The sequence below is a fragment of the Bos taurus genome, chromosome 2 (assembly GCF_002263795.3).
Source record: "Bos taurus isolate L1 Dominette 01449 registration number 42190680 breed Hereford chromosome 2, ARS-UCD2.0, whole genome shotgun sequence".
Classification (NCBI taxonomy): domain Eukaryota; kingdom Metazoa; phylum Chordata; class Mammalia; order Artiodactyla; family Bovidae; genus Bos; species Bos taurus.
In genome coordinates, this window is record NC_037329.1 from 104,615,844 (window position 1) to 104,758,404 (window position 142,561).

The following is a 142,561-nucleotide window of genomic DNA, read 5'->3' on the forward strand; positions in this document are numbered from 1 at the left end:
AAATGACGGAAAATGCCAAGTGTTGGTAAGGATGGGGAGAAAGTGCAACCCTCATAAAACTGATGATAGGAGGTTAGAGTCATACATTTATTTGGCATGACTTTCTGGTTAGATCTCCTAGAGCTGAGCATCGGTACACTTCATGATTCAGAAATTCCACATCCAGGAAGGGAGGCCACAGAAATGTGTGCCTAGCAGGAGAAGGGATGAACAGCTACATGCAAGATTATGGACAAATCTCATGAGTGTAGGGCTGAGCAAGGGAAGTCAGAGACAAAAAGGCTACACGTTGTATGTTTTCATTTATATGAAATGTAAAAATGGGCAAAACTCACCCATGCTAGCAGAGGTCAGGATGATGGTTCCCCTTGGTGCGGCCATAGCCACTAGAAGGCCGCAGGCAGGGGTCTTCTGTCGATGCTCGTCCTCTGGTTATATGGGATTCCTCAAACATTCCTCAAGTTTATGATACGTGTACTGTTTTGCATGTATGTTATGTTTCAATAAAATGTTTTTAAAAATATTCCTCTCCTTCCGATGACTTAATGGAGAAAAATTTCAGCTTGGGTCAGGCTTGCCTTTACTACTGCTCTTTAGACTCGGCTCATCTTTTGTTAACCAGAGGAGTATGCCAGCCTCAGAGGCTGCAGTAAGCAAGAGGTATGCAACTTGAACTGAGTAACATTGTTTTGTTGTCATTGTGTTTATTTTTATGGTTGCTATCTATATATGGCCATCCATCAATACTGCTTTTCCATTTATGGTAGTGATATAAAGTTGCATTAAAAAAAGCTTTAAGTAAAAAAGGAAAAAAAAGGGGGATTGACTTTCATTAAGAAAATATTATGTAAATAATAGTACAGGTGGTACTTAGTTACGGTAAACCTTGTGAGGGTGGGGTTTGTGAAGCACTTTTCAAATGGAAAAAGGCAGGGATTAGGGGGAGGGGAGTAAACCAGTTGCAGCCTGTCCCTATCTCTCAGGGAGTCCTTACTGCCTCATCCTTAGCAGAGACAGGCTCTCAGGACCGGCCTAAGGACATCACAGAGGAACTCATGAGAAATGAAAAGGTAGATATGCTCCATGGGGCTAGGAGCTGAGTACCTGGGTTCACTCAGGATTTATCCATTCTGTGTGTACCAGGCGCCGTTCTAGGCCCTGGGACTGCAGTGATGAACAAAATGGAGGAGTCCCAGGCCAGCTAGTAACCTGCGTGGGGTCTTGGTCAAGCCCTTGCTCCTCTTCTTGAGACTTCAGTCCACTGAAGATGTTCTGTGATTGAAGCCTCAGCAGAAGCTGGTCTTTCTGGAGTAGGACTGTGGACTTCAGGGTGGTTAGGAAAGGACTTCAAAAAGATGGGGCTGCTGGTAGCGAGTGAATGTGCATACACAGGGAGGAGGATTACTCTTAATCAGGGAACAAAGAGAACTGGTGGAGGATCTTCAGACTCATCAGAAAGAAAACTTTCATTGAGCACTTGGCATGTGTCAATTAGCCTTACTTTGCCTGCTCATCTCCATGGTTCTTGGCTAAGAGATCAAGAACTTCAAAGGAGATGGAAGAAGACTGTGTCTCAAAAGATAAGTGAGGAGCTGAACGAATGAATGAATGCCTCTCCTATCCTCTCAACAGTGTCATGATTGAGCCTTACCTTTCATCTCTAGCTACTGGTCACTGCAATGGCAACTGATTATCAGGGCCCTGAGAGGAGTATTTCCAGAGACCATACTTTTCATTCATTCAGTACATTTATTGAGTGCCTACAAAGTGCGAGGCACTATATTTTAGACCTGTTTCCTGTCCAATCTGGCAGCTACTTGCCACATATGGCTAGAAAGTGTTGAATTTTGGCTAGTTCAAATAGAAATGTGCTATAAGCATAAAATTGGCACTTCCCAGGTGGCTTAGTGGTAATGAATCTGCCTGCAGTGTAAGAGATGTGGATTCGATCCCTCACCGAGAAGATCTCCTGGAGAAGGGAATGGCAATCCACTCCAGTATTCTTGCCTGGGAAATCCCATGGACAGGGGAGTCTGGCAGGCTACAGTCCTTGTAGCTGTAGCCCAAGTCTACAGTCTGGGGTTGCCAAGAGTCGGACACAACTGAGCACACACAGACACATAAACATAAGATACACCTCAGAGTTTGAGAATTTAGTATGAAAAAAGGAGTGTTAAATCTCTAATAACTTTTAATATAGACTACACCTTGAAATGATATTTTAAAGAAACTAAATAAAGTATATACTAAAATGGGTTTCATCTATTTCTTTTTACTATATTTTAACATGACTACTAGAAAATTGAAAATTGCACATGTGGTTCACGTTTGTGGTTTGCAATAGATTTTTATCGGAGAGCATCAAGCCAGAGTGTATCTACTCTGAAGATGCTCAGACTCTAACGGATGAGACCAATAGAAACAAATGTTACAAGGTTGGCACAGGACGCTAGGGCACAGCAAAGAGTGACCAGCAGCTTCCCATGCCTGTCTCTTCTTAGTTCCATCAGATCTGCACTAGATACAGCTCTGTGATTTCCAGAAGTCCAGCTCTGTCTATTTCACTCCTCTGCCCAAACACGGATGCTGCACCTCCCTGCCCATTATATGAAGCCAAACCTCCACCCAAGTCTGGATTTCCTGCCAGTCCTCCCCCTGCCTCCAAGCCTTCCTTTCTTCATCCTTGCTTTCCTATTTTCAGGTCCTTGCTATAGCTGGTCCCTCTGCTCAGGATGCCCTTGCTATGCCTGTATGTCCCCTGGTAGAATTCCAAGCTTCAATTTAAATTCTGATCCACCCCTGCAATCCCCATCACCTTGCCATTTAAATATTTCTCCTCCTCAAAGCCTCTGACAACCAGTTATTTGTTCATCTCACCAAACTCACCCCCATAACATTGTTGGTTCCTTAAGATCAGGCACTTGCCTTCCTGGGGCATGGAGCTAACTTTCAAGGCCAGGTGGCCACGTGGAAGGGTGGCATGGAGGTATTGAGAAATTAGACCCAGGCTGGAGGCAGTTCAGTGGTCCTAATCCCTACCAAGAGAATCTGACAAGAATCTTTGTTAGGGTTACAAGAGATATGTGATAATTAAAGTGGGGTCCAGTCTGGAATTTCTGAGTTGGGGACAGCTTGGATGGATGAATCAGTAAATCAAGCTGAACGATGAAGGGAGGTCATTCTTGTCCACCTGCATTTATTGGAGTGAGCTCTAAATGACCTTACTGCAGGGCATTCTCCCATACCTGGAAAACTGATCTGACCTAAGACCCCTGAAGCAGGGTGTTCTGTCCTGCAGCAAATGCCTTCAGAGCTGGAGTGGGTGTGGTGAGGCAGGTCCCCAAGGGATTCTTTGTCGAGGGAGGGGGTGTGGAGCTGAGTAAGCCCGAAAGAGGGGAGATTTCTTAGTGTCCAGAAATTGCATTTCAGGTACTTACACGTTACCAGATGCCTGCAGGGTTGGGGAATTGCAATGGTCCCTAAGAGGGGCAGTTCGGGGGGTAGGCTGATCTACAGGACGTGAACAGCCTCCTGACTCCGAAGTCACTGTCCCAAGCAGCACGTCAGCAGTGAGGGAAACCCCGAGGATGGAGGGAACAGCTGGGAGTAGACCGAAATCTACTTGAAGGTCATGCCTGACGTCCTCTGCATTCCCTCCAGCAGTGAGCCCAGCGCCGGCCGCATGGGAAGCGCACAAAGTCCTTCCGAATTGAACCGAAAACAGGAGACAAAAGCACCCACTCCTGCCCACTCCCGCGTCGATCTTAACCCAAACCCCCAAGTTATTCTCATTTTCCTGGCGTCAGGGAGCCCGGGGTGGCAGTGGGTGAAGGGAAGGAGGCCAGAGGGTGTAGGGGACCCACGTTACATGCGAGGAGGTGGGGATGGGCGAGTGGGCGTGCGCGCACGCAGAGGCCCGCGCGCGGGAGTGTCGGGGGGAAGGGGGTGGTCTCCAAAAGGGGGAGGGGAGAAGGCAAGGGGGCGGGGAGAAGCAGGGCCCTTTAGGACCCGGCTGCGGCGGCGGGGGTGGAGAAAGAAGCGGAGGAGGCGGCTCCCGCGCTCGCAGGGCCGTGCCACCTGCCCGCTCGCTCGCCGCCGTCGCGCTCACCGCCGCCAACATGCAGCCGAGACTGGGCGGCCCCGCGCTGCTGCTGCTGCCGCCGCTGCTGCTGCTGCTGCTGCTGGGCGCGGGCGGCGGCGACTGCGGGGCGCGCGCCGAGGTGCTGTTCCGCTGCCCGCCCTGCACGCCCGAGAGCCTGGCCGCCTGCAAGCCCCCGCCCGGCGCCGCGGCCGGGCCGGCCGGCGACGCCCGCGTGCCCTGCGAGCTGGTCCGCGAGCCGGGCTGCGGCTGCTGCTCCGTGTGCGCCCGGCTGGAGGGAGAGCGGTGCGGCGTGTACACCCCGCGCTGCGGTCAGGGGCTGCGCTGCTATCCCAACCCGGGCTCCGAGCTGCCCCTGAGGGCGCTGGTCCACGGCGAGGGCACTTGCGAAAAGCACGGCGATGCTGAGTACAGCGCCAGCCCCGAGCAGGTTGCAGGTAACGCGGGGCTGGGATAACTAGTTGGGAGAAACTTAGTGGGCGGGGGGAAGCCCGGCTAGCGGCCCTTCTGCAGGGAAGGAGTGTGCGGCGGGACCTCAGAGACCGTTTTAACGGAGGAAGAGCAGAGTCCTGGGCCGGCTCTGGGTTGGGGTGGAGGCGGTGGTTGTTGGGAGGGGGGAAAACCCGAAAGTCAGGTCCCGGGAGAGGAACTGGAGTTGGAGAGGGCGGAAGATCCCCGGCTACTAATTTGCTGGGGAATAATACGGAGAGAGAAGGCATCCCTGTTACCATAGGCTTCCCTGGTGGAAGGTACCCGACTTCTGTTTTGGAGGGGAGATTTGCTGGGGAGGAGGGTGCTGGTCAGATCGGTGGGAGTAGGAGCTTAAGGCTTATCTGGGGCACCACTTGAGCTGGTGGTCGCCGGCCGAAGGTTCCCGGAGAGGTCCTGGTGAAGGACGCTGCCCGGGGTGGGGGTGGGGGGTGCGGGGCGGAGGCTGGCGGGTACCGGTGACACCAGGGACCACTGGTGAGAAGGGGGCGCTAGGAGAAGGCAGCGGCGCATTGAGGTCCCTTCCTTCTGGGATTGTGAGGTGAGAAGAAAAGACTTGTGCATACTTTTTGTAGGGTGGGCTGCCTAGGAGTTAAAAAAAAGGAACGCTGCTATTTTACAGAGAGGACGAAGAAGGCGCTCGCTTTTGTGTTGGGTGGAATGATGAAAGAGGAGCATTTGGGAGGCGAGGAGACCCCAACCGTTGAGTCACTGTAACTCAAGCCAGGTCGCCGGTTGCATGCAGTCTGCGGCGCGGGCAGCCTTGCCGCTCATTTTAGCATCTGGGCCCCCGGGCGTCCGGGCGGGAGGATGCCCCAGCCCGGACGCAACTACCCTTACCGGAGCGAGGTGTCGCCCCCCGCCGTCGCATCCTAATTGACGGAGCTCTTCCTGTCCCATAGAACGGGGGCTCCGAAATTCTTTGTAAGGAGCTCTAAGCCCCTCCCCCCAAAAAGTTTTTTTTTTTTGGACACAACCAGACTATAAATATCTCACGTGTTTTTTTTTTTTTTGTTGTTGTTGTTGCGTGTTTTTTTTTTTTTTAAATTACAAAAGCCTCCTGCTTCAGTGGTCTGGAGGAAGCTGTAATTATTTTCTTTCCTCTTGGAGACAGTGGTGAAATGTGTTCACTGCCTGCTGCCGTTGTTTAAAAAGCAAGCGAGTCTGACCAAGTTTCTCAAACTTAAGAGATATTTACAAAAAGAAGGAAGGAAAAAAAGAAAAGTGACAAATTCTTGCTCCCTTCTTAGCTTCTGTGGTCTTGACCCCCTCCCCCCTGCACACCTCCCACCCCCGTTCCTTCTGCCTGCTATTGTTTTTTGCTTGTTCTTGAGAATACAAGTAGGGGTCAGAGTTGAAATCTTTTTTCGGTCGCATTTTGACCTTGAGTGCACAGCAAGTTAGGGCTTCCTCCAGCGGAACCCCTCAGTCCCTTTCTTCTGGCTGGGGCTTGCCTCCCTCCCCAGCCTGCCTGGAGGTTAACCCTTCCCTCCAGCTTCTCTTAGAAAGCGCTGATGCCAGGGAAAAGACTCTGCAAAGTCCTTTCACCGCGGGCGCCCATCCCCCCAGCCTTGCGTCCGCGGCCCTCCTCCATCGCCCGCTAGCACCCCGTGGTCCACCGGGAGGTACTGTGGTTTTCTGAACTGAACTCTGACAAACTAAACATCTCCCCCAGCAGGGTGAACTTTTGTTCAAAAGGCCTCCAAGTTCATAGAATCCTTTGGATTTTGACTGTTGTAACCAAGTGCGGTAGTACACGTCCTTCTGAAACGTTTTAGTATTTTTTTTTCGTTCTTCGTTCTGCTTACTTTCTGCCTGAAAAACCAACTCTCTTGCCTCCCAACCCCGGAGGCAGGTTAGGGTTCTTCGGAAGGGACCAGATGCGGGGAATTCTCCCATGCACTCCTCCCTGCAGTCGTCAGGGGAACTCGGGGACAATGGAGTGAGTTCACGGGAAGAATGTCACAGGATTTTCTGCCTGGTTATGGGACTCCTTTCCGCCAGCTAGCCCCAGCTGCCTCCTCTGCCTGCTCCCAATGGCCAGACAGCCGCCTTCCGCATTTTTCTCTTGTGCTGCACGTTGGGAAGAGGGGACACCAGGGTTGGGGGGCGGGGAATGTGGGGTGGAAGCTGAGTGGGTGCCCTGGAAAGAAGTGCCAAGAGCAGGGTGTCTGCAGTGTGAGGAGGGCTGGGGGGAAGGGGACACTGCTGGGCGAAGCCTGGGCTTGCAAGGGTGGGGGTGGGGGCTGGGGAGCCGGGGGTGCAGGGAAGAGAGAAGGGCGAGTTTGGAGGCTCCTGTGCAGGAGAGGGTTCTGGGCTGGAGCAGGGATTGGGATGCTGAGTGAAGAATGCGGAGGTCCGAGTTGGGTGGGGTGGCCCAGATAAGACCTTAGCACTGAACGCCACTGCCTCCACTCCATCACCCGTCTCTTCTCCCCCACTCTGAAGAATAACGCCCCCCTCCCCATCCCAGCCTGCCTTCCTCTGTGAGCAGGTTGCTTTTTGAGAATTTTAAACACACCCTTCTTATTTCGAGGCAGCAAACCCCAGCAGTTCCGGCTTTGCTGTTAGCTCTTTTGTCTTTGTTCCCAGGACTCAGGGGCTGTGCTGCTGGCTTCCTGGGGATGGCTGGGATGCTGGGGGTGGGGCTGGGCACATCAGCGGGTGCTGAGCTTGCATCCCATGGGCTGGGACCAATTGGTTTCAAAGAAACCCAGAAGTCACACGGAGGCGAGGCTGGGGGCTGGCGGGGGGGTGGGGGTTGGAGTAGGTGGGCCTGGAAGAAAAATAGCAGGGGGACCGTGAGACCTGCCTGAAGTCTGGACCTGAGAAATGTGTGGGTGTGTTCGGTAGCGGAGTGTGCAGAAGTGCCTAGAAATGTTAGGGAAAGAAAAGGAAGCAGGCCTGGGCCGGTTCGGGCCCTTTCAGAATTCAGGGCCTCGGCCGGGCCGGACTGGCTCCCTCCAGCATCTCCCCAGCCTCCTTCCCCGCCGCGTACAATGCCGGGGATTATGCGGAGGGGCGGAGCCGCCCAAGTGGCCGTCTGGCCCGCTGCACTTATAAAGGTGCTATAGAAATGTGCAGTCATTCAAAGTCCCAGGGCAGGCGGGCCGGCGGGCCGGCGGGCCGGCGGGCCGGCGGGCGGGCGGGCCAGGGGAGGCTTTGCATCTGCAGTTGCTGGGGCAGCATAAAGGGGGGCAGAGGCGAGGGCTGATTTACAGTGGTTCAGTGCAGCTTCAAAGAAGGGGGAGAAAAGCAACGGGACTTCTGGCTCAGAGCACTGCTTTGCATCTTGTCTTGCATAAATTTGCATACTGAGTTCAAACTTGTAAAATAGTCTCGAATGAGTGGGACCCACTGTCACGGATTGCTAGCATCACTACCTTCCGGCCCCCCACCCCCACCCCCTTCTGGACAGAACACCCAGAACTAGCTCTGCTAAGCCACTCTGCCTGAGTATGTTGGAAGGGGAGATGGGGGACTAGAGGGCTGCTGCTCCTGGGTTCTTCTGGAGAGACGGGAGACTTATAGTTCCTGGACTACAGGATCAAGCTGGGTGTGGCTCTGGGCTCTATGGCCTTGGAGGCAGGGCTCCTCCAGAGGATGTGACTCTCCAGGTTCTGAACCAGCCTGGCAGAGGCAGGCCGCGTTGGAATCTTTGCCTGCAGGCTCCCTGCTCACCTTCCACTCCTGCCTAGAGTTCACTGAGCTTCTTCCCTTTGTGTAGAAATAATGACCCATGGTTGGATGGCATCACTGACTCAGTGGACGTGAGTTTGAGCAAATTCTGGGAGATGGCGAAGGACAGGGAAGCCTGGCGTGCTGTGGTCCATGGGGTTGCAGAGAGTTGGGTATGACCGAGTGACTAAACAACAGTGACCCCATCTATTCCTTTGATGAGGTATTCGAGTGAGCTTTGAGGGAAAAAAAAGTCCTATATAACAGTGTCAAAGAAACTTAGAGAAACAAACCAGAGGTAAGGAGCCTCTGAATTAGGATAGGTGGTGAAGTCCAGGGGGAAAGAAGAACTTGTCTGTTGCGGACATGAGTGTCTTTCTATGCAGTGATTCTTGACCTGATTGGATCATTGAGTTTCCTGGCAGGCAGAGGGAAAAGGGAGGCTTAGATTTTCTCACTGTTTGCTTACCTTAGCACTCAGCTTTCAAATAAGCTTTTCATGCACATAGTTTCTTTGGGGGAAATTATTCCTATAGAAATGCCTGCAGGGTAGCTGTTACTCAGCTAGAGTCATCAGCTGTCAGACACTGAGGGTGACTGAGAGCGTCTCTGTTCTCTAGCCCATTGATCAGGTTAGCTTCTAGTTTCTCAGATTAGCTATTCACTGCCATGGAAAATGGAACACAATTGCTAGTTTTGATATGAGCAAGTTCCAAAAATTCTTGGTTTAATGAAATGCAGGATTGCGGGGTGGGGGGTGGGCAGGAGGGGAGGGCAGGGCAGGAAGTGCTAAAGGGAATGAGGGAGAAGCAGAAGATGAACAGGCTTGGGCCCACGTTTGGTTTTGTCCTTGGTCCTCCTCACATACTACAAAACTACCGGGAAAAAAAAAAGTTTGGTTATCACAAGGAGACTGCATATCCAGGGACCGCATTTAGTTTTAGTCTTTCTCTGCTTTCTCCAGCCTGTGAACTGGTCTCTTCTCCCGTGCTTCTCCTCCTGTGGCTCTAGAACACCTTGCTGGATGCTAAGCAGGAGAACATAGCTTGAAAAAAAATGACGTGGGAAATAGATTGGCTCAGCCATCCTCAGAGATCCAGAAGTAGATGGAGACCACATAGATAATTGGGGATTGGCATGTTTGAACCAAACCCGATTCTTAAATGAGAAGGGTGGTTAGCTGGCCGTGCAGGAACTGGGCTTGGTGGGGGGTAGAGGGGGGAAACCTTATCCTCCCAGGGGGTTCCTGCTCAGGCTCTTCTTCTGCCACAGCCAAGACATAGATCAGTGAGGTAATACTTCTAATGCCCCAGGTGGTCTGGTTGGCAGGTGTTCAGAGCCCCTCTGCTTCTCCTTGCAACCTCTGGCCAGCTCGCTGACATGGCAGGCAGCCTCCCATCTGCCCCCGTCCTGGTCGCAACCAACTTCTTTGCCTGCTTCATCTCCTGTCTTAACAGCAACCCTGTGAGAGAGGCCTTTTACCTCCATGTCACAGGTGTGGACTCTGGGGCTCAGTGGAGGGGCCACCTTAGCAGGTTAAGTAGTGAGGTGAGAAGCTAACCTGGGTCCCTTTCTTCTGAACCCCTCTGCCTCCATGGCCAAGCAGGGGAGTGGGGGCCTCTGGCAGCAAAAGCCTGTGACCCCATCAGAAGGTTTGTTCCTGGACACCTGCCACATGCAGGCGATGCTTGGGCCACTGTGAGAGGCACAACTCCTGGAGCTTGGGGATTTCAGAAGTGGAAGTGGCCAGCGTGCAGCAGCCAGGAGGCACAGAAGGGCCCCCGCACAGGCCTCTGGAGAGGAGCTGGTGGGCAGGGAATGATGGTGGAAGCAGCCTGGCCTTGGCTGGCGGATTGACCTGCGTTCTGATGCAAGCCTGTCTCTGAGAACCTGAGTGATGTGAGTCTTGTCCTTTGATGAAATGAGGATGATTTTATTTCTCAAATGGGGTGTGTGTGAGGTCAGCTATGATAATACAGAATGCCCGGCACATAGTAGGTTCTTTTAGCTGCCTTAATCTTGGTAAGCAACGTCTCCTCTCTGATGCTTAGTCAGCCAGCCTTTAAAACAAAGGCCAAACTGGCTGTGTCAGGCAGGCCACTTGTCTCTGCAGGTTGTACCTGGTGTTGTGGGGCCTCATCCTGGCATGAAACGGCTTTGGTTCAAACCCCTGTTTTCTACCACATACTTGCCACCCAAGGCAAGAGATATATTTTCTCTGAGCCTCCGTTTCCTTATCTGTAAAGGAAGAATTGATAGCATCAACTGCATAGGGTCATGTCTGGACATGTGTATGTGAGTGTGTAAAGATAAATAATACATATAAAGCCTAAGCACTTGGGTGCAGTTTCTTTTTGGGATGATTCACTTGATTTCCACCTCTCTGTCTATACATTGGAAGCATCTGCATCGGATCCCTTTTGCAGACTGTAGTGGGGCTGTTTGGAGAAAAGGTAATGAAACTGTGCTTTCGATGTGGCATGAACCCAGTTGACAGTAAACAGATGACTGAGGTCCAAGACTTACATGTTTCATGGATGAGTTAGTGAAAATCGCTCAGTCGTCTCCAACTGTTTCCAGCCCCATGAACTATACAGTCCATGGAATTCTCCAGGCCAGAACACTGGAGTGGGTAGCCTTTCCCTTCTCCAGGGGATCTTCCCAAGCCAGGGATTGAACCCAGGTCTCCTGCATTGCAGGTGGATTCTTTACCAACTGAGCTATCATGGACGCCCATGGATGAGAGGCGTGCTCGTTAGGGCTTGTGCACTAAGGTCTGGGATTGACCCTTCTTCCTCTGGCAGCTTCTTGTGGTTGTTTGGTTGCTCAGTTGTGTCCGACTTTCTGAGACTCCATGGACTACAGCACGCCAGGCTTCCCTGTCCTTCACCATCTCCCTGATTTTGCTCAGACTCATGTCTCTTGAGTGGGTGATGCCATCCAACCATCTCATTCTCCGTTGTTCCCTTCTCCTCCTGCCTTCATTCTTGTCCAGCATCAGGGTCTTTTCTAATGAGACTGTAGCGCCCAGAATGTGGATGGAGTGGCTGTGGAGGCAGAGGGGGCCCCAGAGTTTGACCCTGGACACTTGGTGCTGCTCAGAAATGGGATGGGTACAGTCGGACATTATTAGGAACTTAGCTCAGTTCCCAGAAGCAGAGTCCTGCCTTCATCTGCCAGCCAAACTCTAGGACCCAGCCCTCCAGTTGCTGGCGTTCAGAGGACTGGGGAGTCCTTGAGGCTACGTTCGGGGCTGGGCAGCACTGTCCTCCATGGATGGCTGGCCTCCACAGGACACCTTCCAGGACTTAGCTTCAGCAGACGAGGATCAGAACGGCGTGTGCTAACATGCTAACATAGGGTGTGTGCAGGATGAGCCGTTGTGTTGTCCATGCAGCCAGTGAAGACCCCATGACGCCATTTCCCTGCTCCAGGAACGTGGGTTTTCAGGTCCATCCTGTCTGAGCCTCGGGTGCCAGAACGTTGAACATGATCCTGGCAAAGAAACTGGACGTTCTGTCCAAAAAAGTGATGTTTCCTTACTCCGCTGTCTCCAGCATTGACCTCATTCCTGAGTGGAGTGGGGACTGAAGGGTTCTCAGTAGATGTGGGGGCATGTTTTCTGGGCGCTGGGGTTCTTCCTAATGTCCGATTCCACCCGTGGTCCTGGAAAACCCTCTGAATGGCCTGAGTGGCTAGTGACATGACACAGTGACTCAGTGTCAAGCCTCTGATGGAGCTTAGACCCCAGGAAGCAGAGAAGGCTTCCCGGGGAATCTGGGGTGGAGGCTCTTCTTAGACACCTTGGTGTTGGTGGTGGGGGAGGGGAGGAGAGGATAAGCTCTCCTTACAGATGGGGTGGTAGGTCTAGGGAAGTGAAATGTGTTGGCTTTTAGATTCCAGAGTAACTGCCCCCTCTGTCACCCTCATCCCCACTGTGAATAGAGTGGATGGGCCATAGGAAATTTTTTTCCCCCTACTGGAAAATGGACCATCTCTGTCTGCCCCTCCCCACACTTGGCTCCTGAGCCCTCCCTCCCCTCCCCTCCTGGGCCACTCCTGTTCCTTAACAAAGCCAGGGAAGATCTGGGCTGGCTCAGCTCCTGGGTGTCAGTCAGGACGCAGAGGGAGACCTTGCTCAGAAAGCCGGCTCCCCCGGAAAGAAATACAGAGTCGACTGTAGTCAAGAATTGTTTCCTTCCCCCCGCACCCCCCCCTTTTTTTTTTTTGCAGAGTGGAGGGGAGCATTTGGCAGCCCTTGGGGCCCCTTCTGGCTGCCAGCCCCATGTCTCTTCCTGGCTGTTGGGAGGCAGGGCAGGAGTGAAGGTTGGGGAGAAAGCGGGGCAGGGGCTGGCAGGCCTCCAGCTGCCAGGCTGGGGAATTGGCCCACAGGCTTTGCTTAAGTTGGCCCCAAGCAGAGCCTGGGGAGGCTTCTAATTAGTGAATGGGGTATAGGTGTGTCAGCCTGCGTTCATTCAAGGAACTGAGCTCTGGGAGCGAGGAAGCCCTTCGAGGAGGGGTACTGCGCCCAGGAAGGCCTTTGTAAGTTGGGGAGAGAGGGGGGCGGGGAGCGGGGGAAGGCTCAGGGGTTACCTCCTGATAGGGGTTGGGGAGATCGGTGCTTTCTAGCGGGAGTGAGCCAAGTTGTAGGACTGCAGGGAACGAAGGGTCTACCTCACAGGGTAAATGGCAAAATAATCATAATTAAATTGCTTTTTTTCCCCAGACTTTGTTCACTGCCACTAAATGCCAGTAGGATTCCCCCCGCACTCCCCCCAGCACCCGCAACTTTTTAGCCTCAGGATTCTCCCCACTTGACGGGTGAAGAATTCAAGGCTGCATTCAGGTTCCAAAGCCAAGGCAAGTACAGACCAGGATGGAGTCTGGGGCTCCAGCTTCTCATTCCAGAGCTCCATCCCATCAGACTCACACATGCAGAGAAGCAGTGAATTATATACTGCTGCTCGGAAAAGCTCCTTTTCCCTGGGAGGTAGTAATTAAGGCATAACTTCTCAAAAATCTTCTTTATGCAACTCCCCAGGGAGTTTCTTTTAGGTCTATTGTCTTGGCTTCTGGATAGAGGTGCCAAGATGCCTGTAGATGGAGAACGTACTTTCTAAAGTGCCTGAGGCCATGATAAACTGAAAATGGCAATTCCCCTGGGCCCTGCCCTTGCATTTGCCTGATAACACTGGGTGGTTTCTATTGGAACAATGGCAAGGTGTGTCAGGCGAGATAAAGGAAGGTGGGAAGGGATATGTGTATGTATGTTAGTTGGTTGCCATTCCCTTCTCTAGGGGATCTTCTTGACCAAGGGATCAAACCCGGCTCTCCTGCATTTTAGGCAGATTTGTTACCATCTGAGCCAAGTGTTCTTTAGGACGGATTGGCTTACTGGATCCTAAATGCTTTTGAGGTCGGGTAGGGGGCCACTTGGATCCTAAATGCTTTTGAGGTCGGGTAGGGGGCCACTTGGAGAAGGCAATGGCATCCCACTCCAGTACTCTTGCCTGGAAAATCCCATGGACGGAAGAGCCTGGTGGGCTGCAGTCCATGGGGTCGCTAAGAATCAGACACGACTGAGCAACTTCACTTTCACTTTTCACTTTCATGCATTGGAGAAGGAAGTGGCAACCCACTCCAGTGTTCTTGCCTGGAGAATCCCAGGGACAGGGGAGCCTGGTGGGCTGCCGTCTACGGGGTCGCACAGAGAACACGACTGAAGTGACTTAGCAGCAGCAGCAGCAGCAGCAGGGGGCCACTTATGACTGATGGCTTCCTTCTCTGGGAAGACAAGAGAGGGTCTTGTGGAGGTGGGAAGGGACAAAATGATGGGGAACAGAAGAAAGGAAGCCCTGAGGTTACACGGTCTCTGTCAAGAGTCTTCCAAGATGCCAATAAGCAAGTGCCATTCTGGTTGGTTAAGTGCTGTGGAGGGAAACCACCTGGGCTTTGGTTTCGGCTCTGCTGTTGCTATGTGACTTTGTGCCATTGGCCCCACATCCTGTGGCTTCTTAAAGTGTGAGAGGAGACAAATTATCAATCTCATGTGATTGCTTGATGATAAAGTTCTGTACACAAACCACTTAGCACAGGATTGGAAACTCAGAAGCACTTGAGAATCTCAGGGAAGTGTTTCTGCTTCTGAAAGGAGGGAAGGGCACAAACTTTAAAAGAATGACATAACCCGAGGGCATGATGTAAACTGACTATAATCAAGTAAGGCCAAGATGGTGGATGAGTTGGCTTCTATTAGCCCTTGAGCCTCAGCATATCTTAATATCTCAGCGTGCTAAACGACACACCCAGCAGTGCCATGGTGGTTCTGAGGCCAGTCATCAAAGGCCAGAAAGAGGGCAGTGGCCCAATTCCTGGAAAATCCCCACCCCTTCCCCAAAACAGTTGGAATAATCCTCCCACTCATTGAAAGAAAGTGAAAGTTGCTCAGTCTGACCTTTTGTGACCCCACGGACTGTAGCCTGCCAGGCTCCTCTGTCCGTGGAATTCTCCAGGTAAGAATGTTGAAGTAGCCATTCCTTCTCCAGGGGATCTTCCCAAGCCAGGGATCGAACCCAGGTCTCCCCCATTGCAGGGGGATTCTTTACCGTCTGAGCCACCAGGGAAGCCCAGCCCCTGAAATTACCAGGCCATAAAAACTAAGCATGCCATATTTCAAGGCCACTCTTGCCTTCTGAGATGGACCACGCTCTGTCTGTGGAGTGCGTTTCTCTCTAAATAAATCTGCTTCTTACCTATCACTTTGTCTCTCACTGAATTCTTTCTGTGATGAGACATCAAGAACCTGAGCTTCATTAAGTCCTGAGACCAGGTGTGTGATCTCAAGTTAAAAGACCGTGGGTTCAAGTCCTGGCCTGTGGGTTCAGGTCTCAATCTGAGTTGCACAGTCAACTTCCACAGGGTGTGGCTTACCTGGACCGCCGCCCTTTGCTTTGGAAAGTCCAGAATGGAGTCAGTCGTGGACGATGTTCCAGAGGGCAGTCGAAGCCTTTGATGCCATTGTTACGCCTTGTGTTTCTACCAGGGCATCTTCATTCCCCAGAAGGGAGGGTTCTTACCTGAGGCCCTGCTAGTTATCTCTGGTTCCTTTGTTGCCTCTAAACCAAGAGAGCGTAACCAAGGAAGACAACTGATGTGCTGCAGGATTATATCAGACAAGATTAGTGAACTTTTAGTTGAAGGAAAAGAAAGCATGGTGACCTATTTAAAGACACTTATTTATATTCAAGACACTTCTTGTGCTGGTTTGAGAGTGTGGCCGGCAATCCTGGACATCTCTGCAGGTTTTTAGTTTCTTTCTGCATCCTGTGGGTTCAGTTTGTCAGGCCTGGGGTATCTGGGAGTGACCCAGGGATGGAGAAGAGGTGGCAGAAGGGGAGGGTGGGAGGAGAGAAGTGGGCGGAAGCCAGTGTTTATGGCTCTCTGGGATGGGGTCCATGTGGTGGCATCAGAGCTGAGTGTAGGGACAGCTGTTTGAATGTGGGTCCCAGTTGAGGGAAGTGGCTTCTCTCTCCAGCTCATGCTTCACTTTGCTCACTGCCTTTCTCTTCTCGCTGCTCTGGGGCTTAGATGGTGAGGGAGAGACCAGAAAGATGAGAAGAAGAGTAATATAACAGGATGCTCTAGGCCAGAGTGGTGGGATGTTTTTCAGACAGTCCGTTTTCCTAATGTTTAAACACTGATTAAACACATGTACAAGCTATGAGACTGACTCTGCAGATACAGTCACACCACCTATGTAGTGCATGCTTTCTGAAATGTTTTATGTTGGAGTATAGCTGATTAACAATATCGTGTTAGTTTCAGGTGGACCGCAAAGTGATTCAGTTTATATGTATGTGCGTGGGCGCTCAGTCGCTTCAGTCATGTTTGACTCTTTGCTACCCTATGGACTGCATCCCGCCAGGCTCCTCCAGGCAAGATTACTGGAGTGGGCTGCCATTCCCTCCAGGGGATCTTCCCAACCCAGAGACTGAACCCATGTGTCCTTTGTCTCCTGCATTGCAGACAGATTCTTTACCGCTGAACCACCAGGGAAGCCCCGCTTATACATATATATGTATCTGTTGTTTTTCAAGTTCTTTTCCCATTTAGGTTACTATAGAGTATGGTGGGCTACAGTCCATGGGGTCGCAAGAGTCGGACACGACTTAGCGACTAAAACCACCACCACCACCACCACCAGAGTATTGAGAAGAGTTCCCTGTGCTATACGGTAGGTGCTTGTTGATTATGTATTTTTAAATATAGCAGTGTGTACACGTCAGTTCCAGACTCCCAATCTATCCCTCCCCAACAACACATGCTTTTTGATCCTAAAGGGGAGCAAGACAGGCATTTGAAAAAGTTGATTATTGTCCAAGAAGAAATCAAGTCAGTAGAGACGTATTTAAATCTCATGCAAGTGGCTCTTTTAGCCTTTTGATCAAGGCTCTTGGGAAGATCTTTCGTGAAATAATGCGGCTCTTTTCTGGTGGATGAAATCTCAGAAGGAAGGGTATCTCCAGTCTTACGAAAGAAAGGACAACCTTTTTCTTCCAAAAAATTGAGCACACAATATGTCTTCCTTCCTGCCCTCTTTTCGTGATAAGTACTTTTTTTAAAAAACAAAAAAAAAGCTCTATGGAAGCTAGGTCCAAGTTTTTGTCTTCAAGAAGCTCCCTCCTTCGGGGGAGGCAGGAAAAGCATGGACCCGTGGCTTTGTGCCAGTGCACTCGGGCTCCAGGGCTGTGCAGGAAGCTGAGTCCAATTACAAGGGTGCTTGGCCCGGGAATGCGCGTCCTCCACTCAGTCAAGTTTCTGCATTACACTTGGAGGGCATTGTCCTTCCTCCTGAATGATGATGTGTAACTTCATTACAGATGTGTCATTTTTTTCTGCCTGCAGTTTGTCCCTCGTTTTCGTTCTTCCCGTGAAACTCTTGGGTGGCTTCTAAGCTGGATCTCTCCCGTTTCAGGTTAAGGCTGCTACCTCTCTGCTTCTTAAGAAGCCAAAACAGTCATCTCCCTTCACTGGGCGTGAGTGGCCCTTGAGTGGCGATACCTGCATCTTCCCCTCCTTGACCCTGTGGCCCTCTTGTGCTCTCTTCAAGCCTTTCCTGATTCATTTCCCGGTTCTTCATGCTGCAGAGACCTTGCCAGGAGCCCGTGGTGCCCTGCTGGCACCAGGTAGCTCTCGTTACACTGCCCTCTGAGAGTGTAGGTGAAGTTGGCCACGTCACTGGTGCCGTCCTCTTTCAGCCATTGGGGTTCACGGAGCACCTTGTAATTACTAGATGCCCCTGCTTGACAAGGAGGGGTGAGGAGTGGCTGGAGTGAGTTTATCTTTAAAAATGCAGAGAGGTACTAAGAATGACATAATAATGCCAGTCTACCACCCATAGCTGGGAATGGATGATGTTTGTTGTCACATTTACTCCAAGTCTTTTTTTTTTTAAAGCGTCCCCTCTCCACCAGCCACCCCCGTCCCCTGTCCCTGCTCGCTAGACAACCACTTAGCGTTATTCACTGCTTCTCTTTCTTAACTAAACAGATCTGCTAATTGGATGACCAACATTTCAGAGTTGTTCTCTGAGAATAAATGGGAAAATGTACATAAAAGGTTTCTTTCGGCAACTTTCCCCCCCATCCACTTTAGATTTTTGAGATCTACCCATGTTGATAGACACTGGTCAGAGCTATTCTTTTTGACTGCTCTAATTATTTCATTGTATTATTTTATTGATTTATCTATCCATTCATCTGTTGAAAGGCTTTTGGATACAGTTGCTAAATAGGTTTCACAAGTACAGTGATGCTGTAATGAAAGTTTTTGTGCACAAGTCAGAGAGAAGCAGTTACTGGGTCAGGCACATTCTTCTCTTTCCTATTAGCCTCTGGTTCAGGTTTGCACCAAAGCACATTCTCTGCTTACTTGGGCCTTCAGCAGGTGGATCCCCTGGCCAGGTTCTCAGATGACTTGTGTTGAACCAGAAGAGAAATGCTTGGGACCCCCGGCAAAAAGGGAAAGCTGGTGGGGCTGCTGACAATCTTTATATCAATTTCTCTGGCTCTTCAAGGACAGCCTGGCTTGCAGAGCCCCAAAGGACCGTGTTGAATTTCAGCATGTTTTTGTTTTCTCAAACTGTCTGCCTCCACCCTGACCCTCCCCAGGCCTTGGCAATTCCAGGAATGACCCTGGTGTTTATGAAGCAGCCCTTTGGAGATCGCAGAGGCAGAGAGGCCCTGTGCTGTGTTTCTGCTCACTCAGGTTGGCAGGGAGGGGGTGAGATGAGAGCTGCTCTAGGAACCTCCAAGGTGCCTGGCCAAGGATGGCCCCTCTGTGTGCATCCAAGCATAGACACGTGTCTGTTTACGAACCCGCCTGTCCGCAGGTGCAAAGAGCGTATGAATCTTTGTCTTGGCAAGGTGTACACGTGAAGCCATATCTCTTGAGCAGAAGCCTTTTCTCCCACCACCAAGAAATTCTTTGGGAAACCGAGGCAGGAATGGGGCCCTGAACTAGAAGGGGGTTGTTAAAAGTATAGTCTCTGACGCCCACCCAGGTCTTGCTGTCTCCAAAGCTTTGGGGCTGGAGCGGTGGTGTTTAGTCGCCATGTCTGACTCTTTTGTGACTCCATGGGCTGTAGCCTGCCAAGCTCCTCTGTCCATGGGATTTTCCAGACAATAATACTGGAGTGGGCTGCCATTTCTTTCCCTAGGGAATCTTCCTGACCCAGGGATTGGACCTGTGTCTCCTGTATTGGCAGGCAGGTTCTTTACCACTGAGCCACCAGGGGAGCCCTGGGGCTGGAGTGTAGGACTCTGTTTCTCCACAAGCTCTTCAGATGCTATCTGATGAACAGCTATGATTAGGAAACGTTTGCCTGGTCTCACTCCCTGAATTTACAGCTGAGCACACGGGGGCCTGCACATCTGAGACACCCAGCTGGCATCACCCAGAACCCCAGGCCTGGAGGTAATCTCAAGATCAGAACCTGGGGACTTTAACTTCCCAGCCAGCACTGCCCTTCCCACCATACTGGAACCGGTTGGCCAAAGCTTTGAGCCCAAGAGCCCTTGTTCCAAAGGAAATCCTACAAGGGCTCAGAATGGCTTGGCAGGTGGTTGTCCTCTGCCTTCCTGTTGGCCACTGTCGCTGTCTCCAGTAGTGGTTCCTTCCCAGCATGAGGATGGGACTGGGTGCCCACTGGCCATCCCCCTCCACAGACTTCACCCAGCTCTACAGCCCTTAGCTGGGTGGTGGGCCCTGGTAGCTGTGGGGGTGCAGGGCCACGGTCCTCAGGTGAGAAAGGTCAGTACCTGCACCTGTATGATGTGACCACCTGGGTCGAATTCAGCACGGTTCTCTGGGGCTCTGTGAGCCAAGCTGTCCCTGAAGAGCCAGAGAAATTGATATCAAGATGGTCAGCAGCCCTACTAGCTTTCCCTCCTTTCTGTGAGTCTAGAACGTCAGAAGAGGCTGCTTACTTGCAGCCATTTCCTTACGTAGAGGGTGGTCAGAAACCTCTTTTGTTTGAAACTTGCTTTGCTTGCAAACCATGCAGAGGCGCTGCTGGTCTGGTGGCAGCTGAGAGAGGTCAGATTGCTTAGCGGTCGTCCTTGCAGGGAGCAGGGGCTCAGAGTCGGGGAAAGAACGGGAAGGGAGTTTGCAATGAATCTGGGTATGAGCAGGGGGTAGATGGCCTGATCCAGGAGAGTCATTAACTGAGCTGGAATGTTGCCACTGCTGACATCCACGCATGCGTGCACTACTCAGGATTCCCATGTGAGAGGTCTCAGTTGCCAGCTGCCCGTGACCATCTAAAAAAAAGTAGAGGATGACATGTGATGTCTCTCACCCAGAGAGACTAGGGACCTCAGGTTTAACTTTAGCTGAAGAATAACAAATAGGCCCCCTTTGTACCCTGTGTATATGTGTTAGTTGCTCAGTCGTGTCTGACTCTTTTGTGACCCCATGAACTGTAGGCTCCTCTGTCCATGGGATTCTCCAGGCAAGAATACTAGAGTGGGTTAGCATGCCCTTCTCCAGGGGATCTTTCCCACCCAGGGATTGAACCCAGGTCTTCTGCATTGGCAATAGATTCTTTACCCTCTGAGCCACCAGGGAAGCCCCTTTCTACCCCACCCATTTCTAACTTCTGCCCCTACCTTCCCCACCTCCCAGCATGGCCTGAATTACCCACCCCAGCCTCTGGGCGGCTTGTGTTACTGAACACAGTGGCTACAGGCTAGGCGCGTCTGGTGAGCACAGTCAGCCATACAAACGGAGGGACTGGCTTCAGATTCTCTCCAACAAAAGTGGAAAGCTTGTTGGCAAGTTTACCTGGGAGTCCAGCCTCACCTGTGCGTGCATGGTGGGCATGAGACTCTTGTTTTTCCTCCCTCCCTTTCTGCCTTCTTTCTTCCCCTTATCCTCCCATCCTTCCTTCCCTTAGTTTCTGTAAGCAGAGTTAAAGTAATTTCGGCAAATCCACCCTTGCCCAAGGACTTCATCAGATGGCAGAGAGCTTCGATGTTTGCAATATAATATATATATAATCAACAGAATCGTTTCAGAAGAAATATCTGAATAGATGGTTTTGCACAACTCTCTTTTCACAAGTCCCCACCCCAGCCCCACCCCCACCCCCAACTCCATGCATTTGGCCATTCTGCAGATCAGATATCACCCACCATTCCCCTCTGCCTGACAAATGCACCTTTCATTTTACTCATTCCAGAACTAGATGATTCGTGTGTTTCTTCCAAGGCCTGGTTGCCCACATTGGGAGTCTACAAATGCTGTAGACTATTTAAGTAGCAGCCTTCACTTTTGTTGTTGTTAAGTTGCTAAATTATATCTGACTCTGTGACCCCATGGACTGCAGCACACCAGGCCCCTCTGTGCTCCACCACCTCCCAGAGTCTGCTCAAATTCACATCCATTGAGCTGGTGATGCCGTCTAACCATCTCATACTCTGCCACCCTGTTCTTTTGCCTTCAGTCTTTCCCAGCATCAGAGACTTTTCCAGTGAGTCGACTCTTCACATCAAGTGGCCAAAGTATTGGAGCTTCAGCTTCAGCCTTCACTTAAGTACAGTGATTCTTCTTCTTTTTTTTTTTCAGCTTTGAGAAATTAGAGCTCAGAAAGGTTAAAGGGTTTGGCCCAAATCACAGGTGACCTGTCAGTGGCAAAGCCAGGATTGGAATTCAGGGCTCTTGACTCCTAACCATTCGAGTTTGTGAATGAATTGTCCATGGCTATGGATATTAATGGAGAAGTTATCTGAGAGGGAGGAGAAAGATGGTAGTTAGTATTTATGTTTTTGCCCAACATATATGTCAAGGTTAAGTGCATTTTGGGGGAAATCAACAAAGAGCCATGTGACTTCTGTATGCAGCCGGGATGGAACTAAGGAAGGAGCCAGCATTCCCCTAGCCTGTTACTTGCAGTGTATTCTTGAAGGGCCTGGGGATGCTAGTACCTGTTGAAGGAAGTGAGTTCACTGAGAGAATGAGTGATGGATTTAGGGTTGGGTTAGATCATCTCTATGGTGCCCTCAGCCCTTAGATTTCCGAATAATTATGAGACAGAAGGTTGGAAAATGGCTAGGATTTCTTTAGAATAAAAAAGGAGATGTATTGACCTATGATGAAGATGTGTGATGGTTTTTGGAAAAGATCTTCTTTTCTCATCAGCCGTGCATAAGCAGGAAAGGGTAGGGGGTTGCTGTTAGAGTCTTAAGGCTTGTTTTCCTCAGAGTGTGCTAAGATTTATTCTAAATCAGAAATTGTTGTTGTTCAGTCTCGAAGTCATGTCTGACTCTTGAGATCGCATGGACTGCAGCATGCTAGGCTTGCCTGTCCTTCACTATTTTCTGCAGTTTGCTCAAACTCAAGTCCATTGAGTTGATGATGACATCCAACCATCTTGTCCTGTATTGCCCCCTTCCTCTCCTGCTCTCAATCTTCCCGGCATCAAGGTCTTTTCCAGTGAGTTGGTTCTTCACATCAGGTGGCCAAAGTATTGGAGCTTTAGCTTCAACATCAGTCCTTCCAATGAATATTCAGGGTTGATTTCCTTTAAGATTGATTGATTTAATCTCCTTGCTGTCCAAGGGACTCTCAGGAGTCTTCTCCAATGCCACAGTTCAAAAGCATCAATTCTTCAGCACCCAGCCTCCTTTTTGGTCCGACTCTCACATCTATTCATGACTACTGGGAAAACCATAGCTTTGACTATACAGACATGGTGTCTCTGCTTTTTAATACGCTGTCTGGGTTTGTCATAGCTTTTCTTCCAAGAAGCAAGTTTCTTTTAATTTCATGGCTGCAGTCACTGTCCACAGTGATTTTGGAGCCCAAGAAAATCAAACCTGCCAGCTGTCAAATGGAGCAGAGGTCAGAGCATTGCAGTACGAGAAAGTAACATTTCATGAGAGGAAGGGTCTGTTGGACACAAAGGTCTTCGTTGAATAAGGTTGTCAGTGCTACAATCAAACAAGAAGACACTGAGGGGGAAAGGGCTATGCCCAAAATTAAGTTTTAGTATTTATGGATAGAAGTAGGCAGCTGGAATGTCACCCTCCTCGGGTAGGTTTAGGAAGGCTGGATCACAGAGCAGTGTGGAGACCCCAGGCCAGTTATGGAACACTTGTAACAATAGCAGAGAGGTTGTGTGTGCTCCTGGAGACCCAGGTACTGGTCCTTTGGGCCTCTAGTTTGCTGTCTGTAAAATGGGACACCTCATCCATTTCTTCTCTTCCTTCTGCCTTTCTCACTCAGCTTTCCTCCAGGTGTGTAAGGGGTGAAGTTGGGACAGTGTCCCTGCTGTGTGACCAGCCTTCTCCCTGCCCTACAAGTCTCCCACAGGTGCGCTCTACTCTCCCATCATCATCCCCACTTCCCCACTTGGAAAAGCTTGACCTTCTGTGTATCATTAGGAAACTGCCTGCTATAGCATTGACCCATTTCCTGGGTCACTAGGCAGAGAACAGTTACTGCTTGCTAATCCTTAGGCAGTATCTCGTCAGGGGTCTTGGAGTTCCCTGTCAGTCATCCTGAAGCCTTCAGGCTTTTCCAGTTCAGTGATTCGGGTTGCTAAGAACCATTTCTTAGAGTGACCTTTGCACTACAGCCCATGGAGCTGCATACATAAGTGTTGCTTAATAAATATTATTCTGAACCAAACTCTCCTAGGCAGAAAGAAAAAAAATTCCAACTTGGTATTTTTGTTCCTGAGGGCAAATTCCATCTCTAGCTGGAGTTCTTCTGTGGAATGTTTTCCTGCGGACTGCCCTGTCACCTATAAGAGAACAGATGGGCAGAGCTTGGTAACATGTGCTGATGTCCTTGTCCCGCAGAGGGAGGGGTGCCGTGTGGGTTCGTCCCGAGGGAGGGCCAGCCCTGTGTGCTCGGCACTGTGTATGCATGCCGCCCTTGGGATCCTGCCTGCCGCCCATGGGAGGTGGATCCTGTTTGTGCCCATTTTACAGATGAGCAGTGAAGGCACAGTGAGTTTAGGTAACTTGTCCAGGGCTGCACAGCTCGGTGGTGAAGCTGGGATTCAGCCAAGCGATTAGGCTTTGTAGGCTGAGTGCTTGAACCTCTTTGGCTGGTAATAGGAGCAGTCAAGGAATCAAGGCTCTTCTCAGCCTACCGGCCTTTCTCATCTCCATCCCAGGAAACGATTGCATTTCCCTGGCTCTGGGCTTCCACTTCAAGGTGGTGGGGGCGTCAGCACCTGCGTCAGCGAACCAGGCCCGTGGATTTCCTCATCTTATTAGCGCTTTCATCGGCAATGATGAAATCAATAAAGGAGTGGGTTCCAGGAACATACCCTGGAGCCCAGGCGGCCTCCGTGAGGGTAGGCAAACTGACCTTCAGCTCAGAGCGGTCAGGGACATCTCGGGACAGGAAACCGCCTCTGTCCTCCTGGGATAAGGCTGCTCCCTGGAGCCCTGTCTTCTGGGACCCAGTGTAGGGCGATTTTATATGACTTGGGGGCCCTAGACATGTGTGCCTCCATGGGCCCCTTCCCCCACAAAAAATGGCTTAAAATCATATTTTTATAACTGCACACGTATCAGTGTTATATGAGGATGTTTGCTGTGACTTAAAAGTTTATTATTTTTTCTTCTGATTTTAAAAAGAAATGAAAACATTTCCTGGGGCTCTGGGTAGTGTGCCCACCGTGGTCCGTGATGAGCAGGCCAGCCCTGCCAGGAGCCGGAGGCCCTGAATAAGCATTCTCCTCTGTACGCTTTGCCTCCGCCCAGTGTTTCCAGAGCTTTCCGAGGGCCTGGTTCTGAGCATCAGCTGTGGGCTCAGCTCTAGGCACAGTGGTACGAGTGCCCAGGAGAGTTGGGAAAGAGGGGTCAGCAGGCTGCCAGTTCTCTGAGGTCCCCACCACCATCGCCAAGAAGGCGGGCTCGGAGACCAGAGGCATGCCTGGGGATGGAGCCGTGGTGGAGGGGGTCTTAGCTGAGGCGGGGAGGCGGGTACAGCCTTTGTGAGGGGCTGGGGGTCTTGAGCACTGAGCCATGGAGAGCATCAGGCCTCTGGAGAAAGCCTAACTCCTGAACAGTGGTTTTCACCTGGGGGCATTTTCGCCTCCCGGGGCCATTGGGTAATGTTCAAAGGCATTTTTTGATGATTACAACTTGGGGCGGGTGCTGCTGGCATTTGGTGAGTGGAAGTCCGGGATGATGCTGGGCGCCTCAGGCAGGACAGCTCCCAACAAAGAATCTTGTGGTGCCAAGACTAGTAGTGCTGAGGTTAGGAGACCCCAGCCTCAAGAATGTTCCGGACATTGGTTCCTGTGAGTGGGCCCTTTCCAAAAGTCCTCGAGAGGACTAAACACGCAGGCTGACCTGCCCTCTTCCAACCCAAGGTGGTGTGATTACAGCCACAGTGGAGACAGGCTGTATTCATCTAAGCCTTGGGGTGGCTTCCCATGAAAAGAGAGGAGCCAAGTGAGCTTCTGAGCGTCACAGCTTCAGACAGCGGAGCGGATGGGTCCATAAATGGTGGGAGATTCCCAGAGCCCTTGTCTAGTTCCCTGGTCAGCAGAATGCATGGTCTGGAGTGCTGGAAGTAGTGTTGAGGTCTACAGAAATTCTGCCACGGTGGGGCAGGAAGCTGGCTGGGCAGGGCATGGTGAGGTCGGGGTCGTGCCCAGGGTGAACTGGGGCTAGGCGAGGGCAATCCGCAGGTTCCTGTATTGTCTTTCCCATGGGGTCCTGCCGGGTTCCTGGTGGAAGCAGGCTTTTGTAACCATCTTGCTCTTTTCCTCCTGTGTTCCCTGGGCCGTGCCAGCAGGGATGGGGGCAGAGAGCCTGAAATTGCCCCACGGGTCCAGGGTCAAAGAAGCCTGTAGAAACGGAAATGGCAGAACTGGCGGTGAGGCTGGGGTTGAGTCCTCTTCTCCACTTGTGCCAACATCTGCCACACGCATCAGGGTTAACGTGAAGGAGATGGAGGGTTACCTGGATCAGACCATCTTGTTTATTTGCCGGGTTTATCTCAGACTCTCTCAAGCCTTCCCTGCAGGCTGCTGCCCTCCACCTCTGATATCTGAGGAGGGAGAGGGGGATCTTATCTTCTTTGTGGTTGACCTCAGCTGCCTGAACACTCCAGAGGAAAGCTGTAGCCAGCCCCCCATTCAGGGGAGCGTGGCCAGTAGCTGAGCTGGGGAACCAGGAGCGCCTTCTCTTAGGGCCTCTGGGTTTCTGCTGTTAGGGCCTGAAGGACAGAAAGCGGAGGTGGGCAGGGTAAGGAGCGTCTGGGGCAGGTTGATGGAGACCACGGTGGATCCCGATTCCCACCTGACTTGGTGTCAGATGCTTCAGACCCGCGTTCCCCTGCGGGAGGTGCTGGGGTTTCTGGAATAGGGAGTCACCTGCATTTGGCTATTTATGATAGAATCTGGGCTACTCAGAGCCTCTGGGGAAATAGCCATTCTGGAGAAACATTTTCTGGGTTTCAGAAGGCTTACTCATTTAAAGACTTCAATTTTTATTTTCCTAAAGTGTAACAATTTTGGATAGAAAAAAATTTTTTTTTTTTTAAATACTGAATACTTGATATGCTTACCCCTTCCCTTATTGCATGCCCCAAGGTCATGGCAACCTGCTCCAGTATTCTTGCCTGGAGAATTCCACGGATAGAGGAGTCTGGCAGGCTATGGTCCATGGGGTCACAGAGAATCAGACTCGACTGAGCAACTAACACACACACAAGGTCATATTATCAACATGAGTCTTATTTTGGGCCACACAATGTGGAAGTTTTCAGGGGTCATCAATGGCTGTGGAGTTGTTTGTGGGGCACTGAACATCCCCAGAGTTCTTCTGTCTGTTTTTTTTTAACTGTCTTCTATCCTCTCTGCCATTTGGTACTTCTTGCGCTGACAACATGCCTGCCTTCTTATTCCTTTTAATTTTGTTGATTTTATTTGTGGTGGCCTTGGAAACCAGACATGCAGAAACCAGGCTTACTGGAGCAGTGCTCCTGTGAACCATCAGGGTTCTTCATGCATTGATTTTCCCTGTCTTGTTGGGAAAGCATCACAGCTTTACAATGCTCGGACGTGGTGACTGCTGTTCTGAGGCTTGTGAAACTTATCTTCCTCTGCTTCCTGTCTCTGGGTCAAGTTCCACAGGGCCAGCGTAGCGGATCACTGAGGCAGATGTCATCAGCATCCCATCATCACTATTACCATTTTCGTCATCAAAGTAATCACCACCAACAGGGGTAGTTTCTGCGCCCGCCCGTATCTCAACAGCTTTCCCTTTAACATACACTCAACTGTTCTGTGAAGTAGGAACTATTATTATCCAACAATTTGCAGTTGAGGAAACAGAGGCACAGAGCGAGTATATATGTAGGAGAAATACAGGCTGGTATAAAAAATGGTAGAGCTGGGATTTAGCCTGAGTCTGCCCTGCTAACCAGTGCTCGCCAGTCTGGAAATAATGTACCAGGTTCTAAAGGGATCCTCTCTGGTTAGTGAGATCTGACACACAGGCAGCAGGTCTGGTGTGAAGGGAAAGGATGGGAGCCAACCTTTGTTGAACTCCTCTGTTTGCGGGGACCCTGCTGGTGCCTGGTCCCCTGGAGGATGTAGGTACTGGCTCCCCAAGGCACGGAGGAGGGTCCCACCCCTTAGCTCATGAGGGAGTGAACACCAAAGCTCAGAACAACCCAGAGAGGTTATCACGGGCCCTCCTTTTACAGGTAAGGGTCAGCTTCTTTCCTCCATACAGCACTACCTGGGACAGCGAGCCTCAGCCCGCCACGCTGTGCCTGAGTTCTGAAGGGACTACTGAGTCCTGAGCGCCTTGCTTGAAATTCTTGTGTGGAAGGATTTATCGTAAGACATTTGGGTTTGTTATCCAGACTGTAGGTTTTTGGAGGTGCGCTAAAGGGGAAGAGAAAATGTGCAAGGTTTGTTTGGAGACAGCCCTGAGTGTTCCCTGGGGCTGCAGGCGGCTGCAGGCTGTCTGAGGCCCTGAGGCCCCTGCTGTGTCTGTTAGGGGCTGTGTGCAACCTGGCCTGCCTAGAGCTCTCCGGGCATGGTCTCCCTGGTCAGGACCCTTCCAGACCATTCACTGTTCCCTGGCTGCACACACCTAAGCCTGTGTGAGATGGCGGGGGTGTGGGGCATGCCACATGAGCTGTGCACACAGTAGGAGCTGTTCCCTGTGGCTGACTGGCTGGGGGTCTAAGAAAGTTCAAAAACTTAATGGGTGGACCTCGGAGAGTCATCTGGATATGAGGCTACACGCCCTGCAATAAGATAAAACTACAGCGTGGTCCTTGTTCCCGTTCTGGGAGCTCTCGATGCCATGGGTTAAAGTGGTAGTCGCTCAGTTGTGTCCGACCCTTTGTGACCCCATGGACTATAGCCTGCCAAGCTCCTCTGTCCATGGGATTCTCCAGGCAAGAATACTGCCATTCCCTTCTCCAGGGGATCTTCCCCACCCAGGGATCAAATCCCGGGTCCCCTGCATTGCGGGCAGATTCTTTACCATCTGAGCCACCAGGGAAGCCCTGTTGTGGGGCGGCGGGGCAGCATGCACAGACAGACCAGGAAACAAGTCAGGGACCCTGGGTCGCGCTGTAGGAGTGGAGTGTCCACGCGGGCAGCACAAGAGGGGGCAGGCGAGCTGATGAAGAATGACGGTGGAGGCAGTGTTGGACACTGAGTTCTGGTGGCGACCTGACTCTCCACCTCACTAACCACCATACACCACACAGCCCAGTGCTCTCTGTGGCTTGAATTTCAAAAACTCATCCAATGTGCGCCTTTTCAGACCATACATGATGAAGACTTAAAACAGGGGAGGTTAGTGGTGGGTGAATCTGAGAGGTGTTTCTAGGGAAGAGTTGATGGCCTTAATCCCGTTCCCTGGTGAGGGCCTTGCCCACTCGATCCCCCAACCCTGCCTGGCCTCCTGGGATACGGACAGAGCAGAGTAGGTGGCCCAGGCTCCTTTCTGGAGTCAGAGTTTGTGTTCGCATCCTGGATTGTGATCTTGGTCAAGAAGCTGACCTCCGTGAGCCTCAGCTTCTCCGTCTGTAGAAGCTGGGGGATGTTGGTACTCCTAGTGGCTGTGAAACTGAAATTGATCGCCCACGTATCTTGCTTAGCGCTGTTACTGAGACGTTGGTCATCCCCTTTCTTGTCATTGTCAGGGTCAGCCAATCCCTGGAGAGCTCACATCTGGGGAAGCTAGACCTGCAGCTCTCCATCTCTTCCTCTGTCCCTGCAGACAACGGCGAGGAGCACTCTGAGGGAGGCCTGGTCGAGAACCACGTGGACGGGAACGTGAACTTGATGGGAGGTGGAGGTGGTGCCGGTCGGAAGCCCCTCAAGTCCGGCATGAAGGAGCTGGCCGTGTTCCGGGAGAAGGTCACGGAGCAGCACCGGCAGATGGGCAAGGGTGGCAAACATCACCTCGGCCTGGAGGAGCCCAAGAAGCTGCGGCCGCCACCTGCCAGGGTCAGAGAGGGTCGGGTCTGGCTGGAGGGGTGGGAGGACGGTCAAAGCGAGGGTCCCGGCAGGAGGGGTCCGGAGCACTGCCGTGAGATCCATGTCCTGTGTGCCTGCGGGCAGAGTTCTTTCTGATTCCGCTGCTAACATTCAGTGTTTTTTCAGGCACGTCAGTGTGTTTTTGAGGGCCTCAGCATCTTTGGCTGTGAGATGGGCTGGACATATGGGTTCTTGAAGTCCCTCGCTTCTAAAGCCTCCACATTTCTGCTCGGCTTCATTGCTGTTGTTTAGTTGCTAAGATGTGTCTGACTCTTTTGTGACCCCGTGGACTGTAGCCCGTCACGCTGCTCTGTCCATGGGATTCTCCAGGCAAGAATACTGGAGTGGGTTTCCATTTCCTGCTCCAGGGGATCTTCCCTGATCAGGAAGTGACCTGCATCTCCTGCACTGGCAGGCAGATTCTTTACTGCTGAGCTACTGCGGAAGCACTGCTTGGCTTTGAGATATAGCACCCCCCCCCCAAAAAAAAAGGCTACAGTCCATGGAATCGAACAAGTCAGACACAGCTTAGCAACTACGTCCCCACCACTACCACTTGAACTTGCCCACTCTTGTTGCAATACGCTACCCTCACTGAGCCACCCCTCTTCTCTTTCCAGCTCAGCTCTGCTGTCTTGGCCCTTGGATGGGTTTATGGAAGGGAATGATGGTTGGGCCACTGGATGGCGTAGAGATACTTGAATTCACTGTTTGCAAGTAGATCCCATTTTGACCCCTGAAAGGAGGGAGGAGAGGAGGGAAGACTCACCTGCAGGCTGACTTTCTCTTGGAGGGGGGCGGGGCCTGGTGGTAAGGCAGTGAGCTTGCTGGGCTGGGTGTCGGAAGTTCCTGGTTCCGCCAGCTTGCTGTGTGGTCTTGGGAAAGTGGTGTTCTGCACACGGGCTTCTTTCTGAAGCTGTGCCGGGGTTGGCGTTGCGTGAACCCGTTCTCACTCTGAGTGTCCTCTCTGTGTGCCTGTGCCTGCAGACCCCCTGCCAGCAGGAATTGGACCAGGTCCTGGAGCGGATCTCCACCATGCGCCTTCCGGATGAGCGGGGTCCCCTGGAGCACCTCTACTCCCTACACATCCCCAACTGTGACAAGCATGGCCTGTACAACCTCAAACAGGTGAGTGAGGGTGTCCCTGGCCTGGGTGTGCCTTGTTCTTGCCTCCCATACCGCCAGTAAGCCCCTGAGGTCTCAGCGCTGAGCCCAAGACCAGTCTTCTGCGAGGAGGAGGGCAGGGATGCCAGCCGAGGAGGGTGGGGATGCCAGCTGCCAGGCCAGGGAGGGTGGGGCGGGGCTTGTTGGCTTCAGTCCCTTCCGAGGCTGACTTCAATTCCCCGGCTACCTGCCAGCAGTGGTTAGTATGAGAGGGAGCCTCTTGGAGAAGAGATAGGGCCTCATAACAGCACCTCTTGACTTTACTGAGCATTAGAATCACCTGCCGGTGATTCTGGGGACCCGGCCGCAAGAGATTGCCGTTCAGAAGGTTGAGTGGGGTCCGAGAGTTTGCGTGTCTAACCAGCTCTCAGGGATGCTGATGGTCCCTGGACCCCACTTCCAGAATCACTTGACTTAAACTGTTTAAAACCAGGTAGCCTCTCTGGTTTCCCAGTATCTCAAAGAATGGAGAAACACCACTTGAAATATTACTAAAATAGGTAATAGAAGAGGGCTTCCATTAGTGGCTCAGCAGTAAAGAATCTCTGCCAGTGCAGGACACTCGGGTTTGATTCCTGGGTTGGGAAAATCCCCAGGGAAGGAAATGGTAACCCACACCGGTATTCTTGCCTGGGAAATCCCATGGACAGAGGAGCCTGATGGTCTGGAGTCCTATGGGGTCAAAAGGGTCAGACATGACTTAGCAACTAAACAGTTAACAACAACATGAATACATTAGAGAAAATTAAGAAAGTTTAAGTTTTTAAAAGAAAAGAACCCTTTTTCCTCCCCCTTCCACTCTGTTCATATGCCTTTTAATGACCTATGTGTATATCTGTATTTACCTAACCACATAGAGTTTATAGTGGTGATTGTTACCAGTTGTTTAATCTTGGTGGGTTGTCCTTTAACCTGCCCCACTGCTCACTTCCTCAGGCTCATCCCTTGTGTAGGGAGAAAAGGTCCGTGCGCATTTCACGTAAGGCAGGATTGAGAGAGTGTGGGCTCCACCAGCCATTCTCTTTTCCAGTGGAGGATCTGAGCCCAGGTGCACAACGGGTTTCTCTAGGGAGCTTTAAACAATACGAATGCCTGGGCCCCACCCCCAGACATCCATATTTTGTGAGACTGGGGTGCTTTCTGGGCACTGGCTTTTCAAAGGCTCCCCTGGTGATCCTAGTGGGTATTGGAGCTGACTTAAAAGCTGGGTATGTGGGAACTTGCCTGGTGGTTCAGTGGCTAAGACTGCACTCCCAGTGCAGGGGGCCCAGGTTCAATCCCTGATGGGGGAACTAGATCCCACATGCTGCAACCAAGACCTGGCACAACCAAATAAAAAAATTAAAAGGAAAGGTGGGTGTGTGGAGCCAGAAGATGGGGTATGGGGCTCTCCTGACACCCCAGGGGATCTCACTTCCCCATCTTCTTAGCCCAGGCATCTTTGTCCCTTGAAATATCAGTCTGCCATTAAAAGCACACCTGCCCTTTAAATGTAAGCCAGCTACTTTGTTTGGAGTGCCAAAGAAGCAATAGCAATCTTTTCTTCCAAACCTTATGGATAAACGGGATTTTCAAGACGAATTGGCTCATGGGAAAGAGCAGGCACCCTGGGAGGGCAATGCCCGGGTTGGTATACCATCTGTGGCTCTCACCAGGGAAATGCCCGGGTTGGTGTACCAGCGGTGACTCTCCCTAGCTCTGTGACACAAGCCAAGTCTGTGCTTCCTTCTGATCATCTATAAAGTGGTAAAACATTGGTACTTAATTCTCAAGCTGATTGTGGAGGTAAATGAGTGTATGTTAGATAGGAACTGTAAGCAAGCAGCATAGAGATTGCTTACACCACGCCCAGCACCTTTTACCATTATGTGCATTCCCGACCTCCCGTTACAAGTGTACATCCAACTATCCCGTACACTGGGTCGGCAGCTGGATGGGACCTCCCCACGTGTGGGGGCCAAGCCTTTCTATTGAAGCCACCCCCAGCAGCCTTGCTAATAACCAGAGCGCAGTTCCTGGGCCAGCATCACGCGTCACACTGGAGCGTAAATGACCGTGTGGAATTGGCAGGCACACCCAGACCGCAGAACAGGAGCCTGCATTTCAGTGAGACCCCCTCATTTTTATCGAGGTGTTCTCTATGTCCTCCTCTCTCCTCAGTGCAAGATGTCTCTGAACGGGCAGCGTGGGGAGTGCTGGTGTGTGAACCCCAACACCGGGAAGCTGATCCAGGGAGCCCCCACCATCCGGGGAGACCCCGAGTGTCATCTCTTCTACAACGAGCAGCAGGGGGCTCGAGGGGTGCACACCCAGCGGATGCAGTAAACCATAGCCAGCCGGTGCCTGGCACCCCCCACCTCCACCCCTCTTCGGAGCGGGCAGAGCATGGAGAGCGCATGCGTGGTGGGTGGCGGGGCGGAGCTTCCAGGAGTTCTGACATGTGTATTTATATTTGGAAAGAGACCGGCACCGAGCTCGGCACACACCCCCCCACCCCCTTCCCCACCTTCCCCCTCCCCAGCCGGAGATGCCTGCACCCTCCCTGCTCGAGGCCCTGCTGGGCAGGAAGGGGATGGTTGCAGTGGCGGAGCTGGGGTAAATGTTTGGGAGAGGGAAAAAAAGAAATTTTTATTTTTGAACCCCTGTGTCTCTTTTGCTTAAGATTAAAGGAAGGAAAAATAAAGCTTGTGTGTCTTTTGCCTGAGTCTTTGCTGCCCCACCCCCCACCCCCCTCACCCCCCAACCTCCTCCAACCCCCATGCCCAAAAGAGGTTCTGAGGCTTACCAGCCTCCTTCCCTCCAGTTTTGCCCCGACTGTGTGGGGAAGCCAGGCAGGCCAGCCTCGGGTTCATAACAGAAATGAGATGGATGGGGCGGGAGGAAGTCAGGAATCCAGGTGGAGCCCCCCAGCACAGCCCTAGGAGTCTGGCCAACCTCCCCTGCCCCTGGGTGGGCTCTGGGGGAGGAGGGGTGGACCCCAGTGTCTCTTCTTCCATCTCACATTGAGATGACATTGCAGAGGAAGAAAGGGATCCTGGAAATTGGAATTGGGGTCCTCTGGCCCCCCCAATTAAGGAGAGCTCTCTTACCCCGCAGGAGACATGTAATCACCCCCAAGGGAAGTGAGTGGGGCTGTTGTGACTTGGAGTCTCAGACCTGCTTGCTGAGGGGCCCAAGGAGCTGTCTGGCTCCAGAACAGCACCTCTTGGCTAAAGCTGAGGGACCAGGGAAAGGGCACAGACACAGGCCCTATTTCTGAAGCAGAATTCTGTCCACTTGGTTCTGTTGGCATCTCCAGCCCCGGCCAATTCCAGGGGGCTCCCCACTTGGCCGGCTTCCCTAGTGGCTCAGTGGTAAAGACTCTGCCTGCCAATGCAGGAGATGCAGGTTTGATCCCTGGGTTGGGAAGAGCTCCTGGAAAAGGAAATGGCAACCCACTCCAGTGCTCTTGCCTTGGAGAATCCCATGGACAGAGGAGCCTGGCAGGCTACAGTCCATGGGATCTCAAAGAGTTGGGCACAACTTAGTGGCTAAACAACAGCTCCACTCTGCAGGAGGCCACGGGGAAGTGGTGCTCCTGCTTTCAGGCCCACTGTTCACACGGCCTTACTTTCCACAGCGCCCCTTCTGTGACATCGCACCCCTTCCCGTGTGGAGGAGGGGACCAGAGACAGCCATGCCTGAGCCACCACCCTCCTGATCAGCCACCTGGCAACTCAGGAAGGAGGCAGAAGGACACCTGGGGCCAGGCCTGGGAGTGAGATGAACTTCACTTAGAGAAGAGAAAAAAGCACGCCCCCCAGAGCAGGCAGATCCCCAGCCAGAGCCTCTGGGCTGTACCGGCGAGGGTCTGGCTGCCCCGGAAGTACATTAAAGCTGTTAGTCCTCAGGAATCCACAAATAAGGTGCTATTGTTAGCTTCACAGGTAAGGAAAAAGGCACTCAGAGATGCCTAACCTGCACTGCCTGGGACCGGGTCCCCTGACTCCTAGGTGGGTTTGCCGCTCAGCCCTGAGTTATACTGCCCTCTGTGGGCAGAAGCAAGGAGGTTCTCCTGGAGAGTCTAGAGGGCTTTGGGCACTGGTTGGATCTGTGCCCTGTGGGTCACCAGCCCCTTCACGAGGGGTGCTCCCCCATCCTTCTCCAATCACCTCAGCTGTCGTCGGCAGCCAGTGGCTGCTGCCCTGGGTGGGGCAGCAGTTTTCAACTTAACTAATTTGAATTGACTGAGGCACTAAAAAATTTCTCATCCTGGGGCTGTGCCCTGCCATCAAAAATTCTGACCTAATTGGTCTAGAGTGGACCACAGGCAAGGTGTTTTAATTAATGTAATTAAATTAATTAAAGTTCTAGTGCTTTCTACCCAAAACTGAGAAACCTGGGTTTGAATTCTGTCCCACCACTTATTATTCGTTTGCCCAGAGCTACATTACTCACCTCTGAGCCTCAGTTTTCCTCACCTGTCTAATGGGGATGATTTTAGCCTCAACAGAGTTGATACCTAATGTCACCCAATTGATAACAGCGTGGTATCGATATGAGACAACAGATGCGGTTGTGCTCCAGAAGCTATGAGTGTACCATATGACGGGTTAGGATGGGGCCATTGCTGGGGTCAGTGCTCACGCCAGCCCCCACCATAGCTCACGTGCCCCAGGGTTGCTAACTCGCGTGGATCCTTTCTGTAATGTTTTTGCAGAGTTCTCCTGAGGATACCACAGTCTTTTTGCCCATTTTCATATCACTTGCCCACAGCCTCCTTGTACTCTTAAACTCTCTGAAGAGGTGGATTTTTACGGGTGCGTGAGCACCCTTCTGCTATGGCTCTTGCTACAGGAAACGCATTGACTGATGTATAGTGTGACCTAGAAACCTTTTCAGAGGCAAAGCTTAATTGCACCCACGTGGGAAGATGGTTGACCGGGCAGCGATCTCTGAAGATCAGAGATGTCAAGCTGATCGCTCACCTTCTGGGACTAACTGCCTCTTCCAATTTTAAAGACGGGAAGTTGATGAACACCGGGGCTATACTGCCACTGTGTGGCAATATAGGGAACTGCATCTGAGTTTACATGGTCTGCAAGAGTCATTTGCTTAAGGGTTGGTCCCAGGAGTCCAGGTTGAGTCAGCTGGGGGATGCTTGTTAAACTTGCGATCAATGGCATCTATTCTGGACTGCCTGTTCTTGTGCCCTCTGAATTTGGAGAATCACTGCTGTAGTGACTTCATCTATCTGTCAGCTGTGTCTGGAATACTAGCTCCATGTGATGGGGTAGTTGAGAGCATGAGTTTAGAGATAAGGCAGTCTTGGAATTTGGGCTGTACCTACTTAAAGCGTATGTGAACTTTTTTTTTTTTTTTTTTTGCTGTGCGACGTAACTTGTGGGATCTAATTTCCTGAGCAGGGATTGAAGGTAGGCCTTTGGCAGTAAAAGTGCAGTCCTGACCACTGGACTGCCAGGGAATTCCTTGACTTAGGTGACTTTGGACACATTTCTAACTTCTGAACCTCATTTGTTTCATCTTTAAATATTGAGATAATTTCTCTCAAAGAATTGCTTTGAGAATATAAAGTCATTTTTGTCATATAATAAATGCTGCCTACATGCAGTTGTAGGCTTCCCTGGTAGCTCAGATGGTAAAGAATCTGCCTGCAATGTAGGAGACGCAGGTTCAATCCCTGGATCAGGAAAACCCCCTAGAGGAGGGAATGGTAACCCACTCCAGTATTCTTGCCTGGAGAATCCCATGGACAGACCATGGGGTTGCAAAGAGTTGGACACAACTGAGCAACTAACACACACACACATGCAGTTGTACTGCATCCTGGCTCACTGTTAGGGTTTTACAATATAAAGAAGGAAAAGATTATGGTCCCTGACCTGAAGGGGCTGACATTCTAGTGGAGGGAACCAGCCACCAACAGAAGAGTGCCCGGTGAAATTAAGAGGGGCATCTGTGTCTTGGGAGATGCGAAAACACAGGCGTAAGGAGGAAGTAGGCATCTGGAGAAAGGAGTGGTGTGTGTATGTGAGTGTGTGCATGTGTGTGTGGCGGGGTTCACACAGAGGGACCAGCATGAGCTACCCAGTGGCCGTGGAGACCTGCCTGAGGCCAAGGCTGCCTGTGGAATGGGAGGTTTAAGGGGAGGAGGGCCCACCAGGAAGGACCTGGGTATCTTGCTAAAGGCTTTTGGACTGAAAGCGCTCAAGAGTCAAGGAATTTAGGCAGAGGATAATGTGACTGGTTGTCATTCAGTTGGTAAATCGTGTCGGACTCTGTGACCCCATGGACTGCAGCACACCAGGCTTCCCTGTCCTTCACTATCTCCCAGAATTTGCTCAAATTCATGTCCATTGAGTTGATGATACCATCCAGCCATCTCATCCTCTGTCATCCCTTTCTCCTCCTGCCCTCAATCTTTCCCAGCATCAGGGTCTTTTCTAGTGAGTACTCTCTGCATCAGGTGGCCAAAGTATTGGAGCTTCAGCATCAGTCTTTTTAGTGAATACTCAAGGTTGATTTCCATTAGGATTGACTGATTTGATCTCCTTGCAGTCAAAGGGACTCTTGAGAGTCTTCTCCAACACCACAGTTCAAAAGCATCAATTCTTTGGTGCTCAGCTTTCTTTATGGTCCAACTTTCACAACCATACATGACTGCTGGAATAACCATAGCTTTGACTAGACAGATCTTGGTCAGCAAAGTGTTGTCTCTCCTTTTTAATATCCTGTGTAGGTTTGTCATGATCTGTGCGTTAGAAAGTGAGCTCTGACTGCAATGTCCAGCATGGAGGACACGAGTGGGGTTGGGAGGTCCCAGCAGGAAGGAACTGCAATGACCCAGGTGAGAAGAGAGCATGGTCTGAAGCGGGCAGGGGAGGTGATGAGAGCAGTCAGACTGGAGAGCTGTCAAGGAGGTGGCTTATTCCTGGGATTTGGGAACTTATCAGGTGTCAGAGGTTAAGGAGAGTCAGGCTGAGGCAGCTGGGTGGATGGTGATTCCATTCTCTGAGAGCAAAGAGAGATGGAAGGAGGAGAAGAAAGGAGATGAAGAGCGAACAGTTCAAGAGGGGGGATGACGAGTCCAAATTGTGTTTGTGGTTTTGAACTTTGTGCTTCTAAGGTATAAAATCAGATGGGCAAAGTACATGAGCTTATGGTACGAGATCAGTTTGGGACACTTCGAACTTGAGTTGTCTGGGGGACTTTGGGTGGAGAAAATATCCTTGACCCTCCCGTCATTCTCATCCTGGTATCTGGTTCATGAGCAAGTCCCATTGGCCTGTCCGTCCCCTTCTCTGCCTCTTCTCTGTCGCCAGTACAGCAGGAGAGGGGATGGCTGATGGAGGGGATGGGTAGGGAGAGAAAAGGAAGGGGACCGTCCCTTGGAAACAGAGGCAGAGTGATGTCAAGGGTGGAACGTGACGGTGGTTTAGTGGCTGACTCCATTTGGGTTGGGAAGGGGAGGTAGGATGTACTCAAAGGTGGGTCTTGGTTCTCTTTGGTAGCCAGATGACAATGTGAGGCAGAGCCTGAAGGTGTGTAGTAGATGGGAGGGGGAGGTGGGGGACTCCTCAGGCAGGCTTTGGAGCTTGGTGACCCCTTGGTGGTGTCAGCCCCCATGACGCTGGGGCTTTCTCTAGCAGGGCTCAGTGGGGCTGTGCAGGAGTGACAAGGGGAGGTTTCCCAGGGCCGAGGGGCTGCAGGGCAGGCAACACCAGACAAGTAGATGCTAACAGTGGAGCCCCGTGGGCTCCAGGCTCCTGGGGGAAGGAAGCTGAGCCAGGGAAGTGTTGATGAATCGAGAAACAGAATGCGGGAGGCCAAAGGCTCTCGTTCTCCACTGAGTAAAACGTTGACACTGCAGCCCTCTCACCACATTTCTCTCACTGAAAGAGCTAGCTGGGCTTGGAATGGGAAAGTAGCATCTTCAGATTTTCCGTGTGGAACCCCTGAGAGAACCCAGGCTCAGAGAGTGGCTGCAGTGGATGGAGGACCTTGGAGTTGAGGACATTTCTAATAGAGTGTGGACTAGAGTGTGGCTTCTCTGATGGCTCAGACGGTAAAGAAACCACCTGCAATGCAAGAGACCCAGGTTTGATCCTTGGGTTGGGAAGATCCCCTGAAGAAGGGAATGGAAACCCACTCCAGTAGCTTCTTTCATGGACAAAGGAGCCTGGCAGGCGACAGTCCATGGGGTCTCAAAGAGTTGGACACGATGGAGGGCTACCACTTTCAACAGAGTGGTCTCCGATCAGCCCCCACACCTAAGGGTGAATGTGGGAGAGGGCAGACCCCAGGCCCCTGCCGGGTCCGGATCACACGGCCCCCAGATGAATGAATGGTCAGCAAGGCGCTGTGGGTCTCAGTGATGAACTGTGCAAGGAGGAGCAGGCTGAAGGGCAGAGCAGCTTGGAGCCAGATCTCCTAATGACGTGGGGAGGTGAACAGGGTGTTGGTTGGTGAGGGTTGTAGGGGTAGGGGGCATGGAGGAGTGGGTCCGGGGATGGGACAAGCCTTGAAGGGGGAACAAAGGGGCCAAAAATCCTAGCTCACTGCCCCCCACCCCAAGGCAGTATGTGGGTGAGCAGCTGCCAATGGAGGGGGCAGGAGACAGTCCCGGGGCTGGTGGTGCCCTGTGGCTGGACTTGGGCCAGCATGGCCTTCCTGCACGCTGCTCTTTCTGCACTCCCCCCTCATCAGCACCCCTGCAGAGGAAAGTGGGACTTCCCAGCACCGCTGTCCCACCCGCCAACTCTCCCGTCACTGCTGGGTGCTGGCTGAACAGCTGTATGCCTGCAAGGTTGTGCACGGGCTTGAGCCGTCTCAGGGGAGAAAGCTTCAGCTATGCTTCAGGAGCCCGTGTGCCCAGCGACAGGCCAGCCCCTCACCAGGCAGGGACACTACCAGTGACTCTGCTTAGCATGTGACTCGGACGGGGCAGGGTAAGGTCTGGGCTGGGCTGAGTGGAGATGCCCCCAGCCTCATTCCCCCGCTGTGCCCACAGACAGAGACCCTTGTTGGGGGCAGTCAGGGGAGTACAGAAAGGGCGGTGCCTACTGTGGACTCGCAGATGAAGAAGGGACATGGAGATGGGGAGAAGAGTCTGAGAGGAGAAGGGGCCAGAGGAAGGAAGGGCGGACGGTAGGAAGTGTGCACTCTGTGTCGATGGAGGGTTAGCCATTTCATAACATTCCTCTTCACTGGGTGGAAATGGCGGCTGGGAGCTGGGCAGAAGCAGGAGGTAGGATTCACCTCGACCAGAGGTTCCCAGGAGTTAAGATCTTGCGAGGACCATTCTAGCAATGCCTTCCTTAAAGTCCTACCTGAGAAGAGACCCATCCCTTGCTTAAGAGTCAATTAAGATCACTTTTCTTTAGGGACTTCCCTGGCGGTCCAGTGGTTAAAAATCTGTCTTTCGATGCAGGGGTCTGGGGTTTGATCCCTGGTCCGGAAACTAAGATCCCATATGCCAGAGGCAACTAAACCCGTGTGCCGCCACTAAAGAAACCTTGAGAAAGCCTTTGCGATGTAGCAAACACCCAGCGAAGCCAATAAATAAATAATAAGATGACTTTCTTTAGCAGCAGGAGCTAAGCTTAAGTGGTAATAATGGTAATAGCCCGAGTGGTACCAGCAGCTGACCCCGCAGGACCACTGGCCCTCTTAATGCCGTGTGTACTCACTGCAAAGGTTTTGAAGAGCTAGAGAAGGGGGCACCGGAGTGCCAGGTGGGAGGGAGGGCCGGGGGCGCCTCTGGAGGGTGCAGGCCTGCATCCTGCCTCCACTGGTCCCTTCTTTTTCTCCTTGTCCTCTCTCCCTTCGCCTACCTTCCCTGGGCCCGAGGAGGAAGCTGAGGCAGGCTAACTGAATGCATAACTTTATTAAATAAATGCTTTGTCACGATAAAAGACAAAGATCGAGGAGTAACATAAATTATAAGTTGAATAAATAGTATACAGCAATCTTCACTTCTTTTAATAAAACGTGAGATCCTCAGGGGTTTTTCGTTTTGTTTTATTTCCTTAGGTACAAAACACTAAACAGGAGGTGAGCTCGTCCACATTCAGCGATTGTTTTCCCCCCGCTTTTTCGGATTTTTTTTCTTTCCACAAACAAGTTTCGTTTGCTGGTTAATTTTTTTTTCATCCTTTTCACCAGTAAAGATTATGAGCATTTATTTAAAAACAGGAAAGTCAAAAACAAAAAAAGAGGAGAGAATAGCACTATGGTATGTATGTATGTCAAACTATAAAGAACTACAGTAATATGTGCTGTGATTATTGCTGTCTAAAAACAAACAAACAAACCGGTAGGCAACTCGGAATCTGAAGGAATCTTGTCTGACAACTGTCTATCCGTGTGGGCTACTGTGTGATTGGTGGTGGTTGTGGACGGTCCGGGACTAGGGCTGGTGGCCGGGGACCAGAGAGGTGGGGTGAATGGGTGCACAGCGGTTGCCCCCCACCTCCCCTTTCCTCCACCCAAAAAAGTTAGAGAGGAGGCCAGAGTCTGTGGAAATGGCTAAACTATATACTCCATTAGGGAACCAAGAAAGGATGCTTAAAAAAAGACACCAAAAACCTACAAGAAAAAAAAAGTAGAGAAAAGTGCAAAATAAGTCTTGCACTTTAGTGGTTTTAAAAACAAAGACAGTACAACGCCCATACAACCACCTCTCAAAATACAGCCTCCTCAATCTAGGAAGCCAACTGTGTCTTCTCCAAGACTGGGCGTTGCTTCTCCTTGGCCCACTCCTCTCTGCAATTCCCATCTGAGCTGGAGCCCTTGTAGGGGCTGAGTGGATGGAGGTGGGGCACTGCCCCACATGGAGGGGGGGCTTGGTGGCCGCATGGTAGCCCTGTGGCTGCTGATGAACTGGGCAGTGGGAGAGTGGTGGTCCAGGCCCGCTTCCCCAGGGGAGGTTGGCCCCACTGGGTTACCATGGAGACCACAGAGGTGGTGATGGGAAAATGGTGAGGAGACAGGAGGTGGGACCACGCAGGGCCTCCGTCATTCTCCGAGTTGGGGCTGAATGTCTCCAGGCCTGTCTCTCCAGGCCTGGCTGTCTGAGAAACTTCCAAGTCTCTTCTGTCCCAGACCGCCTGCTTTCCCCGGGTTGAGGTGGGGCAGGGGCTCAGTCCTGGCTGGGACCCCCTCAGTCACCTGGCCGCAGTGGTGGAGACGGTCTCCTCTGCTAGAGTGAGGCCTGAGTCAAAAGGAGATGGGAAGAGACCTCCTGTTGGCACTGTAGGCCAATGTTTAGATTTGAGGCCACAGAAAACCTGGAGCCTGAGGCCTCTGGGTGAGCAGACAGTGGCCAACAGGGAGCCGGGGGTCAAGAAGGTCCCTGCTTGGAACTTCACAGCTGGCAGCTTGCCACACCTGCCTGCTCACCATCTTGCCCAGAGAGGCCTCACTTTCCTCCATGATTCCCTCCCCCTGGACTCCCACCCTGGGCTCTGCCTGAAGGTCCAGCATCCTGTACGGAGTGGCCAGAGGATCAGAGTCTCCCCGCCCCCTCTGCAAGCAGTAGAGAGAGACTCACAGATTTGGGGTTGTCAGTGTGAGCTCTGGAGATCTGAAGACAGGGGTTGCGTTAAAGCAGGCCCTAACCCCCCACCTTGTGGCTGACTGCAAAGAGCCCATGGAAGGAGCTGAGGCCCCTTCAAAGTCCAGTAAACAGCGGGAGGAAAAGACAGCCCCCTCTCAGGAACCAGGAACTGGGTCCAGGCCTTGGGGGGAGGTGGTGGGGTGGGGTCTGCAAATTCCTGGCTCAGTCTTTTCTTAGGGGGAATGGCACCCCAGTATCCACATGGCAATCCCAGTTTAGGCGACTGCTGAAGATCCAGAGAAAGGATGGGCGGAGAGAAGAGTGAAGTGGGAAAGGCTGACGATACTGGCCTAAGACGTTGAAGTGTGGGTCGCGGGTTTGGGGACAGTGGCACAGGGAGGGGCCACGTGGACACACAGCACGTCAAGGAAGTCCTCACTGCCATCCCCATCAGGCCCCTGTCCAGTGGAGATCGATGCCTCTCCCATTCCAGCCGACTGTCCACTCTGGGGGAGCAGGGGACACTCCCCTACCGAATCCCAGGGCTGCAGGCTTGCCACCAGCTAAAACGTTTCTGCTCCTTAGCTGCCCCTCTTCACTGTCCCCAAGTTCGATGCTGGAGTAGTCTCCACGGTGTCATGTCGTTGGGGAAGAGTGGAGTGAGCTGCGTTCACAGCGAGAGAGGGTGTCCTTTGCTGTGTCCAAGCCCCGTCTCCTGGCCAGAGTTCTCCATCAGGGCTGCCCATTTGTTGCAGGGGTGGGGGGAATCAGTGGACAATGGGAGTTTTCTTGGTTCAGAATCTTGGCTGCCCCAAAGCATCCATTCACTGCTTGTCCTGCGCCTTTCTGCCATTTCCCACCCCAGGAAGGAAGCTGCAACAGGCCAGGGTAAGACCAAGAGCTTGAAAGCCTCTCCAGCCTCCGTCCCTTACTGCAGGGTGAAGGTGGGCAGGTGAGCTCGTAGACTTGTCCCTTGCAAACCACGGCCTCTGCTTATCCTTGTTCCTGTCCTTCTCTGGAAAGTTCCTCACCTTCTCTGGCTCACAGGGCTAGGTTAAACTCATTTCTCTCTTACAACCTGTTTCCTTTTCTTCTTCTTAAACCTCTCTCCTTCTTAAATCCCAGAGGGCTTATCAGGTGGGGACCCAGGGAAGTGTCTCTTGGCTTTGTCCCCTCTTCTTTTTGCTTTGCTCCAAAGCTAGGATGGGGCAGTCAGCCCTCTGTCTCTCCAGCTGTCTGCCCTTCTCTCCATCTACTCTGGCCTGAACAATCACTTTTATTGTTTCCCCGTATTTACACTTTTCACCTCCATCTCCCTCTTTGCCATCTCTCATTTCAGTCTCTCTCCTGCTCTGCCAGCATGAAGGCTGAGGGAGGCTTTCCAAATGCAGGGTCTGTCCAGATGAAATAAAAAAGCTGGGCAGGACCAGGGGGTTGAGATTGGACCGATTGGGTTCTCTGGGTGTAGGGTCCAGAGACAGTAACTTCCCAAGGGTCTAAAGGTGAATGTGACGTCCTGGGAGCTTGGTAGGTGCACTGTTGGGTGTGGTCACCGACCTGGCTTGGTGGTACATGAACACACGTGCACATGGGAAATCATGAAAAAAAAATCCAACACAGTGTCCCACAGAGGGCTGAGTTTGCTGCCGCTCATGGGATGCAGGCAAAACTGGTTTTATGGGTTGTGTTAGAAGAACATGGGTTTTCTTGGTTTCCCCAGAATAAGGACGCTCTTCAATGCCCCCAGAGGAACTACTTGGAAAAGTTAATGCAAACCTTTGACAGAAAGGAAGGAAGAAAGGGGTAAAAAAAAAAAAAAAGAAAGAAAATAGACTTATATGCCTATATATGACTATATGGAGCCTTGTAGATAAATACAAGCCCACTTTTTTTTCAGCCTATCCTCCCCCACAAAGGCTGCGCTAGCTGTGAATTGGATGCAATGAAGGGCTGAAACCACAGACTTCATTCGGCGCTGAGTTTTAGCTACCCTGGAAGCACATGTCTTCCCACTATCAGAGTGTGGATTGATTTCTCAGAGGCTGCATGGGGAGTGAAATATGCACACATACTTCATATTCATGGATCTGCTTTAGGAACACCTACCATCTAGTATCACTCAGTTATGAATCTGCCTTGTGTTGAGAAGGATGGAATGCATCTTTGTCTTTGTAAATTGGAGGGAGAGAGAACACAGTGCCGAGGTGGGAAGAGAGCAAGGACAGGGTTTGAGCCGTGTGAGCTGCTGGCTGCAGGAGGAGATTGATCCAGGAGAGGCACTGACGCCTGCTGTCTGTTTCTCTCTCCCCCTGTGACCCATCCGAGCTGGGCAAATTCCAAGTGTGGCATCAAAGGCCACACCCAGGGCCACACCTGCTTCTGCCCAGATGGCTTCCCCACTCGGGCCAGGGCTGGATGTAAAGATGGATGCTTCTGGCCCAAGCTCTGTTTCTCCTCCTCGTGACTACTCATCCTCCCCTCTCTTACACACTTCTGCTTTCCTCCCTTCTCTTTCTCTTGTTCTTCCTCTCTTGCTCCCCGTGTTCATTCAACTTGCCTCAAAAAGAAAACCTTTTTTTTAAAAGGGGGGGTCTCCTTAGCTTTTCACATCTCTGTTGTTGCCGTTTTCAAAGTTGCGACCTTGCCAGAGATTCCGAGGTCCTCAGTTTCCTCAAATAGATAGATATATGTATTTTTTTTTTCCCTTACATGAGATGAAATGAGTGGCGTCCTGGGGTGGAGGGAGGCACTGGCTGGAGTCGGGGCTGGGGGTGGGATGGGGTGAGGGAAAGACGGGGAGGGGACGCGTCACTCAACGTTGCTGCTGTCGAAGGTGTGGCACTGAAAGTCCCCGTCCACGTACTCCATGCCCGGCAGCTTCATCCCGTACTTGTCCACGCACCAGCAGATGCCACGCTTGCGGCCACGGGAAGGTTTGCACTGGGGTGGGCAGAGGGACAGGCCGTGAGCGTGGCTGTACCCTGAGGCTCTGCTCCTCCCTGACCCTTTGCCTTCCCTGCCCCAAGATAGACTCTCATCCCCAAAGAGTTGAGGGCACTGTATCACTGACTCAATGGACATGAACTTGAGCAGACTCTGGGAGATGGTTAAGGACAGGGAGCCTAGCGTGCTGCAGTCCGTGGCGTGATGACTTAGCGACTGAACAACATCAACACCCACCCCTTGGGGTTCTGGTGTCTGCACTGCATGGGACAACCCGGGGAAAGGTGTCATTTAGGCAGTCTGTCCCTGGCTAGCTCTTGCAACTCTGTCTTGCGTCACCCAAAACAAGTTGGTTTATTTCTCCAACTTGGTATTCTCCAGAGAGCAACATAACCTGATCATGATCATGACGATGATAGTGATAATAAATTAGATTCTTAAATAACGTGGTGGTGGTTGAGTCACTAAGTTGTGTCTGACTCTTGTTCCTCTGTCCATGGGATTCTCCAGGCAAGAATATTAGAGTGGGTTGCCATTTTCTTCTCCAGGGGATCTTCCCGACCTAGAAATCAAACCCAGGTCTCCTGCAATGCAGGCAGATTCTTTACCGACATATCTGGTTTCCCTTGGAGCTCAGCTGGTAAAGAATCCACCTGCAATGTGGGAGACCTGGGTTTAATCCCTGGGTTGGGAAGATCCCCTGGAGAAGGAAAAGGCTACCCACTCCAGTATTCTGGCCTGGAGAATTCCATGGACTGTATAGTCCCTGGAGTTGCAAAGAGTCAGACACGACTGAGTGATTTTCACTTTCACTTTCTTTACTGACTGAGTTATGAGGGAAGCCCATTAAATAATAGTAATAGTAATAAAAGGTATCACTTGTGTAGCTGTACCATATACAAGACACCACTTAACACTTAACTATACTGTAGATACTGTTCTAAGTGCTTTGCCAAGATGAGTTCATTATTCCTCATAATCATGTGAGAACAACAGATACAATTATTCTCCATTTTACACGAGGAACTGGAGCCAGAGACATTAACTGACTGGTAAGAGGACACAGCTAGTAAGCAGGACACCGAAGGATTCACCCAAAGTTGCCTGGCTCTTGATTCCTAACTTAGATGTTGTTGTTGTTTACTCACTAAGTCGTGTCTGACTCTTTGTGACCCCATGGACTGTAGCCCATAAAGCTGCACTGTCCATGGGATTTCCCAGGCAAGAATACTGGAGTGGGATGCCATTGCTTTCTTTAGGGGATCTTTCTGACCCAGGGATTGAACCTGTGTCTCCTTCAGTGGCAGGTGGATTCCTTATCCCTACACCACCATCTAAGGGAACTTAGATGCTGGGTGACTTTATGGAGCATCTGAGTCACCCAGGGGGGAACTTGTTGAAAACCCAAGTTCTCAGAGTCCACCCCAGACCTACTGATCAGAAACTCTGGGGTGGGACCCAGCAATCCGTGTGCTGCTGATGCCCTACTGTGTACTCCTTAACAAGCTTAGATGACTGGTTAACAAAGGGTAGCCTGGCTGTGAATGGGTCACAAAATTATTTCACGAGGTACATGGTAAAAACATATTTTAGTCATGCGTGTGTGCATGCTAGGTCGCTTCAGTCATATCTGACTCTTTGCGACCCCATGGACTGTAGCCCGTGAGGCTTCTCTGTCCATGGGATTCTCCAGGCAAGAATACTGTAGTGGGTTGCCATACTCTCCTCCAGGGGATCTTCCTGACCCGGGGATCCAACCCATGTCTCTTGCGTCTCCTGTATTGGCAGGTGGGTTCTTTGCCACTAGCACGACCTGGGAAGCCCCATATATTTATGGAAGTGTATCAGAAAATAACATACACAGCACAGGCTGTGAGACAGTGATAGAAAGTTTCCTTTTAGATGGACTCATGTACCTATGGTGACTCATTAAAACATGAGTAGATTACAGGGTAAGCAGGAATGGGGTCAGTCATGATTGTGGGAAGAAAGGGTACTAGTGTTTTGGGACAGTACAGAAATCCAGGCATTTAGAGGTGGAGATTTGGTGGCGTCAGTGGTAAAGAACACACCTGCAGTGCAGGAGACATAAGAGACTCAGGTTCCATCGTGGAGGAGGGCGTGGCAACCCACTCCAGTATGCTTGCCTGGAGAATCCCATGGACTGAGGGCCCTGGCGGGCATGGGGTCCACAGGGTTGCACAGAGTGGGACACGACCGAAGCGACTTAGCGTGCATGCCCTGAACATGGGATATGGGATGGGGCATGCCGGCTTTCTTTCTTTTTTTTTTCCCCAAGTTTTACTGGAGTCGAGTTGATCTACAGTGCTGTACAGGTGTACAGTCTCTTCAGTAAGCGGAGCTGCGGGCACTGGATGGACCTGCTTTCTCTTATAGAGAAGGAGCTTCACGTACCTGCTTTCTCTTGTAGAACCCTTTGCGGTCACAGTTGGGCAGGTACACGGCGCGGGGCACCATGCGCGGGCTGGCTTTGAGCTCCTGCAGGGACGCCTCCATGTGCCTGCGGCAGGGCCCCTGTGTGCGGATCGGAGGCGTGAGAGGCGTGGCCAGACCCCAGGGAGTCACCTAGACGTGCAGAATGCAGTGGCCGAGGTGTGTGGGTCAAGGGTCTGCACGGAAAGTCACCACCTTTTGTCGAGATTAGGTGCTACCCAAGGTCTTCCTCTGCCTCCCCTGCCATTACCCCTGGGCGTATCAAGTGCTACCACACATGCTCATTTAGATAGCTGGGGGCCAGGTTAAAAGCTGCAGGTGGCAGAGACTGAGGGTGTGGATACAGAGGGAGATGGAGAGAGGGTCCTTGAGCCTCACCTGCTCAGATTTCTGTCTCATCTCAGGCGCGGAGATGACCCGGGGATGGGCAGTGTTCTCAGCTCCTCCCACGAACTTGGACTGGGTCAGCTTCTTTCTGCGGTCCTTCTTCACAGCCTCGGCCTTCAGCTCGGAGATGCGGGTGTGCTTGGGCCGGAAGATCTTGGGCGAGTAGGTCTCCTCTGCCATCTCGGAGGTGGTGGGCTCCTCGTGCTCACGGGAGTCTCTTTCTGTGGGGAGAAGCGGATGGAGGATTAGCGTCTGCCAGCTGAGACCCAACCGTGTGGATCCCAGAACTCCAACCTTTGGAGCAAGGAGACAGGCTCTCTGCACCCCGACGGGGCTGCCCAAACTGGGGAAAGGGGAATGAGAATCAGGATACGAGCCAACACGCCTGTGAGTGGTGGGAAGTCCAGTAGAGCAAGGTAAGGGTGACTTCGTGGAGTAGGAGAGTGCTGGGAAAGTCAAGCTGATACAAGGAGGGAAGTGACGCAGGAGGAAGAGGGAAGTCTGGGGGCAGGGAAGGGACTTGTTTGCTGGGAAGTAGAAATGGAAGTTAGTCGCTCAGTCCTTCCGACTCTTTGTGACCCCAGGGATTGTAACCTGCCAGGTTTTTCTGTTCGTGGAATTCTCCAGACAAGAATACTGGAGTGTGTTAGCCATTCCCTTCTCCAGGGGATCTTTCCAACCTAGGGATTGAACCCAAGTGTCTTGCATTATGGGCAGATTGTTTACCACCTGAGCCACCAGGGAAGGCCCTGTCTGGTGGTGGTGGGTGGGGAGCTGGCTAAATAGATGGGGGAAGTGGCTGGAGGTGGGGCTGAGGTGTAAGAACACCATCTGGAGGTCGAGGCTGTCAGAGGAAGAGGAGTTGCCAGGGCGTGGACAAGAGGCCAAGTCCATCCTCTAGTGAGATCTGCCTGCTTTTGGAACTGCTGGAGTTGAGATACATCTGCATTTGGGGAACCGAGGGCAGGAGGGCCCTGGGGTGTCTGGACTTGCAGGGTGTGGGGAGGAAATCATAGGAGAAACAGGAGGAAGGGACCCCGGAGAGCCAGAAATGTGGGATCCGGAGGGGATCAGTGCAGGCGGGTGGGGGTAGGGGCATGGAAGCCTGAGGCCTTGCTCCCTGCTCAGAGCTGGCGCTGAGCTCTGTGACCTGGGACATAACAACTCCCGGCCAAGAGAGGCAGACAGCTGGCTGGGGCTGGAGTGGTTATATATAGCAGTGACTTGGTGACAGTCTATACTTAGCTGACTTATGACCTTTAAAGAACTAGGACTTTGTTCATTTATTTGTCGATCTTTTAATTCCACCCCTCATCCCCCCAGCCTTTGGCTTTTTCTTGGTCCACAGATTTCCATGAAATTCTCCTCTCACAGGCACCCTCCCCTGGGTCCCTCCTCTCAGCTCCCTGACCCCGACCAGACCTGGATTGCTCTTCCCAGGTGGGCAGGGCATGGCCAGGATGCCCAGGGCCAGAGCAGGTGCAGGGCAGGATGGGCGGGGGCAGGGAGCCCTGTCTTCCCTGCTTTCTTTTCTTTCTCAATTCTGGAAAAAGAAAATTGGGCTTTGGGGTGGCCCTGGAAAGTGAAAGTGTTAGTTACTCTTTGTGACCCCATGGACTGTAGCCCGCCAGGCGCCTCTGTCCATGGGATTCTCCAGGCAAGGATACTGGAGTGGGCAGCCATTCCCTTCTCCAGGGGATCTTCCTGACCGAGGGATCGAACCCCAGTCTCCTGCATTGTAGGCAGGCTCTTTACCATTTGAACCACCAGGGATGAAGGGAAATCCTCCTCTTACTGGGCTCCCCAGGAGGCGAGAAGAGGTGTGGAGAGGGAGCAGTTTGGTGAGAAGACAGTTGCATATCCCCAGGGCAGGAGTTCTCAGCCCAGGGGAAGTTCCAGGTGTGTGTTGAGGGAGGCATTTGGAGACCTGGCCTCACCTGGTCAGGATGGCAGGTGGCAGAAAGCACCCGAGCACCCGTTTGTCCCTGGGCTCAGGGTTTGTCAGATTTAATCGAATGGATGTCCAGCATTTATGCCCCTTGAGGGAAGCTCCCCACCCTAAAGAAGCCTCCAGAGGTGTGCAGTGTTCTGGGTGGTTGGCTGATCTGGGTATTTATCCACAGGAGAAGAAGAGAAGTAGTTTCTGGAGAAGAAGGTGGGAGAAGACACATGGCAAAAGAGTGGGCAGGCTCTCCCCGAAGAGAGCCCAGCACCAGGATCTCTGTCCCCTTCTGGCCTTTCACTCCCTCTTCCCACCATGTCCTGCCCTGGGCTCTGCCTCTACTTTATCAAAACCCGCTGGGATGATGAACTAGCACGGTGATGCACTGGGTCTGTAGAATGGAGCCCTCTGGGGATTAGCTGACAGAGTGAGGTTGTGGCATAAACCAGCTTTTCTTGGTAGTGGGATGAGCTGCGATGGGGGTAGGAGGCAGGGTGCAACAAGCTGATTTGGGGGACTCTGTACAAAGTGAAAGATTAGGGCTCTGTTATCTAGTAACTCAGGCCCAAACCTGAGGCTCCGATCTGGAAGAAGTAGGTGAGGAGAGGAAAAGCTGACCATGGCCTGGTCCCATCTTACTGAGTGAGCTGACACGTCACTCAGTCTCCCTGGACATCACCAAGCATCCTGACTGTCACCTGAGTGGTGCGGTAGGGGAGACGGCAAGAGGTGGCTGCCATTGAAAGGTTGGGAGCATTGTGGGGGTGCACGGCCACCCCTTCCCCAGTCAAGATTGTAACCAGATGAAGGGAGGGGAAGTAGGGCCAGACAGCCGGGTGCTGACCAGTGCGTGGAAGAAGGGTGAGCTTTCCCCTGGGGCCACAAGTGCATGCTTCCATCCCAGTGGTGCTCTTTCTAGTTCTTAAAGACATCTGGGGGGAGGGTGCCACTCACGGCCCTCTGGCCACCTGTTGTCTCCCTTTGGTCAGAGGGTGTCATCCTCCAGATGCCGTTGCACCTTCCCTTATGGAGCTTCTGGCTCTGGCTTTGGTGGTCGTGCAAGTACATTGGCTAATGCCCCCCACCCCCCACCCCACCATCGGCAGCTCTTCTGAAGACTCTTCATATTTTAGGATCTTCAAGAAGTGCTGTGGGCTGCCCTGAACCTGGAGTCACCTTTCCTGGGAGGAGGATGGGCTGTTCACAACAGTTCAGGAAACTTTAGGGCAGTTTACTGAGGCCTCTCTCGTCTTTCCTGTGAAGGTGTTAGCCTTGAGACTAAGCAAGGACAATACCGGGGAACAAAACGTAGATTCTTGTACCTTTTCTGTGTTAGTCGCTCAGTCATGTCTGACTCTTTTTGATCCCATGGACTGTGGCTCACCAGGCTCCTCTGTCCGTGAGGATTCTCCAGGCAAGAATACTGGAATGGGTTGCCATTCTCCAAGGAACTCCAGATACGTTTGCAAACCCTCTGTCCTCCCCCTGGCTTCACCAAGGCAGGGTTCCCTCCCCAGTTTGCAGTCTCTTTGGCTGCTTCTGAAGGGCAGGCTTAAAGTTTTGATGTGCCTCCCAGGTTTTGGTGCCACTTAACCCCATGGGACCTATTACTTAGGCAGCGGGAGAGTCAAGTATCAGATACTAATCAGGGTCTTGTGGTCACCTGTAGGTTCCAGAGAGACAGCGGAAAGTTGGATTGGAGCCAGGGCAGGAGCCTGGAATATTAAAGGGCTGGAAAGTAAGACTGGAGCTGGGATGCCAGAGCCAGCTAGTCCTACTCAGCTGCTGTGTGGCCGAGTCATAAACAGGCTTGCAATTTTGGAAGGGTTTAAATTTTAGATAACTCAAGAAGGCACAAGTAGACTGGCAGCTCCTGAGCTGTTTCATCAAAAGAAAATGAGTCAGGGTTGCAAAAGGATTTAGGACTTCCTGGTGAAGTTGCACTGCACGTGAATAGCAGTCTCTCAGGTACTTAACAATGCCGTAGGTTCTGGAACTCAGTCGACTGGCAGGTCAGTACCTGCATATGGCCAGTAGGTGGCGGAGGAGACTGATGGCTGCAGAACAGGCTTCCTTGTAGGAACCGTAAGCGGTTTTAAAATCTGGAACTTTTTGTGGTCTCCTTCTCTTACTTCTCTGACCACCACCCCAGCCTTCCCCTCTCAGCATGCATTTAGAGTCAGGAAGATGGACGTGCATAGACTGGGAAGGACCTACGTGAGGCCAGGGATGGCGGGGAGGGGACAAGGCCATCAGTGTGTAAACCCCGGCTGTTTCCTTAGTCAACAATGCAAGCATAATGATGAGGTAAAGAAGGGAAGCAGATCTAGGACTTCCCTTCCTATGTCCTTTTGAAAGGATTCTGCAGCGAGCGTTCACTGTTGTCCCCTTCTCTGGGAAGCTGTGGAGACAGGACCCTTTAATTCAGTGTCTTAAGAAAGCAAGGGCTCTCACAGCATCCTGATAGTTATCTTTAGGCTGAGTTCTGATTCTCTGCTCTGTTCTGCCCCTAGTCTTGCCAGCTGGCTCTCTGATGGTCCCAGCCCTGCCGTGTTAGGGCAGCCAACTCAGTTTCTGCTTCATCCTAAGATGCTGCCCATTCATACTGATACAACAACATGCACTGAGGCACCAGCCTTGGCAACGCGAGAAGCTGCTTGAGGACTGTGTCATCCTCGTGTCCCAGTGAACCTTCTTTTTTTTTTTGCTGTGCAGCTTGTGGAATCTTGGTTCCCCAACCAGGGACTGAACCCAGGCCCTGGCAGTAAAAATGCTGAGTCCTAACCACTGGACCACCAGAGAATTTCCCCAGTGAATGTTGAGGGTGTCTGGGTGCAGGCCCAGCTGCTGCGGACTCAGACGCATCCCCAGTTGGGGGAGAGCACTACTCCTCACAGCACAAGTGCCGATGCATCTTCCCTCTACAAGCCCACCATGGAGACCTGCTGCTGTAACTGAAACTACAATCGAACTTTCTACCCTGGGGCTCTTAGTTCTACCCTGGCACCATTAACAGCCCAGCCTGGTGGTTGTTTCCCACGCTATCTTGACTTAATAGTCAAAACTAGAGAAAAACGGATGGATCAGATATTGTGACTTTGCTTACAGAAATTGAAGAAGCTGTGGCGTACTTGGAACTCGCAGTGCAGGAAGGATGTAGGGCTTTGCCAGGCCACCTGGACCCGGGAGAGGAAGAGTCTCTTTTTCTTGCCAGAAGGCAAGAGGGATTCGCCCAGAATTTCTCTGCCAGGAATGAAAAGGGGAGCTGGGTTTCCACCAGCTCTCATTTCTAGCTCCCTCTGTGGAATTCAGACAGTCAATGTCTTAAGGGCAGAACTTTGTCATTCATCTTAGCCTCTCCAGCACATAGTCTTCAGTAAAGAATCTGATACTTCAGTAAAGTACTCCATCTTTATGGAGAGATGCGTGAATTGGCTCATGGGACAAAGTGCAGGTCTAGCGGCCGTTCTGCAAGCTGCGATATGTTGGAGCTAAGTGGATGCCCTGGGGGGTCATGTCACCCACAGACCTGCCTTTAAACACAGGAATTTACTACAGAGGGAACAAGGGGCAGAGATGTGGGCCTTAAGAGCAGGAAGAAGTAGGGTCCCCTACATTTACTGGGCTTCTTTGGTCTAAGACTGTGCTGTTGAATATGATAACCAGCAGCCACATGCGTCTATTGAAAAGAATAAATATTAAGTCAGATTACAAATTCAGCTTCTCAGTTGCTTGAGGCACATTTCAAGTGCTCGATAGCCACACGTGGCTGGTGGCTTCCGTGTTGGACATCGATAACTGAGAACACTTCCTTCACTGCAGAAAATTCCACCAGACAGCTCGTCGGAGGGCCCTGATCCGTGCCTGGGAATGGCTGGGTGCTCCGTACTTCCTCCCCACTTTGCCCTGTTTCCTAGCCAACCTGCAGCCTCCTGCTCTTTGCTACAACATGAGGCTTCTGGGAAAATGAGGGATCAACTGTTCACTGTTGAAAAAAATGTGAGACATGTCTCAGCCTCCTGAAGTCTGACCGTTTCCCAGCTGCAGATGCCAAGACACTGAGTTACATTGTGTGTCTCTGCATAAGAAAAAGGGACAGGGACCGTAGGGAGGGCCGTGAAGCCTCCTAGGGGAGCTGCACCATGCCCAGCCCTGCCCATGACATCCCTGACCAGGGCCCACTTTGCCCCAGTCTTTCCTGGAAAATTGTTTTCCTTTGTGGTCAGTAACAGACATGCATATTCTGGGCTCTTTCTTCACCTGAATTATGGGCTAAAAAGGGAAGGAGCATGGACTTTGCAAGAGGAAAAGAAATCCATACAACTGTCATCCAAAGGAACCAGTTGCACCTAGGGAGGAGCTGCAAATAGACCTGCAGAGGGAGTCTTGCTGACTTGGGGTACATGGCCAAGGTGGGGAGCAGATTCAGAGAGTCAGTGACTGGACCTTGAGAGCAATAGGCTTATCCCTCTTAGCTTCTTTACATCCCCCTCTCCATTTCAGGCCAGGAAAACCAACATCTCTATCCTGAGCAGAGAAATAAAGACACCTACAGCAAAGCAGATAAACAGAATCAGGAGTTGGACCACCAGCCCTTGACTGTCAGTCTCCCTTCTTGAGTGGAAGATGGGGCTGCTAACAGTGCTTCACTAAATCCTGGTGCAGGTGTATTTTGCCCTCTCTTAGTTGCTTCCTCCCCTCTCCTTGCCTTAGTCTTCTCATTTGACTTATGGGGAGGATGACAACAGCCCCCTCTTCATAGGGTTATGAGGATTCCATGAGTTGTTACATGCTAGTGAGCTCTCAGTACAGGTCTCTGCCGTTGTAAGGACTCTGTTGCCTCCCACCTCCCCTGTTTCCATCATCAACTAAAAATCTGGTTGCTGTGATACTGGCTGACAGGTGTCTGCTTGTGGATCACAAGGTCTCAGGCGCCTTGGACTGCAGAAAGGTCTGCTGGGAAGCAATGGCTCTACCCTCTCCCCGGGGAGTCTAGGTTGCCAGCCCCAAGTGAGAGGAACTTTACCCAAGTGCTTCTGAGAAGCAGTTTCCACTTAGAGAACACTGCCTGGAAGTTCGTCCCTTGTGTAACCTCATTCCTTCATGCTGCATTAAGGCACCAGGTCTCCTTCCCTAAAGATGGAGAGAGAAAAGCTGACCTACCGCCTTTCACAGTGCAGATGTGGCAAGTGTCAGGTTGGTGACCCTTCCCTAGAATGAGAGAATGGGGTCCCACTCACACATCCTCTAGGTAAAAGAAAGGATCCTCCTCACTTTTTCTCCCTGAGGACGAACTAGGATGCAGGGCCGTGACTCTGGTATACATTTCTTGATCCCTGGGCAACAGCTGGTGATAAATTTACACATGAGAAATATATACTTATGCACAACACTCAGCGTGAGTATCTCTAACCAGGTCTCTAGACTTGGGGAAGGTGGAGCATGCTCAGTAAAAATGTATCTGTTCCCTATACACCCCCCCCCCCCGGGAAGCCTGGCATGCTGCAGTCCCTGGGGTCACAAAGAGTCAGAGACGACTTAGTGACTGAACAACAACAATGCACACCAGAAGGTAATGGAGGAGTGAGGTGGGGAGCAGCCTTTCAATGGGGTAAGGGGAGATAATGAGAGGGAGGAAGTGAGGGGCCATTTCTCCGATCTGGCCACACTCCCACTGGTGACTCATCACGGCCCATTCAGAACAGCACAATTTAGCCAAATTCCCTGGAAAGCCCTGCATGACCAGAAGGGGGCGGCAGGGAGCAGATTGTTTGGACTCTTGTCGAGGATCCCACCGCCCCGCCCCGACCCCAGGCCAGGTCCTCCTAAGAGACTTGCTAGGAGTCAAACAATGTTCTTTTTGGCAATTGAAGCTCAGACTCTTTTCCTTTTTGACTCTTTTGGAGCAGGAGCAGAGAGTGGAGACAGGTTCCCTTCACAGCTGTGGGAGGGGCTTGCTGGTGGCCTTTGCCCTGTCTGGTTAGGTACCCACTAGCCAATGTGATTTTTGACACTAGGGCTTCCCTGGTAGCTCAGACAGTAAAGAATCTGCCTGCAATGTGGGAGACCCATGTTTGACCCTTGGGTTGGGGAGATCCCCTGGAGAAGGGAATGGCTACCCACTCCAGCATGCTTGCCTGGAGAATTCCATGGGCAGAGAAGCCTGGCAGGCTCCAGTCCATGGGCTCAAAAAGAGCGAGACACGACTGAATGACTAACACTTCACTTCACTTCACTTATGTGGCCAGTGGGACTGAATTTTAAGATTTATTTTATTTAAATTAATTTAAATTAGACAACCAATACCTTTGGTTATTGGAAAAGTTGTGAATATGTTTGGGACAACTCAGATATATGAATCTACTTTTTCAACTATAAATCTTATGAAACCTAAAAATACAGATCAACTCTTCCCAATGAAAATTCAGTGTTTGAAGTGTGATGTGCTCTAAATGTAAAATACACCTCAGATTTCAAAGACAATATGAAAGACAATGTAAAATAGCTCATTCATTTCGGTTCAGTTTAGTTGCTCAGTTGTGTCTGACTCTTTGTGACCCCATGGACTGCAGCGTGCCAGGCCTCCCTGTCCATCACCAACTCCCAGAGTTTACTCAAACTCATGTCTGTTGAGTCCCAACCATCTCATCCTCTGTCGTCCCCTCCTCCTCCTGCCTTCAATCCTTCCCAGCATCAGGGTTTTTTCAAATGAGTCAGTTCTTCGCGTCAGGTGGTTCATTAGAATGGCTTATTAAATGGCTTATTAAAATAGCTTATTAGAATGGCTTATTTTGAATCTATATGAATATTATTGCGGATATATTGAAAAGATATACAATTAAATTTCACCTATTTCTTTTTACCTGTTTTTAAAATGTGGCTGTTAGAAAGCTTGAAATGACATTTGTATGTGGCTTATATTGTACTTCAGTTGGACAGTGCTGCTCTGAAGGGTCTGGAATGAGAGGCATCTTCCCTGAGGGACAGGGAGACTGGGGAGCATGCTCAGTACAGCTTTACTGGTACAATCTACACAGTTCAGGATGACGAGGACCCACACAGAACATCACTGCAAGTCAGAATAGGTCACATGGGGCTGGATTCTGAGAGCAAATTCAATTTGGATCTTGCTTCAGGATTTGGCAAGAGAAGGGCTGGTCTCTGATGGTTTAGGATGGGGATCAAAAATGAGATAACCTGGGGCTTCTCTGGTGCCTCAGTGGTAAAGAGTCTGCCTGCCAATGCAGGAGACACAAGTTCGGTCCCTGGTCCTGGAAGATCCCACCAAGAAGGAAAAAAAAATGAGATTACCTATTTATTTTAAGGGGCTTCAGGTGGGTCAGTGGTAAAAAAATCTGCCTGCTGATGCAGGAGATTTGGGTTCAATCCCTGGGTCGGGAAGATCCCCTGGAGAAGGAAATGTGAAACCACTCCAGTATTCTTGCCTGGGAAATCCTATGGACTGTAGCCCGCCAGGCTACTCTGTCCATGGGGTCACAGAGTCCAACACGACTGAGCATGCACATTTATTTTAGAACCCCTTCCAGGACTTCCTTGGTGGTCTAACCCATTGGGAAGAGGGTTTTATCTTATCTGCCTCCTTCTTGGGAATCCCCCAAGGGAGCAGCTGCCACAGCCTCCAAGGTGTGTGAGGATGGCGCTCAACAACTCCTCAGGTCAACTGGAGGCTTCCAGCTATAATCTGGACCTCTCCTCTCCTTCGAAAAAGGCTTTGACTGTGTTAAAAACCCTGGCGATCCTCTCTCTCTGTCTTTCTTATCAACTTTTGTGGCATGTGGTTTTCTCTCTTTGTTTACGATGTGAAAATCCCCCAATCACTCCCTCATCCCACCTAACCCCACCCCAGCTCGGATCTCAACACCTTGCTGCTCCGCTCTGTGGAAGCTCGTGCTGGAGGAGGCTGGTTATCACGGGAAGCCGGCCACTTCTATGCCGAGGGCTCCTTAGAGACTGTGGATTGCTGCTCAGCCAAGGGGCAGTGAGGGCCTGCCTGCCTGCCCACATCAGGATAGCTTCCTATCATTCAGAAAATGAGGTTTGGCACATGGAGCTTGAAGTCTGGGCTGAACAAACCCCTTTCCACCCTCCTTGCCCCCCCCCCCCCCCCCCCCCATCCCACACCAAATCACTCGCCTAAGCCAGCCTTGCCTGTAAGACCATGCAGAAAAAGGGATGGAACAGAACAAGGCTGAAAATAAAGGGGTACTGCTTTCTCCACCTTGGGGCCACTTTGCTTCTCCTCAAACGGAGCACTTCCAGTTCTGAGCTCTTATTTCATCTTCATATCATGCCCCCTCTGCCCCTCCTGCTATGAGATGACAGCATTGGGTAATATTTGCCAAAGGCCTCATTGCAGGTTAGACCAGGCCCAGGCCAGAGCCCCAGGGACTTATGGTAGAAAGCCAGGGAGAGCAGAACTAGGACTAGGAGGGCTAGGCTCAACAAGATTCTAAGACTGAGTTCTAGCCCTGGCTCTGCCTCTAACCCTGCACCTAATTCTAGGCTCGTGACTTGTACTTTGGGCTTCAGCGTCCTTATCTGTAAAATGAGGGCCTGACTGCCAAGATGCTGCGATCATGGCAGGTCCCTTCCAGCTGTAGCATTCTTTGGCCAATACCCAGACAATTCCTGGAGAGACACTCAAACCTAGCTAAGCTGAGTGGCCAGGCAGGAAGGGCTACTTCACCTCTGATAAAGATTCCCAGTCACTTCTTTGGATTTATATTGAAGAAGAAGAAAAAGACATCATAACAGAAACCATGGAAAGAATTGGAGCTGGAAACAAGAATGGAGAATTCTGTGGATAGAGGGAGAGGGGAGTGAAAGCTTAGAACTGTTTTTGTTTTTTTTATTTGCTTATTTATTTTTGCAGATATGTAATAAATCTTACTGTTTTGGAAAACATATTTCCAGGTTACAATTGAAGGACGGTCTCTGGGGATGGTAACTTCTGGACCTACCATAGTAAAAATGCAAAACAGACGTGCAAACAAAACCCCACCAGATAGCATCCATGTCATGGCAGCCATTCTCTGCTTTTCACTTCCGCTTCCCGTGGGACCTCATAGGTACCTGATCTGTTTACAATGTTCTTCCAGTTTCTGCAGGCAGTGGGCCTGGAGTGTGGTGGTCCCTTCTCCAAAATTTTGTTTTCCATACATTAAATAACCCAGAGTTTTAAATACATCGCTCAAGTACAAAGTAAAAGCTTTAGACAAAAATCATCTTCCTGTCCTGCTAGCTTCTCCCGCCTTCCCCGCCTTAATGGGACCGAGGTTTTTGTGGGGATTCCTGCTCCCATGCTCTTTGTTGTAACCTTCTAGTGACCCCTGGCTCCTAGGTCAGCCCGGTCCTCCCTCTGCAGCTGCAAGCCCACCTGCCTGCTCAAATCCAACCCTGAGCCCCAGGACCAGCACAGCTGCTCTGATTGAAAAGCCAAGCCCCCTGGGGGTGTCTTGGGGTTGGGGGATGGAGAAGGGGGTGGGATAGAGAAAGGGGTGGGATAGAGAAGGGGGTGGGATGGGAGGGAGGGATAAGAAAGTAGGGGGGAGAAAAAGAGAAATGGAAAAAAAATGAACTCTCACTGTGGCCAACTGTGTTTGCTCTTCCAGTCTGAGCTGACACAGCAGAAAGAGGAGGAAGGGAGAGGAGGGGGGAGGAAAGAAAAGTCAAGTTAAAAGAGCCCTCTTCTTGTCTTCCCAGTTCCCATTTTGGTTGGCTCAGGGCACAGCCAGCCTCTCAAAGACTTGTTTCAAAGGGAGGGGATACGGGTGGGAAAGGAATCTGGCTCCTTCAGTTTTCCATGATCTTGTTCAATCCAGACACAAATTTGGCCAATAAACCTAACCCTGGAACTTGATTTCAACAGGGCATTTGGACTAGGCTGGGAATGGAAGCCAGGGTGATGGAGGGCCAAACCCCTCAAAGAAGCAAAGGCTGAATGCAATTTTATTTAGGTAATTTTTCTTTCTTTCCGAGAAGCATATTTTCTGCTCTTCCCCTCTCTCTTATTTCTCAATGACAGAACTGAAACCCAGCACCCACTTCTCCCTGTATCCCAAACTTAATGTCTCACAAGCACAAGAGAGATCTTCCAGACCCGGGTAAAGTATGCGGGCCAGTAAAGCCACAAGGCTCCTTCTCCAAAGAATGCCAGAGCAAAGCTCGGTCCTTCCCCGGACTCGACCCAGCTCACCCATATTTATTGAGCTTGGTCCAATAAATAGCTCCAGCCCTCATACACACCGCCCTCTGTTTCTATATCTATCTCTGCCCCTGAACTGGCCAAAATAAAATGCAGGGCCCAGAGCGCTCCCAGGACCCCGCTCGCAGGCGGACTCCCTCTCCCGTTGCCCAGCAACGCGCCTAGCAAAACACCAGTCCCCGCCGGCCCTGCGCTCTTCCTCCCACAAGCTTTGGCGGCTAGCCATCTCTCTCTCCTTTGCTCCCCATTTCTGATTCTAGAAATGGGCTTTGTTGTTGTTGAAAAACCCTACATCTATCTCTCTATACACATATTTTTGGTTATATGTGTATATATACATATATCATCTATGTCTGTCTCTAAATCTACATCGGAAGGGGCAAATTCCAGCTCACACTGCTCGTTATTGGTAGAGAGGCGTGGCGGTGGGAAGTCGGTGGGGGGGGGGGGGGGCGGGGCAGCAATTTTGGCCAAAGGAGCGGACACTCTCCTCCCTCTTCTCTGTTCGTTTTCCTCTCTTTAAGTACTGTCGCTGCACCATCTCCAACTTTTGGGAGACCCACCCAAACTGAAAAACTCCAGCCAGGAGGGCCCACTCCCATCTCATCTGTCCGGGAGGAAGGCATCAGTTCCAGCTACCGGTCAAGGGCAGCCATCCAGCCATCAGAGAGGATCAGGCACCTGCTTTAGGCGAGGTGGAGTCTTTCAGAGGGGTTGGGATGGGGTGGGGGGAGGAGGGAGGCCCCTCCGTGCTTCAAGGCACTTTGAAGGTGGGGGCTGAGGAAGGGGCTGCAGAGAAGTCTAAAGGGCATCTCATCTTGCTTGGGACAATAGCCCTTGTGTGTGTGTTGGGGGGGGGGGGAGGGTTTGGGATTGAATTGGAAAGTTGGATGCGCCAGTTTGCTCTCCCAGCAATTGCGCGCGCTCACCCTCCACACCAACCACATCACACCAACCACACGGCTGGGCAAATAAAAGTGGGGCCAGAATGCGGCCAAGCGATACCTTGCATACTTTCGCTGTGACCGGATTGTTACCCAGAGCTCTCTCTCCCAAGCCAGGAAATCGATTCATGCCTTTTCCCCCCTCGGTGCCCGTGCTAAGCTTTTCCACACCACATCTCACAAGATGAAGGCGGGGGGGGTGGGAGTGGGGGTAGGGGGGTGGGGGGGGGCGGGGCCGCCTTTGAAAATTGGCTCTTAATAAAAATAACTTCACCAACCGTCCTCGGGGGCCTCCGGGGCCTGCACATTGCCCTCTCTCCCTTTTTTGCTGGCCGTAAACTGGAGAAACGCTACCTCTTGCAAAGCTGTACAGACAAAACCTGCAGGATTTGCGGGAATCCACGTCGAGCCCAGGAAAGCTCTCGTACCTCTCTTCTCAACCGCAGACGCACTCCTTTCCTACATGAGAGTGTCTGTAGTTTGCAGTTAAGACAACTCATGTTGGGGTGCTCGTAATGGACGGAGGTAGGAGGGAAGGGCATTGTTCCAGTAAGAAAATACCGTACAGAATAAACACAATTTAGCCAAGTCTTAACTCCTTTGGGGGAGGACCAATGCTCAGAACCCAGACTTTTGTGTACAGTTCATTAAACTTAAAAAAAAAATTAAAATCAAGTAACTTTCCAAGAGGAAGCCGAACTGTTTCAATTGAACAAGCAGCTCTGTCAACCTTTTAAACCCCAGCACTGAGAATTTGGGGGTGGGGCAACCCGGGGGCGGGGCTACGTGGAGGTGGAGGGGAGGCGCCTGGTGTGTGGCTTTTCCGTCTCCGCCCCCTTGATTTTGCATTCTGCGTTTCCAGGGCCCCTCTTCCATTTACACCACACCCACTTGTGATCTGGTTTGAAAGCTCGAGGGGCGACGTGACAGGGTGGGGGATTAGCACTGGAGGGGAAGCTGCAGTGTCTGAATTTCACATCTCTTCTTGTTTCCCAGCCCTTTATCTACCTTTCTTCCTAGGTAAAATCTGAATAGGAGCAGGGGAAAGGAGTTCGATTCAGGAACACCCAGCCCTGGAACATCAAGCCCACCTTTCCTATTCCTTTCCTTCACTCTCCCCACCCCCGACTTACTCCACCTCCCCGCCGCCTCTGAGCTTGCCCAAAGTCACCTCTCCTTTCCTGGGAGGAAAAAGAGATATTTTGCATTTCAGTATGTTTTACAGACGACCAGTCAATCATATCAAGTCAAGAGCAATGAGTGTGCACGTGGGAGGGGCATCAAAGCCCCCGCCCCAAAGGCAAGAGCTACCAAGGGTGCGTGCGTGCGTGTGTTATGTGTGCACGTGAGTGTGCGTGTGCGCCCGAGTGTGTGGGGGGGCGGGGTAGGAGAATAGAAACGTCAAGGAGGGACTGGTAGCGGGGTAGGGGGCTGGGAGGGACAAAGGTAGAATTAGCACCGAAAACCGGTAACGCCTCTCTCTCCAGGTCCCAGTTGAAGCAATATTTTAACAAAAGGCATTTTTTTTCAAGTTCAGAAAAAAACAAACAAAACCTACAACATATTGGGGGTGGTGGAGAGGGAATTGTTCACGTAAGATGCACACTTTCGGACTGGAGATTGAGTACCTGAGGATTTGCATCTAGAGAAGAAATAGGAGCTCAGAGTCACCGTTTAGTCGAGGGGGGAGGGGTGAGGTGAAGAAGGTGGGGGTAGGGACGAGGAGAAGGAGCGAAAACCCGGAGAGGCTCGGCTAGATCGACCCCCGGGGTAGCAGGATCGGCTGGGGCTCCGATTCCGAAGTGCAGGGACCCTCCCCGCCCTCCTCCCGGCCAGCACCCCGGCTCTAAGCCACTTGCTGGGCAGAGCGCGCGGGGCCAGCCTGTCCCGTGCCCCCCCCACCCCCCACCACCCCGCCCGTGCGCCGTGTAGCTGCCTGGCACACGGAGCGCGCTCACCGATCTTGGCTTGCTCGCGGTAGCTCTTTTCGTTCAGGCAAACCCCGCGGCCGTGCAGCAGGGCGTGCAGCGGCTTCTCCTCGTCCTGCCGGGGGAGGCAACGCAGCCCCTGGGCGCAGCGCTCAGTGTAGACGCCGCACGACTGCCCCTCGGCCAGGGCGCAGGTCATGCAGCAGCCGCAGCCCGGCTCCTTGACCAGCTCGCAGCCCAGGGGGCTGGGGGGGCACATGGAGAGGGCTTTCTCGTCGCAGGGCTCGCAGTGCACGAAGGAGCCCAGACCCTGGGCCGATCCCGCACAGGCGGCCAGAAGAAGGAGGACCGCGGTGAGCACCATCTTCTCCGAGTCTCCCCCTTTACCTGGGGCGGGGCAGGAGCGCGAGAGTGCAGGGAGAAAGGGGCCAGGAGGGCACGCGGAGCAATGTTGTTCTTTTTTGAAAAAAATTTCTGGCAGGTAGAGCAGGTGCCCTCCCCCGGACAATTGCAAAATGTAGGGAGCGATGGAGGGCTGGAATGCCTGCAAGCAAGTCTGAATTGCAAAGATTACAGACTTGCAACAGGTAGGGGGAAAGGGAGCAGCGCCAGGTGCACGCAGAGGAATCGGAGGCTGGAGAAACAAATCCCTCTCCGCACGAGTCTGACCTGGTCAGAATTGCGGCGGGGGAGCCAAAAATGGTTCACCCCCAAACAACCACCGGAAAAAAGAGCTCGGAGGCTGTGGAGGAGAGGCAGGTGGCGGGGGGGGGGGGGTGGTTGCGGGAGAAAAATAGATTTCTTCTTCAGAATTTTTAAGATCTCAAAGTACACCCTGCTCCTTTCTAACCCTCAGCTGCCAGCGGCGCGCGGCTGCTGCGGAACAGGTAAGAGGCGGCGGCTGCAGCCGCGAAGGCGGGGGAAAAATGTGGAAATCAAGAAATTAAAAAAAAAAAAAGAAAAAACACACCAAACCCCCTAACACCTCTTTTCTCCCACTCTGCTAGCACCTTTTCGAAATTCGCAGGTTCTGCGTGAAGCCCGAAGAAAGGTGCAAACGGAGGAGAGGGTAGTAAAGAGGAGGGGGAAAAAAAAAAAAGGAAAAAACCCACACCGCTTTGCAGCTCTTTCCTAGCTCTTTTCCCCCCGGCAGAAGTTTCCAAAGAGACTACGGGCTCGGGTTGAGCCGGCGCTTTTAAATAGACGGCCCCTGGCTGGCAGCCAGTTTGTAGCTGCAATTTGAGCTCCCCAACACCCAACCCAGGCAAGTATGCCAAGGAGTACAAGCTCACACGGGGTGGGGGTGGGGAGAGGCCTTCTAGACACACGGGGGCTCCCCTTCGCTGCCTGAACAGCTCCCTCCTCTCCCTAGAATGGAAGAAAGTGGTGAGGGGATGGGGGGGGGGCGGGGGCGGGGAACAGGGCTGGAGCTGCCCAGAGAGGAGGTGGGGGTCGAGGGGGAGAAGAGTTCTTGCAGCACGGTGGATACAATAAGGAGCAAGTCGTCTCCCGTCCCTCCCACCCCTTAGCTAGCCAAGGCTCAGGCTGGAGGGAGAATTTTCTTATTAGCCAACTGGATATATAGAGTGCCCAAGAAATGCTACCTTAGCTTTGGGAAATGGCTGTCTGCTGGTGTCTGAGTGACCAAGTAAGGGTGTGTGTGTGTGTGTGTGTGTGTGTGTGTGTGTGTGTGTTGGAGTGGGTGTTAGTGTAAGATGGCCAGGGATGGGTGGTGAGGGGAAATAGAAAAGAAAAACTAAATTTCCTCCCTAAAAATCTGGGGAGGGGGATTTAATCTAGTGTTTCTGTTGCTGGTGAAGTGACTGTCTTTGGTCACAGGGGGAAGGGGCCATTTTTCTTTAGTTACACTGTTGGCCCAGGGAAACTGTGTGTGTGCGTGTGTGTGTGTGTGTGTGTTGTGTGTGTGTACTGTGTGTACTTGTACCAAGGGACATGCATAGCAGCAGCATCATAGGCAGCACGGAGTTACAGAGACTGACACTTGGGAGGAAATGCTGGTTCTGAAAACCGTGCCTGGAGGCCCCCTGTGTCCTGCCCTGCTGTGGGGTTGTCGGAGGCAAGGAAGGCAGAGTGGAGTGATCCTGCCCCTCCAGGGTCTTTGAAAGGAGTATTTCTATGGGGCCACAGCCCTGGAGGGCATAGGTAACAGACCAGAGGGACCCCAGGTTATGAGGGACCCTCCTGGGAGCAGGCATAGCCCAGGAATTGGAGCTGCTGGCCCAGCTGATCCTGACCGGAAACACCCTGATCCCTTTTGAAACCTCAGAGGATCTATGGGGGACCCTAGGGACCCTTCTTTCCTTAGTGAAAGGAAAGAAAGTGAATGTTTTCAAAGAAGGAAGGTGGGGGTTTTAGCTTTTTCCTGCACTTGGCATGGGGGGTGTGGCCTTCAGAGCCCCGTCTGAGAGAGCTAAGTAGCTGTGGCTGTCCTGTTTGGGGAACTTGGGTCAGCACTCTTACCCCTTTTACATCTCTCTTTGCCGCTCTGGAAGGGCTCTAACTTCCCTTTGGAGAAGGGGTTGCATTTCATGAAGTTTGCCACTAGACTGCACCCTCCTCTACGATAAGAATTCCTTTTGCTGGTAGAAAATATTTGTCTTCCCGGTTGGGTTCAGAAGCATCTCACTCTATGCTGTTAACACCCCCAGATCCTGATCTTTCTTCCCACTTACCTACTTGCTGAAAGGCACATTTTAAAATCAAGGCAAAAATTTTAAGTTTTCTTTTGTTTGTATTGCCAGAGGAGCTTTAAGTGTTGGCTGGGAGAGGGAGGAGGAGCTGTGTGTAATGATTAAAAAAAAAAGCAAGCAAGGCTCCTTAGTATTGCTTCTCCTCTGTGTCTAGGGGCTCGGTAAGGTAGGAGGAAAATTAATATTCCCAACTCTGGTTGGAATATTTGAGGAGTGAGGGAGATCACGTATTATTTTCCCCTTTGTGTCAGGTTCGGACAGGGTGTTGTGTGTGTCCCGGCCCCTGCTCTTATTTCTGCACTGACTCCGCAGCAAAGCCGGCTCTGGGCACACTGGTAGCATTTCAGATGAATGGGGAGATTGTGGTGCTGCTTCCAGAGAAACATGAGTTGCCTAGTTCCAGCCACCCTCTATTCTGAGAGAGACGGCCTCAGTGACACGTCTTTTTGTCTAGCCGACTTCCAGTGGCTGGAAAATAAAATGTGTGAAGACAGGTAAAAGGGAGAGGGGATGATTCACAGAGAAGACGAAAAGGGTAGAGAGAAAGGAAGCCAGAGCTGGTCTGTGGGGTAGGGCGGCAGGGGGCCAGGGAGAGGGAGAGGGGTACTCTGCAGGTCTGTATACATCGTGACTGTCTGTCTCTCCATGGAGAAACAAACAGGCTTATGTCATGAGAGGTTGACAGTTGGCTGATGGGACAGAAGCTGCCATCCAAGGGACCCTCAGGTAGTCAGGCTCCCTGGGAGGGCTTAAGAGAGAACTTTCTCGGTAGCCTGGGCTAGTCTATGGCAATTTGGCTCAAAGATGGGCTCCTGGCTGGATGGCTTTGCCCCTAGGAGCTGGTAATTAGCATCTGACAGTGGACTGGAGGGTCTGTTCCAGGATGTTGGATTATGGGAGATGCCTTGGAGCCTTTCTTAATTCCATTTTCCCCTCCCCTTAGTTCTGAAGCCTTAGATCTGTCACAAGCACCTTTAGAGGGTTGCTTTTGGGGGAAAAAAGTTTGCATCAATGAATTTAGTTTTGTGGCGGGGAGGGGGGTGGCACATTTATGCCTGCCAGATTCAAATATTAAAAAGCTGGGGTCCCTTTCCTCCTTCTCTGTCAGGGGCTTCCTAGTACTGCTTTCCAAGCAGTATTGATGCCTTTCAACTACATCTTTCTTGGAAAAGTAAGAAATTAAATATCGTTCACTTGTGTCCAGTTCCCCAGAGATCACCCTTTCCCATTCCTTTAAATGATTTAACCAAATATCTTAAGAAATGCAACCCAGTAAAAGATTTGTGCTTCTGTATGGACAACTTTTTCAAGGGTACATAGCATTTGTGTTTTATAAAGTTTGAGTCCTTTCCTGTGGTCATTTTTTATGAGTTTCTAGGTGATTTTTGAGTCCAGGGTGATGCCTGATGACTTGGGGAAGCAAGGCTTTTAATGGGACATAAAATATCATGGATTCCTCTGATTGGAGAAGAAAAATGTTAGCTAAGGATTTTGTCTTTATTCACTCCTAGTCATTGCTCTCCCCTCTGTCCTTGACAGATTTGCCTAAACTGTGAGTTATTATTCCTTTTTAAAGGTCCTATGGGATTGACTGGTCCCTTTCCCAAAGGAAAATGCCCTTTCACAGTGGGCGTTTCAATGCTACCGCTTCATCCTGGTCCAAATCTAAGGTACGGTGACCTTTAAGAAATAAAGTCTCCCCAGTCACCCAGGTCCTGTGCCTTCCTACTCCCCAAGATTAGGGAAATTCAGCAAGATTGAGATCTGTGCAGAAGAGCTAGTTAAGGCAGCTTTGTTGTAGTGATGGGGCTGAAGGCTAGGTGGCAGAATGGATACATCATTTAAAACACGCCTCCTCAGGAGAAGGAAAAGCTGACGCTGGTGGAAGTCTGACAACAGGAATGGGGGGCAGGGGAAGCAACAGCACGGATGGACGTTCGTATCAACGCCCCCGGGGTGCACTGTCCACCACCCCAACCTTGGCACCACCCTTTGCTGTGATAGTACCAATCCACCTGGAGCGAGGAGATCTTCCAAGTCCCCCCAGCAGCTGTATTCACAATCACTTTCCCTCTGAGCTGAGGACGGGCCAGGTCAGAACTTGATTACTTGGGGTTCATCAAAGGATGCCCTAAAGCTTCTCTGGTGAATAATTAGGAAATAGTCTTCAGCCAAAGTGCAGAGAAATGTCCTTTTGTTTCACATTTTAAAATGTTAATTATGGTGTATTTCCAGGTTTCAAAAAGCAGGGGATAAGACAGTAGAGTAGATATCCCCTAGATATACACATTTACCACCTTAAGATTTTGCCGCCATCTTGTTAGAGGTTATTTATTTATTGTTTTATTTTTAAAGAAATACAATGTTACAGAGAACAGCTCACCCCTGGCTGCAGCCCATGCCACTTTTCCCTCTGCAGAGAGCCCTCCTCCTGAAATAGTTCCGTATCCTTTCTGCACAGTGTTTTTCTAGGTTTTATGAAGTTTCTTAGAACGATTTTGAGGGCGAACCCACGGACTTCTTTTGAGCTCATTTTGTAGCCGGGCTTGCTGTGGCGGCCATTGAACTAGAGGTTAAACAGACCTCAGGCTGTCTTTTGAAGAAGTTGGAGTCAACTGCAGCTCAGAATGATTTATATTTCTATGCAAGCAATATATCAGTTAATAGTTTTAAGAATTTATGTTGGGAATTCCCTGGCGGTCCAGTGGTTAGGGCTCTGCACTTCCACTGCAGGGGCCACGGGTTTAACCCCTCGGGAAGCTGAGTGGGCAGCACCCCACTCCCCCTACCAAATAATAATGCATATGGAACCAGAAAGATATGCAGAGTAGAGAGGGTTTCATGTTTCTGGTTGAGGGCTCTTGTCTTCTTGGGTCATGGGACCTGGTATGTCCTGACAACATGTAGGCCCAGGGCTCTGTGTGAGTTTTGGGAAAATGAGACTAACCAGGAAGAGTGAGAGAGTTAGAACATAAAGAGGCTGAACATGGAAGAATTGATGCTTTTGAGCTGTGGTGCTGGAGAAGACTCTTAAGAGTCCCTTGGACAGCAAAGAGATCCAACCAGTTGATCCTAAAGGAAATCAAACCTGAATATTCATTGGAAGGACTGATGCTGAAGCCAAGCTCCAATACTTTAGCCACCTGATGCAAAGAGCCAACTCTTTGGGAAAGATCCTGTTGCTGGGAAAGATTGAAGGCAGGAGGAGAAGGGGACAACAGAGGATGAGATGGTTGGATGGCAACATCTACTCAATGGACATAAGCTTGAGCAAGCTCTGGGAGATGGTGAAGCACAGGTAGCCTGGAGTACTGTAGTCCATGGGATCTTGGACAGGACTTAGTGACTCAACAACAACAACAACAGGAAAAGTGATCCTTTGAGTCAGAGGACAGTGTGGATAGACCCACATCTCGGAGGGATACAGATGGACTGATTAGGGAAGATGGAATGACTTGGGATAGGAGGAAAGTGAAAGTGTTACCTGCTTGAAGCAGGTTTGATGTAATGCATTTGCATCATGAAAAGGTCAAATAAAGTAACAGTGTGTGATTGGAATAGGTTTCATCACAGTGCAAGAAGGAGAATCATTAAGAGCTAGTTTACCACCAGTAGCCCATAGGGCACATTTGGGTGAATTAGGAAAAGATGCCCTTCCCCAAGATGTAAGTACCTTTCTTCTATTTGTCAGAAAAGTGTTATAACATACCGATTTTATGAGGGAAAATCAACTTTCTTACCCTTTCCTGTAAAGTGTCATAATGAATGTATGTATCTATGCTGTCTGTGTGTGATACGTGCCTCTTAATTGGGGCTCTTATTGTGCAGTGCACAGTCTGTATAGCTGTATGTGATGGTTCTGTTTGGAAGAGTTGAGCCTGGTTTCCAAACCATCAGGAAGCACTGCTTTTCTACTAGTGTGGGAAGGAAGGGTCCAGTGACATGGCTTGATCCCTTCCTAGGGTTGAGGGATGGGCGAGAACCCCTTCCAGGCAGCCGATTCAGCTGGGCCAGTCTACACCTTTGTGCCATTCCTCAGAGAAACCATGCGTTTCTGTGCCCCCATGGCTTTGTACAACTGTCCTTTCTGACAAGAATGCCTTTCCCTCTCTGTGCTGCCTGGTGAAATACTAGTCATCATGAAAGACCCAGATGAAACCATGTCTACGTTGGAAGGTTTCTCTGACTCCCATGTGTGATTTTCTAAGAGCACCTAGCTGAGTAGCAGTGTTTATCCCATGTGGTCCTCTGTGTCCTCATCAATAAAATGGGAGAATAATATTGCCTACCCCTTAGGGTTGTTGTGAGCCTCCAATGAGGCCATCTATATGAACCAGGTGGAGCTAGTGGTAAAGAACTTGCCTTCCATTGCACGAGACAAAAGAGGCTCTAGTTCGATCCGTGAGTTGGGAAGATCCCCTGGAGGAGGGCATGGAAACCTACTGCAGTATTCTTGCCTGGAGAATCCCATGGACAGAGGAGCCTGGTGGACTATAGTCCATAGGGTTGCAAAGAGTTGGACACAACTGTAGTGACTTAGCATGCATATGAACCTCATTAGCACTTAAGATTACCTATTGTACCCTTATCTTCCCATTAGACTAAATGTCCTGAAGGACCCAAGGTCTTACTCATCTTGATATCATATTTCCACTTCTCCTTCTTTCCCTACCTCTTGGCTGTGAGTTCCTAGTACAGTTCCTGGAGCAGAGAGCACTCCATAAATTATTGTTGAATGAAAAACATTTACCACCCCCTAATTATCCCAACATCTTCCTAAATGAGCTTTATCTCTTTACCATTCTGGCTGTTTTAAAATTCATGTTGATGTGTTTCTACTTTGTAACCTTATATACTGATCTGGTCAACCTTTGTGTTTCAAATGTGAGTAATTTATGACCTCTTTAAAAATTACAATAAATTCCAATGTACTCCTATTGTTGGACTTAAAATATGTTAATTGTAGTGTAACCTGAACATGTAGAAACATATTAAGGTATGGGCTCCATATACTTATCTCATTGTAAACTCCAACAAATATGTAAATAAACTTAATCAAAACTATAAACCCAACAAAACCCAAAATGACAACATTAATTTAGTGTGTGGGTTGATGTTTGGTTGATGTTTTGCTGGAAATAAATCACTGTTCATGTTGTGATTATGGTTTAACTGTTATGGTGCAGAGTTTTTGAGCTTGGCATGCACATGTTTGATGTCCTGTCTGATGATTTAAGTCTCCCACTATTTTTTTTTTTAAGCCATAGTGGAGTCATGGCTTAGATAGTGGTTAAAGTCAGTTTGACATACAAAAACTGAGTATAAGCAAAATTTCCCAGGAAAACCCCTCAAATCATTTGAAAAACAAAACAATACTGCAAAACCTTTACTTTTATAACAGTCTCAGCACACCCAGCCTTTGCTCAGCTCCTACGGGTTGTCTCAGGATCAAAGCCATACCTACTCTTTGGCCCATTAGCACATGACAATCACAATGCAGTTAAATGACTTCTACACCTTTGAAAAACGAAAAATGTCTTCTATTGGATACAAGGCTGAGGTAAGGAACTTGCACACAACTGGGTGATGAGCTTTGGAGAAAAAGCTCCAAATAAATAACATGAATAGCCTGTACTATTATGGCTGATATGTGTGTGTGTGTTTGGGGGCGGATATTGGAGGTTGCACACAGAGAGGTCATGAAGCCAGGGTGGTCAGCCACTTGTTTGCTGGTGAATGAGTGCTACATTCAGCATGCCATCATGACTCACTAGGTCATCCTGCTTGTACAGACTTAGAACAGGTAGAGGCACCAATTTGACTACCAAATAGGAAGTAGGAGCATCTTAACCATAAACCAACAGAAGAGACAATGTGTGTTTGGAGCAAAGATCTAAAGACTGAGTGGAGAGAGAGGTGGGGTTTACTGAATTAGAGTGGACTGAGTGTGGAGGGCTGCATTCCCTGAGCCCCAGGCTTTGAATACTTCTTTCATTTTAAGTTATAGCAGCTCAACCTTGGACAAATTACTTAACCTTCCTCTGGTTCAATTTATTCTGTAAAATGGGTTATGGTCCTTGTCAGTGGTTGTGAGGGTTACGTGAGATAATTGTGTAACTTGTTTAGCACAGCACCTATTGCGTTGTGAATTAATTTGCTAGGGCTGCTGTAACAAAGCACCACAAATTGAAAGGCTTAAACAACAGAAATTTTATGTCTCATGGTTTATGTCTCAGTCCAGAAGTCTGAGATCAAGGTGCTGGCAAGGCCACACTATCTTGGAAAGTTCTAGGAAAGGATCTGTTCCAGGCCTGTCTCTTAGCTTCTGGTAGCGCCTCGGTTTATGGCAGCATAACTCCAATCTTCACACGCTGTTTCCCTGAGTGTGTGTCTGTGTCCGAATTCCCCCTTTTATAAGGACACTGGTCATAGTGGATTAGTGGCCCATCCCACTCCAGTGTGAACGCACCTTAATCAGTTAAGTCTGCCAAGACCCTATTTCCAAATGAGGGCACATTCTGGGAGTGAGGATTTCAATATATGAATTTCGTGGGGACACAATTCCATCTACAACATGGAGTTAACACCCCTGTGGTAATTATTATTATTCACAATGCCTTCTTCAGTCCCCTTTCCATGGGGTAGTTTTATAGTTGAAATTTTCAGATCTTCTTTATTCTCATTGTCTTTCCTGGCCTGTTTATGTCTAGAAAGTGCCCCGAGACCAGCCGATTGGACAGTTGTGTTCACCATCGTGTTGTTAGATGCTTAGAACAGCGATGGGCACACCACAGACACTCTAAAGTTTTGTGGATAAGTGAACAAAGTCTGTTTTTTTCCTCTTTCTTCCTTCCCATTCCCGCCCCCCTACCCTCTTTGGATTGATTTCTCAGTTAGCCAGGCTCTTTCTCTAGTTATCTTTTCTTGACTGCCAAGTATTAAAGGGGAAAGAAATGAAATCAAACAAATTTTAATTTCCTCTGTTGATAGTTATTAAATCCTCCTCAATCACTTACTCTCTGCAGCCAGTTAGAAACCTGGCCAGATGGCAATGGGCAGTGGGGGTGTGGGTGGGGGAGTGGGGGAGGGGCCTGTGTTAGAGCCAGCTGGAGCCTACTTGGAGCACTTCCTGGGACTTGATGTTGGCCAGGACTAGGACTTGGGAATGAAGGGCACCCAACTCTATCCTGGGAGTCTGGGAAGAAACCCACGAGGTCAATATTGGCTCTAGAAGTTGAGAGTCAAAATCTACATCAGGAGCCACAGGCTGGAAATGTGTGTGTTTGTGTGGGTTCGTCGCTCAGTCGTGTCCGACTTTTTTCGACCCCACAGATTGTAGCTCACCAGGCTCTTCTGTCCATGGAATTCTCCAAAGAAGACTCAAAAGCCACATCAGGAGCCACAGGCTGGAAAGGTACAGGGGTTTTATTTAGTCTTCGGAAAGATGCATACCCACTTTGTCTGGTGCAGTGACTCTCTGCTCCACAAACCACCAGTTCAGGTCCTGAAGATGTGACCACCTGTGTCATATGGTGCCCTGGTCTGAAAACCAGGAATTCTATATAAATCTTGGACTCAGGCAGGAACTGGAGTGTCGGTTGTGGTAGTTTGAGGAGACAATGCTCTGTATTTTAGAGACCCAGAGGTGAGTTGTCATGGTCTAAAAACAAGTGACTGAAAACTGAAAACACACTAATAATTTACTGATTGTCACCACCTATGCTATCCATCTACTTAGCTGTTTTCTCACAGCTGTAGAACAGATGTCAGAAATGCTCATAGCCCCTGGCAAGTCACAGGATGCAGGCTGGTTGGGGGCTGGGGAGAAACTTGGGTTCGAGAGGTGCTGTTACAATTCACTTTCAGACTATCATTACTCTTTGAGGTTATGAAAGCAGCATCCTACTCTGACTTTTTTTTTTTTAATTTACTGGGTGGCAGGGTGGTTTGGGGGAGAATGGATACATGTATAATATGGCTGAGACCCTCCGCTGTCCACCTGAAACTACCACAACATTGTTAATCAGCTCTACCCCAACGCAAAATGTTTTTGTGTTAAAAAAAGATTTAATTGGATATTTAATTTTATTACAAAACACATCGTATTTTTATTATGGAGACTGTCAAGTATACATAGAAGTAGAGAGAATAGTTTAATAAATCCCCATGAGTCCATTCTTCAGCTGGAAACAACCATTATTCCATAGCTCCACCACTCCACTAAGTTGCTCAGTTGTGTCCAACCCTTTGCGACCCTATATTATGTAGCCTATACTGGAGTGGTTGCCATTTCCTTCTCTAGGGGATCGTCATGATCCAGGGATTGAACCTGCATCTACTGCAATGCGGGTGGATTCTTTATTGCTGAGCCACTAAGGGAAGCCCATCCCATGGCTGTCCTGACCCATATACACAGCTCTCTTCACTGTCTCCATTCCCTTTGACTGCACTTTTAAAACAAAATGAAAACATAATGCTTCAGCTTCAGATACACAGTTATATTTATGGAGCTTCTTTCTTCTTGCATGCTGAAAATCCACCCCAACATTTCTACCTAATAAATAGGGAGATGCTTTCCTTCTATATTATGGAGGAGGAAATTGGTGATCAATAAAAGAATATTTGAGGAAAGTGGGTTAGTGAAGGATAAGTGACTGTGAGATTTCCGAGTTTGGACATCTGAGAGGATGCAGTGGGAGACAGATGATCCAGAGGAAGCACTGAAAAAAGATGGAGAGAAGGTGGCAGACAGGGTACATCAGCTGAAGTTGCCCTGAGCGCAGAGACGATAGCAGGGATGGTGGGAGAGATCCAAGGACTGTCCACAGAATCGTGGCAGTGTGAGCGGGAATGCCCAGACGGAGAGTGCTATGCAAAGAAGAGCACCCTGTTCTGAGCTTAGGAGGAGAATTCAAGTTATTGCCTGGAACCTGGTTATTGCTCAGTTTCTCAGGAAGGCAGCGAAGTGATACTGGGAGGAAGAAATGATGGAGGACCCTTGTTTGATTTGAACTTGGTGAAAGAAGTCAAGAACTGCTCATCATGTCAAGTTAGGGAGAGATTGGGGCATGTGGAGAGAAATGAACCTTTGAAACAGCTGGGATGGACTGGGCAGGAGAGAGGAGTCCCAGGAAACTCAGAGGCAGAAGTGACTCCCTGACTCTACAGATGGCAAACCTCTGTACCCACACCAAAAATTATCTGTTCCAAGAGAGAGAGAAGGAGAAGAAAGGGAGCAGGAGAAGGATAACCTCTACTGGTTTGAGTTTCTAACTTCAAGGAACATTTAGAGCCTCTCTTAATAGTACACCTCATTAGGGTATATCTATAATCTGAGATATGCAGATGACACTACCCTTGTGACAGAAAGTGAAGAGGAACTGAAGAGCTGCTTGATGAAAGTGAAAGAGGAGGGTGAAAAAGCTGGCTTAAAACTCAACATTCAGAAAACTAAGATCACGGTATCTGGTCCCATCACTTCATGGCAAGTAGATGGGGAAACAATGGAAACAATGACAGACTTTATTTTCTTGGGCTCCAAAATCACTGCAGATGGTGACTGCAGCCATTAAATTAAAAGACATTTACTCCTTGGAAGAAAAGCTATGACCAACCTAAACGGCATATTAAAAAGCAGAGACATCACTTTGCTGACAAAGGTCCATCTAGTCAAAGCTATGGTTTTTCCAGTGGTCATGTATGGATGTGAGAGTTGGACCATAAAGAAGGCTGGGTGCTGAAGAATTGATGCTTTTGAACTGTCGTGTTGGAGAAGACTCCTGAGAATACCTTGGACAGCAAGGAGATTAAATCAGTCAGTCTTAAAGGAAATCAACCCTGAATATTCATTCTGCTGGAGTAGAAACTCCACTACCTGATGCAAAGAACTGACTTATTGGAAAAGACCCTGATCCTGAGAAAGATTGAAGGCAGGAGGAGAAGGGGACAACAGAGGATGAGATGGTTGGATGGCACCACTGATTCAATGGAAATGAGTTTGAATAAACTCTGGGAGTTGGTGATGGACAGGGAGGCCTGGTGAGCTGCAGTCCATGGGGTCGCAAAGAGTCGGACACAACTGAGCAACTAAACTGAACTGATTAGGGCAGGCCCACCCAGGATATCTACCTTTTGATTCACTCAAAGTCAACTGCAAATTAATTGAATCTGCAAAGTCCCTTTACCTTTGCCATATAAGGTGACATAATTACAGGAGTTGACATTCTATTGCCATATTCTAGTGGTTAGAAGCAAGTTACATGTCCCACCAACACTCAAGGGGAGGGGATTAGAGAAGAGCATATGGGTCACTAGTCATTTTGGAATACTGCCTACCCCAGTGTTTGACAGGTCAATGCCATTTTTGTCCTCAGATTCCCCACCAGTACAATAATAGGACTTTGAGTCCTTGGGACAGTACTATGTCTCATGCATAGAGCTAACTGTCAAGAGAGAAAAGAGTTAAGAGAGGAAGAAATATTAAGTTATTTTCAAGTTTCTCAAGTTCTGTCGTGTTTCAATAAAGTCAGAGGAAGATATCAGCAAATGAAGTTAGCAGATGTTGAATGAGAGCACTTTACCCTAGGCACTGTCTTTCACTTTGTGTTACCAGAGACACAAAGATGAATGTGTTTGAGTGCATAAGTCTTTACAGTTTTCAATAAGAAATTGGACATAGTTAGTACCCAGTAGTCTAAAGGAAATACCTTAAGAGATGTAGGCAGCCTGGGGGCCGTAAGACCCACACTCGGGAGTATCCCAATAGTACACACACTTTAGTTGATGTCCTATGGCTTCTGGTCACTTGCATGCATGCATGCTAAGTCACTTCAGTCGTATTTAACTCTTTGCGACCCTGTGGAGCTTGCCCATCAGGCTCCTCTGTCCATGGCATTCTCCAGGCAAGAATACTGGAATGTGTTGCCATGCCCTCCTCTAGGGGATCTTCCCGACCCAGGGATCAAACCTGCATTTCTTACATCTCCTGCATTGGCAGCCAGGTTCTTTACCACTAGTGCCACCTGGGAAGCCCTCTGGTCACTTAGTACCTCCTTTTGTTTCTGATTGCCATGGAAACGAAAACCAACTCCAGGGATGAACATACAGACTCTATTATTGCCAGGCTGTTCTTTGGCATTGGCTGACATCTGGTCAACCCCACACCACTAAAGCTGCGCAGGCTGGCAGTGCAAAAGAGAATGACAATAAAGCCCTGGTGAAAAATTGGGTTTTCCACTTCTAACTTCCAGGGGTCATTCAAAGTATCAGGGATATGAGAGGAAGGGAAGACATTCAAGAAAATTGACGAGAAGTGTTTGGTCTGGGAGGGGAATCTACTCCCTTCCTAGGAGGCTGGTCCAGCCCACTCCATCTCACTCCCAAGCCTTTGAAGTGTGTTACCTGGACAGTGAGCTAAGCCATGCTTGGCAGGAGGGGCAGAGAGGTTGTGTGGTCTGGCAAAGAGCAGGGCAGGGGGCAGAGGGATGGACTTGGATATGCGACTGACTCACACCACCTCTCATGCCAGGCATTTCACCATTCAGTCCAGCTGGAAAATGAGGAAAAAAACACAAGTCAAGATCACACCGAGAAATCCAGATGCCTTTCACAAGAATAAACAAGGCAGCTTTCCCTCCTCTCTGGTCTCTGTTTCTCTGTGTGTATTTATGTCTATTTCTAAGTCTTTAGGGGTATGTGTGTGTGTGTGTTTTAGCTGTGTTCACTTCTCTCTGTTCCCTGTCCTCTTACTTTCTCTGTGGAGTAGCTTCAGGATTTGTTTTTGGTCTCCACTTCTGTCACTGTCTTTAGGTTATAATTGGGCCGAGCCCATGGTGCCCCCCATGGACAGAGGAGACTGATGGGCTACAGTCCATAGGGTTGCAAAGACTCAGACATGGCTGAGTGACTAATACTTTTTTCATGGTGCCCCTCACCCCTCATGCCTCTCTTTAGCATCCCTTCTAATTCAAGTGAGGTCTGAATTTCTGTCATATCTTCTGACTGGTGTGTCTCAGCAAGCCTCTGCCACTCATCTTGACAATGGAAATGTTGGGGGTGGGAGAAGTAGAGAAAGCTCTTGACCTGGCAAAGGCCTTGCAGAGTCCTGGCTCTAGTACCTGGGAATTAAACTTTTCATATGAGCTATACTTACAGCCTTTTCTTAGTCTAAACCAGAACTGTTGTGGAGGGGAAAATTAGAATAAGTGTGCTAATAATCTTTTGGGATACCACAGATCTTTGCCACTTGGTGAGTTTGCACACTGCAACACCTCAAACTTTGAGCCACTGACTGCCTTCCTAAGTGAGATCAGGTGTAAAGCAAATGGGTGAAGGGCCTGAAAATAGCCTTCTTCTCCCTGTATCCTTAGCCCTGGTAATTTTCAGATGAAAATCGAGAACATTCACAATGGATCAAAGTTCATGTTCAAGGTAGAGTGTCTATATGAGGCTAGGTGAGAGTACTTTTGTGGGGGACCTAGAGGTAGATCCCTTAGGGTTAGGGGTGCCAGATAGGGTTTAGAATGGCCAGTTCAATTGGAATTTCAAATAAACAATGAATAAATTTAATATAAGTATATTCCATGCTCTTTTAGGGCTTCAAAATCAGTGTGGTTAGTAACTGGAGCCACGAAATTAAAAGATGATTGTTCCTTGGAAGAAAAGCTAGACAAACCTAGACAGCATATTAAAAAGCAGATACATCACTTTGTCAACAATGGTCTGTAGAGTCAAAGCTATGGTTTTTCCAGTAGTCATGTAGAGATGTGAGAGTTAGACCATAAAGAAGGCTGAGTACTGAAGAACTGATGCTTTCAAATTGTAGTGCTTTAGAAGACTCTTGAGAGTCCTTTGGACAGCAAGGAGATTAAGCCAGTAAATCCTAAAGGAGATCAACCCTGAATATTCATTGGAAGTACTGATGCTGAAGCTAAAGCTCTAATACTTTGGCCACCTGATGTGAAGAGCCAATTCATTGGAAAAGGCCCTGATACTGGGAAAGATTAAGGGCAGGAGAGAAAAGGGGCAACAGAGGATGAGATGGTTGGATGGTATCACTGACTCAATGGACATGAGTTTGAGCAAACTCAGGGAGATAGTGGTGGACAGGGAAGCCTGGCATGGTGCAGTTCATGGGATTGCAAATAGTTAGTCATGACTTAATGATTGAACAACAACAATGCAATATTTGAGACATATTTAAATTGTATCTGTTGCTTATCTGAAATTCAAATTTGACTGCTATATTTTTGTATTTATATATTTTTGTTTTTTTTTGACAAATCTGCCTGGGGTGTGCACAGTCCCTGGTGACTCTGAGTTTGTGTGAAGGTGAAATATGCATAGATTTGCATGTGGGAGATATGGGTACCAAAGAGTTTCTGTATAAAAGTGTGTCTGCATCTTAGGAGGAAACAATATCTGGGTCTGAAATAATTTTTTGTGTGTATTTTGAATGATTCCAAAATTTATTAATTTTTCTTTCTAAACATTTCCCAAGAACTTGGAGATCATTGGGGAATTCCAAGGGCCCTTCTAAAATTTGAGTGATTGATCTTTCTAAATTCAATCCCCATTAGGCCATTTGGAAGAATGAGCTAGCTAAAATTCTAAGAGTAGCATGTAGATCTTTCCCCCTTCTCTCTCTCTTTTTTAAAAAAATCATTATTGAAGATTGTTCTCATCACCCTCCTCCATCTCTTTGATGAGCCACTGAGGAGAAAAAAGATGAAGACAAGCTTTAGGAGCTTAGGCGTGGTGGAAGAAAAAGAAATAGACTCTTAGAGGTTCCTGCGCAAGAGAGGGGCTTGCAGCAGGGCTTTGTGGGTGCGGTGAGAACAGGCTCTGGGCTGCGACTCAGGGAAATCTGGCAGAGGATGAATCAGTCCCAGGCAGGTCTAGGAATGGAGGACTCCACACAGCTGGCTCCGGGCGGTGCAAAGGGAGTGGCAAGTGAGGGCTTTTAGCCTCAGGCTCAATCCTGGAGGAGCATGGGAGGGACAGGCAGCTTTACAGGTTACAACAGAAATCCAAAGCATTGCCTTGAGCTCTTTGGTTGTCCTGGAATGGAGGTGTAAGCTCAACTGCCAGTCTGGGGTGTCTGGATGTTTCTGTTCAAGGCAGATTTGTTACTGCATGATGCTAATTGTCAGAAGACTTGACCAGGATTAAGCAGTGTTAAGTGCAGGGCAGGGGTGGGAGGCGGGCTGGTCCTAGATTTTCAGCTCTGGCAAGCTTACCCTGCTTGTGTGGGTAGGACACACAGTCTTGAACCAAGTGTTCCTGTGACATTTGGGTGAGCATCTCTCCTTCCTGATTGCCTTTTCTGGGGATGCACTGGCCCCAGCTCTGATACCTGGGGGCACATGCCCTGTCTCAGCGAGCGGCCACCAGCCAGTAGGAGGATGTTCAACCTCACTAGTGTCTCATTTTCCAATCCCAGACAATATGCCTGGCTGAAGATCCTATAAAACTTGGGTTTGATCAAGTTGGAGGCTCAACCTGTTTGTGCAAGTGGGAAGTCAGGGTTCCTGCTGGCTTCCCTGTTCCCTGGCCAATGCACGCACCAGCCCATTCTCTGAAGACACTGCCAAAGCATTTCCCTTCTTTGCTACATTTTGACTCCCATTTAGCTGAGGGCCACAGACAAATTGATCTCTCCCCTTGGCCTCAGTTTCCTCATCTGTAAAGTGGGTGGCACTTTATCCATCCCTCAGCTTCAAACAGATATCCTTGAAGCTTATGATGCTAAAGATTAGGTATGGAGTTACAGTTTCTCTCTCTTTTAAAACTATTGTTAGATCATTATTTTAAATACATTTTTTCTCTTTCTGTTTTAAAAAAATTGCAGTATAGTTGATGCACAACGCTATATGTTACAAGTGTGCAATCTAGTGATTCACGATTTTAAAGGTTATAATCCATTTACAGTTATAAAGTACTGGTTGTGTTGTTGTAGAATATATCCTTGTAGTTTATTTTATACATAATAGTTTGCAACTGTGAATTCCCTACTCCTCTCTTGCTCCTCCTTCATCCCTCTCCCCACTGGTAACCATTAGTTTGTTCTCTATATCTGTGAGTCTGCTCCTTTTCTGTTATATTCATTAGCTTGTTGTGTTTCTAGATTCCATATATAAGTGGTATTTGTTTTCCTCTTATTTCAGTAAGCATGATAGCCTCCAAGTCCATCCATGTTGTTGCAAAATTTCATTCTCTCTTGTAACTGAGCATATGCATATTCCACTATATATATATAAAATAAATATATATTTATATATGTAAATATATATAAAAAACATAATATTGGGACTTCCCTGATGGTTCAGTGGTGAAGAATCCATCTGGTAATGCAGGAGATGCAGGTTCAATCCCTGGGTCACGAAGAGAAGAGAATGGCAACCCACTCCAGTATTTTTGACTGGAAAATTACAAGGACAGAGGATCCTGGAAGGCTACAGTCCTTGGGGTCACAAATGGGTCTGACATGACTTAGCGACTAAACAACAGCATAATATAATATTATTCAGTCATAAAAATAAGGTGAGATATATACAGATAAAAGATGTGATATATATGATGTATATATAAAATGTGATATATATATATAATGGAATATGTCATATCTTATTTATCTATTTGTATGATACTAGATGCTTAGGTTACTTCCATGGAGTTAGAATCTCTTTGTAAAACTTCTTGAGGTTGGTTGCCCCTAATATTTCCTTTTTCTTTAAGGCAAAAATTGTATCTATATATTATATTTATCTATGATTGGAAGATATATTCCTGGTTTATTATCTCCATATTCAAATTTCAAAGTAACAAAATAATTATACACCATACAATCCAGGGTAGGGTTGGGCTCAGGGTGATCAAATTCATTGTTCACAGGGTGGGCAGAACCCTCTGCCTTCAAACAACTTTTTAAGCTAGTTTAACTTTCAGCTCTGAGTCCTGGTGGCAGTCTTGAAATCACAGAAGGTTAGGGACTGCAATTACTCAGTCATAGGGATGAGCTTCTAGTTCGGAGGTGAGGAGAGGGTTCCTGGAAGTGACCAATGAAGCCTCTGCAGCAGAAACGGAAGACAAGGGCAGAGGGCACAGGGGCTGAACCAGAGGGGCGTAGACCAGGGGCTGCTTCAGAGCAGCAGCAGCCAGTAAATCTGATGTGAGAACGTTCTTCTTGTAGCTTCCAGAATTTAAAGGCAGGACCCAGACGGACCCTTAATTGGACCCAGGAGATCCCAGGAAGCCAGGAACTACAAGCCCTTGATTACTGAGGTGGCCCAGACAGTAGTTCCAGCTCCTGGAAGGTATGGTCAGGTTGTTTTTACAAGAATGGCCTAGGGACGGCCCCATACAACGACACTAGATGGGGGCCTACAGACTTTACATTGCTCAGGCCACGAATCAAAGCCCTCAACACTGTGGTCAAACAACACCAAGTGGACGCCCTTCTTGATGTTAGTCAATGTACGCACGATCCAAAAGGAGAAACTCTCTGTCTGCCACTGGATGGGAAAACGTTTATGAAAGAAATACTGCAGGATGGCATAGTTGGCATCTAGAAGTCTGATGACTGGCTGATATGTACGGTCACTGCCTTGTTCTGTCCAGCAGCAAGAGACAGAGATCCAATCTTTCCACTCTCCAGAAGTTCCAGCCACAGACCCTTCTTCTCCAAGTCTAAAAGTTCTCCCTCGTATCCACACCCATAGGCAGGACAGTAGCTCGCCTCCCAAGAAGTCTCCGGCCTGACCTCCACGTTTTCACCCTCTTCCTCTGAGTCATCGCTACCAACTCAATGTCATACAGTTCCAGATATCTTCGCCCGTGGGGTTCACGCTGGGCTTACGTCCTATGGGTCTGTGGTCTGTGCTCGTAAAAGTGGCCCAGGATGCAGGGCCTGGGGCCCTCAGCAGGGGGCAGGCAAGTGCGGCTGACGGGCCACAGCTTGGCATGGTTATAGGGCAGGATGCTCTGCCACAGGTCCTGGCAGTCTGGCCAGCGCCAGCACACCTGGAGGCAGGGCCTGAGAAGCATGCTTGGGGCAAGTAGCTCAGCACCTCCCTGTATCTCAGCCCGTGCTCCTCTCCAGTGGGCCTTCTCTTTGCCGCCTCCTTTTTCTTAAATTTGGAGATTCATGAAGATCTTGAAATACAGTTCTTGGGAATGTCAAGAATTTACTGTACATCAAAATATTGATAGTGTGTTATCTCTGGTGGTTGGAAGAATGATCTTAAGTGTGTTCTTAGTAGCTTTTTCATGAATATGCATTACTTGTACAAGGAGAAATTAATGTTGCCTTTAAATGCTGTCTTGAGGGGAAGGTTAGGCTTTTTGCTAACCTTTTTCTGGAGGATGCTGATGGGTGAGCAGTGTGTAGAGGTGGGGATCCAATTCGAGTCTGTGCTCAGTGGGCCCAGCCAGCTCCTACCTACTTGCAACAGAGTGTTGCTAGGAATCAGATAATGGGGAAGGGAGATGGAGGAGGAGAGAGGAGAGTAAAAGAGAAAACCGCACTGTCACGAAAAGCTCAGAACTCCCCTTTCAACCTTTCCCTTGTAATTAGTTGGTACAGCTAGCGGGGAAGAGCTCTTGGTAAGTTAGAACTTGTCGGGCTTGAGTCCTCAGGATGTTTAAGACTTGCTCAAGTGTTTGGGGAAAGCTTAGTTCTCAGATAGCTCCTCCTCCTTCCCTGTCTTTTTGTTTTAATTCCCTGCCTGGAGGGGGTTTGCAAAGAGTTGGAAACTCTAGTGCGCTGATCAAGGGAGCCTTCTCTCCAGGGCTGTTCTGGGGATGCTGGGATGAATTTAGTTGAAGCAGGTTTCTCTCTGCAGTGATTTGTGAGCTGACTCTGCAAAGCTCTTGAGGGGAGCAGTGGAGGAGGAAGAAAAGTGGCCAGGGTCCCAGAGAGTCAAGTGCATCTGCCTCTTCTAAGGACTCTGTGACTGCATCATTAGGTCCACTCAGATAGTCCAGGACAATCTCCCCATGTCAATATTATTGGCTTCCATCTATAAAATCCTTTTTGCCATAGTTGTGTCTGACTCTTTGCAACTCCATGGACTGTATCCTGCCAGGCTCCTCTGTCTATGGAATTTTCCAGGCAAGAAAACTGGAGTGGGTTTCTGTTTCCTCCTCCAGGGGATCTTTCCGACCTAGGGATTGAACCCACGTCTCTTATATCTCCTGATTTGACAGGCTTATTCTTTACCACTAGCACCACCTGAGGATGCCCCTTTTGTCATATAAGGTAGCCTATTCACAGAATAGGGATTAAGACATGGACATCCTTGGGGGGCATTATTCAGTCTACCACAGATGTTTTGCTGAAAGTTTTGTTTTAGGTTTGCAGGATTTGTTTACAAAAGAAACCGCTGGCTACCCAAAAACAATTTCAATTTTTATAAAAGATTATTTAACTTAATTTCAATACACAGTTCTTAGAAGAAAAGAAAGAGAAACAGTGGAGAGGAGTAGGCAGCATATACATCACCCAGTTGGGCTGAAACCCATGTCCAGACTTGAACAGTGCTGGGAAATCCCGAATGACAGCAATCTGAAGTCCCAATTGGGAAAGGGTCCCCAGTGGTGTGTCCACTCCATGGGTGAGACTTCAAATTGCAGTTTTGTGGGTTTGTCATCAGTTTGCATGGAAAAACCCAGCTCTGGTTTTTCTTTAACTTTTAAAATGCTGTCTGTTTCACCTTGTGAGTCACAAGATTTTCTAGACCCCTGGGGGCTGACCAGGTCCCCAGGGGATCCAGAAATTCCAAGACCTACACCCTCTCTTATCTAAAGTGCCTCTTGATTTGCTGGTGACAATTGTGCTTCCTGGCAGGCACATTGTCCAGGCAGAGTCAGAAGTCAGTCAGAGGCCTGCTCACCTGCTTTTGAAGCCTGAGAAAGACTAATTCCATTTTAATTTCCCTAACAACAGAGATGGTTTTTGCTTCTAGAACAGTTGTTTCTACCTGCCTGTGTTGTAATCCCAGTAAACAAACTCCCGTTTACCAAACACAGCTTCTGGGCTTGACCTGGACCAAAAGTTTTATGAGGAACACCTTGTAACTTCCTGTACTCTTTCTGATGCTGGAGCTATTATTTTTATCCTCATTCTGTGCTGTGCTTAGTTGCTCAGTTGTGTCCGACTCTTTGTGAACCCATGGACTGTAGCCTGCCAGGCTCCTCTGTCCGTGGGAATTCTTCAGGCAAGAATTCTGGAGTGTGTTGCCATGCCCTCCTCCAGGGGATCTTCCCAACCCAGGGATCAAACCCAGGTCTCCTGCATTGCAGGTGAATTCTTTACCATCTGAGCCACCAGGGAAGCCCCCTCATTCTACAGAAAAGAAACCAAAGCCTGAGATTTCAGCTGAGATCACACAGGGAGTAAGTCAAGGACCTGAGATTTGAACCCAGGTCTGTTTGGTCCCAAGATCATTCTCTTCCGTATCTCACTCTTCTGACCGTGGTAGCAATCCCCTTGAGAAAACTCCCATAGATCCTTGCTCATTCCCTTATTAGACCCCTCCCACATCGTACTGGGATTAGTCAGTGTGACCAATAAAATACCATGAAAGTGAAGGTGGGTGTCTTCTGCAGTTAGGGCATCAAAGATGTTGTAACCATGCTCTCTCTTGGACACTCACTCTGGGGAGCTAGAGGCCATCCCACAAGCCTCTCAAACAACCCTGTGAAAAGGTCCACATGGTGAGTGATTGAGGTTCCTTGCTGCAGCCTGGAAAATCCCATGGGTGGAGGAGCCTGGTAGGCTGCAGTCCATGGGATCGCTAAGAGTCAGACATGACTGAGTGACTTCACTTTCACTTTTCACTTTCATGCATTGGAGAAGGAAATGGCAACCCACTCCAGTGTTCTTGCCTGGAGAATCCCAGGGACGGGGGAGCCTGGTGGGCTATTGTCTCTGGGGTTGCACAGAGTCGGACACAACTGAAGTGACTTAGCAGCAGCAGCAGCAGCAGCAGCAGCAGCTGCAGTCCTAGCTGGCATCTTGAAACACCCAGAGCCCCGACCTTCCAGCTGGGACACTCTCAGGAAACTGTAAGACAGTAAAGTTTTTTGTGTTGTGCTTTTTAGCCACTACTTCTTGAAGTAATTTGTTACACAGCTATTTATGACTAATACAAGGCCTGAGTTCTAGAAATGTGGGCAAGTTTGCTCTGAGCTCTAGCTATGCAAAAGAGGTGCTGGTCAGACCTTGATCCTCTGAAACCTGTGTTCTGTTCCAACTACTTAGCACCTAGCCCTGGAGTGAAGAACCCAACAGTTATAGAATGTGTCCCATTCTTGAGCCACTTTCCCCAAAGAGCAGAAATACTGTTCATCTATTATCCTACTGCTCCATGACCATCCATGGCTCCATAATGCCCATAAATGATTCTCTCAAGCCCAAACTCCTTTGGCTGGCATTTCTCCCTCCCATCTCCCTCATGTCACAGCCCTTCTGGTCTCATTTTTCACTGATCCTCAGGCTGACCCTTCAGGTCTGGTTGGACCAAGGTGTTCACCACTACACTCTCTTCTTGGTTGTTGATTTGTACTGCTCTTACCCCATTAGTTGCAAAGGAATGCACAAATCCAAGCTGAGAATCTGTTAGGTAGTAGGAACCAATGAAGGATACTCTGTGTGCAGTGTCTCTATTTGCACATAAGCCATTTTTACAGAGAAGGAAATGGAGGTAAAATGACCTGCCCAAAGTCCTAGGGGAAGTAGGTGACGGAATCAGTACTGACATTCAAGCCCGCTCAGCTCTGTGGCTGTAAGCTCAGGATTTTTCCACTACACAGTCTTGCAACTGACTCACACTTCTGTGGAATTTTACAGTTTTAAAGCTCCTGCCTATGATCATCTTTATTGAGCTTCACAACAACCCAGGGTGATAGAGCAGGGACTGCTCACCCCATTTCACAGATGATAAACTCCACGGGGAAGAGTATTTGTCCCCATGGGGACAAGTGTCAGAGCTGCGATTCCAAGTTAATATCTGCCTCCAGACCCACCGCTCTCTCCTCTGTCTTCTCTTTGAACGTCTCCCCAAACTTACCAGAGAGTTCTGTGTATCACTGATACTCAGTGCATATTTGTTGGCTGATTAGTTTTTTAATGTATTCTTTAGTAAATGGAACTTCCCTGATAGCTCAGTTGGTAAAGAATCTGCCTGCAATTCGGGAGACCTGGGTTTGATCCCTGGGTTGGGAAGATGCCCTGGAGAAGGGAAAGGCTACCCACTCCACTATTCTTGCCGGGAGAATTCCATAGACTGTATAGTCCGTGGGGTCGCAAGTGTCGGACACGACTGAGCGACTTTCACTTTCACTTTTACTGTAAATGGTACAGACAGAGTCTGATGGCTAGAGAATTATCTGTGATGACTGAGACTGACTTTAAAAAAGCACACTTGAAAAGGTGTAGCAGAAAGCTATGAGGACAAACTCCAGGAGGAGCTTTATGATTGAAAGTCTGAGAATAGTAATACAGTGTTGAACAAAGGAAATATGGGACTAACTCTGCTGGGGGAATCTCTAAGAATGACCCATCCTTGCCTGGATTTACAAAAGTTCTGTTTGTTTTTAGGGGCAGGGGATGGACAAAATGAGCTATAAAGGGTCTGGCATCCATCACTCAGGTGTGGATGTCATTGTTATCTGAGTCACTGAGCCAGAGCAAAGAAGAGGAAGAACGTGTCATGTTCTTTGTAGGGGATTCCCCAGTGCTCAGGAATTCAGCTGATGAAGTTCTACAGAGAGATTCTTGGGGACAAGTCACACAGGATCAGGTTCCTTGGGCCTGTGAAGCTTCACAGGTTGTCCCACCCAGTCCTTGCATATCATCAGACACTCCAGAGGGTGCTCAATGAGTATCTGCTGAATGTCACATAAATGGATAAATGGATAGCTGTGGCTTTCTCCTGTTTCTCTAGGGTTCTCACAGTGTTTCCCCCTGTCCCGGACACCCATTCCAGTTCCAACTGTTCTTTGTTGTTAGGGCTTCCTTCTGCCCTAACCGCTTGCAAATCAAATCCAGTGGACTCTTGTCCTGCCTTCTGTGGGCATAGTCCAGGACTGGTCACCCCAGCCTGTGATCATCGTCCCTGTTTTTTTTTTTTTTAAAGCACCTTTTCATTTGGATTCAGAACGTACTTGGAGTAAGAGATGTGAAGAGACTCAGGTGTAGCCAGAAGGCAACCTTGAGCACTGGGCTGTCTGGGGCTAAGTTTCCCATCCATTCATAATCCACTTCGGGGGGGTTTGTGAGTGAGGGGGCCATTCCCCGGATTCCACTGGCCTCCATCTGAGGGCCAGGAGACATGGCTGACTCAGGATCTATCACACATGAGTCTGCATGTATGATCTTGAACAAGTTCTTCCTGACCTGCGCCCTGGCTTCTTCACTGTGAATGAGGTGGTCAGATTCCTTCATTCTGCCATGCACTCAGCAGTTGTTTTCTGAGCATCTGTGATGTGCCAGGCTTTGATGACATGTTGGTAAACACAATACAGTTTCTGCAATCAGGGACAGTATGTACAAGGAGAGGCAGAGAAAAACCAATGGACGCAATGAACAAGTGCAGAGAAGATGTAATGTCAGGTGAGTGTGGGGAAGGTAAGTACAGCAGGGCAAGTAGGGGTTACTGACGGGGGTCTGCTTTAGGTAAGGTGGTCATGGCAGGCATTTCCCAAGAGGTGACATTTGAGCAGAGACCTGAAGAAAGGAGGGAGCAGGCCAGGCATGTCTCTGAAAGAGTGGATCCTCAGAAAAGGGACAGCAAGTTCAGAGGGCTTTGAAAGGAACCTATTTAGTGTATTTAAGAAGCTGCAAGTAAAGAATCTGCGTGCAATGGAGGAGACTGGGTTTGATCCCTGGGTTGGGAAGATCCCTTGGACAAGGGAATGGCAACCCACTCCTGTATTCTTGCCTGGAGAATTCCATAGACAGGAGGCTGGCAGGCTACAGTCAATGGGGTTGCAAAGAGTTGGACACAACTGAGTGACCGACAATTTCAGTGATTAAGAAACTGCCTGCCAATGTAGGGGACACAGGTTTGATCCCTGTTCCGGAAACTAAGACCCACATGCTGCAGGGGACCTAACTAGAGAGTAGCCCTCACTCACTGCAACTAGAGAAGGCCCGTGCGTAGTAACAAAGACCCAGCACAGCCATTAAAGTATCTGACTCTTTGCCACCCCATGGACTGTGGCTGGCCAGGTTCCTCTGTTCATGGGGTTCTCCAGGTAAGAATACTAGAGTGGGTTGCCATTCTCTTTTCCAGGGGATCTTCCTGACCCAGGGATAGAACCCCGGGTTCCTGCACTGCAGGCAGATTCTTTACCATCTGAGCCACTAGGGAAAGAAAGTGAAAGTGAAAGTGAAGTCACTCAGTCGTGTCCGACTCTTTGCGACCCCATGGACTGCAGCCTACCAGGCTCCTCCTTCCATGGGATTCTCCAGGCAAGAGTACTGCAGTGGGGTGCCATTTCCTTCTCCAGGGGATCTTCCTGACCCAGGGATCGAACCCAGGTCTCCCGCATTCCAGGCAGACACTTTAACCTCTGAGCCACCAGGGAAGCCTTAACTAAATACTTTAAAAAAAAAAGAAAAAAAAGCAATAGCAGCAGCAAGGAAGCCAGGTAGGGACAAAGTGCAGAGAAGTCACCAGGGGCCGGATCACATGGTAAGGACCTTGGGTCACCCCTTGAGTGATTGGGGCAGTCATGGGTCACTGAGAGCAAGGGGCTGGCAAGGTCTGACAAGTGGTTAAAAGGGGAAATTGATCCCCAGGGATCCGACTTGGGCTGCTCCCAGTCCCAGGCTAAGGAGATCAGGCTTGGTATGGGAGGGGCAGGGTAGACCCAAAGCGAGGTCCTGCCCAAGAGGCAGACTTTGTGAGCTGTGCCAGGACAGACCGAGGGAACCTGCCTGCCCATGCCTCATCCTGTTCCTGCTCCAGGGCGGTAATCTAGACCTCGGTGAGCAGTTAACACAGAGCTGACTGACAGATGAACCTACACCCCCAAACCATAGGCTGTGGTGGCCTCAGGGTTGGGGTGTGAGATAATAACTTAGGGGTTAGATGTTTGGGGTCTCGGCCACTCCCAAATGATATGTTCTTCCCTCTTTAGAAAAATCCTTCCTCTTCCCTCGCCTCTTCTCTCTAGTTTCCCTTAGCGCCATCTTTATTCTTCCAGTCAATTCCCTTTTCTTCCTTTTCTATATCCAGCCTCCAAGGACTGCATAGCATCTCCTAAAAGTCGAGGGCTTATTAAATAAAATCTAGTAAGATGAGCTCCCTGGCCCATCGAAAAGCTAAGACAGTTGCCTTTGTTCCGGAAACTAGAAAGTTGTAGCGTCTGATGTTAAGGATTGTGATTCTGGAGTCCTCTAAAACCTTCTAGTAGGGAAAGGGGAAGTCGCTCAGATGTGCCCGACTCTTAGTGACCCCATGGACTGCAGCCTACCAGGCTTATTCGTCCATGATTTTCCAGCCAAGAGTGCTGGAGTGGGGTGCCATTGCCTTCTCCGAAAACTTCTTAGTAGGTGCCAGGGAATTACATATTGTGATAAGACCGAGGATGTAGGTCCACCCAAGGCATTCTGGGAAGACAGGGAAGGGAGCTCTGATCCAGCAGAGTGAGGTGGGGCCATCAGGGAAGTCTTCACAGAGAAGGGGCTGTTTGCAATAGGGTTTGAAAGGTGGGTCGGATTTTGCCAGAGAGAGAAAAGTTGTATTCGAGAGAATGTTAGGAAAGGCCAAGAGCAAGGAGACTAGTGTGTTTGGGAAGTGACCAGTCAGTTATCTAAATTAAACGCCAAAAAGTCTTACCTTAGTGGAAAAATCAGATGTGCTGGTTGTTTGATCCCATCCGGTAGTTTTTGTTTTGTTTTCAAGTAACTATCACTAAATAAACACAGATGATCTTCAGGTAATAAATGAGATTAAATATTTATATTATGTTCAGGTCAAAGGGTAAATATAATGAGGAGAGAAGGGAGGAGAAGGTTGGGGTCAGGGATAGGAGATTTCCTGTTTAGACAGAATGGTGTCTGGTCAGTTGGCGACATTTGATCCTGAAAGGAAAAAAAAAAAGAAAGTTTGGGAAACCTGGTTGAAAGGTTCCAAAACACTCCACTCAACTGGAAAACCACTTCTCAGATCTCCTACTCCCTTTTCCTAGAAATGGTTCATTTTGTTAAGAGTATTAAGAGAAGAAGGGATTTAAAGAGAAAACATTGTGATTCAGAATAAGAATACCTAGTGTTCCTACCACACCTTTCTCCCAAGGAGCTCGGGTTGCTGGAGAGAAATTATATCATTAATTCTTCACCTCATTCCCGCCTCCTTTTCCCCCAAATTATCCTCCTCACCCCAGCTTCCCTGGTAGCTCAGACAGTAAAGAATCAGCCTGCAATGCAGGAGACCTAGGTTCGATCGCTTGATCCCTGGTTCGGGATGATCCCCTGAAGGAAATAGCAACACACTCCAAAGCACCGGTAGAGCGAGGAAGTTCTTGATACCTAACTCAAATCTCTTTAGCTGTAGTGGAGCCTCATTTTTTGGGCGTTGTTTCCAATTGGCACAAAGAGCGAATGTCTTGCCCCCATCGTGTCAAGAAGCTTCAGAAACTTCCCTTAACTGGCCAATTTTTAAAGTTAATTTGTTAGATCCTCCATCTTGCAAATGAGAAAGCTAGACTTTTCCAAAGCTGACGGGAGGAAAATCCTTGCATCCCACCAGCTGGTGCAGGTGGGCCACTGACTCAAGGATTCTTCGGCGAGTACTGAGCTCAGAGCCCTCTCCTGTGCACCACAGAAGAGAGAAGTCGGTTCTGATGGTTCCCTGTCCTGAAGGAGCTTTCTGGAAAGGATGAAGCAGGTATGTGTGTGTGCTGAGTCATTCAGTCATGCCCGACTCTTTTTGACCCCAGGGACTCTAGCCCCCTAGGCTCCTCTGTCCATGTGGATTCTCCAGGCAAGAATACTGGAATGGGTTGCCATTCCCTTCTCCAGGAGATCTTCCTGACCCAAGGATCAAACCTGTGTCTCCTGCAATGCAGGTGGATTCTTTCCCGTCTAAGCCACCAGGGAAACATGTATCCACAAAAAGCTAAACATCAACTTACGCGATAAATGTCAATGCAAGATAACCATGGACAATATCATGAAGAAGAGTATTATTATACTTTAAATAATAATCCGTTCAGTTCAGTTCAGTCGCTCAGTCGTGTCCGACTCTTTGCGACCCCATGAATCGCAGTACGCCAGGCCTCCCTGTCCATCACCAACTCCTGGAGTTCACTCAGACTCACGTCCATCGAGTCAGTGATGCCATCCAGCCATCTCATCCTCTGTCGTCCCCTTCTCCTCCTGCCCCCAATTCCTCCCAGCATCATATCTTTTCCAATGAGTTAACTCTTCGCATGAGGTTGCCAAAGTACTGGAGTTTCAGCTTTAGCATCATTCCTTCCAAAGAAATCCCAGGGCTGATCTTCAGAATGGACTGGTTGGATCTCCTTGCAGTCCAAGGGACTCTCAAGAGTCTTCTCCAACACCACAGTTCAAAAGCATCAATTCTTTGGTACTCAGCCTTCTTCACAGTCCAACTCTCACATCCATACATGACAACAGGAAAAACCATAGCCTTGACTAGATGGACCTTTGTTGGCAAAGTAATGTCTCGGCTTTTGAATATGCTATCTAGGTTGGTCATAACTTTCCTTTCAAGGAGTAAGCGTCTTTTAATTTCATGGCTGCAATCACCATCTGCAGTGATTTTGGAGCCCCCAAAATAAAATCTGACACTGTTTCCACTGTTTTCCCATCTATTTCCCATGAAGGGATGGGACCAGATTCCATGATCTTCGTTTTCTGAATGTTGAGTTTTAAGCCAACTTTTTCACTCTCCTCTTTCACTTTCATCAAGAGGCTTTTTAGTTCCTCTTCACTTTCTGCCATAAGGATGGTGTCATCTCTATATCTGAGGTTATTGATATTTCTCCAAGCAATCTTGATTCCAGCCTGTGCTTCTTCCAGCCCAGCGTTTCTCATGACATACTCTGCATAGAAGTTAAATAAGCAGGGTGACAATATACAGCCTTGACATACTCCTTTTCCTATTTGGAGCCAGTCTGTTATTCCATGTCCAGTTCTAACTGTTGCTTCCTGACCTGCATACAAATTTCTTAAGAGGCAGGTCAGGTGGTCTGGTATTCCATCTCTTTCAGAATTTTCCACAGTTTATTGAGATCCACATAGTCAAAGGCTTTGGCATAGTCAATAAAGCAGAAATAGATGTTTTTCTGGAACTCTCTTGCTTTTTCCATGATCCAGCGGATGTTGGCAATTTGGTCTCTGGTTCCTCTGCCTTTTCTAAAACCAGCTTAAACATCTGGAAGTTCATGGTTCACGTATTGCTGAAGCCTGGCTTGGAGAATTTTGAGCATCACTTTACTAGCGTGTGAGATGAGTGCAATTGTGCTGTAGTTTGAGCATTCTTTGGCTTTGCCTTTCTTTGGGATTGGAATAAAAACTGACCTTTTCCAGTCATGTGGCCACTGCTAAGTTTTCCAAATTAGTTGGCGTATTGAGTGCAGCACTTTCACAACATCATCTTTTAGGATTTGAAATAGCTCAACTGTAATTCCATCACCTCCACTAGCTTTGTTCATAGTGATGCTTTCTAAGGCCCACTTGACTTCACATTCCAGGATGTCTGGCTCTAGATGAGTGACCACACCATTGTGATTATCTTGGTCATAAAGATCTTTTTTGTACAGTTCTTCTGTGTATTCTTGCCACCTCTTCTTAATATCTTCAGCTTCTGTTAGGTCCCTACCATTTCTGTCCTTTATTGTGCCCATCTTTGCATGAAATGTTCCCTTGGTATCTCTAATTTTCTTGAAGAGATCTCTAGTCTTTTCCATTCTGTTGTTTTCCTCTATTTCTTTGCATTGATCACTGAAGAAGGCTTTCTTATCCCTTCTTGCTATTCTTTGGAACTCTGCATTCAGATGCTTATATCTTTCCTTTTCTCCTTTGCTTTTCTCTTCTCTTCTTTTCACAGCTATTTGTAAGGCCTCCCCAGACAGCCATTTTGCTTTTTTGCATTTCTTTTCCATGGGGATGGTCTTGATCCCTGTCTCCTGTACAATGTCATGAATCTCAGTCCATAGTTCATCAGGCACTCTATCAAATCTAGTCCCTTAAATCTATTTCTCACTTCCACTGTATAATAATAAGGGATTTGATTTAGGTCATACCTGAATGGTGTAGTGGTTTTCCCTACTTTCTTCAATTTCAGTCTGAATTTTGTAATAAGGAGTTCATGATCTGAGCCACAGTCAGCTCCTGGTCTAGTTTTTGCTGACTGTATAGAGCTTCTCCATCTTTGGCTGCAAAGAATATAATCAATCTGATTTCTGTGTTGACCATCTGGTGATGTCCATGTGTAGAGTCTTCTCTTGTGTTGTTGGAAGAAGGTGTTTGCTATGACCAGTGGATTTTCTTGGCAAAACACTATTAGTCTTTGCCCTGCTTCATTCCGTATTCCAAGGCCAAATTTGCCTGTTACTCCAGGTGTTTCTTGACTTCCTACTTTTGCATTCCAGTCCCCTATAATGAAAAGGACATCTTTTTTGGGTGTTAGTTCTAAAAGGTCTTGTAGGTCTTCATAGAACCGTTCAACTTCAGCTTCTTCAGCATTGCTGGTTGGGGCATAGACTTAGATTACTGTGATATTAAATGGTTTGCCTTGGAAAAGAACAGAGATCATTCTGTCGTTTTTGAGATTGCATCCAAGTACTGCATTTCGAACTCTTTTGTTGACCATGATGGCTACTCCATTTCTTCTGAGGGATTCCTGCCCGCAGTAGTAGATATAATGGTCATCTGAGTTAAATTCACCCATTCCAGTCCATTTTAGTTCGCTGATTCCTAGAATGTCGATGTTCACTCTTGCCATCTCCTGTTTGACTACTTCCAATTTGCCTTGATTCATGGACCTAACATTCCAGGTTCCTATGCAATATTGCTCTTTACAGCATCGGACCTTGCTTCTATCACCAGTCACATCCACAGCTGGGTATTGTTTTGCTTTGGCTCCATCCCTTCATTCTTTCTGGAGTTATTTCTCCACTGATCTCCAGTAGCATATTGGGCACCTACCAACCTGGGGAGTTCCTCTTTCAGTATCCTATCCTTTTGCCTTTTCATACTGTTCATGGGGTTCTCAAGGCAAGAATACTGAAATGGTTTGCCATTCCCTTCTCCAGTGGACCACATTCTGTCAGATCTCTCCACCATGACCCGCCAGTCTTGGGTGGCCTCACGGGCGTGGCTTAGTTTCATTGAGTTAGACAAGGCTGTGGTCCTAGTGTGATCAGGTTGACTAGTTTCTGTGAGTATGGTTTCAGTGTGTCTGCCCTTTGATGCCATCTTGCTACACCTACCGTCTTACTTGGATTTCTCTTACCTTGGAAAAGGGGTATTTCCTCACCGGCACCCCTCCTAACCTTGAACGTGGAAGAGCTCCTATAGGCCCTCCTGCATCCATGCAGGCACTGCTCCTTGGACATGGGGTTGCTCCTCCCGGCCACGGCCCCTGGCCTCGGACGTGGGGTAGCTCCTCTCAGCCGTTCCTGCGCCTTAATAGCTAATATTTATTGAGCACTCTACCTCATGCGAAGAGTTGACTCATTGGAAAAGACTCTGATGCTGGGAGGGATTGGGTGCAGGAGGAGAAGGTGACGACAGATGATGAGATGGCTGGATGGCATCACTGACTCGATGGACGTGAGTCTGAGTGAAGTCCAGGAGTTGGTGATGGACAGGGAGGCCTGGTGTGCTGCGATTCATGGGGTCACAAAGAGTCAGACACGACTGAGCGACTGAACTGAACTGAACTGTTATGTGCCAGGCCTGTCCTGAGTGTTCTGGAAAAGATCAGTTTTCATTCAAATCCCAAAGAAAAGCAATGCCAAAGAATGCTCAAACTACCACACAATTGCACTCATCTCATAGGCTAGCAAAGTAATGCTCAAAATTCTCCAAGCCAAGCTTCAGCAATATGTGAACCGTGAACTTCCAGATGTTCAAGCTGGTTTTAGAAAAGGCAGAGGAACCAGATCAAATTGCCAACATCCTCTGGATCCTCGAAAAAGCAAGAGAGTTCCAGAAAAACATCTATTTCTGCTTTATTGACTATGCCAAAGCCTTTGACTGTGTGGATCACAATAAACTGTGGAAAATTCTGAAAGTGATGGAATACCAGACCACCTGACCTGCCTCTTGGGAGACCTGTATGCAGGTCAGGAAGCAACAGTTAGAACTGGACATGGAACAACAGACTGGTTCCAAATAGGAAAAGAGTATATCAAGGCTGTATATTGTCACCCTGCTTATTTAACTTACATGCAGAGTAGGTCTTGAGAAATGATGGGCTTGAGGAAGCACAAGCTGGAATCAAGATTGCTGGGAGAAATATCAATAACCTCAGCTATGCAGATGACACCACCCTTATGGCAGAAAGCAAAGAAGAACTAAAGAGCCTCTTGATGAGAGTGAAAGAGGAGAGTGAAAAAGTTGGCTTAAAGCTCAACATTCAGAACACTAAGGTCATGGCATCTGGTCCCATCCCTTCATGGCAAATAGATGGGGAAACAGTGGAAACAGTGCTAACTCTAATTTTGGGGGCTCCAAAATCTCTGAAGATGGTGATTGCAGCCATGAAATTAAAAGATGCTTACTCCTTGGAAGGAAAGTTATGGCCAACCTAGATATATTGAAAAGCAGAGACATTACTTTGCCAACAAAGGCCCGTCTAGTCAAGGCTATGGTTTTTTCGGTGGTCATGTATGGATATGAGAGTTGGACTATAAAGAAAGCTGAGCTCCAAAGAATTGATGCTTTTGAACTGTGGTGTTGGAGAAGACTCTTGAGAGTCCATTGGACTGCAAGGAGATCCAACCCGTTCATCCTAAAGGAGATCAGTCCTGGGTGTTCATTGGAAGGACTGATGTTGAAGCTGAAACTCTAGTACTTTGGCCACCTGATGTGAAGAGCTGACTCATTTGAAAAGACCCTGATGCTGAGAAGGATTGAGGGCAGGAGGAGAAGGGGATGCCAGAAAATGAGATAGTTGGGTGGCAACTCCAACTCAATGGATATGGGTTTGGGTGAACTCCGGGAGCTGGTGATGGACGAGGAGGCCTGGAGTGCTGAAGTTCATGGGGTCGAAAAGAGTCGGACATGACTGAGCGACTGAACTGAACTCACAAAAGAAAAACCAGAATTTAAACCAATTAGGGAATCCTAGTAAGTGAACAGCCCTGGGTGACTGTATCGCTCATATGCCCATGAGGTTGATTATGGTCCTATGCTTATTTTTTGGGGGCTAGCTTGAACTAATTATTGTGATTCCCAGAAGGGTACCATGAACTGATTGGCTTATTTGAATTATTGTTCTTTCTTGGACCAATTCTTCCTTTTTTTAAAAAAAATTTAATTTTTGTTTTATATTGGAGTATAGTTGATTTACACTATTGTATTAGTTTCAGGGGTACACCAAAGTGATTCAGTTATACATATACATATATCCGTTCTTTTTCAGATTCTTTTCCCATACAGGGTATTATATAATATTGAGTAGAGTTCTCTGTGCTTACAATATGTCCTTGTTGATTGTCTATTTTATATATAGTAGTGTATATATGTTAATCCCAAACTCCTAATTTATCACCTGCACCCCCCGGGTCCCCTTTGGTAACCATAAGTTGTTTTCAAAGTCTATGAGCCTGTTTATGTTTTGTAAATACATTCATATATATCATTTTTTAAGATTCTACATATAAGAGATAGCGTATGATATTTGTCTTTCTGGTCTGATTTACTTCACTTAGTATGATAATCTCTAGGTCCATCCGTATTGCTACAAATGGCATTATTTCACTCTTTTTTATGGATGGGTAATATTCCATTGTTTATATGTAGTTCATCCTCTTTATCCATTCCCCTATCAATGGACATTTAGGTTGCTTCCATGTCTTGGCTACTGTAAATAGCGCTGCAATGAACATTGGGGTGCAAGTATCTTTTTGAATTATTGTTTTCCCTGGATATATACCCAGGAGTGGGATTGCTGGATCATATGGTAGCTCTATTTTAGTGTTTTAAAGATCTTCCCTACTGTTCTCCATAGTGGCTGTACCAATTTACGTTTTCACCAACAGCATAGGAGGTTTTTCTTCAAACCCTCTCCAGCATGTATTGTTTGTAGACTTTTTGATAATGGTCATTCTGACTGGTGTGAAGTGATACTTCACTGTAGTTTTGATTTGCATTTCTCCAATAGTTAGTGTGGCTCAGTATTTTTTCATGTGCTTTTTTATCATCTGTATGTCTTCTTTGGAGAAATGTCTATTTAGATCTTCTGCCCATTTTTGATTGGGTTGTTTGTTTTGTTGATATTGAGCTGCATGAGCTCTCTGTATCCATATATTTTGGAGATTAATCCCTGTCAATCCCTTCATTTACAAATATTTCCCCCCATTCTGTGGGTTGTCTTTTTGTTTTGTTTATAGTTTCCTTTACTGGACCCATTCCTATGATAGTTCAGTTCAGTTCAGTTCAGTCGCTCAGTCATGTCCAACTCTCTGAGACCCCATGAATCACAGCACGCCAGGCCTCCCTGTCCATCACCAACTCCCGGAGTTCACTCAGACTCACGTCCATCGAGTCAGTGATGCCATCCAGCCATCTCATCCTCTATCGTCCCCTTCTCCTCCTGCACCCAATCCCTCCCAGCATCAGAGTCTTTTCCAATGAGTCAACTCTTCGCATGAGGTGGCCAAAGTACTGGAGTTTCAGCTTTAGCATCATTCCCTCCACAGAAATCCCAGGACTGATCTCCTTTAGAATGGACTGGTTGGATCTCCTTGCAGTCAAGGGACTCTCAAGAGTCTTCTCCAACATCACAGTTCAAAAGCATCAATTCTTTGGCTCTCAGCTTTCTTCACAGTCCAACTTTCACATCCATACATGACCACTGGAAAAACCATAGCCTTGACTAGACGGAAATTTGTTGGCAAAATAATGCTTTTGAATATGCTATCTAGGTTGGTCATAACTATCCTTTCAAGGAGTAAGCGTCTTTTAATTTCATGGCTGCAATCACCATCTGCAGTGATTTTGGAGCCCCCAAAATAAAATCTGACACTGTTTCCACTGTTTCCCCATTTATTTCCCATGAAGGGATGGGACCAGATTCCATGATCTTCATTTTCTGAATGTTGAGTTTTAAGCCAACCTTTTCACTCTCCTCTTTCACTTTCATCAAGAGGCCTTTTAGTTCCTCTTCATTTTCTGCCATAAGGGTGGTGTCATCTGCATATCTGAGGTTATTGATATTTCTTCCAGCAATCTTGATTCCAGCTTGTGCTTCTTCCAGCCCAGCGTTTCTCATGATGTACTCTGCATAGAAGTTAAATAAGCAGGGTGACAATATACAGCCTTGACATACTCCTTTTCCTATTTGGAACCAGTCTGTTGTTCCATGTCCAGTTCTAACTGTTGCTTCCTGACCTGCATACAAATTTCTTAGGAGGCAGGTCAGGTGGTCTGGTATTCCCATCTCTTGAAGAATTTTCCACAGTTTATTGTGATCCATACAGTCAAAGGCTTTGGCATAGTCAGTAAAGCAGAAATAGATGTTTTTCTGGAACTCTCTTGTTTTTTCCATGATCCAGAGGATGTTAGCAATTTGATCTCTGGTTCCTCTGCCTTTTCTAAAACCAGCTTGAACATCTGGAAGTTCATGGTTCATGTATTGCTGAAGCCTGGCTTGGAGAATTTTGAGCATTACTTTACTAGCATGTGAGATGAGTACAATTGTGCGGTAGTTTGAGCATTCTTTGGCATTGCTTTTCTTTGGGACTGGAATGAAAACTGACCTTTTCCAGTCATGTGGCCACTGCTGAGTTTTCCAAATTTGCTGGCAGATTGAGTGCAGCACTTTCACAGCATCATCTTTCAAGATTTGAAATAGCTGAATTGGAATTCCATCACCTCCACTAGCTTTGTTCATAGTGATGCTTTCTAAGGCCCATTTGACTGCATATTCCAGGATGTCTGGCTCTAGATGAGTGATCACACCATCGTAATTATCTTGGTCATGAAGATCTTTTTTGTGCAGTTCTTCTGTGTATTCTTGCCACCTCTTCTTAATATCTTCAGCTTCTGTTAGGTGCATACCATTTCTGTCCTTTATCGAGCCTGTCTTTGCATGAAATGTTCCCTTGGTATCTCTAATTTTCTTGAAGAGATCTCTAGTCTTTCCCATTCTGTTGTTTTCCTCTATTTCTTTGCATTGATCACTGAAGAAGGCTTTCTTATCTCTCCTTGCTATTCTTTGGAACTCTGCATTCAGATGCTTATATCTTTGCTTTTCTCCTTTGCTTTTCTCTTCTCTTCTTTTCACAGCTATTTGTAAGGCCTCCCCAGACAGCCATTTTGCTTTTTTGCATTTCTTTTCCATGGGGATGGTCTTGATCCCTGTCTTCTGTACAATGTCACGAACCTCCGTCCACAGTTCATCAGGCACTCTGTCTATCAGGTCTAGTCCCTTAAATCTATTTCTCACTTCCACTGTATAATCATAAGGGATTTGATTTAGGTCATACCTGAATGGTCTAGTGGTTTTCCCTATTTTCTTCAATTTAAGTCTGAATTTGGCAATAAGGAGCTCACGATCTGACCCACAGTCAGCTCCCGGTCTTGTTTTTGCTGACTGTATAGAGCTTCTCCATCTTTGGCTGCAAAGAATATAATCAATCTGATTTCTGTGTTGACCATCTGGTGATGTCCATGTGTAGAGTCTTCTCTTGTGTTGTTGGAAGAGGGTATTTGCTATGACCAGTGTGTTCTATTGGCAAAATCTATTAGCCTTTGCCCTGCTTCATTCTGTGTTCCAAGGCCAAATTTGCCTGTTATTCCAGGTGTTTCTGGAGTCCCTGGTGGCTCAGAGGTTAAAGCGTCTGCCTGGAATGCAGGAGACCCAGGTTCGATCCCTGGTTTGGGAAGATCCTGTGGAGAAGGAAAATGGCAACCCTCTCCAGTACTCTTGCCTGGAGAATTCCATGGAGGGGGGAGACTGGTAGGCTACAGTCCATGGGGTCGCAAAGAGTCGGACACGACTGAATGACTTTACTTTCACTTTCCAGGTGTTTCTTGACATCCTACTTTTGCCTTCCAGTCCCCTATAATTAAAAGGACATCTTTTTTGGGTGTTAGTTCTAAAAGGTCTTGTAGGTCTTCATAGAACCGTTCAACTTCAGCTTCAGCATTACTGGTTGGGGCATAGACTTAGATTACTGTGATACTGAATGGTTTGCCTTGGAAACGAACAGAGATCATTCTGTCATTTTTGAGATTGCATCCAAGTACTGCATTTCGAACTCTTTTGTTGACCATGATGGCTACTCCATTTCTTCTGAGGGATTCTTGCCCACAGTAGTAGATATAATGGTCATCTGAGTTAAATTCACCCATTCCAGTCCATTTTAGTTTGCTGATTCCTAGAATGTCGACGTTCACTCTTGCCATCTCTTGTTTGACCACTTCCAATTTGCCTTGATTCATGGACCTAACATTCCAGGTTCCTATGCAATATTGCTCTTTACAGCATCGGACCTTGCTTCTATCACCAGTCACATCCACAGCTGGGTATTGTTTTGCTTTGGCTCCATCCCTTCATTCTTTCTGGAGTTATTTCTCCACTGATCTCCAGTAGCATATTGGGCACCTACCAACCTGGGGAGTTCCTCTTTCAGTATCCTATCCTTTTGCCTTTTCATACTGTTCATGGGGTTCTCAAGGCAAGAATACTGAAATGGTTTGCCATTCCCTTCTCCAGTGGACTACATTCTGTCAGACCTCTCCACCATGAACCGCCTGTCCTGGGTAGCCCCACACGGCATGGCTTCCTATGATAAGTTGGATGGAATTATCTGATTAGCTTAGGCCAATCAGGACTCAGCTTTGAAGTTCAGGTTGGATCATGCTCTACCCAAATTACAAGTGCCGCAAAACAAAGATGGCAGAGTGATGCATTGTTGGCTCTGTGCATGGCTTCATAATGCATGGATTAGACAGTATCTCCCAGCTAGATGAGCATCTGGAATAGGCTCCCATTTCAAGAAGTAGCCTTGCTGTGTTCTCCTTCCTGTTGTTTAGAGCAAATCATGCTTCCCTCTGGTGAGCAGAGGAGATCATAGATATCAGGTAGTGTGGAGTTAGGGAAAGAACTCTTGAATTTGCACTTCTAGGTATCTGTTCAAAGGAATGAAATCAGGATCTTGAAGAGTTATCTGCATGCCCATTCTCATTGCAACATTGTTCACAATAGCTAAGCTATGGAGACAACCATGCAGTGTCTGTCAAGAGATGAATGGATCAAGAAAATGAATATATTTACAATGGCCCCCTGATGCAAAGCACTGGCTCATTAGAAAAGGGCCTGGTTCTGGGCAAGATTGAAGGCAGGAGGAGAAGGGGGCAACAGAGGATGATGAGTTGGTTGGATGGCATGATTCGATGGGCATGAGTTTGAGCAAACTCTATAAGTTGGTGATGGACAGGGAAGCCTGGTGTGCTGCACTCCTTGGGGTCACAAAGAGTTGGACATGACTGAGTGACTGAACTGATTATTTAGCTTTAAAAAAGAAGGAACATCTGACATTTGCAAAAAGTGGATGAACTATTTCTCTAGTTCTACATTTTTAGAGTTCACATATATGTGATACTATGCACTCTTTGTCTTTCTGTGTCTGGATTATCTCACTAAGCATAATGGACAGAGGAGCCTGGCAGTCTGCAAAGAGTTGGACATGACTGAGTGACTAACCACACAGAGAAATAGAGAGCAAGATGGTGGTTTTCAGGGGCTGGGGGGTGGAGTGGGGAAAATGGGGTGATGTTGGTTTAAGGGCATAAATTTCAGTTATAAGATGAGTAAATTCTGGGAAGCTAGTGTGAAGCATGGTGACTATGAAAAGAAAGAGTTAGTCACTCAGTTGTGTCCAACTCTTTGCCACCCCATGAATGGTAGCCTGCCAGGCTCCTCTGTCCATTAGATTCTGCAGGCAAGAACACTGGGGTGGGTTGCCATCCCCTTCTCCAAGGGATCTTCCCGACCCAGGGATCGAACTCAGGTCTCCTGCATTGCAGGCAGATTCTTTACCATGGGAGTCACCAGGGAAGCCCTCTAATATTGTACTGTATACTTAAAATTTGCTAAAAGAATAATAGGTCTTAAGTGTTGTCACCACACACACTACACACATGCAAGAATGGTAACATGTGAAGGGATGGATATGTTTAATAGCTCAATTGTGGTAATCATTCAGTTCAGTTCAGTCGCTTAGTCATGTCTAACTCTTTGCGACCCCATGAATCACAGCACACCAGGCCTCCCTGTCCATCATCAGCTCCTGGAGTTCACTCAGACTCACGTCCATCGAGTTCCCTTTTCCTCCTGCCCTCAATCCCTCCCAGCATCAGAGTCTTTTCCAATGAGTCAACTCTTCGCATGAGGTGGCCAAAGTACTGGCATTTCAGCTTTAGCATCATTCCTTCCAAAGAACACCCAGGACTGATCTCCTTTAGAATGGACTGGTTGGATCTCCTTGAAGTCCAAGGGACTCTCAAGAGTCTTCTCCAACACCACAGTTTAAAAGCATCAATTCTTCAGTGCTCAGCTTTCTTCACAGTCCAACTTTCACATCCATACATGACTACTGGAAAAACCATAGCCTTGACTAGATGGACCTTTGTTGGCAAAGTAATGTCTCTGCTTTTCAATATGCTATCTAGTGGTAATCATTAGACATCTACTTATATAAAAACACTATACTGTACACCTTAAATATATACTTTTTTTTTTTTTTTTTTGTCGATCATACCTCAGTAAAGTTGGGGGAGAAAGATGATTCTTTGTGAGCTACTTGCAAGCAGATTTAAGATCAGTGCTGTTGCAGTAATTGAATGTGACCACCACACTGTAAAACTTGTGAATAGTGTTTAAACATATGTGTATGAAAGATATTTTTAATTCTAAAAAAAACACATTGAGGTTAACCTCTCTGCTTGATTCCTCACCAGGTACAGTATTATCTTGAACATATAACCTTATTTCACTATTACTGTTTCCTAACTTTGAAGAAAAACAAGGCCAGCCTTACCCTTTTCACAGGCTGATGTGACAATCAGATGAGATTGTATAAGTGAAAATGCTTTTCAATCTGGTCAGGACAATATGCATGAAAAAGATAGCTGCTATTTAACGTCTGTGGGCTTTAACATCTTGAAGGCTTAACATGCAAATCTTTCCCAGATTTTAAATAGGAAATAGGGGAATGGGAAGTGGAAAGAAAGATAAATTGGGCAGGGTAATTCAGGAAGGTCATGAAAAAAGGCTCTTGAGCTTTAAAAATGAGGAGAAAGGTGATGGATATTAAAGCTAGAATACAGAATAGAATTTCTTGTCCAAAGCAGTAATTCCAAAGGCAAATTGTTCTAGTTTCTTACTGACATAAAATCACCTCTTGTTCTCCCCCACTGGGTCCCCTACCAACTCCCCTCTGATCTCCTTCCCCTCTCCTTTACCTAACCCCCACGTCCCAGAAATAATTCTTAAGCTGCTCCTACTATCTTTCCCATCACCTTTCTGGTGCCTTGGCTCCATGTCCTCTAGGCAACTTGGAAAGGATCACCAGTCCTTAAACAGTCGAGGGAAAAAAGAATAGAATTATGTTCCAACAGGTTCCCGGGGCTCAGGTCTCTGGTTCATGCCTCCTTCCAACCTGAGATTCCAGCATCCATCATTCTTGACAGTTGCTTGCATGGGGAGGCCTCTTCCAAGTCTGTAAATCCCAGGTGCTGCTCTAACAGGGAGGGCGATTTGCCTGCAGCCTATCAACACATCTAGATGTCTATCTTGACGTAAACACCTGCAACACTGAAGGCGCGTCTACACGTAAATTAGATGTTACCCAGCCAGCCTAAAGGTGGTTATTGCAACAGTTCACCCCATCGTGTCCCCTTCTGCCTCACCACCACCATGCCAAGAATGCCACAGCCTGATTTTGTACTATCGCACATAAAATGATATACTAAAGGACAACATCAACCCTTCCAGGCCCCCTTGGTTGTCCTGAAACTTTGATTCTTTGTAGATGTGGAAACAACTAAAGATGTCACCTTGCTCATTCTTCTATTTCTAGGCAAATCTATCCATTCAGATAGTCTCAGGAAGGGGTTTGTATAGGCCTTTCCCTAGAAATTACCATAGAAGGAGTTGTTGTAGTGTCCTTGGGTCGCCTGTTCTAGTGCTTTTCAACCTGACATTTTGGTGAAACTTCATGATTATGAGAGAACATATGTATCAGTTGCTCAAGATCCATTTTCTCTTTTTTTTTGAAAACACCACCCTGATTTCACAGGGTGGAATTACCCGTGGGTGCAGTGCATGTGTGTTCACTCAGTCGTATCTGACTCTTTGTGACCCAATGGACTGTGACCCGCCAGGCTCCTCTGTCCATGGAATTTCCCAGGCAAAAATACTGGAGTGGGTTGCCATTTCCTCCTGCAGGGCATCTTCCTGACCCAGGGACTGAACCTGTATCTCTTGCATCTCCTGCATGGACAGGTGGATTCTTTACCAACTGCGCCACCTAGGAAATGGGTGCAGACTTGGTCTCAGTAAAGTCCTGCCCTGGTCTAACCAAGAGGTGGGTCCATGCCCCAGGCTAGTGGACTTTCTCTCCTGAGACTTAGTGGAGATTAGTGAGCCGGATGAGCCATGCTGGTAGAGCCCATTCCAGAGGGGCTCTTGGCACACTGGGCTTCTTCGCTGCCCCACACTTGCCCTGACCCCCTCTGGACCCAGCCTTCCTGAACCTGGCCTCCAGTTTTTCCTCTGATCTTGGGAGCCACCTATGTCAGCCCCCAGAGTAATCCCCAGTCCCCAGGTGAGTTATCTTTATGCGGTCCAGGTGCAGGTGTATGGGAGCTGGGTACCCTCTCCTTGAGCCCGATAGCTGTACCGTCCCCTTAGGCAGCTTGAGCCCCTGGCCTTGCTCTGTGTTCTTGGAGCCTTAGGAAGCCATCCAGCTCTCAGGTGTGAATACACACACTTTTCAGATTTTCAGCCTTTGCTCATTGCCACGGCTGTTTCTACCTAGAGGTCGGGGTGACACCCACATAAACCCTGAGTCCCTTCTCTCCTACCACCTGCTACTTTACCAGCAGGAGTCATCACAGGATGATAGTGTTAGCCTTGGATCAGATTTTAGCGAGAGATTGTCTGACCTGGTTTTCTCATTTTCCAGATGAGGGAATGGAGGCCTAAGAAAGATCAGGGAGTTTGTCAAGATTAGCAGTGATTTGTCTTTTTCGGAAAACTGAAGAAATGAATCAGGAATCCTGGAGAACATTGGCAGGTGGGTTTGAGTTATTTTGATGAAAGTCTCTAGCCCCAGTGGCCACGAGAGACAGCAGAATGGGTTCTCGGGATATTATGGCTTGGCTATCAACCAGGCCGTACGTACTATGATAATTCAGGACATCTGTCCAGCATGGGATGGACATTTCCAGAGATGCTTGTGTAATGTCTTTCCGAGTGTCTGTTAATAGAACAGGTTCTTTGGGAAACCAGGGAGGTGTGGTTAGATGGGGGTTGGAGGGTTGCCAGATGGTGAGACAGTGGGAGGGATTTACTTTGGATGGGGGAGGGAGATGAGAAAATCCCTGAAGTCCCCACAAACCTCCAGATTCTACAAATGTCGCTAAGCTGGGACTCAACCCAGGCCAGGAGTTGTTTTGTTATTTGCTTATTTGATTTTCAGCTAGGGCATGCTGCCTCTGCCCAGGCCATTAGGGCCATCAAAGGTCACCATGGCCATCCTTCCACCTCTTCACTCCTGCAAAGCTGACCAAAGTCTTATCACGATGGGAAATACCCCAGGGAGGCAAATTCATTCCCTCTGGACCCCATGCTTTGGTTTCACATGCTTTAGATTAGGAAGTTCCTCCCAGTGTTACCCCTGGGTGTGGATTTCATTCTTCCCTTCTTTGCTGGTCATTTGTGAAAATGAAAATCATATTAACTAATTCGTGAAACATTCACTGAGCCCTATGGTATAACACTGTGTTAAACTAAAGCGATATCGAGATGGACGAGTCAGAGTTCATATGTTCTTCAGCTCCAACTGTCCACATGCTGCCTGGCCAGGATGCCAGGTTTCAGATTCAGGTCACTGGCCTACCCCCTGCTGCCCCTCCCCAGTACAGGATTCAGTTACAGCCATGCCCCCTGCAGGGTTTGCTTACATTGGGGGATTACCGTCCCCCCAATTCCCCTTTTCTCTGGGAGCTATTCTTTGGAGCACAGTTAGTCCAGGTGTTGGTGGGCAGTGAGATGCCTTCGGAGTCTGAGACATTTTCCCCTCGTTTCTCACAATTGCTGATGAGAGATCACACTCCTTCCATTTACGAATTTGCTGCTCATTGAAATGTAAATCTTTCTAAAGAGAGGATTCAGATATGCTCTGATCAGTTGCAACTGATGTCTACATAATTGGTGATGAAATAAGATGTTTTCTTATTTTCCTATAATTAAAAAGTTACCCCTGATCACTAGAGAAAAACTGGAATATAGAGAAAATGCATAAAAAAAGAAACAAAAATCTCCCATGTTCTTAAAACCCAGAGACAACTGTGGTTGAAGTTTTGTTCTAGTTTCTAGCAGGCATATTGCTTAGCTTACTGAGAGGACAAAAGCAAAATCTCTCAGCAAGATGTTAGGCCAGTTACTAGCTTTTTGTTCTTCTACAAATGACTAAAATTTTTTTTGCCTCAGTTACCTCATCTGTAAAATGGGGATAATTGTGGTGGCTATGCTATAAGGCTGTGATGAAGATTTAGTAAGTTGATATATGTAAAGTACTTAGAGTACTGCCTGGTATAGAGAAAGTGTTCAAAAAATGATAATTGTTAGTAGTAGTATTATTATGACTGTTGGGCTTCCCAGGAGGTGCTAGTGGTAGAGAACCCACAGGGGTTTGATCCCTGGGTCAGGAAGATACCCTGAAGGAGGGCACAGCAACCCACTCCAGTATTCTTGCCTGGAGAAACCCATGGACAGAGGAGCCTGGTGGGCTAAGGTCCATAGGGTCACAAAGAGTGGGACACGACTGAAGCAACAGCATGCATCATGGACGTTTTGGTTTTGTAACTCACCATAGCTAAGCCTCCCTGGGTTGCCTTCATGGTTGTTGTTCTGTGCTCTCTGGAGCCCAGTTCTCGTGGTCCCCAGTCCTGTCCAATGCCAGCTCCTAAATCATTGCTGAGCGAAGTAGATTGTTACAGAATATCTAGGGAAATGATGGGGGTGTTTACATCACACTCCGCAGCAAATTCTGTGCCTTTCTGTAGACGTTAAACATCTGTGAGCTTTCTCCAAAGTTTAATCCTGATGGAAATTGTCCCATTTTCTCATCTCTTTCCCAAGAAACTCATCTTCAGCCTCTCCAGCCACCTGGCACTTAATCCTCCCACCACCCCCTCAAAGTCTCACCAGCTTACAAAGCTAGCAGCTGCAGTCAATAGAACTGAAGAGCCAAATCCTGACCAAGCACACCCCCGGGGCCTCATTTCATCCAACCCTGTGTGGGTCAACTTACACACATGGATACACTTAGAGCAAAGTGTCTAGGTAGACCCCCAAACAGGAGTCTTCCTTACACTGTTTGGTGTCTTTTTTTTTTTTTTTTCCTTTTCACTTGCTAAAGTATTTTTAGCACTTCCTATTACATTATGGTACATCCATGGGGCAAAAGATTAGATGGTCATTAAAAATATTCTTAGAAGTTCTTTTATGCAGGTTGCTTGTTTTGTTTTGTTTTAAATAGGGAGGAGGCTGGAGGCTGCAGGCGTTGGAGGTATAAGGCTAGCCAATAAGGCTGCCAGCAAGTGAGGTTCTGTGCCCACGTTCACAGACTTCTTGCTTGCTTGCTCACTCTCTCAGTTGCTTCAGTCATGTCTAACTCTTTGCGACCCTATGGACAGCTCCTCTGTCCATGGCGATTCTCCAGGCAAGAATACTGGAGTGGGTTGCCATGCCCTCCTCCAGGGGATCTTCCTGACCCAAGGATCGAACCCATGTATCTTTATGTCTCCTGCACTGGCAGGCAGGTTCTTTACCACTAGAGCCACCGGGGAAGCCCTGTAAGCTGGCTTAATCACACCTGCTTCGTCATCATTAATCCCTTCCTGAATGCACTCAAGACCATGGATTGGAACATGTTTTTGTAGCTTTCTGGCAACTTCTCTTCCTTATCCTCTGCCTGTCTTTCCTCTTCTGCCCACCCTTAAAAATGGCAGTCCTCAGGATTCTCCCTGGGCTGTGTTTCATCTCCTGTCTGTGCGGTCCCCTAGGGCACCTTGCCTATTACAGAGCCTTCAGTCATCATTCACTCGCCTAGGATCTTTCCCCTCAGCCCCAAATCTCTGCATTGGGTCCTGACCTCTCTACTTGGCTTTCTCCCAGACCCCAGTCAATGTATTCAAAGTGGAATTCATCATTTCTGCCCCAAACTTGCCCCCTGTCTGGTTCTCTGTTTCAGTCCATGCCATTCTGTTCGCCTACTCCTCAAGCTAGAGACCATCTGTGTCTTCTCTTTCCGCTTTCCTCCCATGTCCAATCATTGTAGTCAGTGTTTCCTAAATTTTTTTGTAATCAATCCAAACTACTACTCTGTACTCCAAATTGTGTTCATATTCTGTCTTTAATATCAAAATGCTTAGAAAAAATGAAGCATGGTAGATGGCTGTGGTTTTTGTCTGTTGGTGTGTTTTTAGTATCAGTGATGGAGTTGCTGTTGATTGCTACTGAAACCCAGACTCTTTCCTTTTTTCTAACAGAATTCAGTTTTGTTCAGATTTTCACTTCATCTCCTGCTTCAGAGGGCAATTCCAAATAGTCTAAGGCACCAATTCTCCAAGTCCCTGAGACCCTTCCAGGGGGTCTGGGAGGTCAAACCTATTTTTATGCTAAGCCATTATTGGCCTTTTCACTCTCATTCTTTTATGGGTATACACTAGACTTTTCCACAGGCTGTCATGTGATACTGCAATAGATTGAATGCAGAAGCAGATATGAGAACTCAGCTGTCTTCTATTAACTAGAAATTAGAGGGATTTGCAAAAATGTGGAACACTGCCACACTTCTCACTAAGCTTTAACAAGAATTTTTAAAAAAATAACAAATATGTTATGTTCACATGTAATGAGTTTATTATTATTGTTTTAAAATAAGCTGACAAATGTTTTAAAAACTTTCCAGTGTTAATTTATAATACAATACGCACCAATACCTTTAATCCACCTAAACACAAGCTCTCTGGTGACCAGTTTTAGAATATTAAAGGGGACCCAAGTGGAAAAAAATTTGAGAACCACTGTTCTAACTTGGTGACAGCTATTGGTTATGTAAGTGACCCAAATTAGCCCAATCAGATTAGATCATGGAAAGATTTATATTCCATGTCTGGGGCAGCAATTTCTCTGCTTCCTCTTGTTGGGTGTGAAAATTTTTAGTCTCCGTTGCCACTAGTAGGGTGTTGCAAGGATGCTGACGTGACCTTGTCTGAAGCCCCGCTCTGCTCTTCCTGTGATATGAGAAGGTAAATCTCCATACTGCTGGATCCAGTTTGAGGTGGATTCTCCATTATTTGCCTCTGAAAGCCTGTTCACTGATACAGCACTTACCAATGATCCCAATTCTACATCCAGTTCTGGTGTGTGTGTGTGTGTCTTTCTTCCAATACCACCAATTAACCAAATTCTGATACTACCTGGAGAGATTAATAGCATCACATCCCACAGGTTAAGGATTCACTCCCACAAAACTGTCTTCCTTGGAGCACTCCCCACCCCTACTTCAGATGCCAGTGTACCTGTGCTTCTGACTGATGGGCTATGATTGAAGGTTCCAGTGGCTCCTCCCTCGGTTCAGTTAATTTGCTAGGGTGACTCACAGAACTCAGAGAAACATTTTACTTACTAGATCACTGGTTTCTTACCAAAAGTACCAGGAGTAGCCAGGTGGAGAACGTGCACAGGACAGGGTGTGGGGAAGTGACTTGGAGCTCCCGTGTCCTTTCCTTGCGGTCCTCTCCCTGCAGCAACACGTGTTCACCAACCTCAAAGCTCTCTGAAAGCTGTTCTTCTGAGCGTCTATGGAGGCTTCATTATGTAGGCGTGATTGATTACATCATTGGCCATTGGTGAGTGATTCAACTTCCAGCCTCTCTCAGTTCCCCTGAGGCCAAGGAGGTGGGACTAAAAGCTTCAACCTTCTAATCACACTTGGCTCTCCAGGCAGCCCACCCCCACGCTTGAGTGCTGTCCAGAAGTCACTGAAGACATCTTCATGGCTTTTATCTCTTGGGAAATGTCAAGGGTTTAGGGGGTCTGTGCCAGAAACATGCACAAAGACAAAATATATATTTATTATCAGAAATCACAATGTCAGAGTTAGAAAATGAGGAATTGGCACCCCCTCCTCCCTGTCCCCCATTGGTCCTAAACTTTGGAAGATGTCTTACTGTCCTGTATAATCTATAAAGAGTTTCCCAGGTGGCGCTAGTGGTAAAGAACCCATCTGTCAACGCAGGAGACGTAAGAGACACAGGTTCCTGGATCGGGAAGATCCCTGGAGGAAGGCATGCAACTCACTCCAATATTCTTCCCTGAAGAATCCCCATGGACAGAGGAGCCTGGTGGGCGATAGTCCGTGGGGGTCACAAAGAGTCGGACATGACTGAAGCCACTTAGCATGCACATATAACCTATAAACTGTCGTATTAGATGAACGCAGAGGTTTCTCCAAATGTGAGAAACCATCTAGAAGGAAGAAGATGCTGAGAAGGATGGGATAGCAGAGAATCGAAGCTGTACAGCATAGGAGGTTCACTGCACACAGATGTTCCAGTGCACAGGGAGAGACAGGTCAGAAGTAGGGATGCCACAGAAATCGCAGATTTGGTGTGTCCTTTGAGAGCCAGACTCCTCAAAGCTGCATCCCTTTCCCTTCCCCACTCCTAGTCCCCACCCCTCCCTCCCCTAGCTCTCTTTTTTGTAAACCACATTGTCAACATCTGTTTGGCTGAACTGACTCGGGGTGACAGCTGTGAAAGTTTACTCCATCGCCTGGCGAGGGGTGGACTAAACCTCACAGCCCTGGGACAGAGGAGTGTTTTCTACCCCCGGCATCCACACCGCCAAGCTGAGAACAAAGAGGCATGGGTGGGACAAGTCACCTGTGGCAGCTTGGTGACTGTCCCCGGTACCTTTTCCTTCTGTTGGCAGTTGCGCTAGTCTCTATGTTGTCGCTTTATTCAGGACCTTCAAAGGATCTTGCAGATAAGTTTGGGTGCAATGGGTGGGATGCGAACACGGTAGAGACATTGCTTCCATACCTTTGAAAAGAGCATTCTTGCCTGTTTAAAATTAGCTTGGTGTCATGGGGCAATAACTGATACCTTTCTTTTTATTTTCTTCTGGCTTACAGCTTTTTTGAACTTTTTATTTTATATTGGAGTATATCCAGTTAGCAATAATGTGAGAAGGCAATGGCACCCCACTCCAGTACTCTTGCCTGGAAAATCCCATGGACGGAGGAGCCTGGTAGGCTGCAGTCCATGGAGTCGCTAAGAGTCAGACACGACTGAGTGACTTCACTTTCACGTTTCACTTTCATGTGTTGGAGAAGGAAATGGCAACCCACTCCAGTGTTCTTGCCTGGTGAATCCCAGGGATGGGGGAGCCTGGTGAGATGCCGTCTATGGGGTTGCACAGAGTCGGACACGACTGAAGCGACTTAGCAGCAGCAGCAATGTTGGGATAGTCTCAGGTGGACAGCAAAAGGACTCAGCCACACATATAAATGTATCCATCCATTCTCCCCCAAACTTCCCTCCGATCTAGGCTGCACATAACATTGAGCAGGGTTCCCTGTGCTATACAGTAGGGCCTTGTTGGTTATCCATATTTTAAATATGGCAGTGTGTGCATGTCCATCCCAAACTTCCTAACTGTCCCTTCTCCCCATTCTTCCCCTCTGACAGCTGGAAGTACATGTGTCAGTCGCTCAATCGTGTGCAACTCTTTGCCACCCCATGAACAGTAGCCCACCAAGCTCCTCTGTCCATGGAATTCTTCAGATGAGAATACTGGAGTGGGTAGCCATTCTCCTTCTCCAAGGGATCTTCCCAATCCAGAGATCGAACCCGGGTCTCTGCATTGCAGGCAGATTCTTTACCGTCTGAGCTACCAGGGAAGCCCATAAATTCATTCTCTAAGCCTGTAAGTCTGTTTCTGTTTTGTAAATAAATTCATTTCTATCATGTCTTTTTAGATTCCTTTCTTAACAGGACACTTTTTAGCCACAGCAGATATTTCCTGGCAGTGTGGGAGTGACTATCTGCAGATTTACAAGTATTTCTTGGGTTGGAAATCTCAAAGTGAAGTTGTAGAGAAGCTGAAAAACATTTGTTTGACTTACATCTTCTTTTTGGTGGGGAGCAGAGTGGGAAAGGAAGCAGAAAAAGAGCTTGGGGGCCCAAAAGGACAAACTGGACTCTTCTGTAATAAATTGCAAGTAGGATACTAAAAGTCTTTCTTGTTACAAAGAGATTAAAGCTGGATAGAAAGAAGCTCCTTGAACTTTTTTTTGGTTACAAAATAAAAAACTGCTAGGAAGGCACAAAGCACACTAGAGTTGGGATAAGCCCTGGGGAGACTTTATGTCCAAGTTAGGATAATCAAAAAGAGTTTAATTTACTCAATTCTGGAGTAAAACCAAGGCTGCATTCAGCAATATTTGAAGCCAGTGAAAGGTCAGCGAATGAGATGCCCAGTTGTGTTTAAATGTTTGCTTCTATTTATTCATGTCTTACTTTGTATTCTAAATCACATGCTTTCTTTTTTAACTAAAAAAAAAAAAGATAATCATCATGCCTAATTGTTTTATCATAGCTTTTAATTTTTAAAAAGCACAAGGAATGAAAAAAGCATTTCCTAATCTTCAGTATTTACTTTTTTACTCTCAGGGGTCCTCAAAGCCAAAGAGAGTGTCTGCTGGTGAATCAGAATAAAACCACAGGATAATTACTTTCTGGGCTACCAACGCAACATGAGTTGCTTTCCGTTGTGAGAATGCTGAAAAGTTGCCACAAAATTAAACCAATTAGGATAATAAGGGGAGAAGGAGAAGATTAAATTTATTTCCATCTGATTTAACTTATTAATTTCTCAGGGGAGAAAGATTCCCTGCCATTAACCTCTAGGTTTTAACCCATGAACCCCTTTTGTTCTCAAGACTTGGGATTTAATTCATACCCCAAAGCCTGGGTCCTTTCAGTTGACTCAAATGGCTCTGGGTTGTTTTTTTTTTTTTTTTTTTCCTTTTTGGTTGTGCCCCACAGCATATAGGAACTTTGTTCCCCAACCAGGGATTGAACCTGTGTCTTCTGCAGTGGGAGTGCAGAGTCTTAACCACTGGGCCACTAGGGAATTCCCCCTCTGATCTTTCGGAAGTAGGTCTGAGGAATGAAGAGTCAGTGAACAAATCAGTCAGTCAACAGATTTGTTTTGGAGCTCCTACTGTGTGCCAAGCATGTTTTACAGTCTGGATACTCAGCGTGAACAAGTCAGAACTCCTGCCCTCCATGGTCTTACATTCTAATGGGGGAAAACACATAATAAACCCACAATAAAGCAATAAAGTAACTGATGAGAGCTACAAAAAGATAGAATAGGGAAATATGATAGCAAGTCACTTCCAGAAGCTAGGACAGCAAGTGCAAAGGTCCTGGGGCATGGAGTCACTTGATGTGTTTGAGAGAGAGAAGTCCTGCATGACCGAGAGCTCAGGGGAGAAAGAATGCAGTGGTATAGCCATCTCTTCCTTTACTACTTCATTGTGTAACTTTACTACTTCTTTGTGCCCTGTGCAGCTAAAACCTTCCAAACTGTTCTCTGTCTGGAGCAGGGAAGCTTACTGTAAAGACAAATGCCTGGGAGGGATTTGTTGAATCTCATGCCAGCTCCTACTGTTGGTGCTAGCCAAAGGCTAGAGAAACTGGTGTCTTCTTTCTTTGTTCCCTGGGGGCAGTGGTCCCCAACCTTTTTGGCACCAGGGACCAGTTTTGTGGAAGACAGTTTTTCCAGGCATGTGGCGAGTGTGGGTTAGGGGATGGGTTAGGGTTAGGGTTAAGGTTCAGGCAGTAACGTGAGCAATGGGGAATGACGAAGCAGAGCAGCAGATGAAACTTCATCTGCTTGCCCGCTGCTCACCTCCTGTGTGTGGACCAGCAGGGGTCCTTGGCCCGGGGTCTGGGGACCCTTTCCTTAGGGAATACAGTTTTCTCATTAGGTTTAGGCTTTGGTTCAACCGTAATTACATTGTTAGGGATGGTCAGTTCTAAATAGGCTCTCCCATTTCTAGTTGCCAAGAGTGAAAACCACTCCAACTAGTACAGGCTGAAAAGGATTTTTTAAGAAATATAGAGATTGGGGCTTCCCTGGTGGTTCAGTGGTAAAGCATCTGGCTTCAATGCAAGAGACATAGAAGAGACAGGTTTGATCTCTGGATAGGGAAGCTGCCTTGAAGAAGAAATGACAACCCACTCCAATATTCTTGCCTGGGCAATCCCATGGACAGAGGAGCCTGGCAGGCTATAGTCCATGGGGTCTCAAAGAGTTGGACACAACTGAGCATGCACAGATGCAGGACATGCATAGATATATCACAGACCAAGCAGAATGGCTGAAGAAAAAGATTCTAGGCTGAGCTTTCAGGAATGATGCCTAAACCACACTGCAGAATTGCTCCCCCATGGGAACTGCTGCCTCTTCTGTGGTTAGAAAGTTAGCATCGCCACAGCCGGCTGCTCTCACCCCTCCCCTGCCTTTGCTCCAGTCTGCTGCAGTTGAATATACATCCCACAATGATCCTCTCTTCCCTCATAATTTGATTTCAAATCAAAGTCTTAAAAGAGTGTATATGGTTAATAGGTCCCAAGCTGCATCCCCAACCTTAGTTGCTTGGGCATCTGAGAAATGTAATTTCTGGGTTTTTAGCCTCTACAGTGGAGGAAGGTCAACTAGAAGCTGGCATGGTTACTAGGAAGGTAATCTACTGAAACTACCACCCGGCTCAGCTTGGGTTGATGCCATCTGCATTCCAGAATTTGGGGCTCATTCTGGTGACTCCAGCAATTTTCTCTCCTGCACACAAGCCTGGGTCAGCTGTAAAACCACAAGCAATTTTCCTTTTCAGATCCGGCATTCAGGGCTGTGTGCCCCTAGGCAAGATATGATCCGGGGCTGGGCTGGTTTAGCCTGACATGGATTTGGAGGTGCTCGGGGGTAAAGCTCATCCAAAGAGTGACATTTAGACTCTGAGCCTGAAGAGTGGGTAAGTCATGGTTATTTTTGCTCATTTTTACAGCTGCAATATCAGCATAGAAGTTGACATGTAGTAGGCACCCAATTAATATTTATTGAGTAAATAAATGAAAGACAATAGAGTGAGGAATGGTTAGGCATTAAATGCTAAGCAAAGTCATTTGAGTCTCTGTGTGTTTAACAAATGCTAGTAATGCTTGATATGTGCCAGGCACTGTTCTAAGTGCTTCACAAATATTAACTTCTTTAATTCTCATAACTACTCTATGAGATATGCACTATTCTTAATCCCATTCTAAAGCTTAGATACAGAGAAGTTCTGTTACTTGCCCAAGGTTGTAGAGATAAGAAGCGGTGGGGCCAGGGACTGGTTGCCCCAAATATCTTCTGTTGTTGTAAGACTTATCTGTTATTGATTTGGCCCCTATATATAGTTCTACACGCCTGCATGTGATAATATGAAAGTAAACATTTGTGATAAGTACATACATACAAGGGTTTGTTGCTGTTAAAACATTGAAATCCACCTGTCTTTATTCTCTCTTTATACTGCCTCCCAGGCCCTTTCATTCTCCTCTGGGCTGGGCCTACTCAGGTCTCCGTCCCTTTGTCCCTCCTCCATTCCTGTACTGAACTGCATTTTGGTGTTATTTCAGCTCCCATCAAGTCAGGTGGGCCCTTGGGTCTCCTGCTGAGCTATATAGGAGTCTATTCCTGCTTGAACGAACCCCAACACGGTGGTAGGTCCTAGAGTGGAACCCACTGTCCCCTTGATTCGGTCCAGAGTCAGAGACTTCTGACTGACTTGACTACTGTGACATCCTTGAGCTCTGTGGCCTCTTCTGGAAATGCTGTGGAGGCCACAGTCCCAGCACACAGCATCCTGCCTCCGCACCGGCCATGGGGTCCATCTGCCAACCTCCTCCTTGCCTGGTTTATTTTAGGTTAATGGATGTCTTGGAAAGACCGAGCTGCAGTGTTGTCAAAACTCTCCTGGCCCAGGAGAGCAGGGTATTTGCAAATGCTTTGGAGAGCTGGCTCTTCTTACTGGGGCAGCGTGGATTGTTTGCAAAACACCCAGATACTCTGCTAGCATTTTTCCTGAGAGCATGGGGGTTTGGCGGAGAGTGTTCTTTTTGTCAGTACAAACAACAGGGTCAGGGGTGTGGGCATAGGGAGGAAGGGTGTGCTGTTCAGAATTTATCTCATCCATCCCCTGCTTCTGAACAGTTGGCTCTTCCCAAGCTTAGATAGAGCTCTTGAGGCACCTTGTTTCCACGAAGGCACCTGGCCATGGGGAAGTCCTCCTGGTGTCTACCTATAGGCCCTCCTGCTTCAGGACTACCCTCTGTTTTCCATGGAAAGTCTAGCCCAATGTGCTTCAGATATCCACGGAAAGCCACCCATTTTCACTGCTCCTGACAAAGACTTTCCCACACTGTTGGGGACGGCGGGGGGGTGGGGGGCATCAAGGCTCCCTGTGCCCAAGTAGCAAGAGCATCTCTGTGGCTTCACTGCAGGCCTGGCGGGTTCTGAGCCCTTTAGCTCTTGACCTTCCACTCTCTGAGTCACAGGACCCTGCTTCATCTTGTTGGAGCATATTTTTTCCCTTGAGTTTTTTTTTCCCCCCTCCCTTTAGTGTTTACATGAACTGGTTGAACCCATCACGTGGTGAATCTGTGTTTATATTTGCAGAAGCGCTGCCTAGGGAAGTTCTGTTTGTATAGAGGTCACCCTATCCCTGGGGCTTGGCTGCAGCTCTGCACTGGGTTTCAGCAGTAGTAACTGAGCTCACAGCAGGCACCACCCTCCCCCCTTTTCACTTCTCTCTTTACTCCAGGACAAAGGATCCTGGTCCCAGAGGCTCCATGCCTTGCAGTAGAGGAAGAGGAGGCAGATGCAGGGGAGAGTGGGGCCACCTCCCTCCCTTCTCATTCTCAACTCGACCCAGAGTTTTCCCAGACTTGTCTGTCTCCTTCCTTAGAACTTAACTGTCCTCCATGGTTTTAGAGGTAGACTTGAGTTGGTGGAGTAGATGGTAGAGTCTAAAGATGGGTTGTTCTCTTGCCAACCAACTGGGCTGACGATGTAGTCAGCATTCGAGGATGGTTGAGACCATGGACTTTGGAGTCAGACAGAAGTTGGCTGGGATGGTGCCTTTGCCAGTTGCTAGTTGTGTGGCCTTGGACAATACCTCTAAAGCTATTTCATCATCTTAAATGACTATAATAGTCCTTCTTCCTGAAGATTGTCAGGAGGATTAATTTAGGGCATGCATACAAAATGTTTTTAATGATGATGATGATAACTATAACAGCAGTTAGAACTGGCAACTTTCCTTCGTGCCCATTTTTCTCCTCTATTAGAGCAGTGTTTCCCAAGTTTTCTCATTATTACTCCCCTATGTGGCCTTTTTGGGCTTCTCAGGTGGGGCTAGTGGTAAAGAACCTGCCTGCCCATGCAGGAGATGGAAGAGATGCATGTTCGATACCTGGGTTGGGAAGATGCCCTGGAGGAGGGCATGACAACCCTCTCCAGTATTCTTGCCTGGAGAATCCCACAGACTGAGAAGCCTGACGGACTACAGTCCAAAGGGTTGCAAAGAGTCGGATGTGACCGAAACAACTTAGCATACACGCATGCAAGTAGTCTTTCTAAGCACTGGTTTTTTCATCATTTCTTCTCCTTTGCTGTATACTCTGTATATTTTCATATACTTTAACCTTTTGAAGGCCCAAATCATTGTAATATCTAAGATATTTTAAATCCTCCTAAGAACTAATGTTCACAGTGATACATCCCTGGTTGAGAATGCATGTAATAGAGAGAGATTCTGCTATCTGGGGGGTCATGTAGGTTATTATTAAAGTTTTTTGACTTGATGGAGAAACACATATATCCCAGTGTAGCCGTTTTGTGGACATGGCTGTCCATGGGAGAGAGCCCCTAAGAAACCAAATGCTTGTTACACAACTGTGGGTACCCATTGACCATAAGGGTAGAGCTAGAGATCTTATCCATTGTGGTTTGTATAGTACCCTTTCTCCTCCTCTCCTGTACTTAATGTTTGCCTTTAGGACAGCTCTGCCTGGTAGGAGAACTGGAGGATCCATATTCACTGCTCGTGGGACTGGACCCCATTTTTCTACAGTCTTTGAGACTCAGTGATGACCGACACATGGATGTTGACCACACAGCCTCATCTATAGCTGTACATGCGTGTGTGTGTGCTCAGTTGCTATAGTTGTGTCTGACTCTTTGAGACACAGTGGACTGTAGTCTGCCAGACGCTTCTGTAGGCAAGAGTACTGGAGTGGGTTGCCATGCCCTCCTGGAGGGGATCTTCCTGACCCAGGGATTGAACCTGAGTCTTCTGCATTGCAGGAGGATTCTTAACTGCTAAGCTACCAGGGAAGCCCCCATAGCTGTACATGAGACTGTAAACCATAGGAATGATTTAGCGAGCTGGCATCTCTTTGTATGCAAAGGAGAGAAAGGTTCCTGAAGAAGAATAGCATTAAAGACAAAGAGACCTGAAGAAGTGGTGTTTAAAGGCTGCATGAGTAACCTGCGTGCAGAGGGGTCTACTTAGGGGTGAGGCAAAGCTGCTTCTCTATTTGTGTAGACCAGGCCCTGCGCAAGGAGGCGTTACACTGTTACATGAATGGTGCTCCCTGGAGTTGTGCAATATATGGCAGACCTGCACAGATGAGCTCTTTCTTGTGAAAGCCTAATTGTTAGATGCTGTCCCTTGGGAGCTGAAAGACAGACTCCATGTTCATAGTTCACTCAAAGTCTGACCAGTCTAAATGACCATTTCCTTTTGAGTTTTCTGTAATTCTTCAACAAAGCCATGCACATATAATTGCAGTGTGGAGTGCTATTGTGGTGGCCAAGAAAGAGGAGAGAGATGTGTTGTCCCATCTTGATTCGCCCTGGGTTCCAGTAGAAGACGGATAATGACGTCCTGGATGGGATGTGGTTCCAGATCCGTAGGGTGACCAGAGGTAAAGCTGGTGGCAGAATATCCTGAAAGGATATATGCACAAAATAATGTTTGATCCTGCAAATACCTACCTAGGTCAAGCTCTCCTGAGAAGGGAGGCAGAGTTGGGGTAAGCCCTGAGTTATGCTCCTCTGCTGAGGGCTTGCTATATGCTGGACAGGCTGAGAAGTGCTTAGATTTATATCCTTGGTCCAGAGCGTGGGTGATGATGATACCTAGTATTTAGCTTCTAGATTAAAAACATTTTTCCCCCCTATTCTAACTTGGCAGTGTGAGTCTTGGTCCCTTCTAGCTCTGACATCTTAGAGAATCTGCCTGAGAGAATGTTCAGTCAATTCTGCTTCAAGCTGATACATTCGTTAACATCTTTCCTGAAAAACAAATGTTGCTTATGAGGAAGAGGAGCTTGATGTCTGAGAGGGACAAAGGCAGAGAAAAGGAGACTTGGGAGCACAGAACACAAATGCTTACATCTTTGGCTCTGCCTGGAGCAGAAGCATTCTTCAGCTTTTCCTCCAACATCACCACCCTAAGCTTTTAACCTTTCTGGTTCCAACTGTTTGGATGTCATTGCTCTTTCCTTATTTCTTGGCCAGTTGTCCCTTTCCTGAGAATTTCCCTAGAGACTTGATGTTCTGCTCTGCAGCACGCTTTGCCACCTGCTGCAGGGGAAATAATCCTCACTCTAAAGCGAGATGCATTTGGCATTGTTTATGGGAGAGGATGGAGGGCTTACAGGCTCGTGGTGCAAAGGTAAACATGGAGTAACACAGATAAGCCTAGGGCTAGATTCAAAACACTGTGCAATCCTGGCTCCGGCTGGAACTTTGGAGAAACCATTTAGGCTGACTAAACCTGGATGCCTTCATCTCAGAAGGAGAAATTTTTGAGATGAGCTTTGAGGTTCTTTTTTCCAACTACTGGTATGTTATGACTTAAAAGAAATTTTGTTGAAAGAATCACCAACTCCTTCTCCCCGCAGTGTTGAGCCTCCCCAACCACTTAGGGCTTGCAACGACATCTTTCCAAATGGGGCTGTTAGTGGCTCTGAAAGCTGGAGGATGATATTGGCTTTTCTCTTCAGCTTTGGCTTCGGCTTTTCATGAGACCTATACTATCTGCTTCACCCCTCATCTCCCACTCCCTGCTTCATCCTTAGTCAGGAGGGCACTTCCCCTGAGCAGCTGGATGAGGGGCCTGAGAACTCAGACACCGAAGGCAGAAGCCAAGTTAGGAACGGGCCTTCCAAAGAAAGGAGGTGGAGGGGACCGATTATTAATGGTATCAGTCGGTTCCCCAAATTGCCAATGATAACTGAGTAACTGTGAAATATTCTCCTTTCTCCTCTCATCCTAGGGCTTTAGGCAATTAATCTTGCAAGAAGAACCTCTTTTCTTCCAAACTGTGATCACTCCCACCTTTATTTTTATTTTTTGGCTGCACCACGCAACTTGTGGGATCTTAGTTCTCCGACCAGGGATTGAACCCAGACCCATAGCAATGAAAGTACTGAGTCTTAACCGCTGGACCACCAGGGAACTGCCACCATCTTTATTCTTCCTTGAACTCTGTGGGTCATGGCAAAACTGTGCCAGGGCAACTGGTAGCTTGTGCCATGAGGACCCCATAGAGCTGAGGTCCTTTGTACTTGGACCCAGCTGGTGACAGCTGACACCTCTCTGGAGACTGGAGAGAGGGGAGGGTCTGGCTGTTGGTGTTCCATCCCCACTCTATGGATCAACCAGGGAGTTGAATGACAGGATGTTCAACTCTACGAACTAAGGTTGGAAGCTTCTCTGTTCCTTCTCCCACATGGACCATCACCTCTCCAATAGTTATTCCCCCACAAAGCAGTAACTGCTTCTTAACCTAAGGAGCACCTCTTTTTGTTGTTAAATCAACACCCTTCTGCTTCAGACATCTCGTCAAGCTCCTTTCCGGCATTTCTAGCTAAAGAATAAGACAGTAGAAACTAAGGACTTGTGAAACAGGAGACCCTCACCCTGGCTAAGAGTTATGTCTGCCAACAAGTCTTCAATTCCTGAGGAAAAGCAGTATTTTTAAGACTCCCTCTACGCCGCCTCCTTGGAACATGCCCAGTCTGTAAAAAGAGGAGAAAGAGAGGGCATGGATGTTTAGGAGGTGGGAAGGTATGTTCTAGGAAATGAGACTGCATATGAATTTAATTTACAGTGGAAAATAAGAACTGAAGAAAGGGTCCATTAAAACCTTCAGATACTAAATCCTCTTGGTAAGAGGAGCCACATTTTGTGCATCTCTTGGAACCCAGAAAGGAGTGAGCACAATCCACCCTGGACAGAAAGATCCAGGGAACTTTAATCCACTTTAGAGTATAATCATCTTAATAGTCAGCATGATATCCTTCACATCTTCTGCGTTCATTGCTTTCCTCTTATTTTGTTCAGACTGTAAAGCAATGGAGAAGACAGCGCCTTCCATATTGTGTTTGGAAGTAGCCTTTCATGAGCTTAAGCACACAAAGCAAAGATCTCCTTTGGTTTTCTGCCCCCTTTTAAAATCACCTTGAACCCCTTCAACAACCAGTCCTCAAATTGGGCTCCATTCCATAAGAAGCCAGGATGGGAAGCATCTGTCACATGGAAAACTGCTTGTGATAAAATGATAGGAACAAGAAGATATCACAGGACCGAGAAAGAATTGGTTGTGAATTGGTTGACTGTTGTTCAGATGCTCAGTCATGTCCAACCTTTGGGACCCCATAGACTGAAGCCCGCCAGGCTCCTCTGTCCATGGGATTTCTCAGGCAAGAATAATGGAGTGGGTTGCCATTTCATCCTCCAGGGAGTCTTCTTGACCCAGAGATCAACCTGGGTCTCCTGCATTCCAGGCAGATTCTTCACCATCTGAGCCACCAGTGGAGACTGAATTGGATGATAGTTACATGTATTGTCGAAAAAACTGAAAGAAATATACCTCAAGTACTATCCATGATGAGATTATGAAAAACATTTTTCTCTTTTCCAAAGGTTTCAAAATGTATCTTTTGCAGAGTATGTATCAGTTGGAGGGGGCCTTGGGTTGTATCAGTCATTCAGCCTAGTCATTGGCTGTCTTCTGGATTTAAGAAAACTGGGTGGAATCCAGGTATCTTTCCAGAGGATCTATGGAAGGTTTTCTTCCAAGATTTGGTATTTATGTCCTTCATCTCTGACTTTTCCTGGAGCAACCTGAGCGTGCGCGCGCGCACACACACACACACACACACTCCCTTCTATTGCAAGCTGTATGCACAGAAGGCATTGGAGTGTTTCTGGTAGAGGCATCTGTACAGACGCTGTTTCAAGCCAGCCAGCTGGCCCCCACCTTCTCTCCAGCCACTTGAGATGGTGGGAACTCAGCGGTTGCTGAGTCGGACGTGGGAGAATTGCAGAATCCACTGGTGAATTGCTCCTTTGTTCTCCTAATCGTCTAATCCTGGGGAATAGAGAAAGGGGTTTTCCTGGGACTTGGGACTCAGCTCTCCAAATCTGTCTGTCTCTGACCCCACCCTGAGGCTTGGGATGGGGAAGGGCAGATGGGAAGACGCCAAGGAGAGGGCGGTGTCAGTGTTGTGAGACTTTGATCAATGCTCCCTCCAATTACCTTTCTCAAGGGTCTGGAGTTACACTGACCTCATGTCAGGACCCCTGCTTTTCCTGGGTCTGGGCCAGAGCACTATCTCAGAAGGTTGTCTGTGACCCCCTTCCTGCCTCACGTGCCCTCCAACCCACAGCCGGGAGGTGGCCGAAATCCAGGGATCCAGAGCATGCCTTTCATCTGAATGTTAAGATCTGAAATTCTTACTTTCTGGCCAATCACTATTCCAATAATCAACTTATCCCATGGTCTCTACACATGATAAGTGCTCATTTTCTTGTACTTACCTGGTTAGAGCCCTGGGCAAGAAGGCCAGATTCATGGTCTAGTTTCTTGTAAAAACCGTTTAGCTTTGCTCAGGTCTGTGGCCTCAATTGTGGCTCCCTGAAGCTTGGCAATGACTTTTGTTAATATGTGCGGCCAGCTGCAATGATAACAATAGCTAAATGTTTATTGAGTGCTTGACACTGTGTGGAGAGCGTTACATGTATTAACTCATTCAGTTCTCATCTCAACTCCCCGAGTGGGTTCTGCTATCAGCTCCATTTTGCGGGTGAGGAAGCTGGGGCGCAGAGGTAAGGAACTTGCCCAGGATCCCTTGGCTCAAAAGCAGCAGAAGCTCGCACTGAACATGAACCCTGTGTCCCCAGAGTCCACGCTTACCCCTGGGCTGTTAGGAGGTGGATGACTCAGGGGGACCCACCCTGACACCCAGAAAGCAGTCGTCCCCTACTGGCGAGGCTGACATACGCAGGCACCACCTGGCAGAGGTCACATCTTTCATTTGTGCGTCCCCAGTTAACCACCGTGGTGTCAGACAACTCAGTGAGCAAGTTAGGTTGAACTGAATGAATGGGTCGCCCAGCTATTTAATATCTGTCTGAGGGACTTCCCTGGTGGTCCAGTGGTTAAGCTAATCACTAATGCAGCTAAGCTAATGCAGGGGATATGGATTTGGTCCCTGGTCTGAGGAGATTCCACATCCCATGTGCCACAAACCCATGTGCCACAACTACTGAGACCTAGAACCCGAGCTCCACTGCGAGAGAAACCACTGCAGTGAGAAGCCTGTGTGCTGCAATGAAGGGTAGCCCCCACTCGCTGTACCTAGAGAAAGCCCGTGTGCAGCAGTGAAGACCGAGCACAGCCCAAAATAAATAAATAAATACATAAAAATTAAAAAAAAAAATCTGAGTCAGGGACAGTGCACTTTCCATTCCCATAGGGGCAGATGTGTCTGATACACACTGCACAAAAGAAGCCTTTTTGGATGAAGCAGAACATGAGGTTGTGTTCTGTTTGCTGTTTTTCATATTCTTCTCTAATATCTACCCCTTCCCTCTCACTTTCCACACACATACGCGTCATCCTCTCTTCTGATTGTTCTCTGGATGTTGTCCTGGTGCTTGGACCCACCTGCTGCCTGGCTCTCCTTCCTCACTGACCCTGAGGAAGCAGGTTTCCCCAAGCTGCCCTTTGGGGCTATGAACAGATACCTTTGGAGCAGCAGCTTTGGGGGTACTGTGAGACCCTGGGACTGAGGCTGGGGGCTTATCAGGCCTGGTGCATTTTTTGCAAGTTTCTTGCCCTCTCTGAACCCAAAGAGGAAGCTGTTGCACCGTGAAATGAAGGGAAAGGGGTAGAAAAATATCCTGAATCTGGATTCTGAAAACTTCTCTTGAAACCCTTAAAATTAAGAGAGGCCACACTCTTGACGGCTGGGCTGAGCTGGAACGTGGAAGGTCTGGGCTGGTGGATGAACTTGGTGAGCAGCATGTGGACCTTGAAAGTTGGTCACATGGCTTTAAACATCGTTTCTTGTTGCATCTGATTTTCTTTTTGCCCCACGCCAATCTGAGCCAAGGGGACTGAGGGTGCAGGCAAACCAACTCATTCCCAATTTCAATTACATGAAAGTAAACACATCGCCCTTTGAGGGATGCCTAACTCTGCCAACTCCAGTCTCCAGACGCTGGCAAGGACCGTCTAATGTGTCTAATGGCTTTGGCATGGACCAGCAGGGGATTCTGGGTATGGATGTGCAAATAAATGGGGCAGAATGTGTGTGAGTAGGCAGAGGGATGGTCTGCTTGCAGGTTTCAGGTGTCCTTTGCTCCAGGGGGCTGTCAATCTCTTCCCAAAGCAGTGACTTAAGAGTAGGTGAGTGGTGGCAGATAGAGGAGGATTCAGAGAAAGAAAATGGAGAAAAAGACTGGGCAATGGGAAGCCAGCTGCTGGGACACAGTGCCAGCTCGTGTTTCAGAGACTGCTAGAGAAAGAGCCAGGCCACGTCTCCCATGAGGCCTCTGTGCTGGCCAGACTGCCTGTCCCGCCCGCCACACGGGCTTTCTCTCCCGCCTGGCTGGTTCGGCCTCATCAGGAGCCATAACCGCTTCCCTCTTTGTAGCTGCTCTTGTTGGTCCCTCTACACACAAGTAGTCCTGCTCTGAGAACATGAAGGAAGGTCTCCTATGTCTTCCTGTTTCCAGGAACGTGGCTCAGCAATCTCCAGCCTTCCCTTCATCTTTCAAGCAGCTGGTTCACCCAGAGTAGTCAGCACCCTGCCCTCAAACTGCGTGGTCAAGGGATGAATGGACGTTGGGTCTCCTCTAAGCATCCCTGGGGGCCCTCCCCCCCAACCCCCCGCTGACATAACACAGCTCCTACCACTCACTTTCTGCTTCAAATATCACTTTAAGATCAGCCATCTATTGGGCCCCATTTTAGTCAAGGTGAGGTGAACTGCTTCAGCAGTCTTACACTCAGATCTCAATGGCTTTGCCGAGGACACTGACTTCTTGCTCACATCTTCAGGGCAGGAGGGGTAGACTTGCCTGGAGTGGTCATGGGAGGACTCTGCTCCATGAAGTCACTTATCTATCCAGAGGCTCTTTTTATCTGTAACTCTGAGTCCTCTGTGGACACTTGATTCTTGGTGGCAGGGATGGGGAGGGAAAGACCTTGGAGGAAGCCATGGGAAGTTTTTATGGTCTAGGTCTGTGGGTGTTCATCACCACTCCCCCCCCCCCCCCCCCCCCCCCCCGCCGCCCCAGCATGTGTTAGGCACCTGGTCGACCTAACATTCGGGAAGCTGGGAATGTGTGGCTCCGGAGGTAAAGGCCTATGGTTCAGTGAACAGATAGACAGTCTCTGCTGCAAACACCTTGTGTTTAAGAGCATAATCTTTGGCATTAGAAAGACTTAAGATGAATACTGAGAACCACCACTGAGTAGTATGTGCTGAGAACTCTGAAGAAGTAATAGACCACTGGAGTTAAGTGGAGAGGTGGGTGTCTCAATTGAGTTCATTTTGACACCAGAGCTGTGTGTTTTGGGGCTGGTTGCTTGCTCTCTCTGTGCCTCCATTTTTTCATCTGTAAAGTGAAGCTAAAAATACTAATCAGAAGGTTGTATAGATGAAAAGATGATGTGCTTTAAACCCTTAGCACAAGGTGCAATCCATAAAGACCTGATAAATGTGACCATCACTATTTCTACTACCCAGTGTCATTATGATTGTTAAGAAAAATAAAGATAATAATCACTCAGTCATGTCTGACTCTTTGCAACCTCATGAACTATGGCCTGCCAGGCTCATCTGTCCATGGGTTTCTCCAGGCAAGAATACTAGAGAGGGTAGCTATTCCCTTCTCCAGGGGATCTTCCTGACTCAGGGATCAAACCTGGGTCTCCTGCATTGAAGGTGGATTCTTTACCATCTGAGCCACCAGGGAAGCCCACCCACTGTCATTATGGTTGTTATTTTCTGTTAAATCCAGTGGTGGGGGCTGTGGGCAAAAAGTTAAGCCAAGTAGAAACTACACCCATCCCTTGATGGTCTCAGTCTTTCAGGGGCGACAACTCGTCAACCAGTGATTTTAGCATGTGACAGTTCTTTGTGAAAGGATGACTGTGGCACAGAGAGAGGTGAACCTCATTTTAGGGTTCAAGGGAATGGAGACCTCTGAGATGCAGATTGAAGACAGGAGACGCTTTGAGAGATGGAGACGTGGAAAGTGGACACTTGGGGCTGGGGATCAGGAGGTGGGTGAGGCAGGAACTGAGGATTCAGGGTGGGAAGGGCTGAGCAGCCCATGGGAGATGATGGGCTGGAGCAGAGCCACCCTCTGGAGAGGTACCAGGTCACAGTGCAGGATAGAGGGTAGGTTAGATGGAGCCGGATCAAGAAAACAAAACTTGACTTGAAATGAAACTTGACTTTGGCCTGTAGACAGCAACTGGGCTACCTTGGCAACCTCTGGCCTTGTCTTGTGCTTGCCCCGAGACTAGCCTCAGCATGTTGTCACTTAAAAAACCCACAAATCACGCTCCTAAAGTGGGGGAGATGCCCCCAAAAGATATATTCCTTCCCATATAACAAAACTTTATAGCCTTTAACCATCTGTGCTCTCCATCTGGTGGCTAAGGCATTCTTTTCCTCTCTATTAATATAAACTCTCCCCTTTAGTTTCTATTTTCCCACCCCAAAGAGGGTCCAGGACTCTTCCACTCACACAGGATTCCTGTCTTTCCCCTGGGCTCATCTTTCTCTTTTGTAGAAGAATCCAGGGCTCATTTTCTGTTTCCTTATGCATACCTCCACTTCCCCTCCTTTCTGTAAGACAAGGGTCTCCTTACCCTTCCCCTAGGGGATGGCCGAATGGGTTTTTTTCTCCCAGTCAAACAGATTAATTGACCTCCAACTCCATGGAAGACACTGCATGTGTCATCGTTAGGGCTGTTTACAGGTATAGGGTAGAGTCACCCTTCCCTGCCCATTGGAATCCAGATGTGGCCAGCGACTGGTTTTGGCCAGTTGAGTGTGTGCGGAAGTGATAAGTCTCGCTTCCTGTTAGAGGTTTGCAAATCTACTGTGGATTGATGTTCACCACACTGCTTCCTCTTTGACTTTTGTTACTGACACTGATGATGCTTGAGATGGTGCAACCTGGGTCATCTCAGACTGGCTCGTGGAGGGAGGAGAGACAGGTCCTGCAGCAGACCTGCAATCCAGTTCAGTTCACTTGCTCAGTCGTGTCTGACTCTTTGCAATGCCATGGACTGCAGCGTGCCAGGCTTCCCTGACCATCACCAACTCCCAGAGCTCACTCAAATTCATGTCTGTGGACTCGGTGATGCCATCCAACCTTCTCATTCCCTGTCATCCCCTTCTCCTCCTGCTTTCAATCTTTCCCAGCATCAGGGTCTCTTCTAAGAAGTCAGTTTTTCTCATCAGGTGGCCAAAGTACTGGAGCTTCAGCTTCAGCATCAGTCCTTCCAATGTATATTCAGTACTGATTTCCTTTAGGATTGACTGGTTGGATCTCCTTGCAGTCCAAGGGACTCTCAAGAGTCTTCTCCAGCACCACAGTTCAAAAGCATCAATTTTTCAGTGCTCAGCTTTCTTTATGGTCCAAATCTCACATCCATACATGATTACTGGAAAAACCATAGTTTTGAATAGACGAACCTTTGTCAGCAAATTAATGTCTCTGCTTTTTAATATGCTATCTAGGTTGATCATAGGTTTTCTTCCAAGGAGTAAGCGTCTTTTAATTTCATGGCTGCAGTCACCATCTGCAGTCGATTTTGGAGCCCAAGAAAATAAAGTCTCTCACTGTTTCCTTTGTTTCCCCATCTATTTGCCCTGAAGTGATGGGACCAGATGCCATGATTTTTGTTTATTGAATGATGAGTTTTAAGCCAGCTTTCTCACCCTCCTCTTTCACCTTCATCAAGAGGCTCTAGTTCCTCTTTGCTTTCTGCCATAAAGGTGTTGTCATCTGCATATCTGAGGTTATTGATATTTCCTCTGGCAATCTTGATTCCAGCTTGTACTTCATCCAGCTCGGCATTTCACATGATGCAGTCTGTATATAAGTTAAATAAACAGGGTGATAGTATACAGCCTTGACATACTCCTTTCCCAATTTGGAACCAGTCCATTGTTCCATGTCCAGTTCTAAGTGTTCCTTCTTGACCTACATACAGATTTCTCAGGAGGCAGGTAAGGTGGTCTGGTATTCCCATCTCTAACAGAATTTCCTACAGTTTGTGGTGATCCACACAGTCAAAGACTTTGGTGTACTCAATAAAGTAGAAGGTTTTCTGGAACTCTCTTGCTTTTTCTATGATCCAATGGATGCTGGCAATTTGATCTCTGGTTCTTCTACCTTTCTAAATCCAGCTTGAACATCTGGAAGCTCTGGGTTCATGTACTGCTGAAGCCTGGCTTGGAGAATTTTGAGCATTACTTTGTTAGTGTGTGAGATGAGTGCAATTATGTGGCAGTTTGAGCATTCTTTGGCATTGCCTGTCTTTGGGATTGGAATGAAAACTGACCTTTTCCAGTCCTGTGGCCACTGCTGAGTTTTCCAAATTAGCTGGAATATTGCATGTGGCACTTTCACAGCATCATCTTTTAAGATTTGAAATAGCTCAACTGGAATTCCATCACCTCCACTAGCTTTGTTTGTTGTGATGCTTCCTAAGGCCCACTTGACTTCACATTCCAGGATGTCTGGCTCTAGGTCAGTGATCACACCATCATGATTATCTGGGTCATGTAGTTCTTTTTTGTACAGTTCTTCTGTGTATTCTTGCCACCTCTACTTAATATCTTCTGCTTCTGTTAGGTCCCTACCATTTCTGTCCTTTATTGTGCCCATCTTTTCATGAAATGTTCCCTCGGTATCTCTAATTTTCTTGAAGAGATCTCTAGTTTTTCCCATTCTGTTGTTTTCCTCTATTTCTTTGCACTGATCACTGAGGAAGGCTTTCTTATCTCTCCCTGCTATTGTTTAAAACTTTGCCTTCAGATGGGTATATCTTTCCTTTTCTGCTTTGCCTTTTGCTTTTCTTCTTTTCTCAGCTATTTGTAAGTCCTTCTCAGAACAACCATTTTGCCTTTTTTGCATTTCTTTTTCCTGGGGATGGTCTTGATCACTGCCTCCTGTACAATGTCATGAACCTTTGTCCATAGTTCTTCAGGTGCTTTGTCTATCAGATCTAATCCCTTGAATCTATTTGTCACTTCCACTGTATAGTCATAAGGGATTTGATTTAGGTCTTACCTAAATGGTCTAGTGGTTTTCCCTACTTTCTTCAGTTTGAGTCTGAATTTTGCAATAAGGAGTTCATGATCTGAGCCACAGTCAGCTCCTGGTCTTGTTTTTGCTAACTGTATAGAGCTTCTCCATCTTTGGCTGCAAAGAATATAATCAATATTGTTTCAATATTGACTATCTGATGATTTTATGTGTACAGCCTTCTCTTGTGTTGTTGGAAGAGGGTGTTTGCTATGACCAGTGGATTCTCTTGGCAAAACTCTATTAGCCTTTGCCCTGCTTCATTTTGTACTCCAAGGCCAAACTTGCCTGTTACTCCAGATATCTGTTGACTTCATACTTTTGCATTCCAGTCCCCTATGATGGAAAGGACATATTTTTTTGGTGTTAGTTCTAGAAGGTCTTGTAGGTCATTATAGAACCGTTCAACTTCAGCTTCTTCGGCATTAGTGATTGAGGCATAGACTTGGATTACTGTGATATTGAATGGTGTGCCTTGGAAACGAACAGAGATCATTCTGTCATTTTTGAGATTGCACCCAGGTACTGCATTTCAGACTCTATGTGCTTGTTGGGGGGAGTGTAGAGAGGATGAAATGAGGAGCAGTGGAAAAAGGAAACAGAAAGAAACCAATGGACAAAGAGAAACGTCTTTTGGGGACAAGTGGTTACGTGAGGATGGTACATGATGTGGCTGGTGGTATGGGGGCGTGATTAACTCAAACTTCAGTGCTGAGAGCTCCCCAAGAGTTAGTGAATTATATCCAGTTTGAATCATCCTCAGTGCTTGGTTATTCATTCATGCATTCATTCACTTAAACTAATCACCTATTGTGAGTGGTAGGCACCATGCATTTGAAGATAATCAAGACATAGTTTCAGACCTCCAGTTACTCCAAAGCAAATTTGTGATTAAAACATGGTATGCTTACTTAAGACTACTGGTGTCCACAAGGGAGTGGGCATACATTTAAACAGTGAAGTTCCCAAATCACTACAGGTCCTGAGGAATGAACGCCAGATCCATTTGTAGCCTAGTCTCCAGATAGGACCTTCCCTTTCCCGCCAAAAAGAATTTGAAATGACCCTCCAAGCCTGGCAGTCGAGAACACTGGGAGTCTGAGATCTTAATGCCTGGATTAGCCCAAGAGCTGCCACAGGCTCAAACTTTTGCACTCTTTTATTACTGGGCAAGGTTTGATTTTTTTGTTTGTTTAATTAAACAGACTGAGCAATTTGAGCTTGAGTAAGTGAGCCTGGGAGATGAAGAGTAAGCGTGTGATGCACAGGTAAGGAGAGAGGAGCTGCAAGCGCAGCTTGGAGGACAGGCCAAGACTCAACAGTGTGTTCTCTAAAGTTGAGGCTTTTTATGCTTTGGTGGGAGGAAAAACTGGCAGATGATGAGACCCTCACCCCCACCTCCCAGACTTGTGTTTGCTTTGGGTAGGTAAAGTTAATGGCTTAGTAAAATGTCAGGAGTTGGGGAGTTGGGGCTCCGTCTGCCTCATCAAACCGTCTGGGCATCTTCAGACAGCTCAGAGTGAAAATGCTGTGGGTTCAGGTTATTGCTTCCAGGCTGTGAGAACCTGGTTTGACAATCAGACAAGATTCTGGCCTCCAGAGTCACAAACCCATGCAAGATGCCCTTTCTTGGGGTTCTGTCTTTGCCCAGCTTTTTGATCTTCTGGGAGGGCTATGGTTGACACAGGAGCTGGTCAGCAGAGTCAGTGTTGGGTCCAAGGAGAGAGCAATGTTCTCTTCTGGTGCTGGAGACGCCATCTCCTCCTAGAGCAGGTCAGGGAAGATCCCCCAAAAGGCAAGTCTTCAGTTGCGTTTTCTGGATGATTACAGGTGTTTCAAGCAGAAAACTGTTTTTGAAAAGGCACAGAAGGATAAAACAGCCTGATGAAGTCAAGGAGCTGTGAGTCGATGATGACTGAAGAATAGCGTGTTGTCTAAAGGCTTGTGTTCTTACCACTGGTGTTGGCTTTAGGGTGAACCTGCCTTTCTGTCTGCCACTTCATCACTCCTGCCAACCCAGATTCTAGTCCTGTTTAGCATCTCTCTAGCAGGGCTTTCTTCCTTGGGCATTTGGTCTCTTGAACTACCTGAATGTTGGTCACAATTTGTACCTTGGCAGTTTTTTTTCCTTCCTAAGTGGGACCTAAAACTATTAATAAATGGCACATGTTACAATGAATGCACGTTAGGTTTGATGACTTATCATTTAGTTGGTTGAGGTACTTATACTTACTTCTCCACATTCATTGAAACAACACTACCTTCAGTCTTTTATATAGGTCTCTTTCAGTTTCCCTTGGTTTTTCTCCTCGTTCCCATCATAGTTATCATCTTACGTGGATGTCAGTTAGATACTTGTTAGTAATCATGAAAGGAGCATGCCAAAGACTCACTTTATATTTGATAACCTTTTCCTCTGTAATGAGTTTTAGATTAGGATCAATATGTAACACCTTTCCAGAGAATAGCTTGAAGTAGTGAAAAATTAGAAGTGGACTAAACTGTTAGTGTGGAGAAGGAAATGACAACCCACTCCAGTATTCTTGCCTGGAGAATTCCATGGACAGAGGAGCCTTGTGGGCTACAGTTCATGGGGTCACAAAGAGCTAGACACGACTGAATGACCACTGCTGCTGCTAAGTCGATTCAGTCGTGTCTGACTCTGTGCGACCCCATAGACAGCAGCCCACCAGGCTCCCCCGTCCTTGGGATTCTCCAGGCAAGAACACTGGAGTGGGTTGCCATTTCCTTCTCCAATGCATGAAAGTGAAAAGTGAAAGTGAAGTCGCTCAGTCGTGTCTGACTCTTCGAGACCCCATGGACTGTAGCCCTCCAGGCTCCTCCATCCATGGGATTTTCCAGACAAGAGTACTGGAGTGGGGTGCCATTGCCTTCTCCGACTGAATGACTAAGCATAGCACAAATTGTCAACGATAAAGGGTAGCTTTAATAAATCACAATACACTTACAGGATAGCATGCCATCTCCTACTAAAAATTATGTTGGCAAAGATCTACATAACTGACAAGAGAAATAGCAGAAGATACACCAAAAAAGCAGAAGAGATATGGTATGATCCTGATTATGTTGAAATATTTATGTAGATAGATACACAAAATATGAGTTTTGTTTTCTTCTGTCCCTTTTCTTTATTTTACAGATTTCTACATGAACATGGCTGCTTTTATAATCAAAAAAATCTGTTAAATTTGTTACACATATTTGAGAGGTGGGAAATTCTTCACCATGACTTTTTAGGGTCAGGCAGGACTTCTTTAATTTTGGTTGGAATTTTGCAGCCCTAAAAACAGAAACTAAGAGTTTTGCAGACTGTTTCCTAAAGACAGTGCCATTAGGTGTGGCAGAGAAAGCCAATGCCGTGCTGAGCATCAAGAGGAATATTTAAACCAGAAGTCACTGCCTTGCCCCCCTCATCCAAACTTGGTGCCAAAACATGCTATCTGCTGGGTCTCAAATAAAAATAATAGAGAAGTTCACAGCATAACCCAGCTATGGAAGACATTCTGTCTGCTTTTACAGAGGATTCTCCGTGCTGAAAATGTGGAGCCTGGGGAATTACATATGGTGCATATTTGGTGCATATGGTACATATGAAGCTTCCAGAGTTGGAAGGTGACAAAACATGGATATGATCTTCAACATCTTCCCTATGAGAAGAAGGGAACATCCTTAGAAGCATGAAATGGGAAATTTTAATTTTTTTTTTAATGGCACCACACAGCACGTGGGATCTTGGTTCCCTGACAAGGTATCAAATGTGCACTCCTGCATTGGAAGCTCAGTCTTAACTACTGGACCCCCAGGGAAGTCCTAAAATGGGCAATTTTAGAAAAGAACTTAAAAGGACACTTTACAGAGATTTTAATACCTTCTATAGAGATGATTACACTTTCAAAAGTGCTCCACGTGGGTCACAGAAAAGCCTAAGTGAAATTAGTAGAGAAGAACTATGTCCCTAACTTGGTGGCTTCCAACTATTTTTTTGCACTTGTGGCATCATATTGAAATGTACTTGATGTGACTAAAGATCTCAAGACAGCACTGATGAGCCATTAATGATCACAATGCAGTCATCCACAGCAGTATAATAATGTCTTTCAGTGTCTGTAAAAGCATCCAGTTTCCTTATAAATGTCTTGTTTTCTTTTCAATGCTATGGTCTTTAGGAGTAGAACTCTTTATTACCCTGACACACTCTCTCTAGTGGGTTCTTCCTGCCTTCCCTCTTGGACCTCTCTCCCACCTCCCATTGCCCACCATCCTACCCCTCTAGGTCATCACAGAACACTGAACTGAGCTCCCTGTGCTCTATAGCAGCTTCCCACGAGCTATCTGTTTTATACCTGATAGTGTATATATGTCAATCCTGCTGCTGCTGCTGCTGCTGCTAAGTCGCTTCAGTCGTGTCCTACTCTGTGCGACCCCATAGGTGGCAGCCCACCAGGCTCCCCCTGGTGGGAATACCCCTGGGATTCTCCAGGCAAGAACACTGGAGTGGGTTGCCATTTCCTTCTCCAATGCATGAAAGTGGAAAGTGAAAAGTGAAAGTGAAGTCGCTCAGTCGTGTCCGACTCTTCGAGACCCCATGGACTGTAGCCCACCAGGCTCCTCCGTCCATGGGATTTACCAGGCAAGAGTACTGGAGTGGGGTGCCATTGCCTTCTCCGAATGTCAATCCTAATCTCGAAATTTGTCCCATCCTCCCTTTCCCCCATGGGGTCCACAAGTCTGTTCTTTATGTCTGTTTCTCTACTCCTGCCCTGCAAATAAGTTCAACTGTACCATTTTTCTAGATTCCTCCAGTAGTTTCTTACATGTCCCAATGAACATGAGCTGCTTCTTCAGAACTTACCTCTGTCCCTGTTATAGTCTGAATGTGGGTGTCCCCTCATATTTCTATCTTGAAGCCCTAACTCCCAATGTGATGGTATTTTGAGATGGGACCTTTGGGAGGTCATTAAGTATAGATGAGGTCTTGAGGGTGGGGCCCCTGCAGTGGGATTAGTGTCCTTACAAGAAGAGGAAGAAAGATCAATTTTTTCTCCCCATGGTCAGGCGCATGCGCGCGCGCACACACACACACACACACACACAAACAAAAAACCATGTGAGCACACAATGAGAAGGCAGCCACCTGCAAGCCAGAAGGAAGGTTCTCACCAGAACCTGACCATCCTGGATCTGGACTTCTTCCAGATCTGTGAGAAAATAAATGTCTGTGGTTTAAGCCACTCAGTCTATTATATTTTGTTATGGCAGCCCAAGTAGACTAAGATAGTCCCCTTCCCCAAAGCAAAGTGTACCTGCTAATCTCAGCTACACAATATCATCAGCTCAAAGGACACATGGCCATCACTGCCCTACCAGCATGTATACTCCAGTGCAGCAAAAATAGATGTCATACTCATTCAGATTTGGTAGCTCCACCAGTGAGGTCAGGAGGATAGTGGTCGAGCACCACTGTTCCAGCCTGTGATGACTGGCTCCAGCATGTGTTCAGAGAGCTTGTAACACCAGGCTACACGCACTTCTGCTCTTCTTCTTTTAAAATATTTATTTATTTTTGGCTGCACTGGGTCTTTGTTTCCTCTTCATGGGCTCTTCTCCAGTTGCAGTATATGGGCTTCTCGTTGCGGTGGCTTCTCTCATTGTAGAGCACAGTCTCTAGGGCACAGGGGCTTCAGTATTTGCAGCACTTGGGCTCAGTAGTTGTGGCTGTTGGGCTCTAGAGCACATGCTCAGTAGTTATGGTGCACGGGCTTAGCTGCTCCTTGGCATGTGGGTCTCCTGCATTGGAAGGCAAATTTTTTACCACAGAGCCACAGGGAAGCCTGCACCTTTGTTCTGACCTGGGATGACACTTTTTATGTCTTTGCTGAACAGTCATTAAAAAAATTTTTTTTAATTCTTTTGGCCATACCACACAGCATGTGGGATCTTAGTACCCCGACCAGGGATTGAGCCCATGCTCCTTGTACTGCAAGTGTGGAGTCTTAACTACTGGACTGCCGGGGAAGTCCCGTTGACTCATTTGTTAAATGAAAGAATGAGGTATTCTCAGTGTTTCAGAAGACCATTTTGTCAGTAGGATATTTTCTTTGCTCTCCCTATGGAAATCTCTGGGGTTCTGACAATTCATTTATTTTTTATGTCTAGCTGTATTGTCCAACCCTATGTGTAAAATGAGAAACAGGCTAGGGTGAGGAATGCTACATTCAGGTGAGAGAGGACTTACTTGGGGGGAGACCACTGATTAGAGGTGTCTTCCTGCTTAGACCAGCTTCTTGATCTTGGCTTCATGCCAAAGCCTAACTAGTTGGTAAAATAGTAGATCAAATGTTTGTGTACTCAGGGTGGTTTGCATATTGGTTAGGTGGTATCATGATGCCCTCACAGATTAAGCTCTCAAGGCTAGGTCCTTACAGAATTATGATAATTCTGATGGAGTAAAGAATGTTTCTGTTGCATGTGTTTTCTTGTGGGCTAGGGTGGAATGTGTGTATAAGTTGAAAAAAATTTTCCAGCTGATTCTTTTTAAAAAATAATAATTTAATTTCTTTATTTATGGCTCTCCTGGGTCTTCGCTGCTGTGTGGGCTTCTCAGTGTGATGGCTTCTCTTGTTGTGGAGCACAGGCTCTAGAGCGTGCCGGCTTCAGTAGGTGTGGCACGTGGGCTCAGTAGTTGGGGCTCCCAGATTCTAGAGCAGGGAGTCAATATTTGTGGCTCATGGGCTTAGTTGCTCTGAGGGATGTGGGATCTTCCTGGACCAGGGATCGAACCCCCTGTCTCCTGCATTGGTAAGCAGATTATTTCCCACTGAGTCACCAGGAAAGCAAACCCCGCCCCTCAAGGTGATTCTGATTCACTTTTCACTTAAGAACTGCTCATTTAGGTAATTGTCACTTGACTTTTACATCTTCATAAAGGGGTTCTTCTGATGTTATTTCTCTAGAGCTCCTTCATCTACAGTCTAGACTGTTCACTTTATAGACTGAAGAAAAGCCTAGCTCATTAGTAAATGGATGCAACTCCAGATGCTCGGTTTTGCAGAGCAGTGTCTGGGTGTAAGAGAGGCAGCACCCATGTGTTTCTGTTAATTAAGTGCTAGATCTCAGTGAATGGACAAGTTCAAAATCCCAAAATTTCTTTGTCTTTTTCATGAGTCAGGCTGGGCTGAAGTTTGAGTTTGCCAAATGGAGGCTCTCCGAGTCTTTGATGCTATCTGGGGAGGGATAGGATAAGGCCCAGAGAGGCTGAGGGTGTGTGTCCCTTGGAATGGAACAGTAGGCAACAGGTCTGGTGTGGGAAGGGAGATGCCAATCAGAAAGTTTGTGGAGAAACAAGGAAATATTGGGGGTCTGGAGCTGAGCATGAGAGAAGTCCTATGTTCTCCCTTCTTCCCCTCTCATAAGACAAGCTCTGTTCAGTAGCAGGCACTCTGTTCCTCCTTCAGTCAGTCAGTTCAGTCACTCAGTTGTGTCCGACTCTTTGCGACCCCATGAATCGCAGCACCCCAGGCCTCGCTGTCCATCACCAACTCCCGGAGTTCACTCAGACTCATGTCCATCGAGTCAGTGATGACATCCAGCCATCTCATCCTCTGTCATCCCCTTCTCCTCCTGCTCCCAATCCCTCCCAGCATCAGAGTCTTTTCCAATGAGTCAACTCTTCGCATGAGGTGGCCAAAGTACTGGAGTTTCAGCTTTAGCATCATTCCTTCCAAAGAACACCCAGGACTGATCTCCTTCAGAATGGACTGGTTGGATCTCCTTGCAGTCCAAGGGACTCTCAAGAGTCTTCTCCAACACCACAGTTCAAAAGCATCAATTCTTCGGTGCTCAGCTTTCTTCACAGTCCAACTCACACACATACATGACCACTGGAAAAACCATAGCCTTGACTAGACAGACCTTTGTTGGCAAAGTAATGTCTCTGCTTTTGAATATGCTATCTAGGTTGGTCATAACTTTCCTTCCAAGGAATAAGCGTCTTTTAATTTCATGGCTGCAATCACCATCCTCAGTGATTTTGGAGCCCCAAAAAATAAAGTCTGACACTGTTTCCACTGTTTCCCCATCTATTTCCCATGAAGTGATGGGACCAGATGCCATGATCTCTGTTTTCTGAATGTTGAGCTTTAAGGCAACTTTTTCACTCTCCTCTTTCACTTTCATCAAGAGGCTTTTTGGTTCCTCTTCACTTTCTCCCATAAGGGTGGTCTGAGGTTATTGATATTTCTCCTGGCAATCTTGATTCCAGCTTGGGCTTCTTCCAGCCCAGCATTTCTCATGATGTACTCTGCATATAAGTTAAATAAGCTTAGGCAGGTTTATTCCTAGGTATTTTATTCTTTTCAATGTGAAGGTATATAACATTCTTGAAATAATAGAATTTTAGAAATGGAGAGCAGATTGGTGGTTGCCACCAGTTGAGGAGAGGGTAGAACGGGAAGAGGGGGTGTGGCTCTAGAAGGCCAACAGGGGACCCTTGAGGTGATGGCAACCTTTTGCATCGTGTCTGTATAAACAGCAGCATCCTAGCTGTGACATTGCCCTACAGGTCTACAAGATGTCACCCTGGGGGACTTGAGTAAAATGGTACAGGGAATCTCTCTGTATTATTTCTTACAACTGCAGATGAGTCTCCGATTTTCTCAAAACTGTAGATTCACATGAAGCTGTCACAAACTTTAATTAAAAAAACAAAAAGGCTTTTGACTTCCAGCGCCAGGAACAGGGCTTGGAGAGGTTGCCAGTCTTCCAAGGAGGCACAAGGGAGTTCTAGAAGCCTGCATGTGTGCCCTGAGGGTACTTAAGTGGGTTCAGGCCTTGTCTCTAACACAATTTATGTACATTAGAAACATTTCCTCAATTTTGAATATGGGCAACTAAACCATTTCTGCAATGCTAAGACCCTATTTTTACACACAGCACCAAGTGTATGGGGCCACGGAGGGTTCCAGATGACAGGAGGTCTGGTTCCTTGGTGAAGGTCTGTCTGTCTGCCTTTGTTCTTTCTCACACCCTCCCTCTCATCTCTCTCCTTCCACAGGCTTCACGAATCCCGCTGGGCCTGGTGCCTGGGTGCTGCATCCTGGGGAGACGAGGGTAAGCGGAGGGTGGGGCTCTCTTTCTTGGGGACCTTGACCCCTCTCCCTTTCTCTCCCCTCCCGGGTTGCCGGGGGCCCAGCCACGTGCAGGCTGTGGCGGGGGAGCCACGGGGGAGAGCGCTGGGTCAGCAGCACCAGGCGGCTCCTGGCTGGCTCCCCGGGTTGGCTTTGCTCAAGGCGAGAGCTGTCAACTCTGCCCTTTTGAAAATGAGCAACAAAGGGGAAAAGAAAGAAAAGAGAAAGGGAAGTGGGGGAGCCCAGGGTGGGAGTCGGGGGGAGGCCAGGGCTGGGAGAACAGGTGGGGACTATTTAAACAGAAGGCCTGACTCAGCCGTTTTCTTTCACTGAGTTTCCAAAGGACTGTTTGTTTTAACTCCTCCAGGCGGGTGACAGGAGCGAGGCTGGGGTGGGGGGTGGGGTGGGGCCCATGGCCTTCGACGGGGAGCAAGGAGCCTGGGCTTTGGGGGAGGGGGAGAGTGGGGCGGGGTGGGGCAGAGCAGGCAACCTCTGGGCTCACAGCAGTCTGTTCTTCTCCAGGGGCCAAGGTTAGGGGTTTCCTTTTGCTTGCTTTCTGGTTTCTGAGTTCCAGGGTTAACATTTTTGTCAAAGGGAAAACTAAGGGAACTTTGGGCCATACAGGGGCTGGGGAACGGGGCCGAGAAGCTTGGGGAAGAGCTATGAACACACCCTGCCCTGAATGGAGAAGAGAAAATGAATGCCATATGTTAGAGATTCTAAAAATTGATCTCAAAGCCTGTAGATGGAAAGAATGACAAGGGGTGAAGAAAACAGAATTCTCAGAATCTCCCCAGTTTAATTATTGTAAGACACCAGAAAGCCACTTCTCTCTTCCCAGAAGAAGGCCTACGCTTTCTGAGTACTTGGTTCCATAATTATATTCACAAACAGGGTAGAGCCTGGGGCTTCTAATTAGTTCCTAACAAAGCACACCGCCTGCAGGAAGGCCTCCAGGTCATCACCTTAAAAGGAGTTTCATTTATATTTGGTCTCCTCAAACTCTCTCTCAATGACTATATGGAGGATCTGCAAGTATAACCCCAGAGATGAGCGATGTGGTCTGTAGCTGAGAAGTATGATTTGTAAATCTAGGGAGTTTTCTTTTTTTTTTAATGTGTGTAAGCAACCATTTTGAAAGATGATTGCTTTCAGAAAGTTCAGCCTAATTGGAGTACTGTTAATGCGGTGAAAAAATGAAGTATTTTTTGGATTTCATCAATTTCTCCCTGGGGAGTCAGGTTCAGCCTGAATTCCAGCTTGAAATACATTCTGAGGAACGCAAAGTTGTACTGAGTCCAACAAATAATTAGCATTAAAAGAAAAGTGTGGAGAAAAAAAAAACTGTGAATAGGACTCTAGGTCATGCATTTGTTAATTCACCCGCACCCCCACACCGCTTGCAAGACTGCAGCCTAGGTTGATCTTATCAGGTACTGTTCACATTCTCAGTCTCCACTCTGGTTGGGGTTCCTGGCCCCTCCTTTGTCTCCCCTTCTCCATCCATCCCCCAGTCTTCCCTGGGGCTGCCTGGAAGTAGCTCAGCAAGGCTTTGCCTGAGCTTGTCCACTCCCGCAGGTCAGGGAATCTTGTGTTGCCCCTGCACAGAACCCAGCGCGGTGTCAGGCATACGTGCTTATTAATAAATGCCTGTTGACTTTGATGTTGGTGAGTAAGGGAAGGAGGTGGGTCTTGGGCAGACCCGCAGTATTTCACCTGGCTGTTTCGCTTGACATCGAATCACATTCAAAAGACAAATAAAAGGAAAGGAAAAGAAAAAAGAAAACTCTCCGAATTTCTACATTTGACCAGATTCCTAATCCATCCAGGGGAATGTTCTCACATCCTGAAGATACAGGAAAGTTAATTCCTACTTGAATGCTTCTACCTTAGCAGGGATCAGGTTGGGGGTTAGGATCTGTGCCTTAAGAGTCTTCTGGAGACTTGACTGAAAAATTAAGAGTTGGATTAAATAGATGTCCTCCTCTTTTTTCATCACTGAGGATGCCATAATTTCCTGTACTGCCACCTGAGCTCCACATTATGGAATATTCATGATTAGGAACTTTAAGTTAGCGTTCCATGTTCCAAGTACTTAAAATCAAAACCTTAAGCGCGAATTAATGCATAACTGATGTTTACCATATGGAGTCCACTTAGTTTTAGGGAAAAAAAAACCAACAAAAAAACCCAACCCTGCAGTTATTCTAAGTATTGTTGTGCTTCCCAGGTAGCTCCGTGGTAAAGAATATGCCTGCCAGTGCAAGAGATATGCATTCAATTCCTGGGTCAGGAAGATGCCCTGGAGAGGGAAATGGCAACCCACTCCAGTATTTTTGCGTGGGGAATCCCACGGACAGAGGAGCCTGGCCGGCTACAGTCCTTGGGGTTGCAAAGAGTTGGACACGACTTAGTGACTAAACAACAAAGAACAACAAGAACAAAATAGGTGTGCTAGGTCCTGGACTAAGCTCTGTATGCTTGATCTCTTTTATCTTCATCAAAATCCTTTTAGGCAGATATTATGTTACCTTTTCATCCATTATACCCACTTTATTATTTATCCCTTTTATAAGAAAGATTAGAGAAATAACTTGCCTAAAGTCAT

General features: G+C 48.1%; 2 protein-coding genes and 1 non-coding gene across 4 annotated transcripts; 2 read left to right on the plus strand and 1 right to left on the minus strand.

Moving 5' to 3' along the window:
- Positions 1-4,118: 4,118 nt before the first annotated feature.
- On the plus strand, positions 4,119-32,789 carry IGFBP2 (insulin like growth factor binding protein 2). Its single transcript, NM_174555.1, is given in 4 exon segments — positions 4,119-4,536; positions 29,041-29,270; positions 30,288-30,428; positions 32,625-32,789. Coding segments are annotated over 4 exon segments (954 nt in total).
- A 7,542-nt stretch (positions 32,790-40,331) lies between these two features.
- IGFBP5 (insulin like growth factor binding protein 5) lies at positions 40,332-64,014 on the minus strand. 2 transcript variants are annotated; one of them, XM_010802317.3, is made up of 4 exons: positions 62,875-64,014; positions 47,797-48,026; positions 47,380-47,550; positions 40,332-44,961 (listed from the first exon to the last, which is right to left on the minus strand). In XM_010802317.3, the coding sequence occupies exons 1-4, from the start codon at positions 63,206-63,208 to the stop codon at positions 44,830-44,832; spliced, it is 867 nt and encodes a 288-aa protein (XP_010800619.1). In that variant the 5' UTR covers positions 63,209-64,014; the 3' UTR covers positions 40,332-44,829. The 2 variants fall into 2 exon arrangements, with proteins under 2 accessions (XP_010800619.1, NP_001098797.1); NM_001105327.2 differs by having other exon boundaries at positions 44,693-44,961; positions 47,380-47,499; positions 62,875-63,238.
- A 36,560-nt stretch (positions 64,015-100,574) lies between these two features.
- TRNAS-GGA (transfer RNA serine (anticodon GGA)) lies at positions 100,575-100,646 on the plus strand. The gene has a single exon. It is a non-coding gene; the product is annotated as a tRNA-Ser (tRNA).
- Positions 100,647-142,561: the final 41,915 nt, after the last annotated feature.

Coding starts and splice junctions, on each gene's coding strand:
- IGFBP5 (XM_010802317.3), bottom strand. CDS start 63,208: ATGGTGCTCACCGCGGTCCTCCTTCTTCTGGCCGCCTGTGCGGGATCG. Junction 48,027..62,874: donor CCGCGAGCAAGCCAAGATCG/GTGAGCGCGCTC, acceptor TTCTCCCCACAG/AAAGAGACTCCCGTGAGCAC. Junction 44,962..47,379: donor GGTTCTACAAGAGAAAGCAG/GTACGTGAAGCT, acceptor TGCCCACCCCAG/TGCAAACCTTCCCGTGGCCG.